At 35.3% G+C, this 138,901-nt stretch overlaps 1 protein-coding gene across 1 annotated transcript; it reads right to left on the bottom strand.

The window, feature by feature from the left end:
• Window positions 1–18,684: 18,684 nt before the first annotated feature.
• HCRTR2 (hypocretin receptor 2) lies at window positions 18,685–125,105 on the bottom strand. The gene is made up of 8 exons (XM_061195178.1): window positions 124,883–125,105; window positions 50,849–51,027; window positions 43,586–43,829; window positions 36,202–36,317; window positions 27,881–28,101; window positions 24,114–24,235; window positions 21,046–21,271; window positions 18,685–18,727 (listed from the first exon to the last, which is right to left on the bottom strand). The coding sequence occupies exons 1-8, from the start codon at window positions 125,103–125,105 to the stop codon at window positions 18,685–18,687; spliced, it is 1,374 nt and encodes a 457-aa protein (XP_061051161.1).
• Window positions 125,106–138,901: the final 13,796 nt, after the last annotated feature.

Here is a 138,901-nt window from a genome sequence, read left to right as displayed (position 1 = left end):
AAGAAAAAAAAAAAAAAATAGGTCAACTTGCTGATGTACTTAATCTCCTCACAGTGAACTGGTCTCCTCACTTACAAACTGGTGGGATGTGGCCATGAGTGGGGGGACAGGGTGGGGAGAAGCTGAGACACAGCATAAAAATGGGCCTGTGAGGTATACTCGGGGGGAACTCAGGTGAACTAATTTCACTGAAACTCATGGTGGGTGGGGAAATAGACAAATGACCAAATGATAGGCAGCCTTTATGCCTTGCCAAGGAGACCAGAATTTATTCACAGAGAAAAGGGAAGCCACTGGTGAGTTTTATAAAGGAAGCAACCAGGTTAGTATTTTGAAACATTGCCTCAGCAATACTATGGAAGATGGTTTGGAAACAGGATAATTACCAGTTATGAGGTTATTTCAGTAGATTAGGAGAGACGTGGGTAAGGCCTGAACTAAAAAGTAATGGCAATGGAGAGGATACGGTAGATTCAAAATATTTAAGGATTTGGAACTTATAGGATGTGGGGACCATTTGAGATGCAGAAGGGATGGGAAGGAGGAACAAAGGAGGAGTCCATGCTTCTGGTTTGTGTGGCTTGGTGTTGGTTGTTAACATGTACCCAGGCACTTGACTCACAATTCAATGCTCTAAATACAATATAATTGTGTCCATTGGTAGAATTTTGTCCATTGAAGAGTTTAAACATTAGTATGAAACAACAGTACTATATATAAAATAGATAGTCAGCAGGGACCTACTGTATAACACAGGGAACTCTACTCATATTCTGTAATAACCCATATGGGAAAAGAATCTGAAAAAGAATTGATATATGTATATGAATAACTGAATCACTTTGCTGTACACCTGAAACTAACACAACATTGTAAATCAATTATACTCCAATATAAAATAAAAATTAAATTTAAAAAAAGAGTAAAACAACAGTTCCTATGAGCTACGTGCACGTGTCATTAGGGAAGACAGGCTGGCTGTCCCCAACAGGATCAAAACAGCTCCATCAGATAGCATCACCTTGGGAGATATTGTTGAACAAGTTGTGGCTCTTTGTCTAAAGGGATCAAGACTAGATCCATCCTTTAGGACTTCACTAACAATAAAAAAGATCTGAGAAATAGAAATATTAATCATATTGCCAATTGCTTTATTTATAAAAAGAAATCTAACTGCTGGCCAGTGTATTTTCTTTGTGTAGCATGTCAACAGGGGAAAGCCAACAGATGAAAAGAGATTTTGATTAAAGGGTATTAGATCTATAATTAAATCTATATAGACTTAATATTTAATGGCGTCAGGTTAGAAAAGCCCCCGTGTATCACTGTTAATGATAATGAGGTATATATCACATTCTTGCTTTCTTTGGGTAAATTAATCTCCTCAATCATAAGCATCCTAGCTGGCTCACAGTGCTACCTCTTCAAAATAAAACTGAACATCTCTCCAGCATTGTATCTTTTTGACCTTTTATTTTAAGTTTTGGGAGAACAATCTTTATTCCAAGCTCTTGGGAAACAACATTATAGTTATATAATGTTCTAATAATATCCTCTTCTTTGACACACATAATTTATACATTTTTATAGTAGAACATCTTTTAGAATTGAGCTAATATAAGGGTCAAATCATGTCCTTTCCTACAAAAATGTATTCCATGCAAGGTTTTATCTATAAAGCAGCTAATATTCCTATCTGAAGACAGCAGTTCTATATCCGAGTCCGAACTGTTCTGGAACTTCTATTAGCTGAGTCTGATTTTTCAGGAATTTGTGGCACCTCTAAAAACTATAAAGACCAACCGTTGACAAATATCCTTAATTCCTTCAAATTTCCTTTTCCCAACTTCATATCTGCTCTCTGCTTCACATTTCATATTAATAATAGAGCCTATTGCACATTCTAATCATTCTGGGAAACAGGTCACGTGCCTGCTGGTTCAGCAAATTTATTATTAAATGAAGAAGGGACCACTTGTTATCAGATGACTTCAACATACGTTTATGTTTAAATTTAATATTTTCTTCCTTTATGATAGGACTTAGTAGTTTTTGAAATGTGGTCATCTGCTGTGCAGAGATTGCCCTCTACAGAGATGAAAGCTTGAGAATAGAAGATGTTTTCTGCTGAATTAGACTGGATGATTTCATAAGGTCAAATCCCCCAGGGAAGTATGGAAGAAAGACTCTGGACACCCCATGAAAGAGAAGGTTGGCAATAACACACAAGGGTCTACTATTTTTAATATGTTGTTGAGACCAGTGGAGACATTTTTATACTGTTTAAATTGCCTTCTTTTCCTTTACAAGGTACAATTTTTTTCATTTTATAAGATTTGGTACTTATGTACAGCATTTGAAAAACAACAAATAAAAATATCTTTATTTAAATCACACAGAGATAGCCACTATTTTATCTCTTGGTGTATTTTCCTTAAATGTTTTACTTTATTTATTACCTTTAAAGCATCATTGCTATCATATTTGTATACACTTTTGTAATTTAAATGTTAATAGTATCTGTCATTTTTTCTGACTGTAAATGTCAAGAAAAAAAGTCACAATGATCCTACTACATATGGGTAACACATAAATATTTGGTTATATTTCTTAGTTTTTTTTACATACATACATATATACCTTATATACCATCCCTCTCTCTGGATCTCCTTATTCCCTAGGACACCATTTTTTTGAGCAATAAAGTATTTTTTAATTAAGGTATGCACATTAGTTTTTTTTTAACATCTTTATTGGAGTATAATTTAAACATAATGCTATTGCACACATAGACTACAATATAGTGTAAACATAACTTTTATATGCACTGGAAAACCAGAAAAATTTTGTGACTTGCTTTATTGTGATATTTGCTTTGTTGCTGTGGTCTAGGACAGGGGTCTCCAACCCCCGGGCTGTGGAGCGGTACCGGTGCGTGGCCTGTTAGGAACCAGGCTGCACAGCAGGAGGTGAGTGGCAGATGAGCCAGAGAAGCTTCATCTGCCGCTCCCCATCACTCCCATTACTGCCTGAACCATCCCTCCCCCAACCCTGGTCTGTGGAAAAATTGTCTTCCACGAAACTGGTCCCTGGTGCCTAAAAAGTTGGGGACCACTAGTCTAGTCTAGTTGGGGACCACTGTATTTAATCATCTACCAATAACTCAAGTAAAATGAGGACAGAGTACTGATTTAGCAATGTGAAGGTCATAAGTGATGATAATAAGAGGAGTATTTTGGGGGCAAAAATCTAGATGGAGTAGATTCAGGGTAAAATGAAAGCAGAAAAATTTTTGGTAATAGGTATTTCCTCTTTCAAGGAAATTTACTATAAAATGAAGCAGAGAATTGGGACAGTATCTGGAGAAGAATGTGAGGTCAAAGGGGAGATATTGGAGATATTAGATTATCTTTGTTCTACCCTAAAGCACTTTTCCTAACTGCAAATAAAAATCAAATAACTTTTTGGGTCACATCTATAATATAACTGGCTGTTTCTTACAGCCCTACTGTCTCTAAATTAGAAGCACCCCACTGAAGCTAGCTTTCTCTTCCCATGTTGTGGTATTACTCCTAGTTTTTCTTTCTCATCCATATTCTACATCTGTCTGTTGCTTTTACTGGAACTGTTAACATATCATTTTAACCAGATCATCTTATCTTCACTTTCCTTTAATTCCTTCCTGAAAAGGACTTTGTCTAATTAATGAAGTCATCATAAAAAACTTTTCCAACGGCTTTTTTCCCCCTCCTATTATAGATTTCTAAATAAATTCAACTTCTCCATTGATATAAAGTTCATTTCCAGTTCATATTTCCCTATAGTTAAATTACTACAAATAGAGCCTGAGATTAATGGTATTTGAACCCAAAGCTTCCATGTCATGTGGTCCTTTGTTCACTGAGATGCTCAGAGCAAACTTTCCGCTTGAGGCCACTGCACTGCCTTTTTCTGCAGAGTGTTAGTTTCCTCTCCTTTTATTTTCCCCCATTTTCTCATAACATGGCATTTTTCTTCATGTTTCCAATTCAGTATTTCTTCTATTGGTATGTAAAAACACTCCAAAACTTAGTGTCTTAAAACAGCAATAATTATTTACTGTCTCTCACTGTTCCTGTGGCTCAAGAGTTGGGAATAGCTTGGCTGGGTGGTTCTGGCTTAGGACTCCTTTGAGGTTGCAGTCAGACCGTCATTTCAAAGGGATGCTCTTGAAGCCTCTTTGTCACTTGTCTGGAGTCTGAATTGGGAAGCCTTGAACAGCTGGGATTTCTTGAACATAGATTTTGTCCCTATGTAGTTTCTCCACGTGGTCTCTTGAGAAGAGTAACTTCAGGATAGCCAGGCTTCTTACATGCCAGTTCCGGGTTCCCTCTGCATGTGTCCTGAGAGAGTCAGATGGAAGCCGTGATGGCATTTCATGAGTCTGCCTCTGAAATCATGCAGCCTCACTCCTCCTGCATCCTATTGGTCCAGGCAGTTACAAAGTTCTGCTTAGTTTCCAGGGAAGAAAACACAGACGCCCACCTCCTGATGGAGGAATGTCAAGGCAGCAGTGTAAAAACAGCATGTGGAATTGGAAATATATTGATGCAGCCATCTCTGAAACGTTATCTGAAAGCCGATCTCCTTTTTTTCAAATCTTGTTCCTCCTTCTAATTATTGCCTTATGCTTCAACACACTCTCCATTCATGAATGATTTTCTTATTTTCTTTATTCTCCTGGCTTCACTTCCTTGCCTCCCACCCCGAAGCTAATGCTAAGGAATTTTTTTCACACTTTTTAGTACCCTCAGATGCCTTCTACTTGTGATCCCAAAACACACTAAACATGTCAATCTCCAAATCAAATGATCTCTGCTTCTGCACTAATGAATCTTTCTGGAGAAAACTACATTACTGTGTTTTCTGGCATCATCATCATCATTATTATTAATTTTCACTCTCAACCAAAGTTTTTGACACTGCCAAGCAGTACTCTTTGTCAACTAGTTAAAAATATTCCCCGTTCATTCTGAATGAATATGGTAAGCCCAGAGTAGAAATGGCTTGTGTTTCATCCAGCACATCATCCATAGAGGTTTCATGAAGAGGTTTACGTGGAAGAAGCAAGCCAAAGAATTCTCTTTGTAGTACCAGTCACTAGAAATGTTTATTTCATAAGGAAGAATATTGCTATGTTCAGATGTATGAAACAAATTTAGATTGATGTAACCCCACTTGTTGATTGTTGCTTGTGCTTTTGGGATCATATCCAAAAAACTATTGCCAAGACCAATGCCAAGGAGCTTCTTGCCTAATTTTCTTCTGGGATTTTTATGGTTTCAGATCTTATATTTACATCTTTAATTCATTTTGAGTTAATCTTTGTGAGTGGTGTAAGATAGGAGTTCAATTTCATTTTTCTGCCTGTGGTTATCCAGTTTCTCAACACTATTTGTTGAAGAAACTATCCCTTCCCCATTGAGTATTCTTGTCAAATATCAGTTGAGGCATCTTTTACTTCTTTACTGTGTAATAATTGAAATTCACTCATGCAGATGTATCAGCATTGTCCACTTTAAAAAGTCACTAGTACTAAAAGTAGGATTTTACTCTTGTCAAAACTTTCTTGGCTCTTAATATCTATCCTCCTTTGTAAAATAAATTACTTTGAAATTCCAAAAAAAAAAGAAAAAAATCAGTTGACTGTACATGTATGGGTTTATTTCTGAACTCTATTCTGTTCCAATGATCTGTGTGTCTGTTATTATGTCAGTACTGTATTGTTTTGATTACTATAGCTTTGTAATATAGTTTGAAATCAGGAAATGTGATGTCTCCAGTTTTGTTCTTCAGAATTGCTTTCACTATCCAGGGTCTTTTGTGTTTCCATACAAATTTTAGGATTTTTTTTTTTTTCTATTTCTCTGAAAAAAATCAATGGAACTTTGATAGGGATTGCATTGACTCTATAGATGGTTTGGGGGTAGTATGAACATTTTAACAATATTAATCCTTAATTCATGATCACATACATCTTTCCATTTGTTTGTACCTCCTTCAATGTCTTTTATCAAAGTCTTGAAGTTTTTATGGTACATATCTTTCACTTTCTTGGTAAGTTTAGTCCTAATATTTTATTGTTTTCGATGCTGTTGTGAATGGGATAATTTTCTTTATTTCTTTTTCAGATGTTCTGCTGTTAGTGCATAGAAACACAACTGATTTCTATATGTTGATTTTGTATCCTGCAACTTTACTGAATTTGTTGATTGGTTCCAACAGTTTTTTCTTTGAATCTTTAGGATTTTATAAGCTCCTATCATCTGCAAATAATGACAATTTGATGTCTTCCTTTTCAATTTGGATGCCTTTTATTTCTTTTTTTTAAATTTTATTGGAGTTGATTTACAATGTTGTGCTAGTTTCTGCTGTACAGCAAAGTGAATCAGTTATATATATACATATATCCACTCTTTTTTAGATTCTTTCCTCATATAGGTCATTACAGAGTATTGAGAAGAGTTCCCTGTGCTATACAGTAGGTCTTTATTAGTTATCTATTTTCTATACAGTAATGTGTATATGTCAACCCCAATTTCCCTGTTTATCCCTCCTCCTCCCTGCTTGCTTTCTCCCCTGGTAACCATAAGTTTGTTTTCTACATCTGTGACTCTATTTCTGTTTAGTAAATAAGTTCATTTGTACCATTTTTTTAGATTCCACATACAAGTGATATCATATGATATTTGTCTTTCTCTGTCTGACTTACTTTACTCACTATGACACTCTCTCAATCCATCCATGTTGCTGCAAATGGCATTTCACTCTTTTATATGGCTGAGTATTATTCCATTGTATAGGATATACCACATCTTCTTTATCCATTCCTCTGTCAATGGACATTTAGGTTGCTTCCATGTCGTAGCTATTCTAAATAGTGCTGCAATAAATATAGGGGTGCATGTATCATTTCAAATTATGGTTTTCTCTGGATATATGCCCAGGAGTGGGATTGCAGGAGCATATGGTAGCTCTATTTTTAGTTTTTTTTAAAGAACCTCCATAATGTTCTCCACAATGGTTGTACCAATTTACATTCCCACCAACAGTGTAGGAGGGTTCCCTTTTTCCACACCCTCTCCAGCACTTAACTGTTTGTAGATTTATTTTTATTTTTATTTTTATTGAATCATAGTTGATTTAAGAGATTATCATACTAAGTGAAGTCAGAAATAAAAGAATGTTTGTAGATTTTTTGATGATGGCCATTTCGACCAGTGTGAGGTGATACCTCATTGTAGTTTTGATTTGCATTTCTCTAATAATTAGTGATGTTGAGCATCTTTTCATGTGCTCTTTTGCCACCTCTATGTCTTCTTTAGAGAAATGTCTATTTAGATCTTCCACCTATTTTTTGATTGGGTTGTTTGTTTTTTTGATATTGAGCTGTTTGTATATTTTGGGGGTTTTTTTGATATGAGCTGTTTGTATATTTTGGAGATTAATCCCTTGTTGATTCATTTGTGGATGCCTTTTATTTCTTTATTTTTACTGATTGCTCTGGCTAGGACTTCAAGTACTATGTTGAACAAGAGTGGTGAGAGTGGGCATCCTTGTCTTGCTCCTAACCTTAGAGGAAAAGGTTTCAACTTTTCACCATTGAGTATCACTTATGGGTTTCTCATATATGGCATTTATTACATTGAGGATTTTTATTATGAAAAGATGTAATATTTTACAAATGCTTTTTCTATTTTATTGCTCAGCCCATTTCTTCTCATCTTTATTTTCCTCTGTTTTAGGTCTTAGTTTAATTGTAATTTTACTTTAAGTAATTTAAAAGAATTTTATCTTCCTGGATAATCTTCTCCTGGACTCTTTAAAATGTCCCAAAATGATTTGCTTTGGTTTGATCCATTCTGGATTTGGGACCCACAGACTCCTGACTTCTGCTCCTGCCTAGGTAGGAAATTCAAGAAGGTCTGAGGGACTACAGGCTTGGGGCACTGAAATCGGATGTTGAATTTCAATTGACAGCAGGGTAGCCTCTTGATAAATAGCAGCCCAAGTGTAGGCTGCACCACAAAAGAGCCTCTAAGACTTGGGCCTGGAGCAGGCTTTGATGTGAAACACCCCTGGATGATCATAGGAGAAGATCATGATCATTTCTTCTATCATAAGAGAAGAAAATGTGGCCTTCTCTTTCCTATTTACAATAGACACACACACACTCACAGCCTCACCTTCACAAACACACACTGGATAAGTGAGTGGGAGAGAAGAGAATCCTCATTAATTGTGCTTGTAGAGTAAGGCCACCACAAGCAGGGGAGCCTCTGGCAGAGCAGGCTGTGGTGGTCCAGGTGGGGGCAGAGTCATGACTGTCAGGCTAACATATTGGCAGCAGTGTTTGGATGCACAAGGCATCATATGCGAGAAGGAGGGAGTGGGGGTCATTGACTGAGGATAAAAGAAGACAGCTCACAGCGTGAAAGTCCACCTAAGTTTGCTTTGTCCATGAACACAGTCAGAAGAAGCATGGTAAGAAGGGGAAGACAATTTCACAAATGCATTTAAAGCACCACTGCTACAAGAACAGCACCACTTCTGTTAAAGTTGATGGTGGCTCAGATCCATTGTAAATAGAATTAAACATGAATGTGACCTTTTTTCCCCTCCAAATCTTCATCTAGATATTAAACCTAATGTTTATTTTCCAGCCCTATTGCCACTGCCTTGGTTTAGATCCAATCATTATTCTTCAGGATGAGTAGTTCCATAAAAACCTATCTGAGAATTAAACTTACAACGTCTGGCTCTCAAATTCTTCAGCTACAGGGCTATTCATATACTCTCCAGAATCCAAATCTAATCATATCACTCCTTGGGCTAGAATTCCTAAATTGCTCTCCATTACATAACACAAGTTTCCAGTTTCCTTGAATATTATAAAAAGCTTTTATTATCCACCACTTCCCACCTATTTACCACCATTTCCTGCCATGGGCTCCTCTTTCCCTTTAAATTATGTGCAGTTCCCTGAAGGTTTCATGCTGTTTCACCACATCTACTCCATTGTGGATTTGTCCCTTTTGCCCAGAACACCTTCCTCAGCTCTGCCTTCAAATGCCAGCAAAGCCTTTTCCTTCCAAAGCCTCCTTTCTCTAGAGAGAGCCAATATTTCATCCTAATATCTAGAACCTGAAAAGTGATTTCTTTTTTTTTTTTGACCGTGCCGCCTGGCTTGTGTGATCTTAGTTCCTGGACCAGGGATCGAACCTGGGCCACAGCAGTGAAAGCACTGAGTCTTAACCACTGGACCACCAGAGAATTCCCTGAAAAGTGATGTTTAAACTTTGTTTACATTCTTTCTCCCAGAAGGGTTAACTTCAGGGAGCGGGGATTGAATTTTTTTCATTTGTATATCCCTTCTTAGAACAGTATTCAGGTAAGTAGTAACTGAATCTTTTTTCCTTCCTGAATAATGTGTCATATTGCTCCTAACACTTTTCAGAATTGAGGGAAATAAAGTACAATGTTGGATAGGGGTTCTTCATCTACTGGTTTAGTCGATGAAGGTTTACTGAGTGCCTACATCTTACGAGGGACTGCTCAGCCCAGGGGCTGTCACACAAATCTTACGATATTGCCCAGTTCCTGCATTCAGATATCTTATGTGCTAATACGGAAGAAAATGCCTAAATCAAAAGACCCAAACTTACCATTTATTTTATCTATCTATCTGTCTATCTATCTATCTATCTATCTATCTACACACACCCACACACACAATGGAATAAGAGAATACAGTTCCACTGGGGATAAAATACGGATGGGTTTTAATTTAACTGGAGAAAAAAAAGACTGCATATCCACAGAAAACTCTCTAAAGGTACTGCTTCCTGTCATAGGATTTGATATGCAAAGGAGAGTAGTGAGTTTTGTAAGTTCTTCTAATTATCTTCTAATAATCTCCAGTTAGTTTCTAAAAGGCCATTTGGAAGTATATTTATAGGTAAGCCCAAATTAACACTATCTGGTGGTGGCAGAATGAGTTTTGCTTTGGCTTATAACTTTTTCATTATCAAATATTGTTAGCTGAAAATTTGTAACTAGGAAAGTACCCATAAATCTTGATAAGAACCTGGAATGCAGCTATGTTAACCAGAAAAGAACAGAGCCGTATACTTCAGCTCCCATGAAACTGGGATTGTGTTGACATTTCTGCAAATAAGAAGCCCAAAAAAGACAATGGTTTGAATGAATGCTGCCCATTCCAGTCCGAGAGGCCCATAGATAACAAATAATCTCAAGACATAATTGAGTCAAGGCTAAACAGACATGAGCAGTTGACCCCTCAGGGCCCCAGGTAATACTTCAGTGGCCAAATGCCAGTCAAGACCAGCTGAATCAGAATAACTGAGTGTCACCCAACTAAAATGGTGTATCAGGGTAGTGTCAGGGAGCTGCATTTTTAACAAGAATCTCAGAAAGCCTGGCCACAATAATTTTAGCTTGGTAACAAAAGATAATCAAATGCTGCAGCCATTTAAAAACACCCTAGTAAATCATTCACAGAACGCCTAGCTTCTTTAAGCATCACTACCTTGATATACGCTCCAAGACCACCTGGTTGAAAAATAAACACCAACATGATTGGATAAGGTGTCTTGCTGTATGAATGACCATTCTTCACACCAGCTAAAATCTTAGGGCAGGAGCACTGAATTGTGCAACTATTGGTTGGTGACCTTGTTTGGGCATAGCTATACAAAATAATGATATTTATTTAAAATTCTGTATTTAAAACCTCTTTAGATGGTAGTAGTTGGAAAGCGGTTTCAGTGATCTATTCTGGATACTCCTAGTGGCAACATGATTTTGCCACATGTATGTAAAATATTGGCTTTTACTCTGTACTCTGTAACAGGGAAAGGGATCCTATATACTATTAGATGTAAATATTGTATTAAACTAAATTTTTCAAATATTTAGAGGAGGAGGAAGAACTCACTAACATGCCATTGCATTGGAAAATCTTGTGAGGGGACCATCTACCAGATCCTGACTCGAGAAAATATTCATCTTCAGAGCCAGTAAAACATCAGTAGCAGGCTTACCTATAGTCTTTGATAGGAAGGGAGATGGTTTTGTTTTTTGAACAAACTGCATTCAGGGCTGCTTTTAACCTGCATGTAAGTTGCTGATGAGTAGTAAGTGTGAAAAAATCTCCCACAAGAATACTAGAATGCTATTAAGTTTTGAATCACAGATTTCTGCTAATGGAATGAGGAAACAATTTTGTCTTTCTCAATCTTCTGAATTCCACCTTCTCACTCCATTCCAGTAATGTGTAAAATAAGTCATTATAAGAGCACCGTTTAGGGTCAAGAAGGTAAGGAAAAGATGTCCCCTTTCAACAAGAGGAGAATAACAACCAGGGAGTAATAGTTGAAATTAAATAATCAGATTCTATCAGTAAAACAAAACAAAATGAAATAGGGTTTATAGATACTTCCTTATAATAGTACATCCTAAAGACCTAGACTATATTTTCACATGAGGAAAGTAAGATTTGAGAATTCGCAGATGCAAGGGAGGATGCATAATTTCTAAAGAGAAAAGTACAGTTTTTGAATAAAAACATTTTAATTAATTAAGTCAGTTCTTAGAAGCCAAAACATTGGACAGAGCACATGGAGAATACTTCCCTTAGAGTAGGAAACAATGCAACATGATTAGCTGTATAATCAGATGAAGGGTGTGCTGTTGCCTGGTCATGACGCAGAGGATGGTAAGGTAAGTTCCACTATGACAACAGCTCAGTGGGAGGAATGAAGGGCAGGATTTAGAAAGTAAAAACATCCCAGCCACAGATGCATTTGAAAAGGATAACCTCCTATTTTTAAAAGATGAATAAATAAGGAAATTATTCATAGCTATCTCAGGAGAAAATGAGATGACCCAAACACATGGTGATAAGGGAAGATTGGACAAGGAGAAGGAAGAGTGGAGATGATTTGCAAGATCAAATTAAGCAAATTTATACAGTCTTAATAGGCATTTCTAAATAATGAAATTATTTTCAGAACAGCTTCTGACGCAGGAGGAAAAACAATAAGTGCTCATGATAGCAGAGACAGGGTAAAGAAGGTGATATAATTAATGCCATGGCCCACTTTCCACCTGGAGATGTAAATCTCTGGAGTGCAATCCGCAGTGAGAGAGGAGTGGCTGCCTAGCAACCGAACTCAATAGGCTTTTATGCCTTGTTTGACTCATTTATTCTCAAAGCTGTAGGACAGCAGACTCCCTTTTATAAAAACAGTCATGATCTTCATCAGGGCAAAAAGTAAGAAAAGGTAAGAATTTTTTTTTAAGTAAATAATGTCTCCTAAAAGGGAACCCTCCTACATTGCTGGTGGGAGTGTAAATTGGTGCAGTCACTATGGAAAACAGTATGGAGGTTCCTCAGAAAACTAAAAATAGAGTTGCCATACAATCCAGCAATCCCACTGCTGGACATATATCCAGACAAAACTATGTTTCAAAAAGATACATGCACCCTTATGTTCATAGCAGCACTGTTTACAATAGCCAAGACATGGAAACAACTTAAATGTCCATCAACAGATGAATGGATAAAGAAGACGTGGTACATCTATACAATGGAATATTAGCCATAAAAAAAGAATGAAATAATGCCATTTGCAACAACATGGATAGACCTAGAGATTATCATACTAAGTGAAGTAAGGTCAGAAAGAGAAAGACAAATACCATAAGATATCACTTATATGTGGAATCTAAAATACGGCACAAATGAATTTACTTATGAAACAGAAACAGACTCACAGACATAGAGAACAGACTCATGGTTGTAAAGGGGGAAGAAGGAAGGGAGAGGGATGAACTGGGAGTTTGGGGTTAGTAGATGCAAACTGTCACATATAGAATGAATAAACAACAAGGTCCTACTGTATACCACAGAGAACTATATTCAATATCCTGGGATAAACCATAATGGAAAAAAATATGAAAAAGAATGTATATATGTGTATAAGTGAGTCACTTTGCTGTATGGCAGAAATTAACACAACACTGTAAGTCAACTATACTTCAAAAAAATAATAAAAATTTGGATTTTCTACCAAAAAAAAATGTCTCCTAATGAGTGCAGTACCACCTGGTGGTCTTATTTTTCTTTGGGTGGGGAAGAAGGTAAGTCCAGGATGAGACAGATGAACTGGGATAAAATATAAGGGTAAAGAATCCAGTCGTCCCTTTGGGGTTGAGGAGGGAGGTTGTCGTGGGAATCTAAGTGTGAGATGAAAAGATGGATAAGCAATTGTTGGCTCAGAATATGATGAGAGTTTTGCATTTCAGTGAGGGATCTATTGTCTTAGGAGACAGAAAGTTACAAGGTGGAGCCTGTGATCTGCACTATGCGGGACTGTGGGAGGGATTTGAAGAAGTGTAGAATCCAAGCCTTTCACATTAAGGAGAACAGGAAATGTGAAGCTGGATTCCTGGATGCATCACCCACACAGATCCAGGTGTTAATGTGTATGAGTGAAGGGAAGAGAGATCAAGAGGTGGACAAGGCAGCAACAGAGGGAGGTCCACAGGGATGAAGCTATCCAAGGGGCTAGATTTCACTTACAGGTGGAAGGGGAGTCATCTGGGCCTAGGATTGGTGCAAAAGACAGTTCTGGTGCCAACTCCCCCTTCAGTGGTGGTAGGAGAATGGGAATCAATGCTGTCAACCTTAATATGTGGTTTAGTTTGGGTGAAAAAAAAAAAAAGGCATGAGTGGTGTAGACTCTGAAAATACAGGGCATTGATTGTTCACAGTGGAAAGGGAGTTTCTATGGAAAGAACTGGGACAACATGGAATAAAAGAATGAGCTGGGGGAAGAATTTCCATGCGATTATCATTAATTCATTGATTCAAGAGATATTTATCAGAGACTTCTCTGTGGTAGGTACTGTTCCAGGAACCAGTGATACAGCCATAAAAAACACAGAGAAGGTCTGTGGCTTCAAGGACTTTAGATTCTTATTGATTATTTTAGAGGCGATTTACAGATAGTTTACAGACTTCTTTTCACTTGCCCCAAACTGGTATAACTATATGAGTGCTAGAAAATAAATCAATAAACAAACAAATAATAAATGAAAGAAAGAAAGAAAGAAACAAGGAAAGAAAGAAAGAAGAAAGGAAGGAAGGAAGGAAGGAATTACAAAGGAAGAAACAAAGAAAAAATAATAATCTTAGGTAAAAGGCTGTCTAGAATAGCAGAAATATGAAACCTGTATATTTGTAAGAGTGAGGAAAACTAGCCACCAAACTAAAAGGTATAATTTAAGAGAGGGGTAAACTAGATGAAGAAGGGAACTCTTTAAAAGTTTGGAATATGAAACTAATATACTTCGTGAAATACTCTCAGACTAAATAACTCAGTGAAATTATCTCTCTATCTATCTTACTATCTACCTGCCTATCTATCTATCTATCTATCTATCTATCTATCTATCTATCTATCTATCTACAGTTGACCCTTGAACAATGCTGGGGTTAGGGGTGCCCACCCCCACTAGTAGGAAATCTGCATATAACTTTATAGTGGGTCTTCTGTATCCACAACTGTAGAATTTACTATTAAAAAATCCTAGTATAAATGGACCTGTGTAGCTCAAATCTGTGTCATTTAAGGTCAATTATATATATATATACATATATATATACTTATATGTATATAAAATATATGTAAAATATACATTCTTAAATTTATTATTGAACTTAAAATAGTCCTAAAAATTTTAAATATAATGACCAAGAAAAAAATTGCCTAATTATGTAAACGCCATGTTTACTAGTCTAATACTACATTAAAAATCACAAGGTCATCATTTCCTCTAAGTCAAAGCAAGATCTACTGTATATATCACTTAGTTATACATATACATGCATATGTGCATGTATATGTGTTGATAATACTCGAAAATGACCATTTTTCCTATTCCTTAATGGATATTGTACATGATCTAGACACAGCTTTATAAAGAAGTTCCACTCTGTCCACTTGAACTGTATAAGGGGAGCTTCCAAATCTGTGCCCCTATGAAAGGGAACAGCACTTCTTTCTGGAGATGCTCTTGTTATCACATCTGCAATAAATTAATCTTCATGTTGCCATGGTCTGCTGAGGATTTCCCAATCTCACAAATATTTTGTTTGTACCATTCTCCCTTTGAGTTAACATATTAACTCAAACATTGGGAAATTAATTAGAAATTGATTACTTAATAAACAACCGTGTTTTTTGTTTATTTTAAATTGAGTTTTATGTTTCTGTCATTGCACAGGGGCCAAACCAATGAAAAGTAATGGAAGAGATGTTTTGTTTCCAAAGGTGGCAGCAGCAGCACCTGCTCAGGTGTACATCCCTAGTGACCTGCTATGGCCTTGGCCTGAGAGTCTCAACGTTGGGATCCCTTCTAAATTGAGGCAGCGAGCTTAGCTGGGGCTTGAAAAGTGAGCTAACACATATCCAGAAGGCCACAGATACACAGATATTGGCGACCAAAAATGGGGTTTTGGGGGATGTAAAATTGTAAATATTTGTATATATAGAAATGTAAGGGGTTTTTTTTTTCTTTTTTCTTGAGCTTTGCTTCATTTGTTCTCAAATGAGTCGCTTGCCACTGGTTCACTTCAGGAGATGACCCAAGACAAGAGTCAAACCTATTTACGTGTTGGCTAGGGCTGGGCTGGAGAAGGCCAGGGAGGTCTGTAGGGCATGGCAGGCGGTGGGGGGAGGTTGACCCTGCTTGACTAGGGTGGGCCTGAGGGAAGGACAGCAGCTGGGTAATGGGACAGCAGTGTCAGAAGGGCAAGGCCCAAGAGGCGCTTCGAGAACTTTCTTCTGTTACTTCCTTCCCATTCCTGGCCACTGGCCCCCATGAAAGTGAAGCTGAGTGACCTCTCTTCATGACTCTGGGAGGAGGTTTGGCCAAGCACCTGGTCCGTGAAATGGATCACTCAAAGCAAAAACCCTCGCTGCTAAAACAGCTGGTCTTTCCTGGGATTTCACCCTGAAAGTTTCACTTTATGTTTTGAAACCAGCCCACATTCAAATCTTATTTCCCTGGAAGGAGCCAAGCATTGACCTTCCCCAGTTTCTATGGCTCCATTTTGATCAAAGTTAGAAACAACAGTGCTGAATAAAAGTTGATTTTTAAATTAAAATCCTTAGCCATTGATTCCACAATTTATCAGAATCATTTAGGTGAATGGAAAGCAGAAAATATACGTTTTAAAATTTATCAATGAACTTAAAATAGTCCTAAAAGTTTAGATACAATGACCAAGAAAAAAATTGCTTATTTATGTAAATGCCGTACTTACTATTCTAATAACAAATTGAAAACCACAAGGTCATCATCTCCTCTAAGTCAAAACAAGACTAAGTAAATCTCTTAACTCAGATAAAACTCCTAAATTTAATGCTCTATGTAGGCAGTTTTACATAATTTTTATGAAATATTTATTAATTCTAACCATCTTTATTATAGTACCTGCTCTTAAAAACAACATTAAAAACCTTTTATATCATGAGTTTCCCTGGTTATATAAACTTATTGGGAAAAATATTTTGGTCATTAAGTACTGCACCAGAGGGCTTAATTCAATCCTTAACTGCAAAGGTTTGACACTAGTTGTGAGTGAATATCCAACTTATCTAATGAACAACAGCAAGATTTTTCATACAATAGAGAGGGCAGTGTGAATGTGATTATAGAATTCTCGATATGGTTTTTACTCTAAAACTACCCAAGCAGCATCCTTCAGGGTAGTTGGTGTGCAATCGCGTTGGATTGGATAAGAAATTTCTTCTTGAAGACACAGTAAATCAGGCATAAAGAACTTTAAATGTATAAAATAACTGTTAAACAAGTGACATGATGTTACACATGTGGCATACAACAATTATAGAAATACATTTCATGAAAAACTTAAAAGGCGTTCTAACTCCAAAACTTACAAAGAAATTTTGAGATCATAGAAATACGTGGCAAGAGGGCGGGAGTAATTTTCTCCCTCTTTAATTGCAATAGTTCTCTAGAAAACAATCCCCTTTGAATTTGGGGAGAATAACAGTGTTTTTCATGCCTTTGCACTTCACTTTCTATGTACATAAGATAATAGAATAGACTTAAATTAACAATATTTTCTGTTTACATATATTGTCTCTAAAAAAAATCTATAATTTTGCTTCATGCCATTTGAAAGCTAATTGCACATAACCTAATAGAATTTACTTTTTTTTGACTTGTAACTTGTAGGAAGTAGAAAAATCTTCTATTGTAAAATTAATTGGAATTGAAAAGTTTTCTAAATTATAATGACTGCCCAGATTGTTTTTGAAATGCATTTGATTATTATTATTTATATCAAATGTAAAACGTCTATTATTAACTAGCATTAAAATAGTAATAGCCCTCTTCACAATTTGTGTCCAAAAGTATCTATGAGACTTGTCATTCTGATATTGTCATTCAGGTTTATGTATATTCAGATTACATTTTATAAGCATATTTTCCTTTATCTTCATTAAAACAATGTACACTGGGAGTGAAGCTCAATATCATTGTACCTGACATTTTTGCAATTAACTTATCAATGATTTATAACAGTTATTTAATACCTAAGAAATGTTCCAAGCCTTGGAGAATTTAGAAGCCATTTTCCTCAGAAACTGAGAATCACCTTTTTGCCACGAATGAATGAATTCGAATATCAACATTATCATAGGTTTGTAGAAATTCAGAAATAATGAAGTTCAAATGGATTCTATATTAGGTAAAATTATTATCACATTCTTATTGATAACAAAATTTCAGTAAAATTAATGTCATTTTACATTCAATCTGTGAAATATAGCAAAACAAGAGAGATCCATATTCTATGTGTAGCATCAAACAGTCACAACACACTGCTTTCAGAAGTCTTCTAATTTGTGTTATTAGCACGTAAGGAGGTAAGTAGTTGACCCTTTGTTCCATAAGACTGGCAGGTTTTGGGAACACCTGTCTCTTTCCCATTTGCCCTATGATGGTCAGTACTAAATCCAGACCTCTTAGGAGGATTCCTGTATCCACAAGTTGACAGCAGTGAGCCTGGGCTGCTATTCCATTCCCACAGTTTCTTGTAAGGACTGGTGTGTGTTTGCTTTTTCCTTCCGGGCAATGCTCATTCTTGGCAACTGTCTGCTTCTACAAACTTAGGGTAAATAAAACTGGAGATTTGAAGGTTTTAGTTAGAAACTCAGGGACTTCCCTGGTGGTCCAGTGGTTAAGACATCGCCTTCCAATGCAGGGGGTGCGGGTTTGACCCCAGGTCGGGGAGCTAAGATCCGACATGCCTCGGGGTCAAAAAACCAAAACATAAAACAGAAGCAATATTGTAATAAACTCAATAAAGACTTTAAAAAAATGGTCCACATCCAAAAAAATCTTAAAAAGAAAAAAAAAGGAAAGAAACTCAAATCATCCAAGTAGCCATAAAGCACACCAGTGCTTTAAAACCTGTCTTCTTCCAAACTGCACTTGTAACACAGGGGCACTATTTCATAAAGCATTACCTCTTTGAGTGAGATAATGCTGAGTGACTTTCAGCCTCTTCTTTCTGACCTCCAATCAGGTTGACAGTAATGATGACGGTGGTCCCTGTTGTAGATACCTGGGCAGTAAAATACTTTATTTCACTTGGGCTAGTATGCCAGTGCCAGGTGGTAGTCTCTGGAGCAGTGGTTCTCAAATTTTAAGGCCCTTCAGAATCACCTGTAGGGTTTGTGAACACACAGATTCCTGGGTACCACCCCCAAAGTTTCTGATTTGGCAAATCTGGGATAGGGTGAAGATTTGCATGTCTAGTAAGTTCTCAGGTGATGCTGAAGCTGATAATTCAAGAAGCACACTTTGAAAATCACTGATTTAGAGCAAAGGAATTCTGACTTCTGAGTCTGTTCTTCACAAAATCACACAACTACTGCCTCTCTGAGCCTCTCTCTCTGTCTCTCCAGCTCTGGCTCTCACTTTCTTGCTCTCTCTCTCTCAATCTCTCTTCTTAAATGACAAATAACTAGATATATTAGGATCTAAAACATTTAGCTCTTACTCTGATCTCAGAATTTCTGATTCGGCAAATCTACTTAGCTATTAAGGCATATGATCAATTATTATTTGACATTATCCTCAAACAAAAGTGCTAACATCCATAGCAATGTGAAAATCACAACTCTTCTTTCATGCAGCGTAAATAAGAAAAATATCTCTCAGATGTACAAAGGGGAGAAAGCAGAGAGTTACAATACTTTCCTTTCATTTGTTTCATTGTTTTCATTGTTCTGATAATTAACAATATAATTTCAATAAACCTCATATTTGAGGGTAGTTTTTGCTTTGAGTAGTAAAAAGCACAAAGTAATCCCCAGTTCGAAGACACAAAAACCATTTGTGGATAATTTGGTTATATTCTTTCTGAAAGTGATGAGTTGGAAAAAAAAAGTAAGAAAAGAGCAGGATAATTTTTATGTTCTATGAAACCTTTCTTAAATAGTCTCCATATCTTTTGTTTCAATAAAATAAGAATGCCTGCTACTATACTATAAGAAGAAGAGCAACTTTCCATGAACATCTCTTTTACTTTTAAAGTGACTATTTGAATCAGAATAATTTTGCAGAGAAGCAAATTGAAAATATTCAGTGCTTTGAACCCCAGATCTTCCATTTGTATGAAACGTACTGCACTCCTGTTCATTTGTGGGTGAGTAAGAGCAAACCCCCCCATTCTCCTAGTCACCTAGCTCTCAGCCACAGGCCCAGGTAGAATTCACTAACATCAACAGAGTCACTGTAATTAAATAGAAACAAAAAAGTGCAACCTTCCTGCCCATGTCATGGTGAGGACCACCATCATTGGTTGCTTCCTGCTCTGAGTCTGAATCATCTCCCAGAATGCTTTGCTGCTCTGCAGCCTCTACCAACAGGTCCCCCTCAGTGAACTGGAGCTCTCTTGAAGGCACATTCACACCCTAGCACCTAGCACGGTGGGTGCTTTCTGGGAGGTGTTTGATAGATGTTTACAAAACGTAAATAAATGCAAATATTTACCATCAAATCTCCATGGCATTACCCTGTCCAATATGGGACCCAGATGTGATTTGGTATTCTACTACCCTTTTTCTTTGTAAATTGAATTCTTACTTTCATCTACCAAGGCCAGTTACCTCATTTTTATTGGTTAGAAGAATACAATAATGGGATATCTTAGTCTTAAATGTTGAAATCTTTCCTTAGAGATGGAAATTGTGTGTTTATAGTTACTCCACAGTTTTTACATGAATACAGTCTTATTGGTCATATGTTGAAATGATAAATGTTAACAATGGTAAGGTTACAAACCTAAGAAAACTGTGTAAATGAGTTATAAAATTAATGGAAAATAAAGTTGAATAGTATACATGTTTATATAGTTCTGAAAGATAGCTTTTGAGTTATCTAATATAATATGTTATTTTGTATATAAATATACTCTCAAATGTCACGCCATAATGACACTCTTTAGTGATTTTTTTTAAAACTATAAAGTCAGCTAACATATCTCTTGTTAATCCAGAGTTAGTAATTGCTACTTCTTTTAGTAGCCAAAAGAAAACCAAAGGATAAGTTTGGGTAACTTTTAGCCACCAATTTGAAGGTAAGATTAAAATAACAATTAGAATTGGAAATACTCATACATTTACTTGACACAAATCCTAATACATGAAGCTAAAAGTGAAACAGCCTGAAAATAAGTTCAGTGGAAGTTTCAACTTCTAACATATCTCAATCAAAAGTTGAGAAATGATTTTAAACTGACTTTATTTCCAAAGAGCAAGAGATCATTTTCTTTTTTTAAAAAAATGGGTCCACAAAGTAATAAAATTTCTGTGTACAGAGATTTAAAAAAAGAAGAGTGGTACTCAGGCATCCCTGTCCTAGGCATCAATCTTCTACCAGTTTTGGAGCGGCCCCGCACCGTTGGCCGCTGGGAGTGTGCTAATGCTCGTGAGCACGACCTGCTCGGACAGTTTTGATATGTTATCAGTGTTGCTGATCTGGGTGGTCAGGGACTTTCGGCTCTCGGTGCTTGTCCGTCCCCGGGCCAGCGGATCCTCCTGGCGGTGATGAACTCCAAGGCAACAGCAAGAAAATGCAGCTTTAAATTCCTCTCGAAATTTTCCTGGCAAACCAGGGAGAATGAAAGGAAAAAGAATTCAATATGTTTTAACCAATCATGAATAAAATACAACTGACTGGCTCCTATTTTGGAAAAGGAAATTGGTTATTGGAAGCTTGGTACACCCTTTTTTAATAGTTAATTAATTATTTAACTGAAGTATAGTTGATTTACAATATCATGTTAGTTTCAGGAGTACAGCACAGTGAATGCTATATATATATACACTCTCACACATATATATACGTATATGCATACATATGTATATGTATATTCTTTTTTATATTCTTTTCCCTTATAGGTTATTACAAAATACTGAGTATAGTCCCCTGTGATATACAGTAGGACTTTGTTCTTTATCTATCTTATGTATAGTAGCAGTAGCGTATAGGTTAATCCCAAACTCCTAATTTATCTTCCCTCCGCCCCTTTCCCCATTGGTAACCATAAGTTTGTTTTCTATGTCTATGGGTCTCCTTCTGTTTTGTAAATAGGCTCATTTGTATCACTTTTTTTAGATTCCACATATAAGTGATATCATATGATATTTGTCTTTCTTTGTCTGACTCACTTTACTTAGTATGATAATCTTTAGGTCCATCCATCTTGCTGCAAATATATACAATGGAATATTACTCAGCCATAAAAAAGAATGAAATAATGCTTGGTACACTCTTGAAACACTGACACATTTCCATAAAATAGTGAGGCTGCTTTTCATGCCCAATGTTTGGAGTTTGTTTCATGCCTTTAGAGGCAAACCTCCTATACTTGTGAATGTGGGTTATTTTTAACTAGATAACTACAGTAAAGCTGAGTATCAGCAGAAAGGTACCCAGAGATATTTAACGATTTAAAAAATGATGAAACCTAAGTTATACATGGCCAAAAGTACACAGAAATTATCCCTGCATTGTACTCTGAAGAAACTGTTCTATTGACACAATCAGTTCAACAAAATATCTAGAAAATTTCTAACGTTTCATAATCTGCATAAGGCAGAACAAACTGAAAGAAAAATAAACAACTTTAGAAGTTTTTCCTTATCTTTAAATTATTGATGTGACATTGGAGAAGGATAAGGATTAAACACTGACCTTTTAAGCCTCTAAGGGTAAATGGCAGTGTTGGAAATCACCAGTTCTTTTCTCTGTGCTTTGATTACCTACCTGGGTTGTTGAGTGATTAAAATTGGTGCCCACTGATTATCAGCTGCCTTCTTGCCTCATCTTAACCCCCATCATGGCACTTTGACTTGGTTCTGTGGCTTCTACTTCAGATAATTCTCCCTACGACGCTCTAATAGATTTTCCCTGTTTAGTGCAAGCTCAGGGCCTTAGTCATCCCTAAGCCCAGGGCTAGTGTCTCCCCACTGCTTTTTAAGCCACAGTTCCTCATGCCCTTCTCCCTTCAAACAGCACTGGGGTGGTGGTCTCTGCTTATCCCAGTCTGAATGTAGTCTTTATTTTGGAGACTGGGGTTGAATGTGTCAGGGGAAGGCATGAAAAGGGGCAACTGAATACAAACCACCCCTCACATATACATCACCTGATTCACCAAAAGGTGAAATAAAGCAGGTATATAGAGGGTACATGCCATGACTGAAAAAAAAAAAGTTATTTAAAAAAAAAGCCTAATTGACTGGTTATCTTTTTTAATGACCTATATAACCTGGAAGACCAAAGATGAAGTTAGAAAATGCACACACTTTATTCAGCATGCAATAAAATGAATTGTTTATTCTTTCATATAAAATCATCATACATTTGGAGATGGAAATAAAAAAGAAATAGCTGGGCTTCCCTGGTGGCATAGTGGTTAAGAATCCGCCTGCCAATGCAGGGGACATGGGTTCGAGCCCTGGTCTGGGAAGATCACACATGCTGCGGAGCAACTAAGCCCATGGGCCACAACAACTGAGCCTGTGCTCTAGAGCCCATGTGCCACAACTACTGAAGCCCGCACACCTAGAGCCCGTGCTCCACAACAAGAGAAGCCACCTTAATGAGAAGCCTGTGAACCGTAACGAAGAGTAGCCCCCGCTCGCCTCAACTAAAAAGAAAGGGCGCACGTAGCAACGAAGACCCAACACAGCCAAAAATAAATAATAAATTAATTAAAAAAAAAAAGAAATAGCCAACCGGTTGGAAAGAAGACAATGTAAAGATATAGCTAATTAAAACACAATTCTAAAACTTAATTAGGCAAAATGTTGGTAGATAAAACAATATTTAGTTAAATGATTTTTATAATTATATTGATTCATAAACAGATGGGTGAAATCACTTGCAGAGGTGTGTATGTGTGGTTCGTTTAGCTTATGTGTTATTTAGGAGGAATATAATTTTTTTTATGGTCATGAGAAATCTTGAGATAAACCCAAGAGATGTTACCCGTAAGAGAATTGTAAATACATAGAAATACCTAAAAGTGGAAAGGTTCCAATTCCATTTCAATTAGGCTACAAATGTTGGCAAAGGAAATGATACAAGCAAGGCTGTTTTATTTTCAGATAAAATGATTTTACATCTTTATAAATCATAAGTTTAATGTATGACAAGCAAGATTCTCTTATTCAGTTCTCACAGTTCTCACCTTCGTCCTATTTCAAATTTTCTTCTAAATTTTACAGAAAAAATTACTTAGATAATTTTTTCTGATGCGTTAGGTAACACATGTCCCCTCTCATAAGGGAAAAAAACTCAAGATCAGTCAGATCAGGGAAAAATATTCTCATTGTATCACAACTAATATCTTCATATCGTTCAAGAGTGTTCAGACCTTCTGGTCATCGATCCCTCACCCTGGGCTGTGGTTTGTACAGAAGAAACAGTTGAAAACTCACCACTGAGAAAATTATAAATAATTGGGTTCGCAGCACTATTGGCGTATACAAGCCAGTGTGAAAATGTAAACCAGGCATATACAGTCTCTCTGTCTTCTGTGTGGGTAAACATCCCAAATACTCTGTAGGAAAAGAAACAGTAACATGAAATGTAGTGCGATTCTGGAAAGTACCTTTTAAATAATTAAATTCAAGGGTGAACACAGCCCTTGGTGGCAGTTCCCTGACTCCAGTGCTGCCCTGCAGGACAGACCACTTGCAGGTTTAGGGCACACAGTGGGGCTAGAATAACTTCAGTACCTGAAGGGCACCTCCAAGGCACAATTAGTAAATCAAAAGCCAAATCAGGTCAGAGAAGAAGGGGCTTTCTCTCCTGTAAACAACAGCAATAAGAATACAAAGGTTGAATATATATCTATCTCCCTTCTTTCATTTTGTTTCTAAACACAACGGAGCAGCTTTTGTTACTATTTCATTTTGTGTGCATTTTAGTTATTTATTTATTTAACACTGGAGTATAGTTGATTAACAATGTTGTGTTAGTTTCAGGTGTACAACAAAGTAATTCAGTTATACATATGCTGAATACTATGTTTTTTCAAGTTCTTTTCCCATTTAGGTTATTACAGAATATTGAGCAGAGTTCCCTGTGCTATACAGTAGGCCCTTGTTGCTTATCTACTTTAAGCATAGCAGTGTGTACAAAAGCACTCCTAAATTGCAGTCTGTAAGCACTACTTCCTACTTTCATTTGTGCATTGATCAATATTACATTTCTTCAACTCCAATCTTCCAGCCTCGCTGAAATTTGGCTTCTGGGATTTCTTTATACGCAGAGAAGAACTAGTATTCAATAGGCAAAATTCTGGTAATTTCTTAAAGTTCATGAGTTTTAATTTTTTTTATTATTTTAAACTCTGAAAAATATGTTATTATTATCTCTTTAAAGGTCATTTTTAAGATTTGTTCTGTACTTCAAAATACCCATTTATCAAATTCTATTCACTAGACAACAGGAGGCAACTTGCAACTACCCAATACATGTATAGGCTGAAGATTATAATGCATTTCCTGCCAGAGGGTCCATCACTGATTGTGGAATTTGTGCCCGTGATAGAAATACGTTGCCAGAATAAAGTGGTGTTCTATGGAGTACTACAGTTTTACAAAAATATAATATATAGTAAGACAACATGGATAAATAAATTAATATGTTATGATCCTCTACCACAATGTATCTTTGAAATCCTAGACAAACCAGACCTGCTTTAAAGAAGTTGGTTTTGACTAGTCAGGCAAAACACTAAGTTTCAAAGAAAATAATTTAGGACTTTATTTGTAAGAGAAAGAAAACACGAGCATAAAATGCAAGGGCAAACAGAGATAAGTATTTGAAGAAAATATGTGTGATAAAGAGAAAAACAATTTTCAAGGTTATTTTGAAATTTTTATTTTGTGACAAAGAGCAGAAATCTCAAAAAATGGAAACTATTTTAAATTTAACATGGACTTTCTCCTTAGAAAGCCATTTATTTTCCTTGGAAAGGGAGGTCTGTAAGTCAGAAGAATAGAGAAATATTATGGAGAAGTAGGTATTTGGAACCAGCTAAAGGGAAGGTACAAGTGCTGAGATGCAGGAAATCCAAATGAGTCATCCAGAGAGCAGTAAATCCAATTTTCATTGAGTTTAGATTGACTAAAATAAAAGTACAAAAAAAAAAAAAAAAAAGGAGAGAACCTATCCAGTATCCTGACATGTTTACAAGGTTCTTAAGAGCAAAAATCATCATCTAGCATCAGACTAGAACACATTTGGGATGTATGGGATTTCTGTGGGCAAGAAAAATAAGAAGGGAATTATGGAAAAATATGGAGGGCAAAGTTGCTTTCATTTTCCTGTGAGCCAGTATACATCTGAAGGACCCAAGCTGCCACAAATCTTATACCTTTAAGGCTGTGTCTATACTAAACAACATTGCTGAACAGAAGTTCATTTTCTCTTTCTTTTCCATTGAAAAAGTCATTAAGAATAGATATATGTATAACTGAATCACTTTGTTATACAGCAGAAATGAACCCAACATTGTAAATCAACATTACTTCAAGAAAAATTTATTTTAAAAAAGTAAAAAAAAAAAAAAAAGAAAGAAAAAGTCATTAAACAATCAAAAACAAGGCCCAAAAGAGAATGACAAATCTTTGCAGCTGGTTATACCACCTTTAGACTGTGTGATTCCAGCCAAAGCTGCCTCTCTTCAGAGTCCCCAGCCGTTAAGAATGGGATATTGACTCTGGATCCAGGATAAATGAGAGAAGCAATCTTAGTTTTAGTTCAAAGTCTCTGATAAACAGAATTAGTATTACCTTGGGACCAGTCTCTGTGCAACTATTACAATAATTCCCGATAAAGATGGTTGGCCAGAAGGTTGGTTGATCATGTTGGTTGTTTTAATAGTGTCTCTGCAGCATTATAAATAACATACCTTCTCTCACTGAAAACTTTTGTACTGATTTTTTTTTTTTTTCCACACACACTGTATTTTATTTTTACAAGAGATAAATAGACTGACACCAAGCTTTGTACATGGATGACCACAACAAAAGCAACAATGATTGCAATTACCAAACATGAAACACACTCATACTATGTCATAATATTGACATTCAGTCCAGTAATCCTCCACTGCAACAGCTCCTTTACTTTGCAGTGAAAATTGATTTGTATATTCTTTGCCTCTGAGTTCTTGTGGGATTTTTTCTTTTTTTAAATTCAACCAGAAAGTCACAAAAATTATACTCATCCTCATCAGTTCACTCAGTCCCATGTAATTAATTTTTTTTTTCATCTTGATCTTTTGTTAGCACTTTTATGAGCTCATCAGTTTTTCATTAGAGTTCTGAAAATGCTTATTCATTCAGTTCAGCAGTACAGTCAGGTACCAGAAACCTGTACTTGTCAGAGTCTTTTCCATGAATTTCCTGAAGATGAAACCCTTTTATAGGAACATATTTACAAAAACATCAGTTATAAGTCATAATCCTAGTTATTACTTTAAAATGTATATCTCAGAAATAACTAATTTTCTTGTCAACTGCATTATTATGAACTTTCATCAAATCTTTAACCGTGGTCATTTTTAAGTCTTTTGTCATTTACAGACAGTTCTGGGTGTACTCTGATGCTTTTGTACTGATTTTTATTAATATTCACGCTAAACTTGATTCAATGATGTCAGGAAATGAACTTTCTTTCTGTTTAAACATTCAAAACACAGTATGTGCTGTGATTCCATTTGTTTGTGTGTGTGCTCACAAATGCACTTTTTAAGTATAATTAGAATGCTAACAAAATTCTTATCTCTTTTTATCCTTTAGATAAAGTTCTGTCACCGTTTCCTATGTCTTTGAGAACAAAGTTTGGAAAACCCATTTGTTCTGATCAAAAAAGAGCTCCGAGCTGTAAATGAGTTTTTTGCATTAGAACTTCTTCTGCATCTAAGGCTTAGCAATTAGCTTGAAGAGGTCAGGGGAACATCTGTTTTATGTCTGCCATTCAATAGAGAATTTGCATGGATAAGAGCATTTAAAATCCCAGCGCTCTAAAAAACTGTGCTCCCTACCTGCTGGTAACAACACATTGAGTTATCTGGCCTGACAAGCTATCTAGGCAGACGGTTTCCACTTTTCTCTGGCTTAAAAAAAGTCCTTAATTAAGAACCAAGAAAAATGGCAGATCTCTTCATTTTCAAATAATAAGTGAACTTTACCTCTTTAGCACATTGAGGATGCTAATTGGTAGATAGCAAATTGCAAACACCAAAAGCACAACCATCAGCATCCGGGCTGTTTTCCGTCTGGCTCGGATCTGCTTTATTTCAGCGGCCACAGCGCTAATCCTGGATTTGGTCTGCTGTCCTGGCCCCCGAGGCTGTGAAAGAGGCTGCAGGGCCTTCCATTTTCTCTGAACTACAGATGATGTTCCAGGAATCTGAAAGGAGCGGATACCCTTTATTTTTATCTGATTTACAAAGTTCCACTTTGGAGGAGCAATTGGAAGACACAGTAAGGAGAGTATCCCAGACACTCGTGGTCTAGGAGGTTTGCGAGCCTCTTTCCCCAGAACGTTTGCTGAGTGGAGTGTATCCTTGAGTAATACAGCCGAGTGCCAAATAGAAGTCTGGGTGGAAAAAAAAAGTTGCAACATCACCATTTTGTCGAGGTCTAAAGAGAGCTGCAAATGGAAACGATATCTCTTTATAAAAAGAGTTGTCCACTCAAAGGAATAATATTCAACACTAAAAAGAAATGAGCTATCAAGCCATGAAAAAATAGAGAGGAAACTTAAATGCATATTACCAAGTGAAAGAAGCCAATTTGAGAAGGCTACCTATTATAAGATTCCAACTATATGCTATCTTGGAAAAGATAAAACAATGGAGACAGAAGAATGATCAGTGGTTGTCAGGGGTAGTGGGGGGAGGGATGAATAGGCATAGCACAGAGAATTTTTAGGGCAGGGAAGATACTACTCTGCATGATACCATAATGATGGATACCTGTCATTACACATTATACAATGTATTTGAATACACCATCCAAACCCATAGAAGGTACAACATCAAGAGTGAACCATAAAGTAAACTGTGAACTTCCGGTGACTATGATGAATCCATGTAGGTTCATCAGTTTTAACAAATGTATCAGTCTGGTAGGGGATGTTGATAATGGGGAGGCTGTTCATGAATGGAGGTTGGGGAGAGATGGGAAATCTCTGTACCTTCCAATTGATTTTTCTGTGAACTTATAACTACTCTAAAAAAATATATGAAACCAAAAAAACCTTCTTAATTTAAAAGGGAGAGAACTGAAAACTGGGGAAGAAGAGCTCTTGCTAGGAATTCTGATTCAGCTCAGATACCTAGAGTTGAAACACAAGGAAAACCTAACAGGTAATTGCAAAAGTAACCTGCATAGTTTTTCATGCATCAATACTGCCACCTGCTGCCAGATGGAGAGATAGGACTTAACTACCTATTGCTTTTTATTAGGTTTTCTGCTTCTCAGGTTTGGTTAAGGCAAACCTTTGAATAAAAGGAATAAAAATAAAATAAAATATTCTCTGTTGCTTATCATTTGTTGTTATAAAATTGCTTGAAGGCAATTTTGTGGACCGACCCTTTAAAATGCACATAAAAACCTTGAATATCCCTTGTGGTCTTACATGAACGTTTCAAATAGCTGGAATTTGTAACAACAGTTACACAACTTGTACTTTTCCACTTCTTTTCAAAGTTATTTGATAATAGCAGGGAGTCCCTCCAAGTTTAATATTGTCTTAATTATAAGCTCATGAAGATTGATAGGGTTTAGTGAGCAAAACAATAAAATTCAGCATGTGTAATTTTTTGAGTAAAATGTGCCAACAAGCACACCATAAGAACATCCTAGTGCTATTAAGATTATTCAGCTGTTGCTTTTATCTCTGTGCTGCAAGCCAGAACAGACCAATGTGTCTCTCACAGTGGATGTTGGATGGATTCTGTTGCTTTATCCATAACAAGATCCAAGTCTGTTAGATAATCTTTAATTTGAGAACAGAATTTTACTTTGATTTCCACACAGATGAATTAATGATAATTAATTAATTATGGTTCTCCTTTTGAATATAACTATTCTCTCTCAAAAAGAAGCAAATGAAGTTAAGGAAAACCTGCCCTTAAATTGAAAAACACCTGATAAATGATTTCTGCTTTTATTCCAATGTCATAAATAAACTTTAAAATCACCTTTGAGGTGAAAATACATCCTGGAAGAGGTATTATCACAGTTATGAATTTGAACTATCATGTAAATGATGTACCTTGAAACCTGCCCTGTCTGAAGAAGTCTTTGTGGCCAAGATAAGAAAATGTGCTGCAAACATTAAAAAGGGGATGAGAGAATATTATGAACAACCAGTAAATTTGAAAACTCAATGAACTTAAATGAAATGGATAAATACCATGAAAAAAAAGATAACCAAAACTGACAATGCCTTTACAAACCCTGTTACAAAAAACAAAACAAAACAAAAAATCTCCAGGCCCAGATAGGTCATTGATGTAGTATTACACTGACATGTATACACTGATGTGTATAAAATTGATGATTGATTAAAAAAAAAAAAAAAAAAAAAGAATGGGAAAGCTAAAAAAAAAAAAGCAGATTTATTCCAGCAATGCAGTAATGGTTTAACATTTAAAAACATCAATCAATGTAATTTATCATATTAACAGAAAAAGCTATGATCATGTCAATAGAGAAAGGAAAAGCATTTGAAAACTTTAACACCCTTGCATGTAAACTAGTAATAGAATCTTTCTCAACCTGATAAAAGGCATCCATGAAAAGTCTTTAGGGTATCATCCTACTTAACATGAAAGATGAACACTTTCTTCTAAGATTGGTAACAAGCCAACAAAGATTTCTCTCACCACTTCTACTCAACATTGTACTGGAAATCCTAACCAGTACAAGAAGAAAAGAAAAATAAATAAAAGGCATATAGATTGCTTCTACTGAGAAGACATTGTTGCTTATGAAGAAAGTCTTAAGGAATCTACAAAAATGCCACTAGAACTAAACATATGAATTTAGCAATATGCAGGACCCTAAATCAATAAACAAAATCAACTGTATTTCTATATACTGGCAATAAATGGTTCTAAATTTAAATTGAAAATAACACATTTCAATAGCACGGATTCTAAGAATACATTTAACAAAATGTGGACAAACTATGTGTACTTAAATTATGAAAATTGCTAAGAGCTATTAAAGAAGACCTAAATAAATGAAGAGATATACCATGTTCATGGATTATAAGATTTAATATTGTTAATATGTCAATTTCCCCAAATTGATCTATAGATTTAATGCAATAAATCCCATTCAAAATAATAGCAATCTTTTAACTTTATCGCTCCTTGACAACTTTTTTTTTTTTTTTCCACCTTGGCACTTCTCTCTTAGAATTTAGATGCACATGCTAAGTTCTTATGATCAGGATCATAACTATTTTCTTTGTCTCACTGTAGCAAGAGAATGTACATTTTTATTATTTCAATCACTTAAAATGCTTTGAGGCTTGCTTTATAGCCTGTCATAAGATGTAACCTGAAGACTATTCCATGTGCATTTGAGATGAATGTGTATTCTGCTACTTTTGAAGAGGTATCCCATAGATATATTAGGTCTAGTTGGTTGATAGTTTTCTTCAAGTCTTTTATGTCATTGTTAATGTTCTGTCTAGTTTTTCTATACATGACTGAAAGATGAGTGTTGAAGTTTTCAATTATTATCATTGAATTGTCTGTTTCTCCACTTAATTCTTCTAGTTTTGCTTCCTGTATTGTGGGCTTCAGTTGTTAAGTGCATATAGGTTTAGAATTTTTATATCTTCTTGATGGAATGATTTATCATTTGAAATATCCCTCTTTACCCATAGTAACACTTTTTATTAACGTTTCTTTCGTCGGATATTATTAGTACAGCTACTTCAGCTTTCCTTTGGTTACTGTTTGCATAGTACCTCTTTTTCATTATTTTACATTTAATCTACTTGTGTCTTTGAATATGAGATGTGTTTTTTGTAGACATCATACAGTTGAATCAGGTTTTTGTTTGTTTGTTTGTTGTTTGTTTTATCTATTCTGCCAACCTCTAGAGTGTTTCATTCATTTACATTTAATGTAACTGTTGAGAAGGTGTAATTTACATGTCTCCCTTTGCTGTTTGTTTATATATGTGTGTATATATATATATGTGTGTATATATATATATATATATATATATATATATATATATATATATAGTTTCTATTTTGTTCCTCTATTCCTCCATTGCTTCTTTATTTTGTGTTAAACAGATATTTTCTAGTATAGCATTTTATTTCTGTTGTTGTTTTTTTTGCTACTTTTTTTTGAGTTTTTTTTTTAGTGGTTGCCCTGAGGATTATAATTAACAACTTAATCTGTTTGGATTAATGCCAACTTGATTTCAATAGTATACAAAAACTTTGCTCCAATATAGCTTCATTCCTTCCTCCTTTCTTTGAATTACATCTTTATACATTATAAGCTGAAGATTCACAGTTTTATAATTATTGCTTTACAATGTTATCTCAAGTCAAATAGGAGAAGAAAAAACTTTGCTCCAATATAGCTTCATTCCTTCCTCCTTTCTTTGAATTACATCTTTATACATTATAAGCTGAAGATTCACAGTTTTATAATTATTGCTTTACAATGTTATCTCAAGTCAAATAGGAGAAGAAAAGAATTTCAAACAAAAATATATTTATACTCTCTTCTATATTTACCTACATAGTTACTTTTATCTCTCTGTGTGAACTTGTGTTACTGCCATTTGATTCTGCCTCTGCAATTACAATTTGCTGTTTATTTTCTCATTCTAAACTGACTTGTTATCATCTAATGTTAATTATTTTAAGTTCTTTTTGAAGAATGTTGAAGAATAAAGGGCAGTAGATGAGAATGTGATAAAAATTGGAACAAGGAAGTTCTTTCAAAGTTTTAGTCCTTGGAAAGTTGAAATTTAGTTCCAGACACAAGTATCAGTACAGTTCATCCCCAGCTCCTCACACAGTCCCAGACACATAGTAGGTGGTCAATAAATATTTGTGGAATGAATTAATATGAGTTCATATAATGAGTAAGATTGAAGTGTTGAATTAAGAGTTAAGATTTAGTGAGTCTTAAAAAGAGGAGTTCTAGAGAAGATCCTGTAGAATTTCCAGACTGAATGAGTTCTCTGAGACACATTGTCAAATAAAGAGAATATTTAAGTCTTTGATTAGAGCAAAACATTGGATAATTCTTTTCATTGTAACCAAGCAGGACCTTATGGGGCCTTCTAGGGACACCTTTCCCCCATATCCTGAGTTGTTTTACAGATGTGAAAAACCCCAACCAAATGGAAGAAGTTAACTACTTGATAATCATGAGCACATAACCCCAGGCGTCCTGGAGTCTATGGTAAGGACTGATAATGTTAAGCTTTGTGACACCACCCTGTTACCTCACCATCAGCCAATCAGAGAATTGTACATGAGCTGATCACATACACTGCCGACACCCCTCCCTCACCTGGCTTTTAAAAATGCTTTGCCGAAACCCTTCAGGGAGTTCAGGGGCTTTGTAGGGCATGAGCCACCCATCTCCTTGCATGGCCTTGCCATAAACGTTCTCTACTCCAAACTCCAAAGTTTTGGTTTGTTTCACCTCACTGTGCATGGGGCTAATGAACTTGCACTAACATAATGAGGTTTAAAATTCTTGAGAAAGTCAGACAAGGACAGACACTTTGCTCATTAATAATCTTACACTTAGATATTTCAAAGAATGTAACAGATTCCATGCATCTCCATAATTTTAAGCAAATAAGACAGGCCCTCTGTTTGATGGTTCACTTGATGTAGACTATGGCACACATAATGCCTTGGAACTCTGTTTAGAGACATTAACAGTTGGAATTTGAGAGTTGTTCAAGCAGAATTCTACATAATCACCATTTGGGGTTAATTTACTTTATGGTGGCTGCTAAAGTGAACTCAGATGAACTTGCTGTTTTCTATTGCAATCTGTTTGTAAATGTTTTTAGTTTCACAGCCCAAGCATTTTACTGCAAATCTTCTGGATCATGTGGCTTGTACTAACCAGGACAAGTCATCAAAAGAATGTGGATTATTTCTAAACCTGCAATACAATTTTGAGCTTACTTTAGAGTTTGAGAAATGGAGAACTATAAGCTTAAATAATGAAGAAGTAAACTGGTTGGGATTTGGTAGTTATCTAATTATTTAACAAACATTTTTTGAATACTTTTTTGTGCAAGGTAACATGTTAAGTGTTGGGAAGATGATGATGAACAAGACAGATTTATGTACACCCAAGAAATTTTAAAGTTATGTCATTCTGTAAATAAATGAATAAGCAAATATAAACATCTCTTATATTTAATGCACACTACCCAGTAAAAATATGGAAGTAGGAAATGCACTTAACACTGAATATTCTTAGTCAAAATATCAATCTAAATTATCTTTATGCCTACATGCTCATCAAAGTTTTCTTCTCCTTCAAGAATTTTTCAAATTCTAATTTTTCTATGAACCTTGTTCTGAGTAACTGAGCAATGGATTCCTCTCTTTCCTCTTCTATCTAAACTTTCCCAGCACTTTCTCTTATTCTTCCACTAAATTTTTTCTTATAAAGTATTTATCAAGCAACTGATATGTGCTATGCATGTACTAGCTGGAGGGCTACGAGATCAAGGCTAGTGTGTACTGTCTCCATCTTAGTAGATTAGAGCAGACAGACAAATAAAAAGTCATTATCATGTTACTTAAAAGTACTATGAAAGAGATCTATCTAAGAAAGTAGTTACAAACATCAATTCAACACATGCTTATTATTTTAGAAATATAAGCAGAATGAGGTGAAAGGCCAAATAACAGCATATACTATTAAGATATTTTACTTAATGAGCACTTTCCATGCTTGAGGCACTTGAGTTAATTCATCTAATAAGTGTGAGGTAGATGCTATGCACCCCTGCTTGGCACAGAAATTTAAGTAATTGACAAAACTCCCGCATCTGTTAAATGGCAGGGTTAGAATTTAAACTCATGCAGTCTGGACCTTGAGTCTGTGTTTTTGACTTCTGTATTATATCAGTTCTGGTCATTCACTCCTACTGGCCAGGTGGAGATTGTTGAGGAAACTATCCCTAGGATGTGAAAAATCACCACTCATGGTTTACAGTGATACACATTTGTTATTTTAGTTACAAAGACTGGGGAACAGAATGCATTTATAAGGTCAGAAAAGAAGTGACTTCTTTACAAAAATAGAGATAACGAAAACATTTGGAATTATGAGATATACAGGGTTGAAAAACACAACTGTTGCTCATATACAAGAAGTAAAAGATGATCTTGAAAATCTCTTTGAATAACAAGGGTTGAAGAAGACCCAGATTAAGACTCATCCTCGGACAAAAACCAAATAAAAGTTTTATGAAATCCTTTAAATGAGTAAAGTGGCCCAGTAAATTCTTTCAGTTGGATAAAATATGTCAGAGCAAACAGACTAAGGGTGTGGCTTTCCACAAGCCTGATAAGCTCAAAATACTGGCAATAAATTTAGGAAAAAAGAGATACATTTCTGAGAAATGTGGCATTTTAAGATACAATTTACAAGTACAAGAAGCTGAGTTATATTCTTTGTACCTTTACATGTTCGTCAATTTCCTTAGAGTCATCATGATTCAGCTTAAGTGTCCCCTGGTCTGAATTAGATCCACCTCCACTAAGCTTTTCTCTGATCCCCTGTGCTTATATTTATTAAGGTGATTTTTGTCCTGGAACTGTTTCCTTCCTCTAGACTATGAATTCACCAATGACACAGACTAGAACATTTAGCTTTTTATCAGACATGCATGCAAAAGAAATATAAATATTTGACGAATGAATAACTGAGTGAATGAATACATTCACTGAGTTAATAAATGAGTGAATGAATACATAGCAAAATTATCTAACATTTTAGTACAAATTAGCATTATAAACAATTTTAAAAATTCTCAATTCTGCCTGATTCTTCTACTGTTCTGAAAAAAAAAATAAGATCTTTGAAGTTGGAGATTTAACCCTATAATAAAAATGTATTACATACATCTCATCAAAAATGTATTACATACATCTTTACTTACAGTCTCAGGAAACTTTAAAGGAATTTTTATTTGTTATTTCTCATAAAAAGTAAAATTTACAATATTATTCCTAGACAAAAATCAAGTCGATTAATCACAGAGGTTTAAAATTTAGTCATTAAGGCAGTTCATAAATAACATTCCCTAAACATCACCCTAAAAAATGCCTAGACATATGTTCATGACTAAGGCCTTATTATTTTAGAAGAACACACAATCCTTTGCTAAGCATATTATATTGGTTCAATTCACTCTTAAATTTTGTTTTTAAGGACAGCCTAAAGAAAACACAAGAAAGTTATTTCAAATTACTTACCTGTCGGCACCAGAGTTTACGAAATATTTGCAGATAGGCCAACACCATAAGACACAGTGGTGCCATGTAGGTCACCAGAAAGAAACAGATGTGATACATCTTGGGGTAAATTTCACCTGGAATGAAAGTTAAAATAAAATAATAATGAAATAAAAATTCATAGACTTTTTAAAAGTACATCTGTCAATGTTTTGCCTTCAAAATTACCTTCTATATGATTTTACTGTTATGTTATATACACAAAAGGGAAAAATGATTTATAATATTAACTACTTACATTTAAGTACTAAATGCAAAGTCTTAATGTCATGTAATCTACTCAGAGAGGAATAACAATTAGCCATTTCTTAATTTGTGTTACTACAGTCTATCCAGTCAAGTGTTCATTTATCAAAAAGCCTTTTTTTCTCTTAATTACATCTGGTTAATCAATAAAAATTAATTTGGATTGTCCTATACTTGGATTTGCAAGGAGGGACATTACTCAATCAAAACTTAATTGCTAATGCTTTTGTTAAAATGGAAAAAGACAGTAAACTAAGTTGATTCCTCTTCATTTCTCTCTTGAGAGATGAGAAAATATTCCCAGTTGTATCTCCAAATATGAATTCAGAAAGGTTTTGGAAAAATAAAACAGCAAACATTTGATAATGATTATTTTTATTGACTTACTAGAGCATATACAAAATTCCTCTTTAAGTAGGTTGTGCATGTGTGTTAATGCATGTACTTTTAATAAAAATGAGATTTTTAGGGTTCTTTAAAGTTAGATTTCAAACCAATATGGGTATTTTCTTTTTTTGATATCCATCTTACTTATCAGGCATAAGCACATATAGGATTGTAGTGATTGCTTATTTGTCATTAATTCTATGTGCACAGGTAATACATATCACAGATTAGGGCATTTATAAGGAGTCAATCAATTGAGTGGCACTGTGGCTTAATATTAATTTTTAATTTTTCTAAAATGTATCCATTATTGACTTTTAAAACACTTTAAGGGATATTTCCCTTTAACTAGTATTTGAATATATCACACTGATCAAGCTACTTTTACTTAAATGTAAAACAAGAAACAATATATCCTAAATGGATACCATGGATATTAAATGCCAATAATTTGATATAATTCTAACTAAATGCTAATAAAACAAAGGTTTTTTTTTAATTCTAAAAATTACGTTACTTATTTCGACTTTGATATTGGCAATGGGATTGGTTCTACACTATTATGGAAGGATAATGCTATCACTTTCATGGATTTTATTATTTTTGTTACTTCAGAAAATATGTAGAAGCATGAAGACTCGGTTATGTGATCAAACGTGGTAAGAGCAATTTATACTGAGGATTAACCAATAATAATTATGATGATGACCATAATGACTGATAACAATTATTGAACATTCATTGAATTCTTACTGAATATATTTTAAACATATCAACATATCCTCATATCAATATGTGATACGTATTACCTGTGCACATAGAATTAATGATAAATAAGCAATCACTACAATCCTATATGTGCTTATCCCTGATAAGTAAGATGGATATCAAAAAAAGAAAATACTCATATTGGTTTGAAATCTAACTTTAAAGAACCCTAAAAATCTCATTTTTATTAAAAGCACATGCATTAACACACATGCACAACTTACTTAGAGAGGAATTTTGTATATGTTCTAGTAAGTCAACATGTCCTCCACAGTATTGATTTCATAGTCTTGTCTTCTAGAGTTTAATATTCTTCTTATTTTTACTCCTAAAACTGTCTTCTTTCTCAGACAGATGTTTTTCTCCACTACAATCTTTAGAGCACACAGCAGGGTGTGTGTGCTACCAGGAGGTCTAAGAGAACAATTTGATGTGTCATTTTTAGCATCTCTGGGGCCCAGGTGGCGCTCATCAGCTTCAGTTTCTAACTTCCTTTCAAGTTTATCCTGTAAAACAAGCCAGTTACATAAAAAGTGATAGAATCCGAGCAGCCTGACTGGAGGAATAGCAAACAGCCTTTCCCTTTGAAGTGCCACAGCATTCAAAGTGCCATGCAGCGTTTGCGGAGCCAATTTCAAAGGAGCTGGAGAATGACCTCAGCACTTCCCAGGCACCTGAGTGGCTTTGAACTTCTATTTGTTTTGAAGAAAGTGTCGTATAAGCTTCCCACAAAAAAATATACCTTTAAAGCTTACATACCGGTGAATCCCTGATGTCTGCATCAGACAATTAAATTGAGTGAGTGGAGAAAGGTAGATTTGGTAGGTCATTTATTTTTAAACTGCAGAGATGGATACCATCGCTGTGATAACAGTCTGGAGTTTTAAACAGACGGGAAAGAAAGCTCACTCTGCAACTGGTATATTTATAAATAGTTAGAAAAATATGTAATTGGCTGGTAAATGCATATTATGATAATGAACACCAACACAGAGAAAAATTGATCAAGCAAAATTACATTTGCAGGCTAAGATAGATTGTGTTAATAAAGAGATTATTATAGATAATTGGGGAAACATGATCGTCTTAGATTCCTCATTTCATGCTTAGAGTCTAAGCTAATTGAAAACCCAGAAATGCCATTGAAAGTTTAAATTATATGTGTTGAAACTATCTTTGAAGTTTCTCTGCACTTGATAAGCAATATCTTTAATATATTTTAAGACATTCATATGTCTAGAAAGTAGCTACATGAAATTTGTTCACTTAAGCATTCCCTAAATTAGAAAACAGCATTTTAAAGATTGACAACCGTTAAAATTTCGTGTCTCTACTCAACAGATGAATAGGCATAATCTGGATACATTCTTGTATGTATATCAAACCAACAAATAAGGAGCAAATGTGGATCTTTCTTTAGTCTTTGAAATCAGAGATTAAAGAAAAATGTCATGTATTAGATAGATAAAGCTTAACTTCTCTTAGGTGAGTTAAGGTCCATTGTTGAGCGAACATGTTAATATAATTATCTAAAAATGACAAACATTTTCTCCTTCATGTTACACCTCTCAAGGATTCAATGGAAAATTAAATTAAATATAATTTTCCAAATATTCAATTTGGACAGTCTTTTCCAAGTTCATGTATCCATAAAAGTTTATCTGAATCTTTAATATATTTTATTATCTTCTCCCTAATAAGTGTTTTCAATAAATGTTCCTATTAATAAACACACATATGTATATACTTTCCAAATCTCATAATAGGCCAGATACCATAATTAGCTTGAATATAAGGAAGGGCTCCACTATTATTATTATTTTTCAGACCACCAAAGAATAATTTGGCAGTACAGTCCAAGACGAGGGAGATTATAAATCCCCGGCATCCAAAACAATGTTTGACAAACAGTACATGCTCATTAAAAGTTGGATGAATTACTGGTAAAACATATCTTGGATTGAGTGGGAAAAGAAAGTTAATTTCTTCCAATAGGATCTATCCTGTGAAACTATGCATTTACAAACCAAGCAATCAAGAAAGTATGGTTATAATTCTGGAAGAATTTTTAACTTTCAGAAGTGTGAATTGATGTGATTGATGCAAACAGTGAACATACACAAAAACATAATTTAAACATCATTAAAATAAATATTAACACATTTTATTTGTTTTTGAGTGTCAAGTGTGTCTGCCAAGAACTGAACAATTTGTGGTCTTTTTTTGAACAAGCCATAGGCAATGATGAACATAATGAGTTGCAGAAGTAATGTATCCATAAAATATTACATATTTGTGGTCTTATTTCCAGTAAGACGGAGTTCTCAGTTATTTTGCACCATGAGTGAGACAGCATTTGCAAGACTTTTCCAAAAGTTATTTGATAGATATGAATCAAGTGACCACATAGTTTACTGACTCTTTCCACATTGTAGTATTGGTTGTAGGATAATAATGATATTTCTGTCTACTTTTATAACCAAATCATTGATTTAACTTAGGATAAAGATAAGAAATCAGTTTATGAGTTAATCGCAAATAAAAGATATTTCACAACAAATTTTTAAAAATTGGACTAAATGGACTTTCAAGATGTTTGAACTTTAGAGAGCTAACCCTGTAAAATAAAATTTTCTATGGTGATTTTAAGTTGTGACTATCACATATGTGTCCAAGCTTTAAAATTTTAAGTTAAACCTAGATTTATAAATAGCTTATATTAACAAAGCTTATGCTAACGTAAAAATCATTAAAATAAACTAAATGTCTAATGAGCAGAATAATAAGAACCTGCTTTTAATTTTTCATATTCTTCTTAAAAACATGAAGTTATTGATAATTTCATTTAATATATGAAAAACTTATTTCATAGATTTTATTGCTTGATTTTGTGGATGATCAACTCAATTCAGTATCACTTAGCTTTTAAAATCATTTTAAGTAATTATACGCTAATATAAAATCACTTTCAAATAGCTTTCCTAAATGACTTCTGAAGACTGAGTTTAGATTTTTAGGTATTTGACAATAATTTCTTTTTTTTAAGGAAAATATCCCTTCTATAGTTAGGTAATAAAATGTGAGAGGTTGAGATGCCTTTTATATATTTATATCTGTTGCTCAAAGTTAATTAGAAAATGATGCAGCTATTAATCATGATGACTAACGGGATTCCCTAGTTCTGCAATCCTTTTGCTCATGGGAGTTAATGCAGCTTGATCATTCAGGGCAACACTAAAACAAGGACAAGTTTATAAAATCAGTACACAGACTTATAAATGAAATTAATTACCCAAATACTTTAGAGAAAATACTACTGACACATATTGAATAATAGGTGGGAATTTTAATCTAATTACCATCTCCGTAAACTTAAAGAATCCCAGCTTGTGAGTTGAAAGCTTCTGAAAGCAGCTCTTTTGCCCCTTTCTTGTTTTCCCATTTCTGTTCCCCTCTAACCTTAAAAGAATCTAATTATAGGAATGAGATCACGAGGCAATTGAAACTAACTCCTGACTTATGCTCTCCTGAACACACACGGTGCCTTGCCTAACCTGTGGATTCTTTTCCTAGATTAAAAGAAGTAAGAATGAAGAATTAAATAGTTAAAGAATGACTAGCTCTCTACCCCCAACAGCCCCCTTAGCAATCCTGCAGGCAGCCCACATGGGCAAGATAAAGAAGAGAGAGTCAGCCAGCCTGCACTCAGTAGAGAATGATGCAGAATCCAAACTCCTGCCTAGATGATTCACTGAGATTTTTCCGCCTTTTTTCCCCTTCAAAAACTGTCAGGGCTGAGCAGAATCTTTGGAGGTGGTCTCAGGACATGAGTCCACCTTCTCCCCAGATTGCCAGCTTTTCTGATTAACACACCTTTCCTTTCTACTGACACTTGCCTCTCGAGTATTGACTTCTGAGTGGCGAGCAGCCGAACCTGGGTTCGGTAACACTTAGATTTAAATGTGCTTGTTTGCTTCATAACATTGAGCAAATAATTTAATTTATGGTTCAGTTTCATCATGATTAACTAAAGCATTCGGATCAAGAGATCTTTAGGCTCTTTTCCAAATATAACTCATTGCATAGGAATTAGATAATAATAAGAGATATGTCACATTTGGCCCCCAGCCCACCTTTTCCCAAACACAGTTCTTTAGACTGCATTCCAGAAACTACAAGTTGGGACTCTCTTCCTTTCTTCTTCAAGGGGTGGTGCCCATTGTGTGAGTTTTCCTGCTTCCTAGGACACCCTTTTCCCTCTTCCTTGTCTGGAAAAGCCCTGCTCTTTTTTTTTTTTTTTTTTTTTTTGGGTAGATTATCGTCATTTAATTGGCCAAATTATTAAATTGTACATTGAAAGAGAATCACACTCATGTTAGTGAATCTCCACATTTTTAAAGTCTTTCTTAAACTGAAAAATAAGTGAGATACTTAAACGTTGAGACATAGTCAAATCAAAAGGCAAAACAAATTCATTCTGAGAGAACGGAGTTCAAACCCTGAGCAAATGAACTGCCCCGTGAGCTTCCTCCCTGCTTATCTTTAATGCTTTGCTGAAATGTTAGCAGGTCCTTATAAACTTTTGTTCACATGGCCAGGACTGAGTCTGTCCTCTCACTTGTGCTCCTAACACTTTGTGTATAAGTATATTAAAATACTAATCACACTATAAACCTTTATTTATTTGCATTTCAGCCTCGCTATATACATCGTGTTCCCTTGGGCAGAGTCTATTTCTCTTCAGGTTGGCACAATTTCTGGCATATCCTAAGTACTCAAGATGTTGTTTGAACATTAAATAAATGGGACCGAAGACACTTAAGAAATATTTCTATCATTCTGGAACTTTCCACTCATTTTGTTTTTGTCTTCATTGTTAATGGGGAAACTTGGGAAAAACTGAAGAAGATCCAGAAAGAAATACAGCAAAAGAATTGCAATTGAAAGGAAGGATAAATCTCATTTTTTAAAAGGAGTATTTAATATTTACAGTAATAGATAAAGCAAATTTTGAAATTTTAATTATTATAGGTCTTTGGATAACATATGGAATAATCTCAGTGTCTTTTGAGTTTTATCTTGCTGCGGTGAAAACATATGCCTAATTTTTCAGTTCCTGATTTTCCTCTTTTCAGTGTTCCAATAAAAGAATCAAGGTAGGAATTAACATGAATTCAGAGATTCATATGCTTGAAAATACCAGGTGCATGAACAATCCTTGGCGTGCACTGCCTCTGTTGATACATCTTTCCAATAAACAAATGCTTTCCTAATGTTTACAGTTTAAATATGAGCCATTGTAATATACTTACCCAGAAGAGAACAGATTGTTTCCTTTAAATTCTGTGTGATAATTTTGTAACTAGTGCTGAAATGCAGGATTATTTTATTTTCTTTCATTCTTCTCTGTGTCCAGATTTGTGCCATCACCAGGCATTGATAAAGGTGTTTCCACTATTACAGAAAAGCCTCAAAGACTGTTGCTGAGAGTTTTGAACCAAAGGAGCATAAGGCCTCCAAACTTGATTGTTTAAATTTAACCACTGAACATATCAGATGGGAAACCAAAAAAAGATTCATAATTTCATAATTAGTGTAATTCTTAAGTCAGAAAATAATTATGCCAGTGATAAAATGTATCAGTTTACTATATTATGAATAGAGAAAACGTGTGTAGCTAATCTGACTCAGAGAACAGCACAGGTCCATGGGCAAGACATCCATGTTCCCAGGCCAGACATGGCTTTAAAATGAAAAATCCAGTTGTATTTGAAGCCCATTCGGGAACCTGACAACTGAGGCCATACTATGTTCTACCATGTTATAAAATAAACGATATTAACAAATGCCAATAAAATACACGAGGCCAGCTTTACAAGGGCTGTGCAAATCAGATTTTCAGTTTGCAACTGTCATATAAATGCAAGGGCCACAATGGACTTACCGCCCCAGTGCTCATCACAGACTGTAAAGAGAGTGGTTTTATTGGCTAAGCCAGGAAGCATGGTGCTGCACTCCATGACGATGGCCTGAGGGATCATTATGATGCAGGACACGATCCAGATGATGACGATGCTGTTCCGGGCCCGCTTGGCTGTGCTCTTAAACATCAAAGGGTGACAGATCGCATACCACCGATCCAAGGCAATGCAGCTCAGTGTGAGGACAGACACAGACACTGACACGGTCTAGAGAAGTAAAGAAGGTAGTACAAGGGAAGCACCGGTGTTACATGGACCGCTCTCAGTACTTTTACCCTGTCAGAAACATAGGCACACAGATAACCAGATTCAAAGTTGTCAAAAAACATTTCACGCAAGTGCTTTCTATTAAAAAAAGAAAAAACTCTGCCAAAAAATAATATTAGAAATGTATTAGGAAAAAGAATACCTTTTTTCCATTAAACATAAAAATGTACTATACAAGCCTTGCAATCTTTTTTTATGCTAAATGTTTTAATCTATAATATGGCATTCTTTAAATAATGACAATCATGATTTTGTCTTGAAATTTTTCTATTGATAGGGGAAATCTTATCTTGGAATGAAAAAATAGTAAAATATATATGTTTAGTCTGAACTGGAAAATTCTCTGTCACTTACAGAGAATAATACAATGACATGTATTTCTTTTAAATTATCATACAAGAATCTGATTGAAATTGCATTTAATTAGCATTTTTGAATTATAGGTATCTCATTTCCTATTTTTAAATAATCAAGGTTATTTGTACATTAGTTCATTTCCAACATGTTGCACTCAAAGAAAGGCATGAGTCACGATAAAAAATAATTCTCTATATGAATCTCCTTACCATAGTTTGCTCATTGCTGGAATAAGCAACCTGCCTCTAAAATTCAAATAGGTTCACCCAATCCAGATTTCTATATAATAGCACCACAAACAATACTTTAACTTGGAACTTTAAGAAAATAGTAAAGAAACATGTCAAGCATGCTTATCTCCACATGATCAGTTTATGTAATTATATTTAGTGTATTCTATACTGGATGATTGGACCATTGGTTCTGACAAAATCAATTATCTCAAAACTCTCTCTTTAAAAACAAGCTTCTTGCTCTTTTCTGTTATTTTTTTTACAGATTTCTATTTATTTTCTTCTCAACATTTATAGTACAATTATTTTGGTTAATTCATTAATTTACTGTTTATCTTCTCTATTGGAACAAAGACCAATGGCAGAAGGGACTATTGCGTTCACAAAACAGTACCTGATGCAGTGCTTGACGTGCTTAATAAATATTTTTTTGAATTAAGGAATAGTCATAAGCCTCACTCTAAGGTAATATACATGGCACAGTCATCTTTCTATATTTTTCTGTCCTAGTTGTACTGATCCCATAAAATGTGAATGAGCAGGTCTCTCTGCTTCTTACATCAGGACCTTCCTTGTCGATGCACTGACTGTAGGTACAGATGAGTGAGAAGGATCTAAGGACTGGTCCAGCACAGAAGGAAAGGCTCTGGGTTAAGCATTAGGACCACATATCCATTCTCATCTCCTCCCAGCTAGCTGCACAATATGGGTCCCCTACTTAAGCGCTGTAGATAAAATATGGATGGGTTATTGTTTGTTCATTTGGTTTTCTATTAAATGAGTGAAATGATAGGATAAGATGCTTGCCAACTCTGATTCTTTTGATCCTCTTTGGAAAAGACAGCAGAGTGTGGTTGGAGTCAATTCCACTATCAGATTTCCTGGGTATGTACCCCACTGCACTTGCTAAATGCGTGATCTTGGGTAAGTTACTTAACCTTTCTACGCCTCAGTTTTCTCATCTGTGTGAGAATGCATGATAATCGTAGCTGTCCATGGAATTGTAGGAACTGTCAGTTGAGATCTGAAACACCTAGCCCAGGGCTGGTATATAAATGCTGTGTAAGTGTTTGTTATTCCTTATTATGATTATGACATGATGATGGTCATTATACTATTAGTATTGTCTTCTATTCCTGAGCTTGGAGTTCTAGCTTTTAATAGGAATAGACTACTTTTTGGTGAAGTGCAGTCATAGAAATTACAAATAAAGGTGTAAACTATGCTAAATTCTTGGAGGTTAATTTCATTTTAGGTGTAATCCTAAAGGGATGAACTCTACCAGAGAAGGCTTGGTTGATGGAACCTGGAAATTCCTTGGTGCTGCCTCAGAGAGCATTCACACCTCCTTCTCAAATGTCCCCTTCTCCTCCATTCCTTCCCTGAGAATGTGTCAAGCACCCAGGTCCCTTCCATACCCTTGACAACCTGGGAATAGGACAGTGGTCGTCTAGCTCTGCACAGTTGACCTTTCATAGTTGCTGAGCCAGGGCTATATTTATGCTCTCTAGCAATTAGAAATGTAAAATGCTCATCAAGACCTAGTGTTTTACTTTTCATGAATTCTAATCAACATGGGTGAATGGGATAGAAGTAGTGTGGTTCAAATTCTGAAGTCATTTCTATTAATTCCCTCTACTGTTAGATAGTAATAATCAATTCAAAACAGTGCACTTGAGAGATGGCTGTCCAGTGCCAACAGTGAACCAGGGTGCTGTGCCTTCTCATGAGAGAACATGCTGGTTCAGTTAATCTAATAGTAGAATCCATTGCATGGACCCTTGACCATCAGTGATTTAATAGTTACTGTTTGAGTACTACATTTGCTGGTGTATAATATACTCTAGTACACAATTAGCATCCAATTTACATGATTTTCTTGAAGGGGATATATAATTGTACCTTATCATAAGTGATTATAAATTAGAGTTTTGTTGTTGCTTTTCACTTGTAGGAGTGCACTTCCAGGTGCCTTTTTCATTGAGATTTTGATATTAGCTCAAGTCAACTTGATAATAAATCATTTGAGAAATGAATGTAGTGCGAATCATGAACATTGTGAGTGAAGTGAGATGATGTGAACTTTCTTTTGCTGTCGGTGCTTTATCTTGCACCCATCCTATGAGTACCCTGTGTTCAGGGCAACGTGGGAAGCTTTCTTTGGTAGAGGACTCAGTTTCACGCTAGCATATATATGTGACAAAAGGGACTCAGAGATCCATGACAAGTAGAAATGGAAATTTTGCCAAATCACAAGTTTGGATGACAGGCATGAATGGATTGGAAGGTGGAGAAGTGTGACTGAGAGTGAGGGAGTCTGTCCCATCACCCAACACCCAAAACTCAGTTGGCTTTGGTTCTGCTTTTCCTGGCATTTCCTGTGCAGAACCTCTTCTGCAGTTACAAAAAAAAGTCACTCTGAAAAAGCAGTCAACTCCGCCTGTACGTGTGAGAAGAAAAGTGAAGTATTTTATATTTTTTCTAGAAATTCATGATAATTATTCAGTAAATAGCCCAATAAATGTTAATGGTAGTGGACCTATGGAGTGATTAAAGATATAAAAGGGACATTTTAATTATTTAGCTAAGTTTTATTATATTTGTGAGATTTTTAAGATTGATGAGAGTTTGCTGAAATCTTACAGCATACCACTCATAAATCTAAAAGTTGCACTGAATTGTATTTAGAAGAAAAAGAACATATAAATAATCGGAAATTAGTAAATGTCCAAAGAATCTTAAATGCAACCAAATAACCTTAAAATTTGGCTGGATGTTTTATATATGTTTTTAAATACTCAGTAGGACATAAATATCATATGAGGGACCACTGGTTTCAGAACATCACAATTAAGGGGAAAAAAAACTACTCAAATGATTGGCTTATTGCACATTGGCCCTATTCCTTCTATTTGGGAAAATTCTATGGAAAATGAACAATAAATATTGAGAGAATTTGGAGATGTGAGTTATACCAGTGCCTCAATATTTTTGTGCATTTACAACTTTCCATCAAGAAGTAATGTTGAATGAGGTAATGAATGGGTCAGATCTTGTGGTTATCAATAGTTTTGTCCTTGATCTATGGAGAAGAGGATCAACTGTTGATCCTCTGTTGTTTAGTCCAGTTGACTAAACTGGACACTTTATAGAGAAGCAGATAGAAGCTATCAAGAGATGAAGATGTTCTTTCAACTGTAAGACTTGTTAAGTTGTGCTGCTGGAAAGAGTACTGTCATAATGAACATTAAGAGAGACCCATGTCCTGCATCACTCATAGTTGCACATTGCTTTCAATCTGTCCTTGCATCCACATAAGACAATCTGGAATACCTAGTCTATAAGAAGGTATCGCTGTGCATTAGAGCAGGGCTGCACCTATTACAGGGTGATGCATCCCTCTCCATCACCCCACTCTCCATCAGGGAAACTTCTGGTTTGCAGAGAGAACAACTCAGTCAACAAAAGATTCTGGGCAACTTAAGCCATCTTAAAACTTAAGAAGATCCCCCAAATTTCCCCCTGGGTGGTTACTGGAACCAAGAGAAATTTAAAAAAAAGCTTTCTGGAAGCACCACAGAAATGGTGACATATTAGAATTCTCTGCTATTTATGATTTTCCCAGTGTCTCCACGTAAACATCATAAGACCCATTGCTTACTGATTTTTTCCTATGGTGATATTTTTCTCTGTTGCTCAATGTACTCTTTCTCTCAAAAAAATTTGCAATAGTTTATTTTTGTAACTGACTCATGATTTTCAGCCAACTGACAAAACTAACCTTGCAGTTAAACTTAATGCTTGCAACGAGGCTTATAACTGTCATGGCATTTCCCACTTAGTAGTCTATCAGTGAGGTCTGACCTAAAAATTTATTATTTCTGTTTATAATGAGTCATTGAAGAACTATTGAGATAAAGATCTCTTTGTAACATTTCAGATCCAAAAGCCTAATTTATATAATTTCTAATAATGAGCTATTTGTGGTCTCTCTCAACTTTTGTTTTTCCTAAGACTTTAGTTTTGGAGTACTTTTAAGACCACAGCAAAACTGAGGAGAAGGTACAAAGATTTCCCTATACTCCCTGTTCTCACATAGCCTCCCGCATGATCAACATCCCCCACCATAGTGGTACATTTGATATAACTGGTGAACTTATATTGGCACACCATAATCAGTACACTCTTGTTGTTGTACATTTGGACAAATGTATAAGGACATGTATCCAACATTATAATGTCCTACGTTATACTGCCTTAAAAATCCTCTGTGCTCTGCCTGTTCATCCCTTCCAACCCCTGACAACCACTCATAATTTTTACTATCTCCATAGTTTTGTCTTCTTTCCTAATGTCATATTATTGGAATTATGCAGTACATGGCCTTCTCAGATTGGCTTCTTTCAGTTAGTAATAAGTATTTAATGTTCCTCCATGTCTTTTTATTGCTTGATAACTCATTTCTTTTAATCACTGAATAATATTCTATTATCGGGTTGTACCCCAGTTTATTTACCCATTCATCTACTGAAGGGCATCTTGGTTACTTCCAAGTTTTAGTAATGATAGATAAAGCTGCTGTAAACATTTGCATGCAAGTTGTTGTGTGGATGTAAATTTTCAGGAATGCAATTGCTGGATCATATGTTGGGACTATGTTTAATTTTGTAAAAAACAAAAATCAGTCTTCCAAAGTGGCTGTAACATTTTGCAGCATTCCTACTAGCAATTAATGAGTGTTCCTGTTGCTCCACACCCTTGCCAGCTTTTGGTATTATCAGTGTTCCATAGTTTGGCCATTCTAATAGGTGTGCAGTGATATCTCATTATTTTAATTTGCATTTTGCTTATGATATGTGATGAGTGACATCTTTTCATATGTTTCTTTGCTATTTGTATATCTTCTTTGGTGAGTTGTCTGTTAAGGTCTTTGGCCCATATTTTAATTGGGTTGTTTGCTTCCATACTGTTTAGTTTTAACAGCTCTCTGTATATTTTAGATAAAAGTTCCTTATCATCATGTCTTTTGCAAATATTTTCTCCCAGTCTGTGCCGTGTCTTCGCATTCTCTTTACATTGACTTTTGCAGAGCAGAAGTTTTTAATTTTAATGAATTCAGCTTATCAGTGATTTATTTCAAGCATCAGGCTTTTGGTGTTATATATAAAAAGTCATCAAAACACCCAAGGTCGTCTAGGTTTCCTTCTATGGTATCTTCTGGGAGTTTCATAGTTTTGCATTTTACATTTAGGTCTATGATCCATTCTGAGTCCATTTTTCTGAAGAGTGTAAGGTCTGTATCTAGATTCAATTGTTCTAACTGCCCCAACTTGTCATTATCAGGAACATATTGTCATTTCCTCCAAATATTATGAAACCAGCTGGGAGCCTGGATGGAATAAATGCTGGGGGGTGGAGGGTGGTCAAGGGAACCAGTAGGGAGTGGCCACCATTTCACTCACTATCCAATTGCTAAAGGAAATCCATGTCTTTTAGAACTGTGGCTCTGGACACCAGCTTGGGAAAATTTTTAAAGATTTTAGAGCTATCAGAATATCAATCAGAAAATTATTCTCTGGAAGTGTTTGTTCTTAATTTCTTGTAGAGAAACTAGTTATAGGAAAGCTGTTTTCAGAAATGAACAATAAAACATCTAATTCTGATGACCATGACTGATGTTTACTGAGAGCATACTATGTTTTTATAAGGTCATCATCTTCCAGAGAGTAATCCCTATGCCAAGTGGTTCATATAAATTACCTAAGTAAACTAATTCAACCACCATAGGAGATAGCTATAATTAAAATTTTTAATCTTTTAAAATAAGTGAATCTCAAAGAGCTTACATATTTAGCTCAATAGCATACAATCAGTGAATGGCAGAATAAAGATTCCAAAGATTCTCTACCAGATTCCTGGTAGTTTAATTCAAAACCTGCACTAAAACCTGTTCGCTGTACTGCTTTGATCATATAGCTCTTGATTTCTCAGTAGTAAATGAGACTACTTATAAAAACAGATAGTCTTCAATTACTTGGACTGAGAAAGGCTGAATCATTAATTTGTTCAAGTTCCTTATTTTATAATCAGAAAATTAGAGGCCAAAAAGGTAAAAGGTTTGTGCAGGATTTATTGATGACTTGAGAATTCTGACACTTTATTTTTACCCAGAACTTACCTTGTTTACCTGGTATTACTTTCCTTAAGTCTCTGGTATTACTTTCCTTAAGTTTACCAGTTCCTTAAGCAAGTATATTTCTCTCTTAGCTCACTAGGTAATTTACCAAGGGGCCATGACTATAATTGAAAATGACTATACTTTTTCAGTAGTTTCTGAGTTTGAACCCCAAAAGTGTGAAAAACAATTACCTGTAAATAAGGAATCACTTTACAGAGGGATTGTCCAAAGAACCAGGTCTCAGTAATGTCCACTACTAAAGTGGCTGGAAGGCAGGTGATGGTCACGAGCACGTCAGCCAGAGAAAGGTTGACGATGAAGTAATTGGTCACTGTCCTCATGTGGTGGTTCTTCCACACGGCCACACAAACTAATTTGGAAAGAAAAAGGAATAGTAACTGTTATGGACTGAATGTTTGTGCTCCCCAGAAATTCATATGTTAAGATCCTGACCCCGCCCTAAAGAAGATGTGGTACATATATACAATGGAATATTACTCAGCCATAAAAAATACTGAAATAATGCCATTTCCAACAACATGGATGCAACTAGAGATTATCAAATTAAGTGAAGTAAGTCAGAAAGAGAAAGACAAATACCAAATGATATCAGTTATATGTGGAATCTAAAATATGACACAAATGAAGCTATCTACAAAACAGAAACAGACTCATAGACATAGAGAACAGACTTGTGGTTGCCAAAGCGGGTGACATGGGAAGGAATGGACTGGGAGTTTGGGGTTAGCAGATGCAGAGTATTATATATAGAATGGATAAACAGCAAGGTCCTACTGTATAGCACAGGGAACTATATTCAATATCCTGTAATAAACCATAACAGAAAAGAATATAAAAAGAGAATGTATATATATGTATAACTTAATCATTTTGTTGTATTACAGTAATTAACACAACATTGTAAATCAATTATACCAATTATATCAATTATATCAATTAATTATATCAATAAAATAGAAAGATCCTCACCCCCAATGTGATGGTATTAGGAGGTGAGCCTTTGGGAAATGATTTGGTCATGAGGGTGGAGCCCTCATGAAGGGCATTATGTCCTTATAAAAGGAACTCCAGAGAAGTCTTTTGCCCCTTCCACCATGTGAGGATACAGCAAAAAAGCTGCTGTTTATGAACCAGAAAATGGACTCTGACCACTGAATCTGCCACAGTCATGATCTTGGACTTCTCAGGCTCCAGAACTGTGAGAAAAAAACTTCTGTTTTTTATTAGCCACTCAGTTCATGGTACTCGGTTACAGCAGGCTGGACAGACTAAGTAACTAAACAAAGAAAATAACTATTGATGAGGGAACATCATCAAGCTAATTGGTACCCCTGTAAATCCACAAATAAATATTGCCAAGGGAGATAATTTAAGGCTGTCCTGTGTTTTCACCAAAAGGGTCAATATGTGTGAATGCTGAATATATGCTTAAAATCAGCTCATTTACCTTGCAAGACATTTTTCAATGGATCATAAGGCTGTGTTTATTTTTACTCGATTTTGAATTTCATTTTCCAGGAGTTAAAGAACAATCTTTGATTTATCGTTCTACTCCTTCAGTGGTCAGCAAATACTCAAGAAATATTTACCGAGCTGAGACGAATTAGGAGTTCGCTAGCTTTCAATGAACTGCAATGTTTGCCTCATCCATGACGTTGACCCCTACCTGCTCCCAAACTCTGCCTTTGGGACGTTTAAGAGATGAAGAGGTTAAAAGACAAAGTCAACAAAAAAAGTCTTTACTATTGCCTTATACTGAAGTGGATGGCTCATATCCTTAGGTCGTTTAACTTCAATGACAATCCCAAGGGAATTTATCATTACCAATGTTTTATACATTATGACGTCAGTGAGACACAGGAACTTGTTGAGGACAAATGGCTCATAAACACAGAACCACAGTTACAACTGGCTTATCCACCAAGCGAAGAGCTGGTCTTTCCACCACACTGGCTACCTTCTTTTGTGAAAATGAAGGAGTTATAAAAAAAACACATATAAATTCTAGAAACTCAATCTCTCTCCTTTCTATTACTCTTGATGGCCTCTAAACATCAGCTCAGATGAAACATACTTTCTCAGCCAAGCCTTCCTCCTTTTCCTTCAGTGTATCCCCCTGTGTAAAAGTTGTGCTATCTCATTCAGCTTCTCTTTATGGAAAAAACACATAGTTCTTTGATTCTCTGTCCTCCCTCTGATGTATCCAAATGTTACATAATCACTGGTTCCAGAATTATATAGGTGTAAGCACTGCTACCCACATCTATTGATGGGTTTGCTTCACTGAAAGGAACTGTGAATTTACCTGGGGTATCATTACCCTGTCAGAGCTGTCGCTTATGCACCCAAATGATGCAGTGATTAGTAACCTTATGCAGTGAAGAAATAAAAGCACATTTGTTAAATTTAAGTCACTGAGTGAGGATTCCTTTTTGACAATTATGTACCAGTTTATTATGACTTTCATATGCTGAAAAATGCTTTTACTAGCTCCTGAATCTGAAATTACCCTCAGTGACGAACAGATGCCAATTTAATGAAATACCTGAATTTCTGAGGATTTAATTGTGAAAACTTCGCATCTTCCTTTAACTCCAGCACACAAGTACCAAAAACTCAAGTGAGTTTTATTAGGGTAAATCATAGTCTTTATTATCTGAAAATGGTGCTGCTGAATCATTTATTTCTCAGAAACGCTTGAAACGCTCACACACACACAAACGCATCTTAGCAGTCGACTAACACATTATCACGGCTTGTTATGAGAAAATTGACAAAAAATATCACACTTCTTATACTTGGTCAATAAATGGTCCAAATGGTGCAATTTGGGATCTAGAAAAGAAAACAAGACTTAAAAAATGCAATCCATTCTAGTTTGACTCCCAATTCTCCCTATTTTGGAGGTGAGGAACGGCAATGATGGGAGGATAGTGTTAATGAATTATGTCTAAGCAATGCGAGAACAAGTAGATTCTCAACCAACACTTCTATAGTATTTACTACGTGCCATGTCCTGTTCTAAGCAACTTAAATTATTAATCTTCATAATAACACTATGAAATGATTACTGTTAATATCCCTGTCTCACATGTGGAAAACTGAGGCTCGGGAGGTTATGGAACCTACCTAAGGATGAATAGCTGGTAAATGCCGAGCTTAGATTTAATCTTATAAACTATGCATGCCATTCTATTATATACCAGCATCTATCGTTGAAGCAGAAGGTGGAAGGCAGCTGCCAGCCTTTCTTTGGCAGGACTTTAACATATTCATAAAATTCTGGAATTGGAGATCATTCAGTCTAACTTGATGCATAAATCAACTCTGCAGTATTCCTGATTCATTCTACTTGCATATTTTTAATAGTAGGGAATTTATGACTTGCTTAAGCCCTCGACTACATTTTGTGTTGACTTTACCTACCAGCAAGTTCTTGTTCATGTTGAGTTGATATCTGTTTCCCTTTCAGTTCCATTCATGGGTTCTTTATTTTTTCCTGGAACCCAAGGAATAAACCTTATCTATTTTTTTCTGCATTGTAGCTGTATTAGTTTCCCAGGGCTGCTTTAACAGAGTACCATAGGTTGGGTGTTTTAAAGCAACATAAACTTATTGTCCCACAGTTCTGGAGATCAGAAGTCCAAAATCAATGTGTCAGGAGGGCCAAGCTGCCTCTGAAACCTGTAGAGAAATCATTCCTTGCTTCTCTCGCAGCTTCTGGTGGTTTGCTGGCTATCGTGACCTTCCCTAGGGTGCAGCTCTGTAACTCCAGTCTCTCTCTCCATCATCACATGGTGTTCTCCTGCCTCTCTGTATTCACATGGCATCTTCTTATAAGGACACCAGTCATATTAGATTAGTGGCCCACTCTACTCCAGTATGACTCATTTTAACTCAACTAATCATATCTGCAATGACCTTATTTCCAAATAAGGTCACATTCTGATATTCGGGGGATTAGCACTTTCACATATTTTTGGGGAGACACAATTCAACTCATAATAGTCTGTCCTTTGGCCCCTAAAAATTTGTGTTCTTCCCACATGCAAAATACAATTCACTCCATCTCAACGGTCCCCAAATTCTTAACCCATTTCAGCATCAACTCTAAATCCCAAATCTCACCTACATATTATCTAAGTCAAGAATGGGTGAGATTTGGGGTATGGACCTTCCCAGGGCAAAACTCCTCTCCATCTATGAACCAGTGAAACCTAGAAAACAAGTTATCTACTTCCAAAATGCCATCATGGGATAAGGATAGGGTGATATTCCCATTCTAAAATGGAGAACTCGGAAGAAAAAGCGGATCACCAGTCTAAAGCAAGTTTTCAAGTCAGCAGGGCAAATTTCATTAAATTGTAAGGCTTAAGAATAATTCTCTGTGGCTTGATGCTCTGTTCTTCTAGCTCAACTTATAACAGTAGCCATTCAGATATTTAAAGACCACAGCTATGACCATTCCCCAAGCCTCTGCTTACCGAGGCTAAATATCTCCAGAACCCTCATGTGCAATGCAGGGTTTCGCATCTCACATCACCCTGATCCCTTTATTCTGAGCACACTACAGATGATCAGTGATGGCTCTAAATGAGCTATCTGCAACTGCACACATGTTTCCAGCTGTAGTCTAACCAGGACAGAAAAGAACAGGGTGACTGCTTTCATTAATATTTCTCTATTAAGACAGCCTGAGATCTTGTTAGCTTTCTTAATAGCCAAGTCACACTTTTTTGGATCATACATGTATACAATTACTAGAAATTGGTTCCCTCGTGTAGATGTTTCTTTACCTCTAAATCTTAGGAAGAAAAAAAGAGAGGGAAAAATTAATATTCTAAAAAACATTATTGGGATAATTGGAGAAGTTTGAATTTGGACTTTATGTTAAATAATATTACTGTGCCATTTACAATATCTTAAGTATGGTGTTTACATTATGTACATTCAAAATACTAAAGATTATGACTATGCCTGTTCCCCAAGACTTTGTTTCTCTGGGTTAAACATTGGCAGACCCTTCCTATATAATAGCAGGATTTCCTCTCTCATGACCCTGGTCTCTTTATTGTGAAAATGCTGCAGATTACCAGCAGATATCTCTGAGCTAGCTATCCAGAACTGAGCACACATCTTCAGGTGCATATCTCCTCAGTTTGGGTTGAATAAATATCCATTAGTTTATTCATTTCCCCATTCAAAATATTAAAGATATAAGGGAAACAAACTTCTCCTGGTTGCATATCAAATTTATGCAGTTAAATTCATCATCTTTTCTTATATTCTCTTCCTGGACTTTATATCTCCCTGAAATGTAACATTCTTCCTTTTTCTCCCCGATACCTTATGTTTAAAATCCCTCAGATATCTCTTACCTTTATAATTTTCTTTCTATTCCTTTTGCAAATACCTGGTTAGATTGTGTTAATAATTAGCTAGGATGTCGCAATTACCTCCTAATAGTTGGTCCTGCACCTTGCCTCTCTTTACTCCTATCCATTTTATCCAGTGATACCATTCATTCCAGTTATATTAACTCTTTCATTTCAACAGGAGTCTCTCCTTTTCTTCAGAATTAAGTACAAAATCCTCAGGTGGCCACCCAGTTCTCATTGAACTTTCCCTCTATGTCTTGCAATGCTGCCCATAAAATACTCAGAGCTGCAGGATAAGTTTGATATCTCACTTTATAGCAAACATTCCATGCCAGGCGATTGCTAATGCCATTCCTCCTTTTGGAAATGGTCACACTCCATTTCAATCCTCTTTTCAACTAATTAAATCCTACCCCCCAAAAACAAACAAACAAACAAAAAAGCAAAAAACAAACCAATCAAACAAAAAAATTGGTTTCATGAAATTTCTCTTAATTAGCCTAACTCAACATGACTTCTTTCTTTTTAAAAAACCATATTACACCATAAAAAAGAATGAAATAATGACATTTGTAGCAACATAGATGGACCTAGACATTATCATACTATGTGAAGTAAGTCAGACAAAGACAAATATCATATTATATCACTTATATATGGAATCTAATACAAAATGATATAAATGAACTTATTTTAAAAAACAGAAACAGACTCACAGACTTAGAGAATGAACTAATGGTTACCAGCAGGGAAGGGTGACAGGGAGGGATAGATTGGGAGCTTGGGATTAACACATACACACTACTATATATAAAATAGTTAAACAACAAGACCTCTGTATAGCACAGGGAACTCTACTCAATATTCCGTAATAACCTACACACATACACACGTATATATAACTGATTCACTTTGCTGTACACCTGAAACTAACATGACATTTTAAATCAACTATACTCCAATAAAATTTTTTTTAAAAGGAAAAAAAGTTTAAAACAAAGAAAAAAAAATATTACATGTTGTACCTTTCCTCGTCATGAATCACATTCTAAAATTATTATGGACTATTATGGGTATTTGTATTTTTTTTCTTATTTTCCTACTGGTTCAAAGGCTCTTTTTCATTTTGAGATGGGCTTTTCCTTTCTCTTACTCTTCTTGGTTTCAAAAGCTTTTCTCCCAACACAAACACTGCCTAAAACTTACTTTGCAATAAATAAATATTCATAACATTGATTTGTTCATCCACTTGTAGCGTGTTGGTGCCTTTGGTATTGTACATTTACCCATGAGGTTCTTTAAAAGAAGAGAAAAAACCCAGTGGCTGAATGGAGCATTTATTTTCCTCATTCCTTTTGAGTAAGGCCTGACATTTGACAGAGAACTTGGCTGCCTGCCAGTTATTTTCTTGGCTCTCAATTCCCCATATACTGCCTTCTGATGAGCCTTGGCAGGATGTGAGACATGAACTTGGTACTATTTTTGAAATCGGTTCTCTGAATTATCATGATCCACCAATGTTAAAGTTAGTTTGTGGTTAGTCTGCACTTACAAGTCTGCCTGCATTAATCAGGAACAAGTGAGGAATGGTTGTGCACATGGGGGTGAAAAGTGATGCCAGAAGGCAGGGATGCAGATTGAATGAAAATCCACCTTGAACACAGATTTTTTGAAAAAAAAGACTTTTGAGATACAGAGGTGCCAAGAAGATAAAAGTCCATTTAGTCCTTCCTCTTTCACCCCTCATTTGGTTCATCATCTCTTCATCTGTAAGAATCTGATGATGTATAGCTCCCATCTTTGCTCTGCAGGACCGACAGATGGAACCTGACTCCAGCTGTATGACAGCATCTGTAGTCTGTGATGCAGAGAGGGATTTAAAACATAATATATAGATACAGTCTTTAAAAATAACCTGTTATTGGATGTGCCAAAGATTAAACTGACTTTCAAATAAGAAAATAAAATATTGGTACAATAAAACCCTTTGCAACTTCAATCTGTACTTATGATAAACTGGCTTTTGTTTTAGTATCTAACACACTGCATGTGGACAAAGTGAATTTCTCTCTCAAATCAATCCTTGCACTTGGAAAAATTTAAACTAAGGTGATATCCTGTTAATCTGTTGATGAGATTGCATCTTTTATTAAACATACATTTAGGTCTTAAAATGTCAACTAATAATTGATATTATAATATCAAGAAGAGTCTGTGCATGGTATATAATTAGCATGTTACTGAACATCTCGAAAGATCTGTACTAAATATATCAAATTATTTTAATCATTTTCACATTTATTTAATTTTTCAACATTAAAACAAGATACAGGTGTTAAGTGGCATAAGCCAGATACAAAAGGACAATGATTATATAATTCCATTTATATGAAGTACTTAGAGTAGCCAAATCCCTTAAGACAGGAAGAAGAATGTGGTTGCCAGGGTCTGGGGGGAGGGGAGAATGGGCTATAATTGCTTAAGAGGAAAGAATTTTAGTTTTGCAAGATGAAAAATGTTACAGAGATATATAGCGCTGATGGTTGTACAACAATGTGAATGTACTTACTGCCAATGAATTGTAAACTTAAGAATGGTTAAAGTGGTAAATTTTAAATTGTGTATACTTTATCACAATTTAAAAAACCACTTTCCATGAAAAAAGGAGCTATAAAATGGGAAACAAAATTTTTGACCCAACAATAAAGTTCCTCAAAATTCCTAAATACAGAATGAAAATTCCAGGGGATGATCTTAATTGCTCATTTTATGATTTTTAAAAAACGCATGAACAGCTAAAATAATGAAAGAAAACACAATTATTCAAATATACCTCAGTTCTAATGGCAGTGTTAAAGACAGCCAACACATGATTTTTTAATATATAATTTAAATTATTTCTTTGTGAAATCAAAGTGTTGTTTGTAGTAGGTTGTGATATTGTAATTTAGATAGTGTCTTAAATGATTATGCAATGTCTTGATTGTTATTTATTTAATGTACATATGTATGTATACAGATATGCAAGATGATAATTTCTTAATTGTTATTTGTTATATTACCCATATAAAACATGTCAGAAAACTTTAAAAAATACTGTAGTTCCACCTTTTGCCACAAAGTGTCAGTAAAAGACTTTGAAAGTGCTTACCCTGTCACTTAAGAGGTGAGTTTTAAACATTAATGAATTGTAATATTCTTTATAACGTATAAGTAAATGCACTTGTTTCAAGTGGGATATTCTAGACCAAAAAGAATCCTTAAGAAAGGACAAATTTGGCTAACATCTTTTAAATTATATACAAATGAATGAGTCAAGATGAAATACAACTATTTTTCTAAATGAAAAACAGCAAAAAAGCCATTGAATACACATAGAAAGTATCCTCTATTTAACTCTTGTGAGGAATCTATCTTGAAAGCAGGAAAGGATTCATCCAGAGTCATTACAGTGTATAGATTTAACACATAGGAAAGTTGACTATTGGTGTGGTCCTCAAAGGGTAAAACAAACTCTCCATGAAATCCCCAGGTATTTTCCTTTTTCTCATCTTCATTGCACCTCACCTCCTTGGCCCCCCTTATTGTTACTTTTGCTTCCTTCTTTTCCTGGGAAAATATACCAATAATTCCTGACTCAGTCTCCCATCTCCACCCACACATCTTGGCAAGGTTGTCTACATATCTCTCTGTCTGTGCTCAGAAGAGCAGCAGGCAAAGATGCCACTACTTTTCGTGCAAAGCTGACAGATGGGACACTGTCAAGAAACACTTCAGTGCTGTGAAATGAACCCCCCCCCAAAGGTTATCTAATATTAAGAGAAAGAAAACTTTAGAAAAGTTATTATAGAAGCACAGACAACAATGTTCTGAATGCATTTCAGTTTTTGTTTCCTTAAGAAAATATAAAAGTCTACAGTCTGACAAAAACTTTCTCATTGGCACCTGCTCATTATTTTAACATAGGCAGGAATTCTCATGCTGATACCAATGAGGTAGTATGGGGAATAATTACGATACCACAATTAATAAATCATCTGGGAAGGGATTTTGAAAGACAGGGTCTTCACACAGGCACAAATATACCTGGAGAAACTGCATAGAAGAAGGTTATAAAAGAAAACGCAAGGGAGATGGTGATGCATAGGAATCAAGTCCAAAGGAAATTCTTCAGAAAGGAGAGTGGGAAGGTAGGCTTGACTTCTGCTGTCTGTGAGAGGCAGAGGAGGGCTCAACCACAAATTGTACCAAGGCTCTGAATGAGATCTGCCAGAGACCAGAGCATCACTGATGTTAATAGGTTTCCCCAGGCCTTTGAGGCTGGCCTCTGCGGAAGGTGAGGAGGGAGGAAGTCTTAGCATCTGGAGTTCTATTAATGGCTACATCTAGTAGGCATCAAAGGAATTTTTCTGGGGTGGGGGGAGTATAAACTTCTTGGTTACCCATGTCTTTTTACTCTTTACAGGTAAATCTCTATGAATGTTTGTTCCCAGTGCAGCCTCTCAAAATTCCATCTGGATCTCTACCCTGTCCTCGGAGCTCTTTAGGGACATATGGTCAATCTTTGTCTTGGCCCTTTTGCTTTAACTAGCACATATAAGTGACCTATCCTTCCCCTGGCACTTGACTTCTGTTTATCATACTGCCTGCAATGAACTTAATTTTTTGGCTTCCTTTGTAGGACTATTTTCCCTCTTTCACTCCATGTATATCTTCACTCCTCCTGTCTTTTTCTTCCATGTTCTTTTCGTCTTTGTTATTATCTACTCTCACAACTTCAATTCTCATCTCTAGGAGACTAATTTCCAAAGTTATAACTCTAGTTCTTGGTTCGGTCTTGCTTTCCATAACAAAATTTCAAACTACATTTTTTTCATCTTTTATATATTTTGTCTTTAATTCACACTCAACTCATGATTATAAAATGTATACATACCAAGTTAGAGCATTTTGACATTGTCCTGAAGATTAGGGAGAATCACTGAAAGATTTTAAACAAGGGAGTGACAAGACCCTGTTTCTATTTTTCAAAGATGACTTGGGAGAATGTGGAAATTATATATGCTCTTAAACTGGAAGCAGGGGAGCCAGTTTTGAGACTTTTTAGAACTCCAAGGAAATAAGGTGAGGACAAAAGAATGGGGAAAAATGAATGAATTCCAGAAATAATAATGAAGTTGAAATACGAAACTGTGGTGAGTGATTCGATATGAAGATGAAGAAGGTGAGAAGAACTGAGGATGATTACCAGGTACATTGCTTGCCAGGTGGGGAGAAGATCCTATCGCTCACTGAGTTATGAAATAAAGGAGAATGAGGCAGCTTCATTTGGAAGTAGGGACAGAAGATGAGAAATTCCATTTTGTATATGTGAGTTTGAAACACTTGTGAGTTACCTCACTATCAGTATCCATTTGGCATTTGGATTTATGCATCTATATTTCAGGAGATATATTTCAGTTACAGGTACATATTTGGGATTCATTGGAATAGCCATAGTGTTTAAAGTCAGTTGAGTGGATAAGATCAACCAGGGATAGATTAGAGTAAGAAGGGAACGACCTAAGTCATTTCCAGAGAACTGTGCAATTTCAGCCAAATAGTCTTGGTTGGCAAATATCCAAAGGTGCCAATTTTCTCTGAAGTACTAAATATTATAGTACTGAATGGTACATGGGTTTTACTATTAGAAAATAGTATACAATTCTGGTTACGACAGATAAGCTTGCTGCAGAGCAAACCTCCCACCCAAAACAACCATGGAGTAGTTGGAGTGTCACACATGTCTTTACAACATTGGAAAGCTTATGAGGGAGTGAGGACTTGAAGGGCCAGTATTCTGGAGAAAAGGAAAGAAGACAGATGTTCACTGACATTCAGCACCTCTTTTCTTCTCAAAGCTTTTGGCAGTTTGCAAGCACCAACTAAGGGCTGAGAGTAAAAAGTAACAGCCAATAATATGAGACGTTGAGCAGGAACTTGAACAGTCTTGTTGAACAGAGGGCAGTGATTCAATTAACCTGAGGTGAACAACCCTGGCTTTCAGTGGCAACCCCAAAGAGCAAACTCTAGCAGAGATAAGCCTGAAGGAGACATGCTCTCCTAAAAGATGAAGCCCAGCTCCAAATACCTTCACTTACTGACTGGATAGAGGTTTTCTGTCTCAATACTAACTGCCTGCCAAAGCAAAAGCAAATTCTCTGTGGAAGAATATACATTATCTAGAGCATCAAATGATTTCATCCAAAGTTTTCATATGAAATGTCACTCATTCAATAGAAAAGTCATCAGGCAGATACAAAGGCAACACCAAAAGACCAAAGCCTATAGGAAAAGAAAAGAAAAGAATAAAGCTTTCAGAAATGTTAAAATAATTGGATTAAAAAGTTCAAGAAATTATGTGATATATGTAGACTATTAATGAATAATTGAAAAAATATTTAAGGGGAAACTGTAGACCTCAAAAATGTTTTAACTGGAAACACAACAATGGATTCAGTAGAAGATTAGATGGATAGAGCCAACCAGTAGAACTATCCAAACTAATAGAAAAGTATTCAAACTAAACAATACAGAGAAAAAAAATTGAAAATGCAGAAAATAATATGAATAATACATGCTTTAAATACTAAAATACATGTAATTGGATTCTCAATATGTGAGAAGAGAAGTAAAATGAAGCAGAAACAATATTAAAAATATACTAGCCGAGGAGAGATGTTATCTGATAATTTTTTTAAACTAATTAAAAACCAAAGGTAGAGTCCTGTGACATATCACTAGCGACTTCATTCCAGGTTATCATTAGTAATTAATCAATATTACATATATCTTATTATTCAACCTTTTAGCAATTACTTAAAAGATGAAATAGAAGGGCATATTTATTAAACTTGAAGATAGCACATAACTGAGAGATATAGTTAATATTTTGGGTTCCACATGACTCAAAAGCTCTTGCCAGGCCAGAGCAATGGGGGAAATATAATATGAGATATCACAAGAATAAATGTAACCTTGCATTTAAGATCAAATCTGTTTCAGGTACATTACATTTTACCAGGAAAAAAATAAAACTAATTAAAGGCAACTATACACAGATATCTGAAGTGTCACAAATCTCAACCAGGATAAATATAAGAGAAAACTACACACTGTTATATTTTAATAAAGCTTCTGAAAACCAGTAACAAAGAGAAAAATCTTAATTCAGATAAAAAGTGTATCACCATCAAAGCATAATACTGGGATTGACAGCTGAATTTTCAAAAGAAAAAAAATCTAAAGTATAACAGAATGTCATTTTCATGCTGAGAGTAAGAACAATTTAGAATTGTAGAGTCAATGAAAACATACCTGATAAATGAAGATGAAATAAAGTCCTTTTCAGACAAACAGAAGCTGAGAGAATTTGTCAACAACATTCTCAAACCAGAGAAAAATGAAAGGGAGTTAGACAGAAAGAAAATGATCAGTTGGAAGTACAAAAATGAAGAGAGGAATGAAGAATAATGGAAATTATAAATATGTGAATAAATATCAATTATAAATGGCTAAATAAAATATAGACATCATCATCATGTTTTGTGAGGTTTAAATAACTGTAGCCGAAAGGAATCAGTGGTAAACAGAGTTAAGGCAGTGTTCCAAGTTTATTTCAGTGTTCAGGAAGTGTTAAAAATACTAATTTATCAATATATTAAAATGCATTATCAATGACATATGTATTCATCGCTAGGGAAATCTCTAAAAGAATAGCAAGTGAATATGTAACAAGCTAATGAGGAAATAAATAATAATTTTAAAAGGTAAAAGGCAAGAAAAAAATTGAACAAGGGGAACAAAAAGAAAGCAAATGAGATGATAAGTATAAACACAAATATACCAATAATTACATTAAATACAAAGGAACCTAAAACTTCAATTAAAAGACAAAGGTTATCGGACAGGATTCAAAAAAAGACTCAATCATATACTTCTTTAACAAGCAACATACTTTTAATAAAATGACACAACAAAATAGAAAATGCAAGAATGCAAATATTAATTTAAAGAATGATGGTGTAGCTAAATTAATTTTGGACCAAATTTTAAAGCAATTTAAAAATTTTAAATTTAAAATTTGGACAAGATGTTGAGGCAAGAAGCATTACTAGAGCTAAAGAGGGAAATTTTATAATGATGAAAGGATCAATTCACTAGGAAGATATAACAATTCTAATACTGCAGCCTCAACAATATACGAAGCAAAAGATGATACAACCAAAGTGGGAATCAAAGAGGGATATTATAATAGATCTTTCTAAATAACTAATAGAGTAAACAGACAACAAAATCCATTTCAGATTTATGTAATTAACAAACTTTACCTAATATATTTGTAAATCTTAATCTATATCTATCTGGAATATTATACCCCAAATTGAAGAGTACACATTATTTCAGAGTATGCATAGTACTTGGACAAAAATTTACCATATTCTGGAATATAAGTAAATCCCAACAAACTTTAGAGTATGGAAATCACAATGGATTTTTTTAAATTAATTTTTGTTGGAGTATAGTTGATGTACAATGTTGTGTTAGTTTCTTCTGTACAGCAAAGTGAATCAGTTATACATATATACACTCTTTTTTAGATTCTATTCCCATATACATAATGGATATTTTAACTGAACTTGGTAGAATTAGGCAAAAATTCAACAAAAATATTGGGAAAACCCCACAAATGTCTGAATTTTAGGTAATGCACTCCTAAATAACTCATGATACGTAAGCTAAGTTACAATACAAATTAAATTATTTTCAACTGAATGATAGTTAAATACACACTATCAAAAACTATCCAAAAAAAAAAACTATCAAAATGAAGCTAAAGATTTGCTCAAAAAATATGAATAATCTTAAATGAATCTACTGGAAAACAAAAACTGAAGATCAGTAATATAATTATTTACCTCAAAAAGTTTAAAAAAGGAACAAAAATTAAAGCATTAAAACTAGAGGAGGTAGGGGCTTCCCTGGTGGCACAGTGGTTGAGAATCTGCCTGCTAGTGCAGGGGACACGGGTTCGGGCCCTGGTCTGGGAGGATCCCACATGCTGCGGAGCACCTAGGCCCGTGAGCCACAATTGCTGAGCCTGCGCGTCTGGAGCCTGTGCTCCGCAACGGGAGAGGCCGCGATAGTGGGAGGCCCGTGCACCGCGATGAGGAGTGGCCCCCACTTGCCACAACTGGAGAGAGTCCTCGCACAGAAACGAAGACCCAACACAGCCATAAATAAATAAATTAATTAATTAAAAAAAAAAAAAAAGAGTTTGGTAACTCTTGTTAACTCCCATTTAAAAAAAAACAAAAAACAAAACTAGAGGAGGTAGAAAGAAATAAAGGATAGAAATAATGAATTAAAGAAGAATATGCAAGAGCTAGAACCAAAAAGCCAAAATTTGGTTTTTTGTGAAACTAGTAAAATTATTAACTTCATAGTAAGATAAATAAAAAGCAGAGAAGTCACAAATATTGAAATCAGAAATAAAATTGGAACTTTACTCACATCTTTTTTTTTACTTTTGTTTTTAATTGAGGTATAGTTGTTTTACAATGTTGTGTTAGTTTCTACTATACAGCAAGGTGAAGCAGAGTTTACTCACATCTGATGAACATTAAAGTATAGAGAATATAAGAAAAATGTATGTCATTAAATTAAAAATTTAAATGAAGTAGACAATTTCCCTAAAAATACAGCTCAACACAGCTGATACAAGAAAAAGAAAATCTGAGGTGCTTTATATCAATTTAAAAAGTTGAATCTATAATTGGAAAAAATTTTTCCACAAAGAAAACTCCAAGTCCATATGGCTTCTCTGATGAATTCTTCTGAACATTAAAGAAAGACAATTTTTTTCAAAATAACCTATAGAATTAAAGCAAAGTGCACACTTCTCAATCTTTTATGCAGACAGCAAAAGTGTTGATACAAGAGACCTGAAAAGGATATTTCCTGATCTAAAGAACTCTTGAAAATAAATGCTAAAAGCTTAACATATGGTCACCTTATTTTTGATAAAGGAGGCAAGAATATACAATGAAGAAAAGACAGCCTCTTCAATAAATGGTGCTGGGAAAACTGGACAGCTACATGTAAAAGAATGAAATTAGAACACTCCCTAAAACCATACACAAAAATAAACTCAAAATGGATTAAAGACCTAAATGTAAGGCCAGACACTATAAAACTCTTAGGGGAAGACATAGGCAGAACACTCTATGACATAAATCACAGCAAGATCCTTTTTGACCCAGCTCCTAGAGAAATGGAAATGAAAACAAAAATGAACAAATGGGACCTAATGAAACTTAAAGGCTTCTGCACAGCAAAGGAAAACACAAACAAGATGAAAAGACAACCCTCAGTATGGGAGAAAGTATTTGCAATGAAGCAACTGACAAAGGATTAATCTCCAAAATTTACAAGCACTTCACGCAGCTCAATGTCAAAACAACAAACAACCCAATCCAAAAATGGGCAGAAGAGCTAAATAGACATTTCTCCAAAGAAGATATACATATTGCCAACAAACACATGAAAGGATGCTCAACATCACTAATCATTAGAGAAATGCAAATCAAAACCACAATGAGGTATCACCTCACACCAGTCAGAATGGCCATCATCAAAAAATCTACAAACAATAAATGCTGGAGAGGGTGTGGAGAAAAGGGAACCCTCTTGCACTGTTGGTGGGAATGTAAATTGATACAGCCACTATGGAGAACAGTATGGAGGTTCCTTAAAAAACTAAAAATAGAACTACCATACGACCCAGCAATCCCACTACTGGGCATATACCCTGAGAAAACCATAATTCAAAAAGCTACATGTACCACAATGTTCATTACAGCTCTATGTACAATAGCCAGGACATCAAAGCAACCTAAGTGTCCATCGACAGATGAATGGATCAAGAAGATGTGGCACATATATACAATGGAATATTACTTAGCCATAAAAAGAAACGAAATTGAGTTATTTGTAGTGAGTTGGATGGACCTAGAGTCTGTCATACAGAGTGAAGTTAAGTCAGAAAGAGAAAAACAAATACCATATGCTAACACATATATATGGAATCTAAAAAAAAAAAAAAGGTCCTGAAGAACCTAGGGACAGGACAGGAATAAAGATGCAGACGTAGAGAATGGACTTGAGGACATGGGGAGAGGGAAGGGTAAGCTGGGACGAAGTGAGAGAGTGGCATGGACTTATATATACTACCAAATGTAAAATAGATAGCTAGTGGGAAGCAGCTGCATAGCACAGGGAGATCAGCTCGGTGCTCTGTGACCACCTAGAGGGGTGGGATAGGGAGGGTGGGAGGGAGACGCAAGAGGGAGGAGTTATGGGGATATATGTGTATGTATAGCTGATTCACTTTGTTATAAAGCAGAAACTAACACACCATTGCAAAGCAATTATACTCCAATACAGATTTTAATAAAAAACAAAAGAAAAGAAATGTTAAAGCCTTAAGCAAGACATCAGCAAAACAAATCTAGAGGTATGTGTAATAAGAAAAATCCATCCATCATTACCAACTAGGAGCTTGTTTCAGGAATATAAATTAGGTTTAACATGCAGAAATCACTCAATGTAATTCTCAATATTAACAGAAAAATCCATAAATTCTATATGCTCTCTCAATAAATGGAGGAAAACCATTTGCTATAATTCAGCACCCACTAATACGTTTGTAGCACACCAGGAATAGAAGATCTCTTCCTTAGTCTGAGAAATACTAGCAATAAAAAATTTCACTAATTCTCATAGTCTCTCGCCCAAAGATCAGAAATGACTAAACGATTCCTCCCAATGTCCATTTCTATTCAGCATCGTGCTGGAGCCAGTGCAATAAAGTATTAAAAAGAAATAAAAGTCATAGAGGTTAGAAAGAATGCAGTAAAACCTATCACTATTCATAGAGGGCATAATTTTGTAAGTAAAAGTGTGGGAAAATCTCCAGATAAATTATTAATCTTACTAAATGAATTCATCACATTTGCTGGTAGTACACGCTATACAAAGTATACAAAATCAATATACAAAAATAACAACACAACATAGAAATCAATTTTTTCCTATAAACAAAAAATAAATAACTAGAAAATGCAATTTTAAAAGATACCATTTATAGGACCATCAAAAATATTGAATATCTAGGAAAATTTTAATGAGAGATGCATATAACTTCTCCATAGAAAATCATAAAATATAGAAATACTGAAAAATAATCTAAATAAATGGAAGGATAAACCATATCCATAGAAGAATGAATATTATAAAGATGTGAATTTTCTCTAAAATTGTTGTATGTATTCTATGCATTCCCAATCAAAATCTCAGCATCGCTTTGGTGAAGACTGACAAGCTGATTTTAAAATTTATATGAAAATGCAATGGGCCCCAAATAGCCAAGATGATATTGAAGAAGAACAAACTTAAAGGATCACACTCTACCAGCTATCAAATCTTATTGTAAAGCTTCAGTAAACAAAACAGTACAATATTGGCACAAAGAAAAATAGATCAAGAAACCAGAATTAAAAGTTGAAAAACTGACCTACACATATATGGACTCATGATGTATGGAAAAGTGGCCCTTCTGCATTATGAAAGGATTGCCTTTTCTATAAATGGTTCTGAGTAAATTGATATCTACATGGAATAAATGAAATTTGATTGCTACATCACACCATACACAAATATTAAACCCAGGTCAATTATAAATCTAAATATAAAAGATGAAAAATAAATCTCCCATCATTATGACTTTGGGATAGATAAGAATTTCTTGAACAAATTCCCTCAAATTTATTAAACATAAATGGAAAGTTTGATAAATTAAACAACCCTAAAGTTAAGGTACATCAAAAGAGTATGAAAATAATGCCACAGAGTGAGAGAAGATATTTCTAATACATTTATTTTTAAAGGTCAGTTTGCATAATTATTTCTTACAGTTGATGGGTTTTGTTGTTGCTTTTAACTTACTTTTTATTGAAGTATCACACATGTAGAAAAATGTACAAATATACCACCAGACAAAATGTACACACCCTCAAGACCAAATGTATACAACATATACACAACTGTACACGTGGTCTTAAGTAAGACCAAGAAATAGAATATGACCAGAATCTCAACAGCTCTCGTCACGTTTCCTTTCCACCAATGTGTGACCAAAAGGAAACCCATATCCTGATTGGTAACACCATAGACTATTATTTACCTCTTCTTAACTTTATTTAAGTGGAATCAAAATGCATGTGTTATTTTGTGTCTGACTTCTTTCTCTCACCATTATGTTCCTGAGTCCTTCCATGTTGTATGTATAGCTGTAGTTCTATAATTTTCCTTCCTGTATCGTGTTCCAATGCATGATTAGATTATGATTTACCTACAATCGATGGACGTTTTTGTTGGTTCTAATTCAAGACTATTGTAAACAATAGCCTATTAACATTTCTGTGTGTGCCTTTTGGTGGACATATGTATGGGTTTCTGGTAGTTATAGATCTGAGACAAATTGCTATCTGAGGTATGCATATGACCACTGTTTAACTGTTAACTGACCACTGTTAATACATAGTTGCCAAAATGTTTTCCAAAATGCTGGCTGCGCCACAGTTCTTAATCTCACCAGCAGATGTTAGTGTCCTAGTTGCTCTATGTATTTGCCAGTACTTGGTAGTGTCAGTCTTTTTTTATGTTAGATATTTTATTGGGTCAAGTTTAACATGTTCATTGGCCATTTAGAAATGGAAGAGAACATTACTCTCCCGAATTTTTGTCATTTTAAAGAAGTCTTATTAAAAATTTTATGGGGCAATTTGTTGGCTACTTCAGGATGTGATTTCTTTTGGAAGTAACATGATGATTCTCTGGTTTAAATCTGGACTTGTTTTAAAACTAGGTATTCTTCAAATTAATCCAGCCATTTCTCTCCCTTCTTCCTATAGTAGTTTTAAACATTTTTATATTTTTAACCATCTGATATAGTTTCTTGAACCTTAAATTGTACATGTCATGAGTGAATCTAATTTTATCTTTTATCTTCTAAATTCAGGGCCTCTATTCTGAATATAGAAGATGCCCAGTGAATGATTGCTGAGTGACCGATTGATTATGTGAAATTTGCATGACTCATTTTGTTTTTGACATTAGAGAATTTATCATGACTATTTGATCCTGGAAAGAAAAAAAAATTCAATACAGGTAAATCATGCTACCTACTTCTCCTTTGGCACTTTATATCTTTTCTGCTCACATAAATCCCTGAAATCGTGTCTGAGAGTGTCTTAGATGAAGACTGAAAACAACAGAATGACCTTTTAGATAATAGGATGGACCACATTCAATGTGTTTGCACCTAAGCTTGAGACTGAAGGAAACCCTTTCTGTCTGAGCATAGGTATTACAATTATGAAAAGTTCAATCTCTTACAAACCATGTTGATTTCTATTTTAAGGCAATTTATATTTAATAAACCTAAGTGGATCTGCTACTTATTACTACAGGCTTAACTTTACTAAATAATTTTAAATCATATTTTCTTTCCTACCTCTGAATATAGTGGCAATAACTGAGTAAATAAGTATAAGGAAAGGCCATTTGCATCTCCCCCAGATCTTACTAATTTTAGGCTTGTCTAAGATCGTGACATTCCCATGAAGTCTGATAATATTGTACACTAACACTGTTTTAAAAATAGCTTTTTTAATTTTCAAAAATGCATCTTTGTCTCCCACTCGGCCTTATAAAATATATCTCATTTTTCTTGGATCATAAGACATTCAGTTCTTCAAATCACTGTTGAAAGCATGGAGGTATAAAAGCATTGTTTTCTGAAAGAAAAATAAAAATTAAAAGGTAGCCTAGTTTTTAAAATCCTTAATTCATTTATATTAAAAATCATTCTCTTCAAACATAAATAGATTTTATAGAGGTAAAGATCATATATTTTAGAATTAGAAAACCTAATTCAGATTTCAGCTTCAATATCCTTTAACCTTGGGCAAGTCACTTAACCTTGCTGTGCTTCAGCTTTGACTGAAGACTGAGATACTTGTACCTATCTCATAGGATTGTTTTAATGAACATAAAAATACTTGGCACAGAACTTGCAGCAGGAATGCATGATAGATGTTCAATAAAAATTATACATTTTTCAACAGAGTGAAACAGTAAAATTTTCCACAAATTATCTCTGTTGCCCAACAATATAGACTTCTAGTACTGGGTATTTTAAAATTTCACTGGAGACTGTGATCTTTGTTCGTTAGATAAACTTGACCTACAATCTATGATCAATAAACGTGTCCTAGTTTTAGGGCTCACACTGAATAAAGTAAGGTGACATCCTTTCAGAGAGCACATCAAAGAAAGTGAGACTTTTTATTCTTAATGAAGAGAAAGAAAAAAATTTTTTAAAGAATATGTACCTGGCTCTTCTAGACAAGAAGAGCAATGGCATAAACAGCCACAGCTGTTCAAAATTCCCATCCCATGGATTCAGTGAGAAGTCCCAAGGAAATAGGAATTATGCAGTGCATTTTAATAAGTGAACATGTAAAGACTGTATTAATTAATTGACTATTTGACTAAGTAATATTCATACCCTAGCGAATGAGTATGAAAGTGAATTACATGCAAATGAATGTAAATACTTGCACATTGACAAAGAGAGGATGCTCTTTGAAGCAACTATTAGTATTGTTATGTTTTTAATTATAAGCGGAGGCCAAATGTTTGTCAGAATAGATCTTTGAAGTAAAAAAGGAAATAATTTGATATACAAAAATTTGTTTAGGAAAATGGGTTAGGACATATATGTTTTGTGGAAGATGGTGGACAATTAACAAAGATGGAGAAATTAATCACAGTAGGAGGAGCAGAGTGGAGGTGAGAAGATTATAATTCCATTTTGAACACATTACATTTGATGTGTTTAAGGAACATCCATCAGAAAATGTGCTGTGGTGTAGTTAAATTTAGAGCAACAACAACAGAATGCATGATTAAAGATAGAAACTCGCCTAAGGTGATGTAGCATTTATTAAAGGGGAAGCTTGTTATGTTAAAATAGCTCACGATGGCTTGTCTTTAGTTTGTCATTCACCACCTCATAATTTTGCCAGTCTTGGCAATCTTTTTCCTTTAATGGCTGAGCCCTTTGTTTTTTCTTCTTTTCCTTTCATTCATTTTGTTGTTGTTCAAATAATACTTTATGATAAGTGAACCTGCTATAGTAGGGTCATACATTTCAAATTTGGAAAGACAGGAAGTAGACATTTGTTTAGAAATCAACAACCCTGACACTTTTAGTTGTGAAAGTGGGAGTTTCTTTTAATTCTGTTCCCCATTAAAACAAAGAAGTTGATCCACTCTATAATTTTATATGGATAATTTGTCCTTGCTTCTCTTCTTAAAAGAGTATTATTCTCTCCACACATGTCTAATTTTGTTACAGTAACTTAAAATGTTGAAAATGGATATTTAAATTTTTTCTGGTCAAAGATTAAAAAGTACCCTTAATAGAACATCTAGGTCTATACTTATTATTATAAATAAAAGTGATTGAAATTTTTAAATTTCATACATTTTTGCTTAGTCACTGAAATATGTGTAGATGACTAGTGTAAGTAGGATATTGATTGGACCTTGTTTTTCAGAAAAAGTGTCTTTTTCCCATTGCTAACTCATACCACATCCCAGAATGACACTATTGTCGAGCCTGGGAAAGAACCTAGGGGCATGGGAGTTATGAGAAGTAGCAATCACTTGGGTTAATAATGGAAAATATTAAATTACCTGATCTTTCTCACTGACTCACAGCTCCCAGTAAGGGATGTTGTACAGAGATGAAGTAAATTCCCTGTTATTCCAGGCATATGCCTTGAAGCTGGGGTAAGGGGTCAGGGGTTGGTTCTGAAGCAGGGAAAGCACAAAGGCTAGTATGTGTTATGGACCTTGGTCTGGTTGACTAGACATGAACTAGAAAGGAAGTCTTCGAGATTTTTTTTGGGTAATGGCATTCAGATGACTGAGCCACACTTGAGTTTTTGCCTGAATTCTTATTCATTCATTCATTCTTTAACATATATTTATTTAAGGTAATATTTGCTTGCAAAAATACCTTACACGTTTTAACATATCATTGTTCATTTTGTGCCAAAATACAAAACTATGTATTGCGGTTTGGATTCTTTTAATCTGTTTCCAAATATCATGTATCCATTCATATTAAGTGGAAACTTATATAGAAATAATATATGTCAGTCACTATGCTAGGTGATGGTGAAAATATTTTGATGTCATTCTTTGAATACTGCTCCCTTTGCATGCTGGAATAGATCAATTCTGGAGAAATAATGTAATTTCCCTAACTCATCTTTTTGTTAACTCATATTAGACACTATAAATTCATTTTAATTCATTTATATGGATTTCATTTAAATTCAAGCATAAACTCTTTTTAATTCATATTATACATTTTGAAAAATATTTTGATGCTTCTGGATTAGATAATTGCTGCTGGTTTATAAATCAAGAGGAATGAGGCTCTAAGGATCTCAAATTCTTTTTTCGTTGTTGACTTTGTTATTATTAGTATTACAGAGATATTAGTGCAAATACCACCTATAAAAACAAATCACTTATTAAGTTTACGCTGTTAGTCAAATCTTAGTAGCTGTTTATATCTAGGTCTAAATACTACAGAATTTAAAATGGAATGAAGAAAATTTAAAAAGCTTTCAGTTGTTTAATTGTTAAAGAAAGTTATTTTAGAAAAAAAAGATAAAGAAATTGAAGTGTTTAATCTAGAAAGATTTAAGAATACAAATGAACTTTTTGTCTAAGAAAGTTTTTTCCACTTCATACAGCAAGTTGAACGAGACCTCAACAGAAAAATGGAATGTAGATGAGTTCTCAGGGGCTATTTGTCTGATGGCTGTGAAACAATGGAACGTGTTATTGGAAAAAATTTTGGTTCACTTATTATGAACCAAAACATTAACTAGTTATCAACATTATAACTAGTAATTTACTGAGGAAGTCACTGTGGTTCCAATGGAAAAGAATGGATGTAATGAGTATTAGGACCCTGAAATTTCAGTAGTCATGGACTACAAGGTGCAGGATGTCTTACCTTTCCATCTACATTGTGAGTTAAGGATGCTATAAAACAGCATCACAGACTGAATTTACAAGCTCAAGGTGACCAAATCCTGTAATACTACACTACACAGTGAACTTTTATATTTTAATTTTTGTTTATAAAACTCATATTCTTTCAAAATTGGAACTAAAAATTCTTTGTTCTCCAGGTTTTAACTTTCTTCTTTGAACTCACATAAAAATTTCAAACATTTTTTTCTGCCCCTATTCTGCTTGAATTATTTCCCCCAGTCTGTCATTCTTCATGTTCTGCTGTGAATCCACATGTGTCTCTGCTGTGACTCTGGTATTTATCACTACCCTGGTAATCCTCTCTCTACTTCAACTGTGACTTTTGCCCTGCTCTGAGTCTTAACTGACTCCTCTCTCACTGTCTGTTTGCACCACAATGCCTTAGGCTCAACAAACCAAGCCACTGAATCATCTTCCAGACTCTAACCAGGGCCCAAATAATGTCTTGTCTTCCAACTGTCAAGTGACTACTTATTTGGATAAATATAATTGTTATGTCCATCTTTATACATCTTCTCTGAACTCTCTGTCCCAGGGTATTGATGCTTCCATTATATAGATTTATCTATACTCTTAAATCTCAATTTTATTTTGCTTAGTTCCATTTATCTTTCCTTCTTCTCCTTTCCTTGTTCACAATATAAATTGACTCCTCATTTTTAATTGCCCCTCTTCTCCCCACCAAGTATAACCAAGAACATCTGCTTTGAATCAAGGATTCACACCATAGGGAAACTAGAGAGGAATACAATGCAGCACCTGTCCTCAGAATAATATGGTTTCCATGGGAATAGAATACAACTATAGGAACACACAAGGACAGTCTATAGTCAAATATTTAATTCTGTGTGATTGGCTAAGTATATGTACAAGAATAGCTTTTTATGCAGTACCAAATTCCTCATTCAAACACAGATCTAAAACCATTGATCACGTTACAGAAAATTAAGATGGGTTTTTGTGTGTGTGTGTGTGCACACAGACACACACACATACACACATTCAAAAGGTGCAGGAGAGATATTGGAGTCAGATAGAACTGGATTCTAATTCAGGTTCCAACATGTAATAGCTCTGTGACTTGAGTCAACCTATTTCAGTGATACAAAGCTAATGAGGACACTAATTCTTACCCCATGGAATTATTGTAAAAATTAACTGAAATACTCATGTTGATATCTCCATGCCTGACTCCCAGTAAGCAGTCAATAATTATTGCCCAATTGAATGAGTGTCAACCACTTAATACTAGTGTATAACCTTGCTAGTCACTTAAACCTCTCTTAAGCCTACCTGTAACACTGGGATAAAAATAGTACTGAGCTCATAGAAAGCTGGAAGAGCTAAGTGAGAAAATCCAAGTAACAGAAAAATGCCTGGCATCTAATGGGTATACTCAGTAAACATCAATTATTATTATTATTAGATTATGCTAATTCTCCCTTGTTTTACTTCATCCTATCTCAAAATTTAAATTCTATCACTTTTATAAAATACACACATTACATTTGAAAAATGAAAAGTTAGCTTTTTTAATAAAAAAAAAAAAAAAGCTTCAGTTATCTCCACATCCTGTTTTCTGGGATTTGATATCACTCCACAAGCTCAGATGGCTCAGAGCTTGAACATAAAAGTACAGTGAATTTAGATGTGGCTAAACTTCCCTAATTCCATAAGAATCAATTTTTTTTCTTTCATACTCCAACTTAAACAAATAGAAAGCACTTTAGAGCACTTTGATTTATATTATATTGTAATATGGGCTTAACCAAGGCCATGAAGTCACAGTGGGAAAAAGAAAAAGGAGAAGGAAGGAAGGAGAAAATCAAGAAGAAAGGCATGAGGATCAGCACACTCTCTAAAGATATATGCATTGGTGACATTTGACAACTGCTGCTCTGATAAACCTCCCAAGGATTCTGTGACCTGATGTCCCTGAATTTAACACCCATTAAATCTTGTTGGCCCCTCCCATTGCACATCAATGCCCAATTAGGGAAGAAGGGTTGTGGTGGGGACCAAATGAAAATGTTCTGTCAATGATAATCATGCAAAGTAGGGCTTACCAAACGTTCCAAGTGCAAATACGCGTATGTAAGGCAAAAAATATCAAAAGCATTTAATAGCAGTTATAGTTAAAAGAAGTTATACTGAACAGAAATTATACTTTTAGTTTCTGTTGATCAAGAAAATACTAATTACAATTTCAATGGATTATCTTAAAATGTTTAAATGTATTTACAGTGTGTTAATTATAACATCATTCTTCATACATCGGAAAAACATATGTATATGGAATTGTATTTAATACACTGCATTGGCATTACCAGGTACTTGAACATGGTTGAATGAATGAATACGAGTGACTGAGTTATGTTCATATTTTTATTCTCCACGTTTTGCACAGGTTCTGGAACATATCATATCAGAAACTTTCCAGAAGCATTTGCTGAGTTATTTCTTTTGCCTACACAGATCAAGCTTGCAACACATGCCTTTGGCTCACCCTTTGGGACTAGAGCACTGCACCACTACTCTGGATTATCGTCAATAATTCAACTCCTAGAAAGGTAGGAGCAAGAATGAGAAGAGCAAGCTTTATTTTTAAAAAGTACTGGAGTCAAAAACATAAGGACGGAGATAAAAGAACATGTGCACCATTTGTAAAGTCCCATTTCTGTTTGTATATTTGTATAATAAAGGAAACAAATGCTTATATGAATATGGACCAATAGTATATACGCTATAAATAATTTTCACATCCTAATTCCCAAATTCATTTATCTAAAGTAATGTCTAGAAACCAAAATTTACTTAAGAAAATAGAATGTTTTAAATTAAATTTAAATTAAGGCTAAAGAATACTCACAAGATAACTCTAAACCTGAAAAGATACCTCATCATCTAAATAGAGGCTAAGATCACACATTTGAAAAAATGTCAGCAACTGTCTCTAAAATGTGAGTTACAGAAAGTGCACCCACTTGGAAATATGCATTTGTTCAACTACAATGCTTAGTAGGTAGAGATTTGGCTTAGAGTTTACTGCTATTAATGGTGCTTAATATGAGTAATTTCCTCCTTATCCATAATGAATAAAATTATTTTAAAATGATCAATTAGGTAAAAGTGGGTATGTGATGTGTGTGAATTAAGTGTGATTACATTTTATGCTAGGTGAAATGTTGGAGAATTTTTCTTTAGCTTTCTCCATGACAACCAGATTTTTAGTTAAACTTATAGTTTAGGGACTTCCCTGGCAGTCCAGTGGTTAAGATTTCGCCTTCCAATGCAAGGGAGGGGGGTTTGATCCCTGGTCAGGGAGCTAAGATCCCACATGCCTAGTGGCCAAAAAACCAAAACATAAAACAGAAGCAATATTGTAACGAATTCAATAAAGACTTAAAAAAAAAATGATCCGCATCAATAAATAAACAAATAAATAAACCTATAGTTTATCCTAAATTTGAAAGAGTTACACACCATACAGAAAGTTGAAAAAATATAGTATAAAAAGTATTGAAGTGATAAAATATCAACAGTTAACAAACCTAGAGTTAAGTTTAGAAATGAGAGTTAACATATAATATATAAGTAATAAAAGTAGTGACAAACAGTCAAAAAAAGATCTCCCCCCAACCTCCATCAATTAAAAGTTAATTAGGGTCAAAGAACACCAAACATATACCATTCCGTGGCGCTAAAAATTTCTTCAGGAAGTTCACAGGTAACGCTGTATTTTTAATTCATGCTTATGGGATAATGATAATTCAGAGAAAGCATAAAGGAAAACTGAGTAAGGGCCTGTTCACCAAAGTAGCCAGATGGACCATTGTCACAGAACTGACCATGTCTACTAATTGCTTGGCTGCACATAGATACAACTGAAAGGTTCCCAGCTGCTGATAGAGAATTTAGCAAAATGTCAAATATGGTGTCAATAATTTAGGTAAATTAACAGTTCAGTTACAAAAAAATGGGAAATAAACTAGAAAAAATGGGTCATTGGAACAAAAAAATACTTTATATACTTTGCTTCAGTAAAAATTCCCTAAAATGACATTAGAGATATATTGACAAATTAAATAGACTCTAGTCTCTCTTTTTTTTAGCAGCATCTTATATGAACTCAAGTTACTACAAGTACATATGGCAGATTTTCAAGCAATTGTTTTTTTTTAATTATTATCGTGATAAACACATGAAAACGTGAAACCTATTCACTGAACTAAATTTTAATGTACAGTATTGTTAACTCTATGCTCATAGTTTTACATCAGATATTTAGAATTTTTCATAATGCATGATTGAAACTCTATACCCACGGAAGAGCAACTCCTCATTTTCCCCTTCCACCAGCCCTGGTAATCACTGTTCTACTCTCTGATTTTATGAATTTATTTAAGAAACATCATATAAGTGGAAGCCTGCAGTATTTGTCTTTCTATGTCTGAATTATTTCACTTAGCATAATGTCATCAAATTTCATCCATGTTGTAGCCTATAGTATATTTAAGGCTGAGTAATATCCCATTGTATGTATATGCCATATTTTTTTCCACCCTTGGCTATTGAAAATAATACTGCAATGAACATGAGAGTGCAAATATCTCTTCTAGATCTTATTTTCAATTCTTCTGGATAAATACACAGAATTGGGATTGCTGTATCATATGGCAGTTCTATTTTCAATTATTTGAGGAACCTCCGTACTGTTTTCCATAGCAGCTGCATCATTTTACATTCCTAACAACAGTGTACAAGGGTTTCAATTAATCTACAACCTTGATGACACAGTATTTTTTTTTTCCTTTTTTAAAAAGTAATGGCCATTGTATCAGGTATGAGGTGATATCATTGTGGTTTTGATTTGCATTTCCCTAATGATTAGTGACATCGACTATTCTTTTTCATACACTTGTTGGCCAGTTATATATCTTCCTTGGAAAAATGTCTACTCAGGTCCTTTGCCTATTTAAAAATTTATATATATATATATATAATATATATATATATATATATATATATTATATATATATATATATATATTGCTACTGAGTTATAGGAGTTCTTTCTATATTTTGTATATTAACCACTTAACAGATATACAGTTTGCAAATATTTTCTCCCACACCTTAAGACAATTTTTTGGGGGGGAGTTTAGGTTCACAACGAAGTTGAGAGAAAGGTACACAGATTTCCCATATATATGCCCTGCACCCACACATGCATAACCTCTCCCACTCCTCAAAATTGTATAATCTTACCAAGAATGAATCTACATTGACACATCATAATCGCCCAAAGTCCATAGTACATTTTAGAGCTCACTCTTGATATTGTACATTCTGTGGTTTTGACAAGTGTATAATGTATCTATCATTATACTATCATACAGAATATTTTCATTGCCCTAAATATTTTCTGTACTCCACCTATTCATCTCTCCTTCCATGCTCCTGGCAACCACTATCTTTTTGCTGTCATCAAAGTTTTACCTTTTCTAGAATGTCATATTATGGAAATCATGATATTTCCAGAATCAAAAAGTATTTAGCCTTCTGGGATTGTCTCCTTTCACTTATAAGTATGCATTTACAATTCCTCCATTTATTTTCATGACTCGAGAGCTCCTTTTTTTTTAGTGCTGAATAATATTTCATAGTCCAGATATATCACAGTTTATTTATCCATTCACCTACTGAAGGACATCTTGGTTGCTTCCAAATTTTGGTAATTATGAATAAAGCTGATATAAGCATTTGTGTGCAAGTTTTTGCATGGGTATAAGTTTTCAGCTCATTTGGGTAAATACCAAGGAGTGCAATTACTCTATCATATGGTGGGATATTAACCTCTTATAGACATATCATTTGCAAATATCTTTTCATATTTGGTAAGTTGCCTTTTCGATTTGTCGATGGTTTCCTTTGATGTGCAACAGCTCTTAAGTTCAATCGGGTCACATTTGCTTATTTTTGCTCTTGTTTTCCTTGCCCGAGGAGACAGTTCCAAAAAAAATTTCTGAGGCGAATGTCAGAGTGAACTGCCCATGTTTTCTACTAGGAGTTTTGTGGTTTCAGGTCTTACATTTAGGTCTTTAATCCATTTGGAGTTTATTTTTTTGTATATAGTGTGAGACGATTTTCTAATTTCATTCCTTTACATGTAGCTGTCTAGTTTTCCCAACACCACTTATTGAAGAGACAGTCTTTTCCCCATTGTATATTCTTGCCTCCTTTGTTGTAGATTAATTGACCACATGTGCATGGGTTTATTTCTGGGTTCTCTATTTTGTTCCATCAATCTACATATCTGTTTTGTGCCAGCACCATACTGTTTTGTACTATAGGTTTTTAATATAGTCTGAAGTTAGGGAGCATGAAGTTTTGTCCTTTTTTCTCAAGATTTCTTTGACTATTTGGGCTTTCTGTGGTTTCATACATACTAGAGTCTGTGTTTGTATTAATTAACTCTCATTGTGGCAGTGGTGGCACACTTATCTACAGAGAGACTTTGTGCTAAATAGGGGACAAGGGAGCCATAATCTCTGTTCTCACAGGACTCGTAGGCTAGCTGGTGAGACATCACTGGGCAAATAATAACAATAAAATGAGGTAGGTGTTGTGACAGACAGTCCAACTTGCTGTGGGACTACATATCCCAGTTCCTTGAGGATCGCAGCAAATTTCCCAGAGGAAGTGATGTTCAAACTGAGACCCAAAGGAGAAGTGGGAGTTGGCCAAGCAGCTCCACATCAAGAACACTGTAAGTTCAAAGGCTCAGGGAAAGTGGTGTATTCAGGGAAATAGGGAAATCCAACACGTTTGGAGGGCAGAGTTGGAGAGGAAAGTCATAAAAGATGAGGCTAAGTCATGAAGGGCTTTTAAAAATACCAAGGCGTTTGGAATTTGTCCCCACTCCACAACATATAAAGGCAGGCAACAGATAACTCCTGAATTAAATAAAATACTGAGCAAAATGAAGATTGCAGGAATAGGGGAAAGAAGGTCCATATTTTCCTATCAATACAGAGTATTAATTCCAGGTGTTTTAGCAGTGATATGAATTATACTCAATTGATACTTTGTAAAATACTTGTGAGGTCGAAGGTCCAGGACATTCACAGTTTGAAATTTACATTATCTTTAACAGTTTTACTTATTGTCAGTGACCTCTTGATCAAATGCCATAAAATAAAATAGATTTGATAATATTCTTAAGACATAAAGACGTCAATTGATGTGCAAAAGTGCTTTTAAATCCAGAAGAATGTGGCAAAGTCAGGTTGTACCATTCCAGGTCTTTTTGTTGCAAGTAATAGAAAACAACTCTAACTTATGAACAGAAATAGAAATATGATGTAAGGATGCAGGTATGCCTTACAGAGCCCAGAGGCAAGTTTATATCTGGCCCTGGCCACAGGAAGGCCATGTGGTCAGGAAATGGAAAACCATCAGGTCATCTCTGTGTGTTGTTCTCTTTCCTGTCCTGACTTAACTATTCTCTTTTGCTCTCTCCCTGGACTGGGTTTCTCAGATCCCCAGTGTGACAGTGGAATATGAGTAACTATCTTGTTCTAATGGAAGTGATGGCAAAGACAAGTCACAACTTCTCCATTCACACTATAAATTTCAAGAAGAAAACCTTTGAGTGGCCCCAGGGCAGACGTCCACACTTAGTCTATTCAGTGAGCATCAGAATTACAGGGTTATAGAGTTCATGTCTGCTGGCCATCCAGGCCTATGTATTTGGAGAGCTGGTCCCCTGAAAGGTGTCACTTTGAACTAGGAAGAAACCTCAAAATTCTATACAGCACTAACAAACTAAAGACTTCTCCTATTCTAATAAGTGTGTTATTAACTGTATTTAGTAATTTAAAGTGTGCAGCTGTACTATGTCTATTAACATATCTGCCTAAGGTATAATACATTTTTAATAATCTTCTTTATGTATGTTATCTGTTGACACAAGAGAAGCTGTACTGAGTTAGATAGTTTTGAATGATGCCATTCTGAAGGAGAAACCAAAGGATATTTTGTGGGAGAACTCTTCCACTCAGTGAGGTATTCTATAATCTTTCTGTAAGTAAATTTTCTTAAAAAAACTTTTTCAATGACACAAATAGCATGATTAAGCCTCCTTTATTATATGACTCATTAGTATGTGAATTTAGGTAACCTAGAGATTGAATCATATCTTGAGCATGCCAATAACATAATATAACTCCCTTAGGGGGCTTTAATGGATTTAGAAAACAGTCTGGTTTACCTTATCATCATGTTAATATAGCACAAAACTTTAATATGCAAAGAGTTAGCTTAGAAAATTCATCTATAATAAAGGAATCATGGTAAGTACAATAATAATAATTGTTCAACTTGAAAATATTTTTCAGTATTTCACACCTTATTTCTGGGAGATGCCTCAGCAGCACTACCCATATTCGGACCTTGAATTGAGGTCCAAAAAACATGATTTAAATTACAATGTAATTCAAGATGGTCCTTATGTTCTAAGTACTGTGCTTAGCTCCACGTGAACTCTAGTAAGTAATACTTTTGCACAGATGTCAACTCAATGCATGATTCTTTCATTTACATAGTTCACCTAAGTCTGATGTTGATTAAAACACAACTCATCATTAAGCTCATCTAAATATACCTATAAATATGTATCATGGCTGAATTCCATTCAGATTTAATCTGGAGGTCCTAAAATGCACATCACAGCAGAAAATGCAAAGAATGACACTAACTTAGGGTGTGAGATGCAACTTCATCCATATGAATCACTGCAGAAATCAATAGATGACATGGGTAACAACCTGGAATAGCTTTCTTGTTCCCATCAAAATGTATATCCCTGAAGGTTTAGATCTAATCAGTAATGAGGCAAATCTATGAGTAACACATTCTTAAATGGGGTTTACAGATAAAATTCAGAATTCTGCTTCTTTGGCTAAACAAAAAATAGCTCTTGTTAAAAAGATTGAATGTTACCTCATAAAGGTAGCAATTCATGGTTGTTCAAAGTTTTTCCAAACATAAATCTCAAGCCATATCCAATGACGATGCTATTAAAGCTTAGCTAGAGCCAAGGAAGATGTATTAAACCAAGAAATGGTGGCATCATTTTAAAAGTGAAATTTGTCCTAGGATCACATAGATAAATAGTTTCTTTCAATATCTGGAGTTGTAGCAGATTTTTTTAAATGAATGCAGATATATTGACATTGAGCGGTGGTTTATTAAATCCCACTCTTGATATTAGATACTTATAGAGGATAGAAAAAAAGTGAGTTGTGCTATTTTACTGTTAGAAGAAACTGTATAGGTCACCCTGTCTGACCTCCCACTCAAGGCAAAAGCTTTAGTACAATAACCCTGTTACAGTGAATTGTTTAAACATTTGAAGTGTTTCGGAGCTGATGTCATTATTTTAGCCTATTTCATCATTTACAATTCTTAGAAGTTCCTCCCTATTGTAAGCTACAATGGTCTACCTATTGTTTCCACCATTTTGTCCTAATAAAACTTCATAAAAGTATCAATTTCGTCCTTGCCCCCCAGATGCTCATAATCTAATTGGATTTTAAGGTTTATTTCAAATGGCAAGTTTCAAAGAAATTGTATCCATATTTTTCAGACCTGATATGGAAACCATTGAAAAGAAAGATAATAATCATTAAATCCATGGAAAATTCAAATCCTTAACTTAATAATTTCTACATTTAACTGAGTTCTAAACAAAGAAAACATTGTTTTACATATTACATATTTCGTTTAGAATGCCAACAAATGCTTTCATAATTGAGTGTTTTTATTTACAAGCTAGGAACCCACACTGGTAAAATAATTTTTTCTTATCTTATTAGTGAAATGTATTTATTTATTGATGAATATAAGTTGGACCAAATTCAGAATTAATTTTCAACCCTGCTATGAAACATAGTAAGAGAACTCAATCTCAGTAATCTATGAATTTCCATATGTAATTGCAAGGGTTATTTCATTTATGAGATAATTTGGAAGTTATCTTTAATCTTCCCATTTTCTAGAAAAGCAAACCAAGGCCAGGAAAAATAAGCATATTTTATATGCTCACACATCAATTACTTGTAAAGGCAGAAATATAATAACGTCTCCTGTCTTCTAAACAAGTTCTTTTTTTCATTGCATGATAAATCCTGAACTTGGAAACTTACCCTAAGTTAGTAATAATACTCACACACAAAAAAATTATTCTAAAATAACTATTCAATTATTTTTGCCTCTTTTGATGTGATCTTTAAAGAAGAATCAGTTATGTTAAAAAGTTTTCAAAATTAATTAAATGATAAAAAATCTTTCTGATGTATAATAATATATACAAAACCTTTTATATTTTCAATAAATGTCACATATCTTATTTTTGCAGCCATTATTTTTGTTTTAGTTAGATGAGCCAAGGATGTGAACCTGAATTCTCGGTTTGTTGATATTTTTAACAGCATCAGTGGCTTTACAAATATTAATAGGTAGATGCTATTTTTCATCATATTCCTTGCACTCATTTTTAAAAAAATAAACCAAATGCTTATTAAATTCTTAATAGCCTCACACAGTTTCCATTATCTCTAATTTTTGTTTGCAAATCTGTGTCATTTCTCATGCTTTATCTTAGCTCATCTTTCGAATACACAGCTAGATTCAGAAAATAAATATTATATAAATAGGAGATTAAATATTTTTCTCTCAAAGAAGATGAAGAAAATATCCAAGTGCAATCTCAGTCATGACATCTTTTCGTGTTTATAATTATCTTGCCATTTTACATTTTTATAATTATTCCTTATGGTTCTCAGTTTTAAATTATTTCAAATCTTATACATTCAAATAAATATTTTAATTAAAAACTAATTGGTGATTTGTGTAACTACACCCACACCTATATTAAAACTGTTTGAGCCATAACTTAGTTCTGTCTACTATCAAAAAATCTGAAATTTTCTTCAACCAATACTTGGCCTTCTTTTAGTCTTGTTGAAAGCTTCTCAAAGGCTTAGTAAATATTTATTTAGGTCCCAATTTTCTGAAAAGAAAAAAGAATGTTTTCAATAAGTGAAAAAGTTCATAAACATAATTTAACAAATGTAAAAATATCATTAAATTTTGAAAACCAAGTGTAAATATCGTAAGTGTATGAGAAAATCCAGGCTACATAAGCTATAATAGGTTAACAATAAATACAGATGTGTTATACCAGGCAGCCTGAGCAAGGATTAAAATATGGATAAGAACACAAATGATGATATTTCTCTCATCTGAAAAACAAACATGAACCAACCAAAATACCAAAAATCAAGAAATCACTTTTGAGGCTATTTTGTTCCAAGCACTTACAAATACTTCTTGTTTTTTTTCCCTCTTTAATTGTAAAACTCATTGAAAGAATTGTCTGTATCAAAGTCTCTAATTCTCCTCCCCCTATTTTTTCTTAAATCCACTCTACTTATCCTCCCCCTACCCCAGCACTACACAAAAGCATTCTCCCTAAAGCCATTAATGGTCCTCATAGTGCTAAGTCCCAGGGCACATTCTCACTGCACATCTCCCTTGACTTATCATTAGCATTTGACACAGTAGCTGAGTATTCTCTCTTTAAAACAGGTAAATATCTTGGTTCCCTTAGACTTCTTCTTCATTGGTCATTCTTCTCAGTCTCCTCTCATGTTTTATTGTTTTCCTAATGTCTATTGAAGTACTCCACACCTCAGTGCTTGGGTGTTTTCTCTTCTTTATATACATTCACCTACTTAATGATCTCATCCAAGCTCATCACTTTAAATATCAAGTACCTACTGGAATTTCTCAAATGTCATATATATATATTCAACCTGGATGTTGCTACCATACTCCACTCTCACATATCTAAGTATCTACTTAGCTTCTCCACTTGGATATCTAATAGACATCTCAAATTCAAATATCCGAAAATAAAGTTTAATATTCTTGAATTTGAACACTCCCAAATCCAAGCTTCTGCTTGCTTAGGATGAAACTTTGGTGACATCCTTGAGTTCTCTCTTTCTTTTTCTAAATCACTTTCCATAATCCATTTGTCAACAAATATTTTTCTCTTTGCTTTCAAAATATGTCTAGAGAATGAGACTTCTCACTGTTTCCATTTCTCACACCTTGATCCAAGCTACTGTGCTCTCTTCTTGTAACATTGCAGTAGCCTATAAAGTATTTCCCTGCTCCCACTCTTGGGTCCAGTCTTAGCTCAGCCCAATCTTCCCTGCAAGAAGATTCTAAGTAAAGTATTCAAGCAGGTGCAGTTTATTTGGGAGGTGTTCCCCAGACACACTGTTGAGAAATGGAGAAGTGAGGTGTGAAGGGAAGAAAATTAATAAAACTTATGTCATGAGCAAGATACCACTGGCAGTAATTTGAGCTTAATTAAGAAGGGACCACCATGGTGATGCTGTGAAACACACATCTCAGAGTTATCCCTGCCAAGGAGTGAGAGAGAGCTGGGGTATTTATCCACCAACAACCATGAGCCATAGCTTGAGAGTGCTTCTGTTTTGTGCTCTACGGCACTTTTAATTTGCTGAGTATGTGGGCAGTTTATGCTCTCATATCCTTTAAGAGAGGGCATAGAGAAAGACTTTATGGAAAAAGTCACAGGAATTGGAAGTCAAGCTGGTGAGTTCAGCACTGAGCAGGGAGTGCTGATAAGAGTGGAGTCAATACAGCATTTGATATATGCCCTTACAGGCTATTTTAAACCCAGCAACAGTGATCCTGTAAAACGTAAATCAGATCATTCACTTCTCTGCTTGAATCCTTCTAATGGATTCCCATCTCACTTGGAGAAAACAAAATCTTAAGCCCACTCAATGGCTTGGAAGACCTTATCAGATATTCCATCTGGTCCCCAACTACATCTCCTTTCCCTGCCATTAACTCTTTGCTTTTCCACACATACTCTAGGTATGATTCTACATCAGGGCTTTTGCCATAGCAGTTTCCTTTGTTGGAAATGTTCTTTCCTGGGGTATCTGTATGGGGTTCTCTCTCCCTTCTAAAGATCTTTGCTCAATTGAGAACTTTCCTGACCATCCAATTATAAAATGAACCCATCCTTACCAAGCATTCCCTAACCCACCCCCTGCTGTTTTATTTTTTCCACAGCACTTAACTTCATCTAAATTTTTAATGTACATATTTTACTTATTGCTTTTGTTCATTGTCTCTCAACTCCCAATAGATATGAGCTCCACAAGGACAGGGATTGTTTCTGTCTTGTTCATTTTTCTATCACCTATCCTTCTAACACAACTGGACATAACTTACCCACAAGGAAAAGACAAAAAAGCCAAAAACCCAAACCATGACTACAACATTAAATACCATTGAATATCATTACTTAATAAGAGGAAGAGCAAATAATCAGGAAAAAAATTAACTTTCTCAATCTTTGAACTATGTATGTTATTTTTAAATGAGTTTTTATAAATAGGACAAAGGAAAAATTTATATCCTTCAGAAAATTTTTATTTTATACACTCATACATAGATATTCTCTTTATAAAGCTTAAGGCATACAGTTTATCTCTTTATACAGGCAATCTTAGAGAAGGGGTTCAGGGTACCTTAACCTAATTATGTTTCCAGTTCTTATTTGGCATATCAATAAAACATGGAGAACTCTGAATAATAAAAGATGACTATTCTTCTTAACCCAGTTGTTTTCACATTTTTAAAGTAACAGAAATATTAAAACCACTTTGATGCAGAACTAAATATGACAGAGATAAAATTTGAGCTGTGTGTGGAGGGTTGGCTATTGCCTCCTGTTCCATTTGTCCCTGCCATGCTTTTGACAGGGCCATAACCAGAAAAAAGTCATTCCTTGAAGATAGCTCAGCTCTTAAAGTCAGGCATATATAAGGGAAAGATGATGAAGGCTAGAATTCAGATTGTTTCTTTAATGGTGGTCTATTACCTCCACAAAAAGTAGACCTCTTGGTTATGGATATTCAGTATTTTCCAATGGGGTTTAATTTTGTGACAGGCAAAAAAAGAGCAAGAATCGGTGATAGAAAAGAAACTGATCTATGTAGCTATCAAGTATCATTTCCTGCATGAATAGCAAAAATAGAAAATTTTAAAAATCTTTATTTTATATAGATTATCAATAATTTTCTTTAAAATGTAATTTATATATTATTCGATCTGAAAACTTTTTTCTACCCTTCTTCCCAAATCTGAGAGCCTATGAGCTCTCATATAACCTTGAATTTACCTCTACTGTGAGTACAGGAACTTTTGTTTAATTTTTCTAATATTGTTTTATCTCAAGTTCATTTCTAATATTAGATTCTTAACATTGCTTCTTGAATAAATTCATTATTTGGATCTATGGCAAGAAACATTTCAAACCAATACAGTTATCATGTCATAAATCTGAGCACTATAAGTAGATGTTAATAGATGATATTTCTGGCTTGCTTTTCTAGATACTTGCTGTAAAATTTCAGTTTGTGGATCTAAATAATTTAGAAAAAAACTAGGTCCACCCAAAATTTTCTTGACGTATAGAATATTAAATTAAGCTACAGCTAAGTGGGAGGTGGAATGTAACTATTAGATTTACATAAATTCCTCCTAAGCATTGTATATGGCATTTATAAGTTCATTTATACTCATGAAAAATCAGTTTCACCTGACTTTTTCTTCTGCTACTAATAAGCCAATGTAGCTAAGTAAGAAAAAGGATAATTTATGTATTGTGTTTACCATTTAATAATATATTTATAAATGCACAAAGAATCACCCAAAAATCACTTCATTCTTTCCCATTGCAAATTAGAATTGTGTCATTAAAATTTACTTTTAGAATTTCATGCACATGTGTTTTTGAACTGAATGTATGTGCAACTTGATGTACCTTCTCTAAGCTTTCTATTCTTAGTTGCTAGAGTAGTTAGCATGACCTAAACACAAATAGAGAAAAAAAGAACAGCAAAGGTCTAAGTCTGAATGGAATTTTACTAACTGCATCATTGATGAAGCTGCATGTGTTTCTTTGCTTAAAGCGGAGTAAGGCACATAGCACCAAGGAAGACAAAGGAAGTCTCATACATCTGTTCTGCCTGCACCTAACTCCAGATACAAGGAGCTCCAATGACCAAGGGGGAAAAGAAGATGATTATCCTCTAAAATTAGGGAAACCTTACCAAGCATGTCTATCTTAATTGCTATTCTCATCAGCTCAACTCTTTCTATACCCATGCAAGCATGCAATGTGGAGGCAAACAGGAGGGAAATGGGATTCTTATTTAACCAAGTGAAAAATTGCAAATAAAGGTAGAGCAAGAGAGAAAGAGAGGTGGAATCAATATTTGCTGGATGATTTAATCTTTTTTTAATCTTTTAGGCTCAACTTTATTTCAAGAATTTAAAACTGCAACTAATTCAAGTTGAGTTAGAGTATTTCATAGTTTGTAGAGAAAAGACTTCAATATTAGCCCCAAATGCCTACCTTATAAATTTCTTAAATTTAGATAGGTACTGTGCTCATAAGCTTGACCTTGTAGATTGAATCTGAGAAGGAAGAGTTGCCAGCACTCAAATGGGCAGCAAGGGAAAGTAAAACCTCCCTGGAGTTCACCATTGCAGGGAAGGGAAGGGGTTGGATATCAACCCTCAAATAAAAAATGAATGAGCGGGGTGGAGGGAGAACAGATACATGAGTAAAGAAAAAAAAATTGGATTGAAGACTCAAAAACAGGGCATAGTTTAAAATTATTCTAAAAAGCAGATGAAAATCTTGGGAAAATTATTGCTTGAGATTTTCCAAAAGTGGAAGAGGATGGTGGCCTCTCTGGAAAAAGCGTAAGTACTCATTAATGAGCTAAGACAAAGGCAGAGAACAAAAAGTGGATGAATTAAAAATAAAACAGACACATTCTAAAAAAAAAAATCTACATTTTATTACTCCCCTTCCCCACATTTTATGATTTTGATGGCCTATTTTACATCTTCATGTTTATCCTTTTGCTATTTATTGTAGTTATAATTGGTTTCATAATTTTTTCTGATTTAAAAAAATCTATGTGTTGGCTTATTTAAGTGATCTATCAATACAATTCTTTTATATATTTGCTTTTCCTATTGTGACATTCCCTTTCCTATAGATTCTTGCTTCTTTTCTATTTAGAGAAAAACTTTCAATATTTCTTTTAGGATAGGTTTAGTATTGTTGTATTAGTTTAGGTTTTTCGGAGAAATTGTTTATTTCTCCTATTCTAAATGATAATCTTGCTGGGTAGAGTATCCTAGTTTGCAGGTTTTTCCCTTTCTGGACTTTGAATATATCTTACCACTTCTTTCTGGCAAGTCCTAAGTCCTCATCTATTAATTATCATCCTAAATGTAAGTGTATTGAATCCACCAATTGAATGACACTGGATGAAAATAAAAAAGTTGCTGGATGAAAAAAAAAAAAAAAGACTCAACTATATGCTGTCTCCAGGAGACTCACCTCAATTCTAAAGAAAAACAGAGGCTCCAAGTGAAGGGATGGAAGATGATACTCCAAGTCAATGGTAACCAAACGATAGTGGACATAGCCATACTCATATCAGACAAAACAGACTGTAAGCCAAAAAAGGTGACAAGAGACAAAGATGGTCGGTATGTAATGATAAAGGGGACAGTTCATCAGAAAGACATAACAGTTATTAATATATATATGCACCTAACATAGGAGTACCAGAATATATAACAATTATTAACAGACCTAAAGGGAGAAATTGAAAGCAACATAATAATAGTAGGGGATTTTAGCACCCCACATCAATGAATAGATGATCCAGAAAGAAAGTCAACAAGGAAACAGCCCCTATATATGAAACATTAGACCAGATGGATTTGATAGATTTGTACAGAACATTCCATCCAAATGCAGCAGAATACACATTCTTCTCAAGTGCACATGGAATTTTCTCAAGGATACACCATACAATGGAATACTACTCAGCCATTAAGAAGATGAAATCTTGCCATTGGTGACAACATAGATGGACCTTGAGTGTAATATACTAAGTGAAATAAGTCAGACAGAGAAAGACAAATACCATGTAATTTCACTCATATGTGCAATATAAAAAACAAACAACAGCAAAACCCAAAATAAATAAACAAATCAAACCAAACAAAAACAAACATTCAGATACAGGGAACAGATTAGTGGTTACCAGAGGGGAAGGGTTGGGAGGAAGGGTGAAATGGGTAAAAGGATCAGCTGTATGTGATGGATGGAAACTAAATTTTTAGTGGTGTATACAGAAGTAGAAACATAATGTTGGACACATGAAATAGATAATGTTATAAACCAATGTTACCTCAATAAAAATAAATTTAAAATAAATTAAAAAATAGAACACTGAAATAAGACTTGAAATTCAAGGGAAGAATTTAAAAACACTCACCAGAGGCACTAGAAACTAGAACCAACACTGAGCTGAGAAATAACCCGGACTTCAGAAGAAAAAGAGAATGAGATAAAATTGTGTAAGGGACGATAATAGCTAGAACAGACACAGGTACAGTTGAAGGATTATATCAACTATTGAAGAAAATTCAGCATTAAGCAAAGAATACAAATATTTTATAAACATGAGACTCAAATCAGATGACATAATTTCATACTATTTTAGATAATATGAGTAACTACCAGGGAGGGAGAAAAACATGCTACTTCTCAAAAAACAAAATATTACATTTGACTAAAATGATTTATTCACAGAACTAAAGTGCAAAGACCTTTGGAAAAATATGTACAGAATCTGATTTTAAAACTTTATTGCTAAATAATTTTATGTCCAATCAATCTTACATTCACTTGCTAAGCTTGCAAAATTACACTCTCTGCCAGGAAAGAGGAATTTGGATCCACAAAATCAATACACTTATCAAAATCAAGACATCAACACTGGGGAAAAAAAGTGAGTAACTATAGCTGAATACTAAAACCATTTGTATTATACAGTAACAGCAAATAATTTGTAAATATGTATACCGAATTCAAAGGAAATGCTGAAAGTTATTATACAAAATACAATTTATAAATTATACAATAAAATTGTATAAAATATATTGCATCTGCAGTTGCAGACAAGAAGAGTCAAAATTATACTAAATGTCATCAGTGGCAAAAATCTGAAATTACTCTATGGATTTTAATTTTGAGAATGGTATAAAGGAACTTGTAAAGAGATATATGGAATCATGAAAAATTATAGGCAGGACAGAGGGAGAAAGAGCAGTAGACGCCTTTACTAAACAATTGATAGACTTAAAAACAACTGTGGTAGAATTAAGTTTGCAAGTGTCATTTTCAAAATCACTAAAAATGATTTCAGAAAACAAACAAGAACAAAAACATAATAGTAAAATTAGAAAAAAAGGACATTTTAAGGATAGAGGTTACATACAATAAAAGAGCATATAGATTCAGCTAAAATTTTTTTACAAAAAGACCTTAAATAATGTGCATTTTCATCTTGATTGCTGCAACCAAAGTGAAACTTTCAGGTGGAGAAATCAGATGGGCGGGAATGTTTACCTGTGGCAATGAGTGGCAGAGCCCAGGTTTTGTCAGACACCAAATGTCAACCTTTAACCCACTATGCTGTACCGGCATACCTCAAAGATAATGCGGGTTCTGTCCAGACCACTGCAATCAAGCAAATATTGCAATAAAGCAAGTCACGTTATTTTTTCAGGTTTCCTAGTGCACATAAAAAATGTATATTTACTCTAAACTGTATGTAGTCTATTAAGTGTGCAATAGCATTATGTGTAAAAAATAATGAATATACCTTAATTATTTTGTTGCTAAAAATGCTACCTATCATCTGAGCCTTCAGGGAGTCATAATCTTTTCGCTGGTAGAGGGTCTTGCCTCCATGTTGGTGTCTGCTGACTGATCAGCTTGGTGGTTGCTGAAGGCTGGGCTGACTATGGCAATTTCTTAAAATAAGACAACAATGAAGTTTGCCTCATTGATTGACTCTTCCTTTCACAAAAGATTTCTTTGTCGTGTACAATGCTGTTTGATAGCATTTTACCCACAGTAGAACTTCTTTCAAGATTGGAGTTAATACTTTCAAACACTGCCTCTGTTTTATCAACTAAGTTTATGTAATATTCTAAATCCTTTGTTGTCATTTCAACAATCTTCATAGCATCTTCACATGAGGAGATCCCATCCAAAGAAACCACTTTCTTTGCTCATCCATAAGAAGAAACTCTTCATCTGTTCAAGTTTTATCCTGAGATTGCAGCAATTCAGTCATATCTTAAGGCTCCACTTCTAATTCTAATTCTCTTGCTATTTCCACCACATCTGCAGTTACTTCCTCCACTGAAGTCTTGAACCCCTCGAAGTCATCTATGAGGGTTGGAATCACCTTCTTGCAAACTCTTGTGATGTTGATATTTTGACCTCTTCCTATGAAATCACGAATGTTCTTAATGGCTTCTAGAATGGTGAATTCTTTACAGAAGGTTTTCAGTTTACTTTGCCCAGGTCCACCAGAGGAATCATCATCTATGTACAGTAGCTCTAGCCTTATGAAATGTGTTTCTTAAATAAGACTTAAAAGTCAAAATTACTCCTTGATCCATGGGCTGCAGAAAGAATGTTGTGTTAGCAGGCAGGAAAACAACACGAATCTCCTTGTACATCTTCATCAGAGCTCTTGAGTGACCAAGTGCATTCTCAGGGAGCAGTAATATTTTGAAAGGAATCTTTTTTTCTGAGCAGCAGGTTTCAATAGGGGCTTAAAATATTCAGCAAACCATGTCATAAGCAGGTGTGATGTCATCCCGGATTTTTAGTTCCATTTACAGAGCACAGGCAGAGTAGATTTAGCATAATTCTTAAGGGTCCTAGAATTTTCAAATACTAAATAAGCATTGGCTTCAACTTCAAGTGACCACTTGCAATAGCCCCTGAGAAGAGTCAGCCTATCATTTGAAGCCAAGCATTGACTTCTCTTTAGCTATGAAAGTCTTAGATGGCATCTTTTTCCAATAGATGTTTCATCTACATTGAAAATCTATTGTTTAGTGTAGTCATCTTCATTCATTATCTTAGCTAGATCTTCTGGATAACTTGCTGCAGCTTCTACATCAGTACTTGCTGCTTCACTTCGCACTTTTACATTATGGAGATGCTTCTTTCCTTAAATTTCATGAACCAACCTCTGCTAGCTTCAAACTTCTTCTGCAGCTTCCTCACCTCTCTCAGCCTTCATAGAATTGAAGAGGGTTAGGCCTTGCTCTGGATTAGGCCTTGACTTAAGGGGAATGTTGTGGCTGGTTTGATCTTCTATCCAGACGCTAAAACTTTCTCCATATCAGCAAAAAGGTTGTTTCACTTTCTTATCATTCCTATGTTCACTGGAGCAGCACTTTGAATTTCCTTCAAGAGCTTTCCATTTGCACTCACAGCTTGGATAATAGTTTGGTACAAGAGGCTTAGCTCTTGGCTTATCTCTGCTTTCAACACACCTTCCTCACTAAGCTTAATCATTTCTAGCTTTTGATTTAAAGTGAGAGACGTGCATCTCTTCATTTCACTTGAACACTTAGAGGCCGTTGTAAAGTTATTAACTGGCCTAATTTCAATATTTTTGTGTCTCAGGGAATAGGGAGGCCCAAGGAGAGAGAGAGAGATGGGGGATTGGCCTGTCGGTAAACAGTAAGAACACGCACATTTATTATGTTTACCATCTTACATGCGTGTGGTTCCTGGCACCCCCAAATAATTACAATAGTAACATTAAAGATCACTGATCACAGATCACCATAAAATATAATAATGATAAAAAAGTTTAAAATATTGTGAGAATTACCAAAATGTGACACAGAATACAAATTGTACAAGTGCTGTTGGAAAAATGGTGCTGATAGACTTGCTCAATTCAGGGTTGTCACAAACTTTCAATTTTTTAAAAAAATGCAATATCTGAGAAGTTAATAAAGCAAAGTGCAATAAAACGAGGTACCCCTGTACATTCACATTCATAGCACAAAATGTAGATTTTTTAAATGTAATCATTCAAGCCCCAAACACATTGACAGTATGCAGTGAATAGTGTTTTGATGGATTTAGATTTCTGACAGACTGATTAAATCCTTCCCTTATGAATTTTTCATTTCATTCACACAAACAGGGGAGAAAGCTGGAATTTTAATATAATATTTTTCTGACATCATCGATTATAGTGAATATTTTGTTTCCTAGCTTTAAATTATCCTCAGATTACCTCTTCTTGTTAATTTTTTTCAAAATAAAACAAATGTAATTATTTTAAAGTTTACATAAGAGATATTGAACACTGTTATCCTTAAATGGATAATTGTATTTTGTATTTACTTTCCCATTGCTTTTTTTGATAGATAAAATGTAATACTAGAAAAATCAATTTAGTACATGAATTTGAATATGTTTACTGAAGTGGATAGATTAGAAGAAGAAAGGAGATAAAGACTTAAAAAAAAAAAAGTATTAAAGAATTAGAGAGAAAACAAAGTCGTGAATCAATTTTTCCCAGCAAGCACATACATTACCCAAGATAGAAGGCCACTGTTTACATTCCTGAAAGTATTCAATCCTTTCCTCTCTAAACATCTTTATTAGTCTCCAAATTTTCAAGAAGGTGACCATCCCTAATTTTGTGATACGTTGCATTAAAAAAATAGTCAAACTTACACTATCCTCATTCCTAAAATTAGAAATTTGAGCTAGTTGATAATCAAGGGGAATTCTTCCTCAAAAATTTTAGTGGACATTTGTGCTTTTTGTCATCCAGCATCTATTTCTCTTTCTCCTGTTGGTAGTAACCTGATTTTTCTTTAGCAGAATTCCCCCCTGCTCAAGACTCCTGCTTTTCATATAAGTGTATCCAGTGGCATTGGTCCTGTTCCTGGGAGTAGGCATGAGATTTAGAGCTGGCCAATCAGAGCATCATGTCAATTTAATTATGATAGTTACGGATGGCAGTCTGACCCAAGCAAAGTTAACAATGTTCAATTTAAATAAATCCTGGGATTTAGGCTTGAGCAACCGGAAAAAGAGGAGGACTCTTTCCACTGGAGTTGACCCTAGTGTGTCACAGGAAATTTGAAAACAAATGGAGAAGAGAGAAGAGTCTGGAGTTGGAAATAGAACAGATCCTGATGGCAGCATTGAGACCTTTGGATCCAGGTATCTGTGAAATGCATCCGGGACTTTTCAGTTCCTCGAACCAATAACTCCCCCACCCCAATACAACACACACACACACACACACACACACACACACGTATTTCTTGTTTGTTAGCTGGTTTTCTGGGTTGTGTCACTCGCAGCAGAGAAAATCCTGGATAATGTAATAGTTATCAGACCCTGATTCCACAGTGCTCTTTTCTGATTCATTATCAGAATGCAGTGAGGAAAGTCAGAAGATAGCGGAGCAAAGCAGTGGTGCTTAGAGCACTAGTGGGTGCTAATATAATTATGGATCAGGTTTGGAATCATGGTTGGGGTTAGAGGCAGGAATTGGGTTAGTATTAGAGTTAGAGGTAGGTTTGGGGTTAATGTTAGGGTTCGAGTCAGAGATAGTTCTGGGCTTAATTTTAAGGTTAGGGTATAAGAATTGGGTTTGGGTTTAGTTTTACAGTTGGTTTTCAGGTCAGAATCAGAATTAGTTGTGATGTTAATGTTAGATTAACTTAGAGGTAGGATTGTTGACATGAGTGTGAGGTTAGGGTTCTAGGAAAGATCAGGTGCATTGGTCATGTTACAGTGTGGTTAGGTGTAAAGGTAGATTTGAAGTTCCTGAGGGAACAGCATACTCCTTGACCTGTTTAGTCAGGGCTTCCTGGAGGACAACCCAGGCTACATGCTTGTGTATCATCTTCATCCTCTGCATAAACTTAGATAAGACCAATCTCTGACCAGTGTAAACTATGTCAGAAAATAAAGGTAGTCAGAGTTTCTCACTTTCTTTCTCCTTTTTTTTCATTTAACTTTCATTTTCTCTCTCCTTTCTCCTTCTCATTACCTGTATGATGAGGGTTGGGATTTAAACTTCCTGTTTTAATTAGTACTTTGCAGTCCAACCATCCAAATATAATGAATGTAAACAAAATAAAGTTCATGTACCTGAGAAGGAGTGGTCTAATTAGGTCTATGGAGTTCAACAAATATCATTAGGGTTCTTTCCATCTCTTGGTCTCTATCTGTAGAAGCTGGTCTAATTCTGCTCTATAAATGATTTTCTTCTATGTGGCCAAGGAAAGATCTTAGGCATCTCTAGGTCTAATCATCCCTAGTAGCAAAATCTTAGATTAAAAAAGTTCATTTATCTCCCATAAGTGATATGTAAAAACTCAACAGAAAAACTGATTATTTCCATTTGGATCAAATTATTATCCTTTTGCCAAGCATGGTGGTTAGGGAATGGGGAATGACTAGCCCTTCTGTCTCTGATCCTGCGGAGCGGGGATACTTTGATTAGCAGTTTCTTCCCTCTCCCCATCATATTTACTAGGAGTGGAGAAGAAATGTTGCTTCTGGGGAGACAAAAAGCAACAGCTGTCTATTACAGATCTCTATGCTGTAGTGAAATTTTAAATTCTTGACGTTTTCCGCATTGTTGAGATATAGAGGATTATGTTTCTTTTTATATCCTGTATTTTTACCATGCCTATTTCAGCTACCCTAATTCTCTCTGATTTTTTTTTTAACTTTTTATTTTATTTTGAAGTATAGTTGATTTACAATGTTGTGGTATATATGTATAGTTTATATTCTTCATGTCAATCATAGACAGCATATACATTGTGAATATCTTCTGGTGAGTGGCTTCTTTTTTTTTTGGCTGCACCACGTGGCATGTGGGATCTTAGTTCCCTGACCAGGGATCGAATCTGCGTCCCCTGCATTGGAAGTACAGAGTCTTAACCACTGGACCACCAGGGAAGTCCCTCTCTGATTTAAATTTAAGCCATTTCCTCTGGCTTTATCTTTCGTTGGTACCTAGAACAACTTGATACAGCACTTTCCTCATGATACCATCACCTAAATACATTTCCAAAGTTTTAATTCAGTCTTCAAGTAATTTTGGTATGCTTTTCCTTTCACTATATTATTTTGGGTTTTTTTTGTGTGTGATGTTTGCCTTCCTGAGGTGTCTCATATTGTGATGTTTCTGTTGTTTAAAAGTCAATATCCTATTGATATTTCATTTTATCTTCATTTACTATTTCTGTTCTATATTGTTATTGGGTATCTTCTCCACTCATTCTTCTCTTCCTGCCCTTTATTCTAAAAGTTAATAACTTCATAAATATCATTTCCACACTGTTTTTGGTAAAAATTTGTTGGAAAACATGACTAGAGGTAACAATGTGTCTGTCTGCATTATTCGATTTTTAAATATTTTATATGAATCACTCCATGTTTACTTTTTCTAATTTTATCTTCCCATATGTTTATATTTTCATTAAAAGCCATATTTTTTGTTTTACAGAGATCCAAGAGGCCAAAATCTCTTTCATTAAAAAAGCACCTGATTCGTGATAAAGAACTGTCATTAATATCTCATTGTTTTGGGTCCCAATAGTCATACTTCCAGCCTGCTCGGTGACAAAGATACATAATTAAATACCAAACTTACAGAAATGGAATATTGGGAAGCTGAACAGAACAGAACAGAATCTCCTAAAGTAAATCTCGTCTCTTTCTATGACTTTGTTCATCATGTTTATTATAAAATTAGACTTTAATATTAATATTTTAAGCCCTATAGTGTTCATAGTGAAGTAGGAATAACACATAAGTAGAGGATAGTTACCATCTCAGATATATTTTCTGATTTGAAATTTGAAAAAGAATGCCCATATTTAATTATGTATCAAATCATTTTCAAAATTCCACTAAATGATCAGGGTTTCCAGCTGACGAAATGGGTTATAATATAAAAGCACATGTTTAAAATCAATTCTACTTCTTTTACTATTGTTGTTCAATAATAAAGCTTTAGTCCCTTTTGAAGGGAGGTCACTTAATTACTCAGCAACATAAAATCTTTTCTCCTATTAGAATTTCAAAAAAATGAGTTGCAAATAAATGATGTTTCCAATAATACCATATGCATGCTAAAGCTATTGCAAATAAGTAAAACCCAAACATTTAAGCTAGCTATAGAAACTTCCATTCTAAGATTTGTAAAATTCTACTCCTGTTCCTAATAATGTTAAGTTAATAATACAAATGTAGGAGATACTGTCCTTTTAACTAAACTATCTAGGACCATGGAAAATAAAGAGGATTTAGACAAATGAAATGAAAACTTACTTAGGGCACTATTTTTAAATCTGTTATAAAAAAAATAAAACTTTTGTGCTACAGAGGCAGATAACCAACTTGAGATTTTTTGCCCATTTATGTCCCATTGCTGAGGTGTTAACAAGTTGAGAACAAGCCTTAAGGCAGGAACAGATGAGGAAAGGACACGCAAAGGTCAGAAGGCCAATGGCATTAACTTACCCATTAAGGGAATTAACTCTGTAGTACTGGAGTCTGACATTGATAAAATTAGTGATGCTAACACTGAAGGATTTATTTTTAAAGATAAATTTAAAAGAAAGTAATAATAAAACAACCGAACTATTATATTGGATGAGAAATTTGGAGATAATGATACTTTGACCAAGTCTCATAAGTAAGCAGGAGGATGGGTTGTGGGCAACGGGAATTCCTCTGTAAACTGTGGTTTGCCAGAGAGGTGAAAAACCCTAAGGTTTGCTACTTGGAGTAGAAGGGAAAACAGTTTCTCAAGGAACAAGACTTTTTTGTGATTCTGAGGATACAAAAACCTGAAGTTAGCAAAAATTTAGTTTGTTTTCGCCCTCCCTGCCTCTATCTATAGCAGTTTTTGCTTCATCTTTTGTCCTTCTTGTTATTCACTGCCAGTTACACCAACCTCCTGTGTTTATGTTTCCATTAAACTAATTTTGTACACATATTTTTTATTCAGTACACTGTTCATATCTCTTTAATAGTAGACACCACATGGCCTTTTTCTTCCATACATTGCATTTCTGCTCTTCCTGGGAGACTAGTAACTCCTTGAGGACAATGATGATATCTTTTTCATCTTTGTTTTTCTAGTGTCAAGAAGAATGCCTGCCAATAAATATATACTCAATAATCATTTAATGAATGAATGAATGAATGTTCTCCCATTACTCAGATTTAATTCATACCCATTCAACAGTAGATTACCATCCAAACCAGATCTCTGGAGAACATCAGGATCCAGGCTGCAAAATGCTAACCTTCTCTCTCAAGAAAATGGTACTCCATGAACTTCCAAAGGAATCAGTCCCTACCACCTTGCAATCATTATCCGGAAACCTTCAGTAACTTTTCTTCACTCCTTAAACTGAACACAGATCATGTTTTCTTATAATCACATGATGCTAAAAGTAGAACTCTAAGCACTTAACTAAAATGTTGAATAGAAAAATAAGCATAAGAACTACAGCATATATCCTGCCCCTGTGTTATATTCAGGGTACGGAGAGTAGTTAGAGATTGACTGCAAAAGAGGAAGACAGTCAGATTTAATAACAACTGAGTTTTTAAAGTTTTATCAATCAATACTTATCTTACATATCAATATTCTAAGTAAACACAAAATAATAACTTGCAGGATCCAGTTGCAGGAAAGTTAAAGATAATGGCTTTCTTAATAAAAGCCAAGATTGATTCTAAATATTTTTCTTGAAATGAAAATGGATGCTTTAAATTTGAGTTGATTGAACTGAATATAAAGAAGACTCAAATTATCTACAACTAATGCCACTAATAACTCCTTAAAATACACGTGAGTCAACACAGTTTTTTTGTGTATATATACAACATGTATGCAATGTACAGGAAAAGAATTAGACTTACATATTCCAAATCTGAATTACTGTAGTCCAAAATAAAAGTCTCTTCTCTAACCTGCTATAGCCAAATATATCTCATGTCTCATAAATCTTTTGCAGTATTTTTGTAACACCTACTCTTTGGAGGTAGGATATTTGCAAACTCCAGTATATTGAAGAAAAGAATAGGTAACCATCTGTCTGCAGTGATTAGCTAGAGCTTGCTAGTGTCTTATTACTTCCTCCTTGTTTCCATATAGAGGATTAAAGATATTTGCATTTCTAAAATCTTAGTGTGGACAAGTCCTTGGAGGACAGTTTTTATTCCTTGTCTTAATCCATACCTTTTCAGTGTTTCCATACCTTCAATATTATTGCTGAAAAGTTTTTTATGTTTTTAGAATGTCACATAACCTTAGTATCTATTCTGTGACCAATAACTCCTGACATTTAAAATTTAATAAATCAGCACCACAATATCTAAATCAGAGGCTGACCTTCACATGCTTTTGTGTGGTCAAACACCTTTTATTTTCATAGCAGCCATCCAATTATCTCCATGACATCATTGATTAACCACATTTGTTTAATGGTTTAAGGAATACACAGTAAAAGGAAGTAAATTTTGTTTTAATCCTGAAACAATGACATCATATAGAAAATCATAAATTAGAAAATATAGAAAAAGCCTTTGCACTACTAATTCTATTTTTGTCTAGAGTTTTTCTGTCTTTGCAGTACAAATTCTAGATGCAGTGAATTCTGCTTATCATGCCAGACTTCTGAAATGTCCTTTTCTGGTAAAGTTGTATAACAGTGAGTATATACTGGCTACAACAATAATAAACTGAGGCACAGTGCACACTGACACCTTGGCTTAAAACGTTATAACGAAGTACTACTTCAACGTTATCACTGAGAGAAATCTTGGGGCTCCCACACATTTAACCCTTCCTTTTTCTCCTTTAACTCCTCCTCTTGGTATTTTTGCTGCATTTTCTTGTTTTCCTGCTTAATCCCATTTGAAAGCAGGTCTTTTAATTTTCTCTCCTCTGATAGCTCTTTACTGACACAATTGAATTTGTGTCAAATTTAAAAGCATCAGGTTTTCATGTTGGTCTCCAAAAATAGGAGGTCTCAAATCATAAGTGGCTCAGCTTTACTTTTCCTGTGGCAGGAATTCTCATATTCAGTGTAGTGGGGCCCTATTTAAAATGTAGATTCTAGAGACAACACCACTGAAATTCTGACTCAGTAAGTCATGCATGCGCACTGAAATCAAAATTTTTACCATGTCCCCCAGCTTTTTGTTTTCACTTTTGTTTCTAACACATAGTTCGAGGTGATCTTTTTCAAGATTTAAGGAAATATAGCTGTGATGATTTCATACAGGAAAAATCCAAGAGTAAAATAATCTGTAAGAAATAATTTTTTATTCACTGTGAAGTTTCTCCTACAGTCTTTCATATCTGTGGGGAATATGTTAAAATATATGGACATAAAAGATGATATTGGTTATAAAACTCAAGTTTATTTCACCTGGCTTGACTTTTTACTTAAACTCTTGACTGCATATTCAAATGTTCACAATACACCTACCGGTATTATCTCACATTTAGACTGTCTGACATCAAACTTTTGATTCTCTCTCCTTCACTACATCTAACTAACCTGCAACTCCCCCAGGATCCTGTATCTCAATGAATGGTACCACCACCCTTCTACCTGGCATGAAAATGTTGACTCCCTTCTTTTTCTCACACTCATATGCAATCCATCAATAAATCCTCTTGGTTCTACTGTCAAAATATATCCTCAATATCACCATTAGAATATAAACTTCCTAAAAGAACAAGTGTTGTCTATTTTGTTTGCTGTTATAGGCACACAATAAATATTTTTGAACCAATGAATTTATTCAGTGTTGCATAAAAGGTCTCGCCATTTTATGCACCCATTAAGAAATTTACATTCCCTTATAAACTTTAAATTATTCCAGAAGTCTAAGTAATTCTCACATAAACTGTATACATTGCTTGCACAGTCACAAAGAAAAAAATCTCTCAGAGTAGCGAACTAATTGTGAGTGGCATGTGAGAGAACCAGCCCTACTTCCTACTGGGTAGCTTCGTACATATATTCCTCTAACAATGCAAACTCAACCTGCCTTGGCAGAATTCATCATGACCCCTCTACTCACAATGCTTGATTTTCTTTCTATATATTCTGTCCATCTTAAGAAAAATACAAATAACACAATCATTGTACTTTCTTTGACCAAAAACTTCTATTAATCAGAAGATTCTTTTCTGTTCCTATCCATTTCCCACATCTGATGAGTTGTCAATTTCTATTTCCAAAATGTCTCATTTTTTTTTTTTTTTCATATTCGATTCCACTGCCCTGGTTTTACCCTCATAATCACTTTCCTGAAGAGTCTCAACAGGCTTCCCAGTGTCTGGTCTCATAACTTCAACCCATTCTCACCATTGCCCCAGATTCACCTTCCTCTGGGAAGATCTGATCCATCAGAACTCATTTTAAGATAATTCCAGGGATTTCAAACTTTTAAAATCCAATCCACCATGATATAAAAATACAGGTGAGACTTGGCAAATAGCCACAAAAAAAGTAGACCATGAAAGCAATGCAAAGCATCAAAAAAGATTACTTGAGGTCTCTATTCCTTGAAATTTCAAAAAAAAAATTCACGAAAGCCTATGTTTTACTGGAATTCCCTGAATGATATTTTCAGCATAGCTAGTATATCTGAGAGCAATCATAAATGTACTACTTCATCAACTTGGGTGTAATTTCTTTTCAACCTTTGGAACTTTTCAAAATTATACTCACATGTCAACAAAACCTCAAATGCTACGTCCTCAGGGAAAGAGTACTTCCTACCCCAAATCAAATCCAACTTTTATGTTTCTATGTTCTAATACTTAGCATACACCTCTCCAGTAACCCTCATGCTATAGTCTATTGTTGACATGTCAGTCTCTCTCCTAAGATTAGAAATTCCTTGTAGGTAAGGACCATGCCTCCTTCACTCTGTATTTCCCCCACAGAATGTAATAGAACAGATTACACATTATGGCTGCTCAATAAATATTTGCTGAATGAAATAAGAAAAGGAAATAGCTCCAAATTAGATAAGCCCTAGAAAACCAGTGTGTTGGTTCAGGCTGCTTTATTTTTTTGTGTGCCTTTTGCTGCTATAGTTGGACCGAGCCCTCTGCTTCTCTATGTTGCCTTTACCTCCATTTGGATGATAAATATATATTTCCATGATTTCAAATTTCTACATATACTGTCACTGTTGCTGATGGTGACTCAGCACTCAGAGAAGTCTTATAAACCCTATTTACCAGAAGAGAAAATCCACGCCCAGAGACAATCTTGACTCTTGCTGCTGCCACTCTGATCTCTGTGGCCAGGTACCTATGATGAGTTTTAGAGATTAGTCATTGAAACTCAAGTCCATTTCAGTTGAGTTTACCAAAAAAAAATTTGCATGAGAATTTGTGATTTTCTTAAATTACAAACATTTTTTTAAACTTGCTATGCACACTAGCATGGATAAACTAGCAAAGGAAAAATGGAAATGGAGAACAGAGCATTATATTTACTTACAGGTCAGGAATGGAGAGGCCAAGTGATAACATGTAAATCTATTCAAACCCCTAACACAATAACAGCTCTCTCATACTAAATTCCACTACCTGGGAAAAGGAGTGAATAATAGCCCTATCACACAGGTTGTTATAGGAGCTACTTAGATGGCGGATGACAAATACTGCTGTTGAGGAGTTAGGTAATTACGGCAATATAACAACTCCCAAAAGCCTAACATGTAAATTCTACTGTAATTCAGTTGATTCACAATAATGAGAAATATTGATAATATTGTTTTAACTGGTTACATGTCTGCTAGAATTAGCAATGCCTCCCATCTCTGGGCAAGACTGTACCTTGATTTTTCAAAAATTTATAATTTGATTGATATTTCAGGAAATTGAGGACCAGAATTAGTCAATAGGTTTATTGTTTCTCTATTCCCCATTAAAAGAAGTGTCTAGAACTCTCCACTTATCACCAGCATTGCTCTTGGGCTCCGCCTGAAAATATGTTTTTTTTTTTTCAATTGTCTGCACAGTATTTTGTCACTGGCAATGGGGGGAAATGGCAAAGGATCCCTAAAGCTGAGACTCTGTGGGCATTCCTGAATCATCCTGGGCTCATGTGGGGATATGTTTGGCCCTTTTATTTTTGCAGAAATTATGGAGTCGTGATAAAATTGTCTCAGCTCTCTTATCCCATCTGGGACACAAATGGTCAAATATTTCCTTAGACATATATAAAAACATAAAAAACGACTAAGAATCACTTTGAAACAAAGAAGGCTTAAGTAAGAGTTTTATACATTATATGTTCTCCTCAGTAATTTCAGGAATATAGCATGTTATTTGGAAGCATATTTATGTATCTTCCTTGAAGAAAAAAAATAGTTACCACAGTTTGTAAATCTCGTTTGTTCTTCAAGAGAAGAGCAAAATAGTTTCCTGGTAAAGTCAAGGGGATTACAGTGCTGAGGAGAGATTTTACAAATGGTCTCCCATAATCATTACTTTAGTGACTATATATTTATTTTAATGTGTGTGTTGTTTAAGATGTTGAAAAAATTTATCACAAACATGATTCAAATTATTGAGGTTTTAAGATTTTATATAGAAGAAATTTAAAGCCTGCAATGCCTAATTTTAAAAATGTGCTTTTATCTAAAGTATTCCTCCTGGTGGAAATCTAACGCTTTAATTCATTTAGTAGCCAAACATTGCTGTATGCCCAGCACTGTTCTAGAAGCTGAGGATGCACCTGCAAAAACAAAAAATAAAGGAATTACTCTCTTGGAACTTATATGTTACTTAAGGGAGATGGCAGTAAAATTAAAAAACAAACCAACAATATCATTTCTAATAGTAATAATTTCTATGACAGAAACAAAATGGGCTGCTAACATAGCAGGTAGAGATTCAGACTGGCCTCCTTAGAGACTGTCTCTGAATATGTGACAATGTGAGCTGAGCAGGAACCAGCCAGGAGAGGGGCAGAGGGGATTAGAATGTGTGAAGACGCTAAAGCAGGAATATATTCAGTCTGTTCAAAGAATATAGATTTTGCTACAAAGATCAATCACCTAAGGGGTGCTCCTTCTTACATGAATGTTAATTCAAGGACATTCTCATCTCTAGTGTATTTATCATTTTGGCTTTCCTAAAGTCTAGTTCATTCACTCAGGGAATAGTTGAAAATATCTCTTGACTTTGGGAAAGTCAAGGCCTTGTATCCAGTTTTTTTTGGCATTTTTAAAGTTTGGAAGGTAGCTTCTTAATCCTGCATGAAAAGCTAGCGTGCATTAAAATCATATTATTCATGTAATGCAATCTCCAAAATGTGTGTGTGTGTGTGTGCATGAGTGTGCACATGTTTTTATTTATGTGTTTTTAACTTCTTAAATTCTTATTTTCCCCTTTTCCACTGAGATAGTTTGGCTTCGTGTCAGTGACCAGTTGCAATGTTCATTATGCCTGGGGAAGAAAAACACATAAATTTATGAACTAGGATAATCTTACTGACTTTCAGGAATCTATGAGTCACCATCACCATCTCTGATGATTTCAAGGAACAAAGCTTTCTAGGCTTCCCTGTGGCTGAAATATAAATCAATCCCCAGCACATAAATGTTGCAACAATTATGAAGTTCTTTTCCTTCACCAGCTGGTGAGATTTGTTAATGTGTTTGTTTTTCAGCTTTCTAAACTTGGGGAACTTTTGTATTAAGTATTCTAATTGGAGAGATTAAGTTTTAGCTATTTTTTCACAATGAAATGTTGACTCAGTTTCACCCAATGACAAAATGGCTTCATAAGCACTTAACCACATCTCTCTACTTCTGTCCCAGAAAGATTAGCACAATCTGCACATTTTAAGAAAGACAAGTTGACTTCAAAATGGTATTTATAAGCAATATGGTTCTCTACCAAAGTAGATGACTCATCAAATTTATTCTGAATTTATGAAATAAATTACTATAGACAGTGGTTTTCTGACCCCAATTATGATTTTATAGTAATAAAATCAACCACATGATTGTAAACCATGTGCTTTATAAATTCATCTTAGTGTCCCCGAGTAGGAATAAAAACTCACTGAAAATTTAGAAAAGGATATTACAATTTTTCATCAGTGCTCTATTCCCCTTGTGAGTTAGGAATAGCAAACAAAAGTTTTTAAAGTAACCACAGTTTTAGAAATTTTGATGCATTACCATGTCAACTTGCAGAGACATGCTTCCAGTAATTCCCTAAAGGCTGACCTGGGGTCAATGTAATACCTTCAATGATTATTGGAATGATAAACTGCCATATAAGATAAATTTTCAAATGAGCATATTTAGAAGCTTGTAAGAAATCTGGAGTAGAAATTTGGGGATTTAGTTGGAAAATATGAAAAAAATTCCATAAGATCTCAAATTTGTCATCTTTTGGGTTTTAGTGTGAGGTCAAAATATGATCTAGTTTCAAGTGATGGATGGCTAGGAGCATAGTGACCCATTGAAACCCCAAAAATAAGTTAATACAAAAACAATTTTAGTGAAAAACTGTATAGAATATTGGAAAATATTAATAGAGCTATGACACGTGAGACTAAGTGCATCTTTCAGAAAAGAAATATGAAAAAATATTTTAAAGAGAAATTTCTTCTCAAATTTAAATATTCAGCAAAGCAAGCACAGTAACACTTTTTCCTATATTTTAATCTTCTTTCTTTCACTTCTTTTCTTTATTTCCTTGTTTTCATTTTCTCACTTTCTCCTTTTCTCCCTCATGCAGCACGTGGAAAGCCTCCTAGACGAATTTTGATTGCCTTTTCTTATCAGTTTTTTTCATTAGAGTAGGCTTGATTAAGTGAGCCCCAAACAGGGCACAAACTCCAGTGTGAAAACCTTCCTGAGTCTCCCAGTGACAGCACTCTCCTTAAAGTCTTAGAAGGGCTCCCTTTCAGCTGCAGTGTCAGAGCCAGCTGAGACCCTATCTAATGCCCCAGCTCCATCCCTAGAATGTCCTCTTCTGCACTTACCCAATTGCTTAACATTCTCTGCATGGCCCATGCTATTTCACGCCTCTTTGATTTTGCTCTTGTTGTTTCCTCTGCCTAGAACACCTTGCTCTATTTTCTTCACCTGTGTGACTTGCATTCATGCATTAAAACTCTGTTTAGGAGTCATCTTCTCCTGGATCTCTCTCTAATCCCCCAAATGGAACTAAGTGTCCTTCTTATATGCTTCCACTACATCCTGTAACTCATCTATCAGAGTACTTGACACATTATATTGAAATTATCTGTTATGTTTGTCTCTTCACCTAAAGTATAGGTTCCTTGGTTTCTATTATCTTTGTACCCTGGATTCTTATTCCAGTAATTGGCACAAAATCTCCCAATATTATAAGTTACTTCTATTGGCAGAGATCCAAAATGTGAAATGGAGATATCTATCAGATTATCTTAGTCTTATGCCATTAAATGCTTGATTCCTCTAAATTCCCTTGTTCTGAGACTATAGTAGTTAAAAATACTTTTAACTATTGTCTGATTCCTGTGACAGAGACAGTGTTCCCTTATACTTTCCAACCCCACTTGTAGTTAAGTTGATACAATGAGACTGGTTTTGGTCAAATGATTATGGGCATGACAGACATGTGTAGCTTTTTGGCAAAGGTAGTTAAGAGCCAGTATATATTTCCCAGTTCACTCCTATCCAGCCATGACAACGTTAGAGGCTGTAAAATGACTTATCCCCAAACTGAAAAAAATTAAAACAACATTTATCTCATCACTTCTAAAGGCTCAGGAATCTGTGAGAAACTTAACTAGATAATTCTGTCTCAGAGCCTGTCATTAAGTCAAGCTGGTGGGGGCAGGGGAGAGTGCTGTTGGCATCATCTCAAGACTCTTTCTGGCCAAAGGATTTGCTTCTAAGATCATACACATGGTTGTTAGCAGGCTACATTTCCTCTATGGTGGTAGGCTGGATATTTTAATTCCTCACCATGTGGATTGTTCTCAACAAGGAAGCTTACTTTCTCCAGAGCAAGAAATCCAAGAGCAAGAGAGTGAGAACTCAAGGCAGAAACCGTAATCTTTTATAATATAATTTTGAAAGCGACATACTATCACTTCTGCTATATGCTACTGTATGCTGCTATAGACCAATTCTGGCACAATATGGAAAAGAACTAAACAGGGTGTGAATACCTGGCGGTGGGGGACACTGAGACCCATCCTGGAAGCTTGTTTCACAGTGGCTGCATGTTGAGGTGGTCCATGAACAGAAAGGACATCTGGACCTTGAGACACAACTGACTCTCCAACCTACATTAGATGTCAAATAGACAAGAAATAAACTTCTGTGATGCTAAGCCAATGAACATTTAGGGTTTATTTGCCTCTATGGCACAGCCTACCTTTTCAGATCAATAAAGCTCTTCACATAGTTATGTCTACAGAAAGAGACAGTGAAGATCAAAAGAGCTTCAAGTATTCTACGACTTTTAAGATTAACTTCTTGGGGGATTCAAGATGGTGGAGGAGTATGAGGACATGGAGTTCATCTCTCTCCATGGATGCATCAGGAATACATCTATAGATGCAACAATTCTCACAGAAGACCAGCTGAAGACCTTGGACACCGGAAAGGACTATAAAGATCCCTGCATAACCGGGTAGCATGGAAAAAAGAAGGGAGAAGGAGGAGGAAAGGAAGCGGGACAGGACAGGGCAGGGGAGCTAAAGCAGAGGAGAGATTCCCGAATTTGGGGAAACTCCCTCTCTGATGGGGGAATCGATTGGGACAGAAAGCAAGCATTTGAGGCTGTCAGAAGGGGGTGAAACGGCCAATCAGTGGCAGATGGGACAGAGTGAGAGGTACACAGACGGTCTGTACTGCAGCTCTCTGTGCCCTGGACTGGGATGTGTGTTCACAGATGTGCAAGGGGGCTGGGAGCTGGAGTGTGGGGATTGGAGAACAGGCCTGGAGCGAGAACTGCTGTTGGTTGTGGAGAGACAGACTGAGGGGACAGGAGGGAGGAAATCTGCAGCAGGGAATGCCTACAGAGGAAGACTGGACTGCCATGGAAGCAGGTGCTACTGCTGAGTCACACACAGGGGGAGGAGCCATTATTGTAGCCTCTCTCTCCCCACACACCAGTGCCTGCCGACGGACAATAAAAGAAGCCCTCTCAGGGCTGGCCCTCACACGCCTGTTGCTGGGTGTCAGAAAAAACCTGGCCAGGGCCGGTCCTCAGGGGCCTTACGCTGGATGTCAGAAAAGGCCCTCACTACGGCTATATATCTTGCGCCCATGGCTGCCAGCTTCCCTGCGCATTTGGCACCACTGGGGTTCCCGCCATCCAAGCAGTCATGCCACCTCTGCACCCGGTCCTTACTGGGGCAGACCCATGAGCTCCAAGGCATCCTAAGGACCAGACTCCTGCGGGTAGACCACATGCAGAGGTGGGGATAAAACCAAAGCTGGATCCCAGGGATGGGGCAGCTAAGGAAGAAGATCAAAAATCTTTCCATTGGCAGCACAAGCTGCAGATTAAATCCCTGCAATCAGCTAGGTAGACCCTGCATCTGTGGAATATCTTAATAGACAATGAGTGTTCCCACAAATGAAAATGTTCTAGCTCTGGCAGCTGTGGACTTTGGGGGCAGCACACGCAGCAATTGGGCCAGATCAGAGTCTGAGTCATCCCCACAGGGCCCACAGCAGGTCCAGAGACCAGCCCAGGGAGGTGGAGGTGGGCTGTGGCTCACATTGTGTGCAAGGACACTTTCAGCTGAGACTCCAGGGAAACGTAATTATTATTATTAATTTTATGTTTTGATTCATTCCATTGTTGGTTCTGGCCTTTTTTGTTTGTTTTTTTCCCTTTCTTTTTTTGTCTGTTTTTTTGTTTTTGTTTCAGTATTATTTTTTTTAATTTAGTCTTTTGGGGTCTTCGTGCTCTATAACATATTTTTTATTTTTATTTTTTTATATACATCTATTTTTACTTTGCTTTTCTGTTGTCCTGTGTTCTTTCCCTTTTTGTTTTATTTTATTATTTTTAAAATCATTTTTATAGGTTTTATCGGTTTCCTTGCTTTATGCTTTACTTGGCATACTGCTTTGGTTTTGATTGTAGGTTTGTGTTTTTGTTAGTTTTGATCCTAATTGTTTGATTTCGCTTTTGAGTTCTTCTATTTCTCTGGTTGTTCTCTTGTTTTTGATTTATTTGGTTCTGTTTTTGTTTCTTTTGCACGTGTGTGTGTTTCCTTGATTGTGTTTTTGTTTGTTGGATTTTGTTTTTACCATTTCTCTGGGGTTTTGTTTGTCTTTTTTGGTTTTTTTCTTTAATATATTTTCTATTTATTTTTCTATTTCTATTTTTATGTTGCTTTTCTGTTGTTCTGTCTTCTTTCCCCTTTCTCTTTTCCTTCTTATCATTTTTTTCAGTTTGTTTTGTTTCTTTGCTTCCTTCTTCAGTTGGCACTCTGCTTTGGTTTTGTTTTTTAGTATTTTGTTTTTGTCAGTTTTCTTTTTAATTGTTTGATTTCATCCTTGGGTTCTTTTGTTTTGTTGGTCTCTTGCTTTTTGATTTATTTGGTTCTGTTTTTGTTTCTTTTGTGTGTGTGTTTGTTTCCTTGTTTCTTTTTCTGTTTTTTTGATTTTACTTTTTACCATTTGTCTGGGGTTTTCTTAGTCTTTTCATTCTTTCTTTTTTTTTTTAAATCCTCTTTATTGCTGGGATGAGCAAATTGCAGGGTCTTGATTCCTCAACCAGAAGTCGGGCCTGAGGCTCTGGAGTGGGAAAACAAAGTCTAGGATGCTGGACCACTAAAGGATTCCCAGTCCCAGGGAAGATTAATCTCTGAGAGCTCTCACGGAGACCTCTATCTGAATCCAAGACCCAGCTCCACCCAACTGCCAGCAGCTTCCAGAGCTGGACACCCCACACTAAACAACAAACAAGACAGGAACACAAACCCACTCATCAGCACACAGTCTAACTAAAGTCATACTAAGCTCACAGACACCCCAGAACACACCACCTGACATGGTTCTGTTCATCAGAGGGAAAAGACTCAGCTCCACCCACCAGAACGCAGGCACCAGTCTATCACATCAGGAAGCCTATGCAAACCACTGAACTAACTTCACCACCAGGGGAAGAAAAGAGAAGCAAGAGGAACACAAATACTGTAAATTAGACAAAATGAAAAGAGAGAGAAATATCTTGCAGGCAAAGGAGCAAGAAAAAAAACCCCATAAGAACAAATAAATAAAGAGGAAATAGACAAACTACTTGAAAAAGAATTCAAAGTAATGATAGTAAAGATGATTCAAGATGTTAGAAACAGGATCGAGCAAATGCAAGAAAGTTTTAACAAGGACCTAGAAGAACTAAAGAGCAAACAAACAGTAATAAAAAACAAAATAACTGAAATTAAAAATACTCTAGAAGGAATTAATAGCAGAATAACTGAGGCAGAAAAACAGATAAGTGAGCTGGAAGATAGAATAGTAGAAATAACTGCCACAGAGCAGAATAAAGAAAAAAGAATAGAGGACAGTCTCAGAGACCTCTGGGACAATATTAAGTGCACCAAATTTCAAATAATAGGAGCCCCAGAAGAAGAAGAAAAAAAGAAAGGGTCTGAAAAAATATTTGAAGAGATTATAGTTGAAAACTTCCCCAACATCAGAAAGGAAATAGTCAGTCAAGTCCAGGAAGCACAGAGAGTCCTATACAGGATAAACCCAAGGAGAAACACACCGAGACACATATTAATCAAACTAACAAAAATTAAACATAAAGAAAAAATATTAAAAGCAGCAAGGGAAAAGCAACAAATAACATACAAGGGAATCCCCATAAGGTTAAGAGCTGATCTTTCAGCAGAAGCTCTACAGGCCAGAAGAGAGTGGCAAGATATATTTAAAGTGATGAAAGGGAAAAACCTACAACCAAGTTTACTCTACTAGCAAGGATCTCATTCAGATTTGATGGAGAAATCGAAAGCTTTACAGACAAGAAAAAGTAAAAACAATTCAGCACCACCAAACCAGCTTTATAACAAATGCTAAAGGAACTTCTCTAGGCAGGAAACACAAGAGAAGGAAAATACCTACAAAAACAAACTGAAAACAATTAAGAAAATGTAACAGGAACACACATATCAATAATTACCTTAAATATAAATGGATTAAATGTCTCAACCAAAGGACACAGACTGGCTAAATTGATACAAAAACAAGACCTGTTTATATGCTGTCTACAAGAGACACACTTCAGAGCTAGGGACACATACAGATTGAAAGTGAGGGGATGGAAATAGATATTCCATGCAAATGGAAATCAAAAGAAAGCTGGAGTAGCAATACTCATATCAGACAAAAACGACTTTAAAATAAAGACTATTGCAAGGACACTACATAATGATCAAGGGATCAATCCAAGAAGAAGATATAACAATTGTAAATATTTATACACCCAACAAATGAGCACCTCAATACATAATGCAAATGCTAACAGCCATAAAATGGGAAATCGACAGTAACACAATAATAGTAAGGGACTTTAACTCACCAATTTCACTAATGGACAGATCAACAAAAATGAAAATAAATAAGGAAACACAAGCTTTAAATGACACATTACACCAAATGGACTTAATTGATATTTATAGGACATTCCATCCAAAACAACAGAATACACTATCTTCTCAAGTGCACACGAAACATTCTCCAGGATAGATCATATCTTGGGTTACAAATCAAGCCTCAGTAAATTTAAGAAAATTGAAATCATTTCAAGCATCTCTTCTGACCACAACTCTATGAGACTAGATAACAAGTACAGGAAAAAAATCTGTAAAAAATACAAACACATGGAGGCTGAACAATATTCTACTAAACAACAAGGAGGTCACTGAAGAAATCAAAGAGGAAATCAAAAAATACCTAGAAACAAATGACAATGAAAGCATGATGGCCCAAAACCAATGGGATGCAGCAAAAGCAGTTCTAAGAGGGAAGTTTATAGCAATACAATGCTACCTCAAGAAACAATAAAAATCTCAAATAAACAGCCTAACCTTATACCTAAAGCAATTAGAGAAAGAAGAACAAAAAAACCCCAAAGTTAGCAGAAGGAAGAAAATCATGAAGATCGGATAAGAAATAAATGAAAAAGAAATGAATGAAACAATAGCAAAGATCAATAAAATAAAAGCTGGTTCTTTGAGAAGATAAACAAAATCGGTAAACTATTAACCAGACTCATCAGGAAAAAAAGGGAGAAGACTCAACTCAACAGAATTAGAAAGGAAAAAGGAGAAGTAATAACTGACACTGCAGAAATACAAAGGATCATGAGAGACTACTAAAAACAACTATATGACAATAAAATGGGCAACCTGGAAGAAATGGACAAATTCTTAGAAATGCACAACCTTCCAAGACTGAACCACGAAGAAATAGAAAATATAAACAGACCAATCACAAGCACTGAAATTGAAACTGTGATTAAAAATCTTCCAACAAACAAAAGCCCAGGATCTTATGGCTTCACAGGAGAATTCTATCAAACATTTAGAGAAGAGTTAACACCCATCCTTCTCAAACTCTTCCAAAGTATATCAGAGGGAGGAACACTCCCAAACTCATTCTACAAGACCACCATCACCCTGATACCAAAACCAGACAAAGATGTCACAAAAAAAGAAAATTACAGGCCAATATCACTGATGAACATAGATGCAAAAATCCTCAACAAAATACTAGCAAACAGAATCCAACAGCACATTAAAAGGATCATAACCCATGATCAAGTGTGGTTTATCCCAGGAATGCAAGGATTCTTCAATATAGACATATCAATCAATGTGATATACCGTATTGACAAGTTGAAGAATAAAAAGGATACAATCATCTCAATAGATGCAGAAAAAGCTTCTGACAAAATTGAACACTGATTTATGATAAAAACTCTCCAGAAAGTGCACAAACAGGGAAACTGTATCAAGGTAATAAAGGCCATATATGACAAACCCAGAGCCAACATCATTCTCAATGGTTAAAAACTGAAACCATTTCCTCTAAGATCAGGAACAAGACAAGAGTGCCCACTATCACCACTGTTGTTCAACATAGTTTTGGAAGTTTTAGCCACAGCAATCAAAGAAGAAAAAGAAATAAAAGGAATCAAAATTGGAAAAGAAGAAGTAAAACTGTCACTGTTTCCAGATGACATGATACTATACATAGAGAATCCTAAAGATGCCACCAGGAAACTACTAGAGCTAATCAGTGAATTTGGTAAAGTTGCAGGATACAAAATTAATGCACAGAAATCTCTTGCATTCCTATACTCTAACAATGAAAAATCTGAAAGTGAAATTAAGGAAACACTCCCATTTACCACTGCAACAAAAAGAATAAAATACTTAGGAATAAACCAACCTAAGGAGGTGAAAGACCTGTATGCAGAAAACTATAAGACACTGATGAAAGAAATAAAGGCAATACAAACACATGGAGAGATATACCATGTTCTTGGATTGGAACAATCAACATTGTGAAAATGACTACACTACCCAAAGCAATCTACAGATTCAGTGCAATCCCTATCAAATTACCAATGGCATTTTTCACAGAAGTAGAACAAATAATTTCACAATTTGTATGGAGACACAAAAGACCCCAAATAGCAAAAGCAATCTTGAGAAAGAAAAACAGAGCTGGAGGAATCAGGCTCCCAGACTTCAGACTACACTACAAAGCTACAGTAATCAAGACAGTATGTTACTGGCACAAAAACAGAAATATAGATCAATGGAACAGGATAAAAAGACCAGAGATAAACTCACACACATATGGTCACCTTATCTTTGACAAAGGAGGTAAGAATATACAATGGAGAAAAAACAGCCTCTTCAATAAGTGGTGCTGGGAAACATGGATAGATACATGTAAAAGAATGAAATTAGAACACACCCTAACACCATACACAAAAAAAAAACTCATAATGGATTAAAGACCTAAATGTAAGGCCAGACACTATAAAACCCTTAGAGGAAAACATAGGAAGAACACTCTTTGACATAAATCACAGCAAGATCCTTTTTGACTCACCTCCTAGAGAAATGAAAATAAAAACAAAAATGAACAAATGGGGCCTAATGAAACTTAAGAGCTTTTGCACAGTAAAGCAAACCATAAACCTGACAAAAAGACAACCCTCAGAATGGGAGAAAATATTTGCAAATGAAGCAAGTGGCAAAGGATTAATCTCCAAAATATAGAAGCAGCTCATGCAGCTCAATGTCAAAAAACCCCAGCCCAATCCAAAAATGGGTGGGAGACCTAAATAGACATTTTTCCAAAGAAGACATACAGATGGCCAACAAACACATGAAAGGATGCTCAACATCACTAATCATTAGAGAAATGCAAGTCAAAACCACAATGAGGTATCACCTCACACCAGTCAGAATGGCCATCATCAAAAAATCTAGAAATAATAAATGCTGGAGAGGGTGTGGAGAAAAGGGAACCCTCTTGCACTGTTGGTGGGAATGTAAATTGATACAGCCACTATGGAGAACAGTATGGAGGTTCCTTAAAAAACTAAAAATAGAACTACCATACGACCCAGCAATCCCACTACTGGACATATACCCTGAGAAAACCATAATTCAAAAAGAGTCATGTACCACAATGTTCATTGCAGGACTATTTACAATAGACAGGACATGGAAGCAACCTAAGTGTCCATTGACAGATGCATGGATAAAGAAGATGTGGCACATATATACAATGGAATATTACTCAGCCATAAAATGGAAAGAAACTGAGTTCTTTGTAATGAGGTGGATGGACCTAGAGTCTGTCATACAGAGTGAAGTAAGTCAGAAAGAGAAAAACAAATACTGTATGCTAACGCATACATATGGAGTCTGAAAAAACAGTACTGATGAACCTAGTGGCAGGGCAGGAATAAAGATGCAGATGTGGAAAACGGACTTGAGGATACGGGGCTGGGAAAGGGAAGCTGGGACGAAGTGAGAGAGGAGCACTGACATATATACACTACCAAATGTAAAATGGATGGCTAGTGGGAAGCTCCTGCATAGCACAGGGAGACCAGCTTGATGCTTTGTGATGACCTAGAGGGTAGGATGTGGAGGGTGGGAGGGAGGCTTAAGAGGGAGGGGATATGGTTATATATGTATACATGTAGCTGATTCACTTTGTTGTACAGCAGAAACTAACACAACATTGTAAAGCAATTATACTCCAGTAAAGATGAAGAAAAAAAGGTAAGACATCGAAAAAAAGATAAAACATCAAAAAAAAGAATTAACTTCTTATTTTAAATTAAAACATTGGATTTATTTATTTATTTATTTATTTACTTATATGCCAATTTTGTAAATCTGTTTAATGTGCGTCTGTACTCAGAATGTTGACAAAATCAGGTACCAAAGACACTGTAGCCAAAGGTCAGACAAAGGGAGTTAGTATCCTTATCCTGACTTCTTGGAATATAGGACACTCGTAAGGTTTTCCAAAGCAGACACACAATCCTTGGATATTTCTATGTAGTCAAACTTTTCTTTTAAATTGATTTCAAATCATTTCAGGCATGTAAATTTTTACACTAAATACAACCTACCTCATTAGATTGTTCTGAAGAATAAATGAGGCAATGTATGTAACAATGTCTTCTGAAGAGTAACATAATATTTAAACATTAAATATTGTTCATATATATGTGATATCGAAAGCAAATTACTGGAAAAGACTCAGTGATAGTAATCCAAAAATATTTTCAAGAATAGAGTGCATATTTATTCTGAATAGTTTTGATTTTTTGTTTATGGGGAAACAGTTCAAATGGAAAAAAATTTAATGGTATTTAAATATATATCCAACCCGTTTACTTGGTCAAGATATGATCTCTCATTGGGAACAAAGATGAAATGAATAAATTCAGTCCTAAGAGTCAGCTATCCAAAAGACTGGTCATATATGTCATGTATTTCATCCAATAGCCTCTCAAAGTGTTCCACTGTCAGTGTCTAAAGTTCATTTCATTTATGGTGTTATGGGTAATGCCTCTTTGGACATATAAAATACCATTATGCTCCAGGAGCAGTATTATGTGATATAATGATTGACATATGCAGTCAAATCAATAGAAACTTATGATTTTTTAAAAAGTTAACATTAATTCCATCAGAGAAAAAAAAAATGTGAGTAGGTTTGAAAGCCAAAGGAGGAACAAAATAATCTTTAGATTATCTGAGATAATAAATGTTTAGGTCCTCAGTCTTTAATGGTCTCTAAAGACAGCACCTTCAGTAACAAAATAATCCTTGGCCACAATTATCTAACATTTATCCAGAGAGTCACCCCACTGAACAGGCAAAAGCCTTTTTGGCAACACCTATTTTTACCTTGAAATTTTCTCTTGTAAAGTAACTCTAGCCTGACCTTGATTAACTTATCAAATGAGCTCATCCTCCAAGCTGAAGGACTATAGTCTATCAGAGGAATAGCATGGCAACCGGCCAGCACAGCTCCATAGATCGTCTGGAGGGCACACCTCAGTAACATTCCCATTCTCTCTTTTCTTTCCTTTTTCTTGGTCAGGATTAGAAGCATGGGACAGAGTCAGGATGACAAAGGTGGGCCATGGAACCAGATAAATCCATTAGAAACCTAGTGCTGATACTTACAGTCTGACTAAACTTTGGAACTAGTTAAAATAGCTTTTTGAATTTCATGTTTCTCATTTGTAAATCAAAGCTATTAATCTCCTTGTTATAAGTTTGTCATGAGGCATCAAGGAAACATATATATTCATCATGGAACCTAGCTTCCAAGACCTGGCATATAGTACTCCATAAACATTCTTCATTTTCCTTTGCAGCAAGAAGAGGAGTTGAAGATGAATAACTACCCTTTGTTTCACCCATCACATGTCATTAACTGGACCTCACCAGTGAGACGTTATTCAACAGAGCCAGCATCCCTAATGTTGGGGAGTATGTCAGAATTCTACAAGAAGAAGGATGGAAAGGTCGTCTCTCACCAGTGAAATAACACCAGTGGTGGATACTCCTGAAATCTGAGGAGGTGAGTACGAATTCAGGGACTTTGGAATGCTAACGTAACTGTAGTATGTGATGATTTGCAAATATGTTCTGAAATATGAATTAATAAAACTTCACATAAACATATAAAACACATATGTATGCCCTAATAAAATCAATAAAATTTTTAAAAACTTCATGTATTTGTATTTGAGTGTTAGATTTAGCCTGTCTTATACATTGGTAACATTTTCATTTATTTCACTTTCCTCATTTTTTTTCAAATATAGAATAAACCCATTCCGTTTAAATTATCAGTAGCACATGTTATTTCATTATTGTCTTCCCATGGTAAATGTTGCTGTTATCTATGAGACAGCCATTTAAAAAGTTATCACTGAGATTCTGTTCAAGTCGAAAACATGATTTATTTTACCCGGAAAAACTAAGCGGCTATGATTTGCTAAAAATGTGGAGGTGTCAGCTTAACTCTTATTCAGGTAAGCATGCTTTGCATTCTGTAACTAAAATCATACAAGTTTAAAGCTTAGTGGCTAATCTTACCTTTTACGGTTACTGTTCATGACTTCTATAGGGTCTTGGCAGAGATCAGTAATGTATTATCTCTAACCTCTTTCTGCTTCCTGTGTAGGAAAGGGTGGATTTTAAAAGACCCACAGAGCTGAGATGGGCTTTGGGACAAGTAGAAAAGAAAGGTCTCAGACTTAGGAGTAGCGGGAACTTGCAACTCTGCCATTGCCATGTCTGGGGCATACGATTAGCTCTGTAAGAAGCAACCCTATTACAGGTATTCCCCCCATCCCACCTACCCAGTTTAGTTTAACTCTTACTGGATACATTTATTAATGGGCAGTGTGCTTTAACTGAGTTAAATCAACATATTATCTCTGTGTGTGTGTACGGGCATGCTGTTTAAAACATCAATAGTGATAGACTGACCAGCTAACATTTCAGAAACTCTGAGTTAATGGAACCTAGGGCAGGCAAATGTAAACTGAGAGAAAGAGAGAAAATCATCATGATGGTTAGGAATGACTTTCACATAGAGGTGGGAAGGCAATGTTAAATAGTCAGTATGATGCGCTAAACATCTGATTGGGGTTGGTGGGTGGAGCTGGTATGGAAAAGAAGAGTAACAGGTGCCAACACCATGTTAGTAACAGCTTTTACGAAAACACTCAATTGAGAAAAATGCCAGAGTAGAGGCCATAAAGAGCTACAGAGCTACAGACTGGCCATGGAGGAACAAGATGGCTACCAACCACATCAAGAAGGGATTTCAATAGTGGGAATGAAGAGATAGAAATTGGCATTTAGTGTCTACTGTGTCAAGAAAAGAAAAAATTATATATATTTGTGTATACTCCTCTAAATATCTCTGTAGAGGATGTTCATATATATATCCTCATAGGATTTCTATAAGGCAGGCTTTATTTTTTCAATTTATTTGATTCAAGTATAGTTGATTTACAATGTTGTATTTATTTCTGCTGTACAGCAAAGTGATTCAGTTATAGACATATAGATGTTCTTTTTCATATTCTTTTCCACTATGGCTTATCACAAGATATTGAATATTGTTCCGTGTGCTGTACAGTAGGACCTTGTTTTCTATCCATTCTCTATATAATAGTTTGCATCTGTTAACCCCAAACTCCCATTAATCCAACCCTCCCCCACCACCTCTCCCCCTTGGCAACCACAAGTCTATTCTCTGTGTTTGTGAGTCAAGGCAGGCATTATTAACCATAACTTTCAGTTGGAAAAAACAGGCTCAGAGAGTTTGTTAACTTGCTAATGCCACATGAGAAGTGAGAAGCACAGCTGGACTGATGTCATCTGTTGACTGCTCTCCTCATTTTTTTGTATGAAGATGACAACAGGGAAGATAGAAGCATTCCAGGTGAAAATCATATATTTGAATGTGGAAGTAAGAGAAGCAGAGAATTGTTCATTTCCTCCAGATGTTTAACACTTGAACTGACTAGAACCCATCTCTCCATCCAGTTTCTACTCAAGGAATAGTAGGAATGACATCAAACATATTTCCTTGAGTGTCCCCAAGAACTTTCCCCCTACACACATTAATCTTAAAAACATAACATTGCTCAAAATGTACTGGTCAAATAACTGAATGCATCTACTTGGCTAAAGTACAAGACATACTTAGGAATAGGTTATATGTGACATAATTTTGAAGATACTGGAAAAACACTGTTTCCAGAAAGAACCTGTCCCATCTTCCTTCCTAGGATTTAAATTCTATAATTAGACGTGTATATGTTTTTATTAGGATGCATATAATCATGAAATTGCATGTAATTTTTTGCCTTATTTTGAATGACTTGTATCAACATTTTTTCCAATAAACTGCTTTCTAGCTTGGGAAAGGAGCATCTGATAATGGGGAGGGTATATAATGAGAGAGGCACCATGGAGAGCAGAAGAATAGGTGGGTATGATCAAGACCTTGTCATCCTGCTCACAAAAGGACATGGTGGGAGTAATGACTTCTAACTGATTACACTATTTTTGTAAGTTCAACAAGGTTGAGATTTTCCAAGTAGTCAGTTACATGAAAGTACAAGTGGTAAGCGGACCGGAAGGGTCAGTGATTATATCCGCTGCTTACACGGTGGTATTTCACCTTCATACCCAATGTTGACTCTTTTATCTTGCACGAATAATGTGATTTCTTGTCCTGCCATTCTCTGCATAAAATGACATACCAGGGGGGCAAAAAAGCAATTCTCAATCTAATCTGTTTTGCAAATTTGACAGTGACTTCAAAGAGCAGGAAGTTGTCTGTGAGTAATGACACTGCTTATTTGTTTAAATGTCAAACTTAAACCTCATCAACTTTCAGGGAATATGTCCACAAAGAATATGGGTTTCAGTTCAGCCAGAGAGGATTTCAGTGTCATTCAGTTTTGAGGAAAACAGCTGTCAGTTTCATGAAAACAAAGAGCTTTGAGTATACCTTTTTTTTTTTTTTTTTTTTTTAAGCTGAATAAAATTGGACATTTCAGCACTTGGGGCTGTGGACAGTGCTCTCTCACTTGACATTATGAAACATCTACTCTAGAGATGTTTCTTTCTTGAGACTAAAACACTCCTCAGGCTAGCAAACATGCACCCCTAAACTATGCAATTAGGATATGAAGACCATGCATCACAGGTCTGTGCAAGCCAGAATAAAATAACAGCAAAAAGGAGCAAATTTTATCACAGAGGTTAAGTCTAAAATACAATTAGGGAAGGAAAATAATTATGATTTGTAGCTATTCCTGCAAAACACGTCAAAATTTTACTGCAATGCAATAACGTTCCTCCCTCAGTGGGTTTTTGTTGGAGAGAATCACAGAACCATTAACCCCTCATGGTAATTTATTAATAGTGGGCATAGATGCAAGGGAGAAAGGAAATACATTTAATAGGCTTGCAGGCACTGGGAACAAAGAATTAATTCTCTATATGCTTTCTAAATCTAGAGTGGAATATCAGTGAAGAATTCTGGACCTGAGGTAAGAAGAAATGGAACTGAATCTGAATGATGTTCCTTAATAAGTCATTTCATTTCTCTAAGTCTTGCTTCTTCTGTCAAATGTGGGTTACTCTGAGGTTAAGTGAGAGAGTGTATGGTAAGGAGTCTGGCACAGAGTAGGTATTCATAGATGTTCAATTTTGATTATTCACTTATCATTAAGTATTAGCGTAATGCAGTGAAATGTTGCTATGCTAGTAGCCATGTATCTTAATTATTGTAACTCTAAGCATGGATGACAAGGAGAAGGGAAACAAGAAAAGCATTATGATTAACGGACTTATCCTTACAACTTGTCCTAACCATGTGTATTTCCACTTTTCACCTTGTCTGCCTCCTCAAAAGATTTCCTTTATGTTTGCCTTTAAAAAAAAGCAACAAAATTAAAATAGCTTGAAAAAAATATAGACAGAGCCAACTAAAGTTCTCAGAGGATTCTTATCTTTCTTGTCAAATAATATTCTACCAGCTCTCTCAGGAATGCCTTTCAGTCACATACTACCAACTATTCTGCCTCCTGAATTGGCGAGGGACTACTTTGAATGCTTCTTACCCAGACTGACACATATGGGGAGAGAAGGTAAAAATCAGGCTAGCGCTGAGAGCTTGATAAGTCTCTTATCATCCTCCACTGCAGCTACAAAGTCTTTACTTTGGACTTCAACACCTCCCAGCCTACTCCACCTCACTCATCTTCTCCCCCTTTTTGTAACTGAAAATCAAGAGCATCTTCTCCTAGCCTCCTCCTATCTCCTGTCATTTTCCACAGAGATTCCCTCCACACTGCCCTCTGCATTTAAACGCCTCCTACTCTCCATTCATCAAGGTGCATGCTCCTTCCATTCACAATTTATGTTCAATCGTCCCTCCCTTCCAAAGCCCCTGTTTTTTTTTTTTTTTTCTTGTTTTTTTTAAGTGGATTTCCCAGCTGCCCAAATAAACTCCATCACCACAGCCACCATCTAGCCACGGCACCGCTTCTTCAACCCTCAGAAATTGTGCAGAGGTGGGGAGTGGGAGAGGAAATTTATGTTTGCATACCCACCTAGACAGGGACAAATAGTGAGAACCTAGCACAAAGCTTGGTCTGGTCTTTGAAAAAAAAGAAATCAGCTGCAAATATTTCCCGAGCCTGGAAACAAGCATGCTCTGGAAAATACATGGGTACAGTGGATAAATGAATGAATGGACGGAGGGATGACTGATTGCGATCTCCTTGGTACTTTCTCAGAGGCCCCTCCTCCTTGCTCGCTCCCGGCATGGCTCCTGTTTAATTCAGCTTCAGTGCATGAGTGCACCTCCCTGCTTTGCCTCTCCTCCCACTCCCTGCCCTTTCATTACCACCTCTGGACACAGCCTCAACCCCTCGCCAAAGGGCACTGTACCGGGCTCACAAATCCTTTGTGACTTCCACAGCCCAGGAGAGCTTGCTCCTAAGGGGCACAGCTTCTCATCCTGCCAGCCTGACCTCTCCCCACCCCCGAAACACTCGGCCACGTTACACAAAAGGATGACTAATTCCACCACACTCCAGCAAATCCACCTGGAGAGCCCTGCCTCTGCCCCTTTCCCCGCGCTTGGAACCTTGGTGCTCCCAAAGGCAACGCGGCTCCCCGCGGCTCCCTGCAGAAAAAGAGATCACCATTCCAGGGCTCGGTCCTGGTTCGTAAAATCAGAAAACTTTTTTTTTTTTTTTTAATATAACCCTATCCCGAGAGCAGCCACCTCTTTGTGTGCATCCCTGGGGGGAGGAGGGGTCTTGGCAGCCAGGGGTGCGTGGACTTGGCAGCCCCTGCGTGGGGCTGCCCGGCGGACACTCACCCAGGACGTTCCCGATGAGAGCCACCACGAACACGATGATGTAGCCGGCGATCAGGACCCACTCGTATTCTTTGGGGTGGAGGTATTCCCTCCACAGGTACCGCAGGAATTCCTCGTCGTCATAGTCGGTGGGGTTTAAAAAGGGCTCTTGAGTTTCATTCAGCTCCGGAGCAGATGACCAGTTGCGACAAGGGGGGGAGTCCTCCAGTTTGGTGCCGGACATCACGGGCTCCAGTCCGGGTCGGCTCAGTGCTGCAAGCGGCTCGGCCCCTGCCCCATGGGCGCCGCGGTCTGCGGCGTGAGGAGGCGCGGACAGGCGACCAGGGGCTCAGGAGCAGAAAATGACGTGAAAAGTTACGGAGCCAATGCCTCCGAGTCTCCCGCCCGCCGGGCAACTCGTACGCCGGCGGGGCTGTGTCTGCAGCCGATGTTGCACCGGGAGGCGAGGAGGCTGAGCATCCAGGGACCGGGCACCGGAGGCTGCAGCAGGGACACCGGGAGGGGAAGCTGCTACCTCGGCTCCGGCTCAGTGACTCCTCATTCCAGCGCGGAGTTCGCAGCCCACAGCCTCCTCCCGCGCCCGGGAGAGCTGGGGCTGAAGAAGGAAAAAAAAAAAAAAAAAAAAAAGTCGTGAAAATGATATTAACCTGTTTCTCCGTGGGTTCCATCTCCCTCTTTTCTACTTCTTTTTTGTTCCTGCATTTCTCAAGTGCAGTTTCTGTAAACACAGACTTGTGTAGGTCTGTGGACATGGCAAGCCTGGCAACATAGGATTAATATAGGATTTGCGGATGCTTTTGTCTGGGACAGGTAAATAGAAAGTAATGAGGGGCAGCCACTGTGTTCCTCAAGCAGGACGATGCAAAAGTCATTTCAGGCAAGTCATTTAACATTTGCTTGGCTTTGCCAACTTAACTTAGCTAGGACTTGCTGAATCTTTAAGGCATCTCCTCCTCCCCTCTTCCCAAACTGGAGAAGGAGATATATATCTATATCTATATCTGTATCTATCTATATCTATATCTATATCTATATTTATATCTATATCTATATCTGTATCTATATCTATATACGGCTGGAATTTGTATTTGCAACAGCAAGTGTCATGTAAAATACAGCAGCAAATCCTTGAAGGACACTAAGGGTAAAAAATGTGATCATAGTTAATGTTGTCCAGCAGAGGCGGCACTGACATACCCCACAGCATTAAACGGATTCTCAGTAGGATGTACACAAGCAGAGGGGCTCTCTCTGGGGAAGCCCACACCACGCTGGTCTTTCTTCTCATTGACTCAGGACTGATGTCACCTGCTGTTCTCTCATGGATTGATTTTATCTCTAAGGATAGCATTTTGGGATTTGTTAGAGTGTGAGTTCATGCTCCTTTCACTTTCAATAACCATGATAGGAGCATTGTATTTGATTGATTACAATCCTGGACATGGGAAGGGCCTTGGAATCATCTAGTCTAAACTTCAGCTTAATATTAGAAGCCTTCTGATAATATTGTTAATGTGTTTGCATCTAGTTTGGATGTGACCACAATTCACTCCCTCCACCATCTTGGGACTGCTCTAGAGGTTAGAAAACTCTTCTTTACATTAAAATAAGGTCTTAAACCAACATCTATCTTTCTCAGTCTTTTAGCCCCAATTCCTAGTTTGCATCTTGATGCTACATGCAATAAATCCTCCATGTGACAATCACATAAGCATCACAATTCCCCCCCCCCACTTCCATGCTTCCTATGTTCACTGTTTCCCCAATTATTTCCATTGTTTTTCAAATGACACTATCTTCACAACCTACCTTCACTTGGTCTTCCTTTAGACAGTTGTCAATATCTTGCAGGGTATACAGCTAGGAGGAAATACAGTAATCTGGTTTGCCAGTACAAATGTAAACTACTCTTTGGATGCAACCAATGTTTGTATCTAATTATTTTTTCAAAAGTCACGAGACTCTGTTGATTCATACTGAGTCTTTATTTAAGATCCCTCCCCCACCCCCAATCATAATTCTTCACATTTGTTTTGTTCTTTACAGTTTACAAAATTCTTTCACGCACCTTACTTTAAAACTCCCTGAGAGTTTGGCTCAGTTTTGCAGATGAGGAAACCGTTCCTGGAGAAATTAAGTGTTTACCAAAGGTCAAGTGAGGAATCAGTGGCAAAACCTTCAGTTCTTCTGACCCCAGCCTGATGCTTCCATCATTCGACGGTGTCATGTTTCACAAGAAACACTATTGTGGTATTTTCCCAGTCCACACTAGTCAAATTTCTTTTTAAGAGAAGGGAATAAATAGGCATTTTATTTTTAGACACATATTTACTTAGTGCTCTTATTTCACTCAGAGATACAAGTTAAGCAAGGTTACTGCTTTCATGCATTTTACTTTCTACTGAAGTTAGAAACAAGTCAACTAATAACTACTTAAGAAGAATATGAAGAAGGGACAAGTGCTATGATGAAAGCCAAACAGGTGAAGTGAGTGGAGAACTCCAAAGGCCATATTAGAAATAGATGGTCAAAAAGACCTGGGTGAAGAGGTGGCATGTACGTAGAAATACCCAAATGGTAAATGCACATATTAATTTAATTTTGTTAATTTGAGGCTTAACCAAATCATCCTAAATACTGATGCTCTTTCCAAAGCATTAGCCATTTCTCTAGACATCCTGTCATCAGTAAATTTGACAAGCAGGCCTTCTGTGTCTTCATTCATGGTCATTGATACAAATCTGCTAACGTTATCCTGTGGTATAATATGTTCCTCTGATTTATTAATATTTGTATTTTCTGCTTCCCTGTACTATTCTTTTCAAAATGGGGAAAGTTGTTGCAACTTTAGTTCCAACCTGCATTCATTAACCTCTGCAAATTCCTTGCCGTTGACAATCCATAAATATGGACCCCGTGTGCTATTCCTATGTACTCAGTGCCATTAGCTTTCATTTGGTGGCACTTCAACTTGTCAATACTTCCATCTTTTTAAGCTTTCTACCTGCAATTAATCATCACTCTTTCCTAAAAGTGTCAATAAGGAGAAATGAGAATATTTTCAAGATACTGTTCTGATATCTGCTTTATGCTGTGACAAGCCTAGATTTGTCTTGATCCTGCAAGGATTCCATTTCTGGAATACTGCTGTCTAGGATTTATCAGGTGATTTATTTTAAATATGCTACTCCAATGCCGTACAAAAATTCACTCAAATATTCAAATTATCATTTGTTTTATATTTTATAAGCACATTAAAGAGAGATGATAAATATTGCAGGTCTCATTTTGATATGATCTCCTTCATTAGATCTTTTATACCTTTTAGGACATTTGAAAAGAATTTTTTGTTCTGTAGATATTATTCTCTTCAATTCCAAATCTTTCTGCTAGATGTAGGGAGAAAGAGCCAGCCTAATATCATGAGACAGTAAAGAAAGTTCCAAATTTGTCGTGATGACCTCTTAAGGATGTTATAAGAATTAAATGAATTGATATTTTTAGAACAGTGTCTGCTACATAGAAAGTGATCTGAAAATGTTTGTTGAATAAAATTTTAAGCTATATGATCTTGTGATGTGAATATTATTTGCTTTACATACTAATTACTCTAAGTGTTAATATATTTCCTTAAAAAAAGAAATGTAGCTCACAATAGTCTGAGTAGTTCTGTTTAACTACCCAGCTTAATTTTTTTGTCACTTTTATTTTAGCTCCCCAGTAGCCTGAATATTAAAACTGAGAAAGAAAAGGAAAATAAATCTCTAAATCAGATTTTTTGGTTCTCTCAGTGGTTGTAGTTAGGTTGCTCAGAGATCTCAGATTGTATGGGTTGTCCCAGATTTTCCATACTTTTTGCAGCCTTATAATAACACTATGGGTTCATTTCAAAAATGTTTCTGAGTATCTCCTTTGTCCCCAGGAGCACATAACTAAGAGCTGGGGACATAATGATCAACAAGACATAGTCCAGCCTCAATGATAGTCAGCCTCTCACAGTCCAATGGTGAATTAGAAGTGTTATCATTACAGAATCACTCTGTGAGTTTCTAGGGTAGAGGGATGCACAGAGTGTCATGAGTACATGAAAGAACACCTAATTTAGCCTGGAGAGAACTGAATGGATGGCTCCCCCACAGGGAAAGTCACTCTTGAGCTGACCCCTTGGAGAGAAGGAGGCGATGTCTAAGTGGTTAAGGGTAGGAGGTGTCCAGGCAGAGGGAACAGCACTGAGTGAAGACTTGGAAACAGGAGAAAACATGGAGTATGTGGGCAAAACCAGGTGAAAAGTCAGGCTTGTGTAACTATCCCTGGCAGTGATGTGGAGAATGAGTTGGAGAAAGGTGAGTCTGAAGGTAAGGGCTGGTAGGAGACTAGTAGGGTAATCCCACTGTCCAAAGGAAGGTGGTAGTTTTGGGGATTGAAGGGAGCTGGGTATTATTTAAAAATTTAATTGTCTGAATAGACATCATCCAGGATGCAAACATCTTGCTTTAATACTGCCTTGAGGAAGGCTGACTACATAATAATAGTACGTTTGAAGTTTACGTCTCTGTTTCTCTGTAAATTTTGAAGACTAAACTAAAGAAAAGAACAAAGAGTTGTCCCACTGTCGAATTTCCGGTATTTGAAAAGAAGTTGTTTTCCTTCCGTCTTTTCTGTTAGAATGAAAATTTTTATTTTACCTCAAGAAATGAAAATTCATTATTTCAAGTTGGAGCACTCTCAGTAATGACTGTACTGATCTGACGGATTCATAGAATAAATGCGTTAGTTTTGCAGGACGTTATCTGACATCTGTAGGCTTCAAACACCACATTTTCTTACAATACAGCCTTGAGCTAGATATTTCTGGAAAAGCCCCTGCATCACAAGGGGCCTAGAAATATATTTTTCATATAAAAAGGAGGAAAGAGACTTCTGATGACTTGTTGCTACTAGGAGTAACTCTGGAGTGGGTTCTTGAGAATGAAATCACCTCTTGCCCTAAAAGACTCCGACATTAACAAAATCATTTGTCACCAATTACTACAAAACATTTCTCTCCTCTGTTTCTTTTTCTTCCCATCCTTCTTTTACCCCTTGCCCTCTTTTAATTAAGTTTTATTTCAGACAAGGTTCTCTGTGTTCCTTCATCCCTCCTATCCTGAGTTATCAGGTCTGACATTTTACCCTCATGGTTTTTATGTTCAACAATATCTGAAACTTCTGCTCTATTCCTATCCCACGTCAAGCGTGAATAGACACTGTTCCTCTCTTATTAAGTTTTTGTCTCCTTAAAAGCATAGATGAGTAAACAAGTAATTTAATTTAGTAAAGCAAATGTCCTTAGGAGTACACCCACAAAAGTCTGAAAAGGCAAGAAGAAACATGTACTCTCTCAAAGTAGGGTCAAGACTATCCAAAGGAGATATCACCTGTGCTCAGAACTGAAGGATGAAGAGTGATAACCAGATTAGGGGAGATTTGAGAGAGACAGTTGGGACCCGATGGAAGCAAGTGACTTGTCTGTGAGACCATGTGAACTGCATGCTTTCATCTGTGTTTACATCGGCCAAGCTTTCTGCCAAGTGCTCTGCCAAGCACATTACATGCACCAGCTCAATTTATCCTCAGAACTCTAGGAGGTAGGTCTTAGGAATTATTATACTAAATTTACAGATGAATAAAATGAGACACAGAGAGGTTAAGTAACTTGCCGAAGGTCACACAGCTAGAAAGTAGCAGAGTCCTACAGCACAGTTGTCATGATCCAATTCCGGAAACATATATGTTTTTCCTGTTACTCTATTCTGTTTCCACAGTAAAGAATCAAGAACTTTTCAATATGATCAGCTGTTTCCTTTATTAGTATTCATAATATGGAAAGTTTTGATTCTTAAAAAACATATTTGTAAAATTATATAAATTTCATATATTTTAAATATTCCCATTCTGTAAGATGGGAAAAGCCCAAAGGAACTTTTCAGCCAACACAATATTTTTAAGGGTAGTGTTGAAGAGCAGAATTGCAGGGGAAACTCCTGCAATTATACTCCTCAGGGTGATGTTTCCCCCAAAGTAACTCAATCTCCTTCTATATTCTCCGAGGTATAAACGTTTTTGTCTATACTATGCACATAAGGGCATAAATATTGTTTAATTCTTTGTTGTCACCCCAGACAACAGCAGCAGGTTGTATGCAGCTACTGGCAATCACTACCTGATGATCAGGGTTGAACTGAAGGGAGCAATTCCTTTTCAAAAGCATATATTTTGTGAAAAATTGTACATATGTGTCACCTTGGTTGATGTAAAACCATGAATATGTAAGTATACCATTGCCTATTACTAAATCATTAGTCTGGAAAGGACTTAATCATTTTGTCTACTATGCTACTCAATTAATTCACTTCCTCTTTCTGTAAACTAAAGGTTTTGTTTTTCTTTTTACCATGGAAAATGATTAAAATGGAAAAAAATAATGACAAAGAGTATAAAAAAGATCATGAGTTTCAATGAAATCCTATGGTAAAGTGCAGACTGTAACTTTTGGGGTGCTTCTCCACTCTAGGCAGTACCCTTCTCTGAGAACAGTCCATTGCCTGCAGCTACTCTGGAGATTGGCTTCCCAAGAAGGAGACTGCCAGTGCAATACCTGCCTTTCTAAAGTGTACAACTCAGTGGTTTTTAATATATTTCTCCTCTTGTGCAACCATCACCATTACCTAATTCCAGAATGTTTCCCTCACCCCAAAGAGAAACCCTATGACTTCCCATTCACTTATCTTCCCAGATGCTGGCAACTGGATTTAACTATTCTGGAAATTTCCTATAAATGGAGTCATAAAATATGTGGGCTTTTGTTTCTGCCTTGTTTCATTTAGCATAATATTTTCAAGGTTCATCCATATTGTAGCATATATCAGTATTTTTTAATGGCTGAATAATATTCCATTGTATGGATAGATCACATTTTATTTATTCAGCAGTTGATTGTTTCCTCTTTTTGGCTGTTATATGTAATGCTGTTATGAACATCCATGTACAAGTTTTTGTGTGAACTTATGTTTTCAGTTCTCTTAGGTATATACCTAGGAGTGGAATTACTGTTTCACATGGTGATTCTATATTTAACTTTTTGAGGAATTGCCAGACTGTTTTCCAAAGTGGTTATACTCTTCTACATTACCTCTAGCAATGTGTAAGTTTACTAATTACTTCACATCCTTACCAATAATTGCTTTTCTCCACACTTTAGGAAAAAAAAATTATAAATGTCCTGGTGGGTATTAAGTGGTAACTCATTGTGAGTTAGATTTCTATTCCCCTAATGACTACTGATGTTGAGCATTCTTTCATGTTCTTATTGGCCATTTGTGTATCTTCTTTGGTGAAATATCTATTTGAATTATTTGCCTATTTGAAAATTTGTATTTTTATTATTGACTTGTAAGTTTTTAAAAATATATTCTGGTTACTAGACCCTTATCAGAAGCTTGACTTGCAAATATTTGTTTCCCATTCTGTGGGTCGTATTTTCACACTCTTGATAGTGTCCTTTGATGGAAAAAGTTTTTAATTTTGATGAAGTCCAATTTATCTATGTTTTCTTTTGTTATTTTGCTTTTGGTATAATATTTAAGAAACTGCAGACTAATCCAAGTCCCTAAAGATTTACACCTTGTTTCCTTTTGAGATTTTTATTGTTTTAGTCTTTACATTTAGGTCTTTGATCTATTTTGAGTTAATTTTCATATATGGTATAAGAAAGGGGTCCAAATTCTTTTCTTTTTTTTTTCTGCATGTGGATATCCAGTTGTCCCAGCACCATTTGTTGAAAAAACTCTTTTTACCCATTAAATGATTTTGGCACCCTTGTTGAAAATCAATTAGCCATAGATGTGTGGGTTCATTTTTGGCCTTTCAATTATATTCCATTGATCTGTATGTCTATCCTTATACCAATATAAAAATGTTTTGCTTCCTGTAGCTTCATAGTGTGTTTCAAAATTGAGAAGTGTGAGTCCACAAATTTTGTTCTTTTTCAAGATTGTTTTGGCTATTGAGGATCCCTTGCAATTCCATATGAATTTTAGGATCAACTTCTCCATGTCTGAAAAAAAAGGCGGTTGAAATTTTTATAGAGATTGTGTTGGATTTGAATTTGTAGGTCAGTTTGCAGAATATTGTCATCTTAACAGTATTAAGTTTTCCAATTTATAAACATGGGTTATCTTTTAACTTATTTAGGTCTTCTTTAATTATTGTCAACAATATTTTATATTTTTCAGTCAATACAACTTGCATGTCCTTGGTAAAATTTATTCCTAAGCATTTTATTCCTACTAATACTATTGTAAATGGAATTGTTTTGTTAATTCCATTTCCAGATTGTTCAATGATAGTGTATAGAAATACAACAGATTTTGCATATTGATTTTATATCCTGCAACTTTGCAGAACTCCTCATTAACTCTAGTAGTTTTGTGTGTGTAAAATCTTTGGAGTTTTCTATATATAAGATGATGTCATCTGCCATAGATAGTTTTACTTCTTCCTTTCCAATCTGGATGTCTTTTATGTCCTTTTCTTGTCTAATTAGCTAGAACTTGCTGTACAGTGTTGACTAGAATAGGTGAAAGTGGACTTCCTTGTCTTTTTCCTAATTTTAAGGGGAAAGCTTTCAGTCTTTCAGCATTATGTACGATGCTACCCATGGGTTTTCATAGATGCTCTTTGTGAAACTGAGGAATTTCCCTTTTATTCCTACCTTGTTGAGTATTTTTATCATGAAAATATGTTAGATTTGGTCAACTTCTTCTACATCTATTGAGATGACCATGTGTGGAATTTTTTCCCCTTTATGCTATTGCTGTGGTGTATTACAATGGTTGATTAACCAATCTTATATTCCGGGGGCTAATCCCACTTGTCCATGGTATATAATCCTTTTAATATATTGCTGGATTCAGTTTGCTAATATTTTGTTGAGGATTTTTGCATCTGCATTCATGAGAAATACTGACTTGTAGTTTTCTTTCTTGTGATATCTTTGTCTGTCTTTGAAATGAGAATACTACCAGCCTCATAGAGGGACTCTGGTTTTGATTTTAGTTTTACTATTCACTATGATTCAACTTGAGGTAATCACTCAATAACTTAAAGCTTTGTATTCCTCAGCTCTAGATTAACAATAAATTTATGCGTACAAATTGTTGTGAGGGCTAAATGAGATTATTATGTATGCTTTGTAAACTGTCAATCACAGTATTTATATCGTATTACAAGTGTTGGTGTGGGTGGGTGTTAAGAATAATAGCAGCAATCCGGGTTGGGATAGAATTAGAAACATATGTACCTTCACCAAGATTATTATACTTTATCTCTCTTGGTCTTTATTATGGCTTGTACAAAATGAGTCACAATCATCCTAGTTGTATTGAAATAGCCACATTAATAATAGTAATATTATAACTATAATAATATAACAATAAAATATATTAGCACTACTATATATACATTGAGTGCATATTGCCCCAAGCACTTGACATATATTAACTTATTTCATCCTCACAACACCATGATGAAGGTGCTGTTACTTTTCTTCATATTCTAAGTGAAAATTGTACCTGAAGTTTGGATAACTTGTTCAAGGTCACACAGTTCAGAAGTTGCAGATAATCAGTAAAATCTGTGACATAGTTATACTCATAAAGTTAGTCATTTTTCACTCTTGTTCAAGAGTTGCTCTCATGTTTATGTAAATAAAATGAATCAATTTTTACTCAAATATTTTTTCAGAACTATATACATTTTCTGAAATAGCCAATGGATTTAAATGAAAGTAAAATAAGAATGACTCAGTCTATTTTTTTCTATCACCTTGATAGCTAACTTCTTTACAAACTTTTTTCTATAATGCTGGAATAAATTAACATTATGCACATTGAGAACATCTAACAGCCACCCTCACACATCTCTGCAGTGAATAGCTCTGAGGCCTTGGCAATTCAGACAAGTGTTTCTGAAATAAAGGACTATACATTTATAGAAAACATTTAATACCATGGCTGAATATCTTCCTCTAAAGACAACAAGAAAGCTATCATCTTATTTTTTTAGATCTCTAGTAAATATGTGAATTGGGGTTGATTTAAAGATCCTTGACTGGTTTTTGTCCTAACACATAAAACAGTATTTAAATAAAAGTTTTAGCAATTGCAAAGAGGCTCAGAGTTCTAAAATATTTCTGTCCTTTAACTGGGTTTGTTATTTGGTATTTCACATAAAAAGTAGGGACAAGGCTTTGAAATTTAGTAGAGGCAAATCAGAAACAAACAAACAAACAAAACCATTATAACCTGGCATGGTTTGATTTAATAGGTTTAAACATATAGCATTAAATCAATAATGTAATGTATTGCCAATAGAATATGAGTGAGTTGATAAATATGTTTTGGGATTGCATCTTGAACACTGAGGTTGACCTGAGTGGGCATAATGGCAGGTCATGCCCTTGGTGCATCTATCAAAGACAGGGTCCTTATTAGGTTACAATTACTCTTTTGTGAAAGTCACTGCTCAGAATTAAGAAATATAAAATTTAGTGAAGTGCCACGTTGAAGTGTTTTAACTGTAACAAACTTTCTAAATAACTTTCAATTAGAAGTTCTAAGACCCAAGTGCATTTGTCTTGTTTAAATACTATATTCCAACCAATTTTTGAAAATAAGTATCCAAATTTTATGTAAATATAATTAAATGTAGATAGAGATTCAGGGCAGGTAATTTCCCTCCTCTCTTAGAATATACCTTAAATCTTATTGAAGTATAGTCGATTTACAATGTTGTGTTAATTTCTTCTGTGCAGCAAAGTGACTCAGTTATACATATATATATTCTTTTTCATATTCTTTTCCATTATGGTTTATCACAGGATATTGAATATAGTTCCCTGTGCTATACAGCAGGACCTTTCTTATCCATTCTGTATATACTAGTTTGCCTCTGCTAATCCCAAACTACCAGTCCTTCCCTCCCCCACACCCCCTATCTCCTTGGTAACTACAAGTTTGTTCTTTTTATCTGTGAGTTTGTTTTTGTTTTGTAGATCTGTTGATTCATATCATATTTTAGATTCCAATAAAATTTTTTAAAAAGAATGAAAGAAAGAATATACCTTAAGTCATTTAAATTCATTTTCAACTTCCAGTTATAGAATAAATAAGCCACAGGTATGTAATATACAGCATATATCAATAATATTGTAATAACTTGTATCAGGACAAAGAGTGACTAGACTTATCATGGTGATAATTTTGTAACGTATGTCAAACATCAAATCACTGTAATAAACCTAAAACTAACATAATATTGTATGTCAACTATATTTCAATAAACGTAAATACATGAAAAAATAAAAAGCCAAACCTCCATTTACGATAAAATCTCTCAGCAACTTAAGTATAGAAGGGACCTTCCTTAACCTTATAAAGGACACATAAATAAATAAATAAATAATAAAGTGTTTTAATACATTTATTTGTATCATTACAATTTTTAAAAATTATTTATGTGTTTGTGACATTGATATCATAATGTAAAGTATGAATGATGGCTGGTACACTTTATTTGAAATGTGTTTAAATGGTTTATATTTAATTTCTAATTTATCGTTCATTGGATTTGTCAAGATGTTTTGATATGTCCTCATTTGATCTTTCTTGAATTCATGCTTGATAAAAAGTGGAGAACAGAAAGCACAGCTAAAATTAATAATAATAGCAATTTCCCCACCTCACTTTCTACCCTCAGTTGGGTCCACTTGCATTTATTGATAAGATCCTGAAAAAGAGTAGCCTCATATGCCCTATTCCAGACAAAATCCCCGCTGTGTGGTATTAAAGCCTGTTGGGTGTCCACACTTGTCTAAATATTAAATGCATTGATGACCTCTTTTGAAATAGAATAGCAATTATGAGCAAGCAGATTTTGGACTCTTAGCATTAATGGGTTTTTTTTTTCCTACAAAGTAAATTCTGTATGTGGTTGAAAGAAAACAAAGCAGAACTTTAGAAGAATTACAAAGATAGGAAATGACAGGGGGATAAAAACGATTTGAAGGTCTAGGTAAGAGGGAAGTTCGTTTTTTTATGAGGTCCTCTGTCTCTGTTCACACTAGAGTAATCAACTAGATAATTGTCCTTAGGCTATAAGTATTCATGCAAATAGTTTTGAATAAAAGATATTAACTTTCCTCACTCCTGACAATAGCTAAGTTAACCACTCAAGGATAAAGTAGGAAAAAAAATGTTTCTACCGGAAATGGCCATTTTGTTTTCTTATGCTTCAGGGTCTCCGTCTGTAAAATGGCACTTGAATGCAGTTATCCCTCTAAAGGGGTGGTTCTTAAAATTCAGTGATTCCCATACACATTTAAGTATGTAATGAGTTGTGATGTCTTCTATTCCCTTTAAATTGTTTGTATAAACATACTTACCTACTACCAGGAACTCATCCATGGATTTCCAAGTTCAGAACCCCAGCCCTGTAGAGTCTTAGCAATTGGAAGCATCTCAGAGATATGTCATTTTCCTGTCATAAATTAAGGAGCACCCATAAACTAAAACTGCATAGGAGGAGAGAATTGGCTCTCTGTCACAACCCAGTATTAGGTTTCCCTAGCAACCATCCTGCAAGCCACTCTAGCCATCTGCTTCTGGAACAATTGTTTCACTCCAGTTTGATGTAAACACCTGAAGAAGACGGTGTAGGTGGGGAAAAGGTGAGGTTGTCAATGCCTGAGAGTCACTTGATATAAAAGGAATGACTTTCCCTATAATTTCCAGTCAATAACCATTATTCTGGTTAATAATTATTTGTGTGTACATGTGTATGTGCTGACATAATATTTTTAGTAAGCCATAACTTTATTTATTAGTCAAATTGACGTGTATTTCCCTGTACATTCACTACAAGAGAGCCACCATATAATGTGTATTTTCATCACTTATGTACATTTTTGGTGAAATATCATGGATTAATTGATATCTTATAGTTTTATCCAAATATTGATTCATATACATACTACAAATATATGAAAACAACCACAATAAAGAATTAACTTACATTTTGTGAGAAAATAAGTATGCAATGGTTTTAAACATCTCCTAAACTGGTGCTTTCCGCAATTTGCTCTCTATTGGAAACATCTGGGAGTTTTAAAAAATCACAATGTTCAGGTAACATCTCATACTGATTAAATCAAACTGTCTTGCAATGAGAGCCAGGCACCAGCAGGTATTTTCAAAAATTTAATTAGTAAATATTTTATTTAGGATTTCTATATCTACGTTTACAATTGAAATTGACCCATTTTAAATTTAATATATTTGACATATAGCATCGTGTAAATTTAAGGTGTATAAAGTGTTAATTTGATACATTTATATGTTACAATATGATTGCTGTTGAAGCAATATTTAACACCTCTATCACATTACATAATTATCCTTTCTTGTTAGCGATTGGGATAATTAAGTTTCAGTCTCTTAGCAAGTTTGATGATTATAGTACAACATTGTTGCCTATATTCATTATACCGTGCATTAGATCTCTATGGCTTATTTACTACTTATTGAAAGTTTGTACCTTTAAACACATTAATCAATCCCTCCACCCTCCATCCCCTGGTAACCACCATTTTGCTCTCTGTTTTTTATGAGTTTGATACTTTTAGATTCCACAGATAAGTGATATCATATCATCTGTCTTTCTCAGTCTGACTTATCTCACTTAGCATAATGTGCTCAAGGTTCATCCATGTTGTCACAAATGGCAGAATATCCTTCTTTCTTATGACTGAATAATATTCCATTGTATATATATATATGCCACATCTTTTTAATCCATTTTTCTGTTGATGAGCATTTAGGTTGCTTCCATATCTTGCCTATTGTGAATAATGTTGCCATAAACATGAAAGTGTATATATCTCTTCAAAATCTGATTTTCATTTCCTTTGGGTATATACTCAAA

The sequence above is a fragment of the Eubalaena glacialis genome, chromosome 7 (assembly GCF_028564815.1).
Source record: "Eubalaena glacialis isolate mEubGla1 chromosome 7, mEubGla1.1.hap2.+ XY, whole genome shotgun sequence".
In the NCBI taxonomy this organism is placed as follows: Eukaryota; Metazoa; Chordata; class Mammalia; order Artiodactyla; family Balaenidae; genus Eubalaena; species Eubalaena glacialis.
This window is presented reverse-complemented; position numbering and strand designations above follow the sequence as displayed.

What these genes read in the sequence shown, in the direction of transcription:
- HCRTR2 (XM_061195178.1), bottom strand. Translation starts at nt 125,105, where the DNA reads ATGTCCGGCACCAAACTGGAGGACTCCCCCCCTTGTCGCAACTGGTCA. An exon ending in TCTCATCGGGAACGTCCTGG is followed by an intron (nt 51,028 to 124,882) that starts GTGAGTGTCCGC and finishes TTTCCAAATTAG; the next exon opens with TTTGTGTGGCCGTGTGGAAG. An exon ending in ATCCTCAATGTGCTAAAGAG is followed by an intron (nt 24,236 to 27,880) that starts GTAAAGTTCACT and finishes CTTTTCCTACAG; the next exon opens with AGTATTTGGGATGTTTACCC.